At 41.8% G+C, this 142,356-nt stretch overlaps 5 protein-coding genes, 5 non-coding genes and 1 pseudogene across 15 annotated transcripts; 1 reads left to right on the forward strand and 10 right to left on the reverse strand.

Annotated features, from left to right (window-relative positions):
- Positions 1–4,943: 4,943 nt before the first annotated feature.
- On the forward strand, positions 4,944–21,300 carry RFC4 (replication factor C subunit 4). Of its 3 annotated transcripts, XM_053565182.1 has the most exons (12): positions 4,985–5,035; positions 5,125–5,192; positions 6,556–6,700; positions 8,381–8,459; positions 13,219–13,298; positions 16,622–16,741; positions 18,583–18,726; positions 18,908–19,028; positions 19,498–19,623; positions 20,619–20,699; positions 20,774–20,890; positions 20,969–21,300. In XM_053565182.1, exons 3-12 carry the CDS (start codon positions 6,567–6,569, stop codon positions 21,062–21,064), a joined length of 1,098 nt encoding a protein of 365 aa, XP_053421157.1. In that variant the 5' UTR covers positions 4,985–5,035; positions 5,125–5,192; positions 6,556–6,566; the 3' UTR covers positions 21,065–21,300. The 3 variants fall into 3 exon arrangements, with proteins under 3 accessions (XP_053421156.1, XP_053421157.1, XP_053421158.1); XM_053565181.1 differs by lacking the exon at positions 5,125–5,192 and having other exon boundaries at positions 4,944–5,035; XM_053565183.1 differs by lacking the exons at positions 4,985–5,035; positions 20,774–20,890; positions 20,969–21,300 and having other exon boundaries at positions 5,036–5,192; positions 20,619–20,756.
- On the reverse strand, positions 21,127–27,662 carry EIF4A2 (eukaryotic translation initiation factor 4A2). 3 transcript variants are annotated; one of them, XR_008374919.1, is made up of 12 exons: positions 27,340–27,662; positions 26,498–26,543; positions 26,278–26,410; positions 25,867–26,006; positions 24,916–25,084; positions 24,698–24,807; positions 24,245–24,388; positions 23,805–23,942; positions 23,485–23,574; positions 23,182–23,261; positions 22,635–22,741; positions 21,766–21,906 (listed from the first exon to the last, which is right to left on the reverse strand). XR_008374919.1 is itself a non-coding variant. In XM_053565179.1 (11 exons), the coding sequence occupies exons 1-11, from the start codon at positions 27,366–27,368 to the stop codon at positions 21,762–21,764; spliced, it is 1,224 nt and encodes a 407-aa protein (XP_053421154.1). In that variant the 5' UTR covers positions 27,369–27,662; the 3' UTR covers positions 21,127–21,761. The 3 variants fall into 3 exon arrangements, 2 of the variants coding, with proteins under 2 accessions (XP_053421154.1, XP_053421155.1); XM_053565179.1 differs by lacking the exon at positions 22,635–22,741 and having other exon boundaries at positions 21,127–21,906; XM_053565180.1 differs by having other exon boundaries at positions 21,127–22,741.
- Positions 23,317–23,457, reverse strand: LOC128568273 (small nucleolar RNA SNORA4). Its single transcript, XR_008375089.1, has one exon. It is a non-coding gene; the product is annotated as a small nucleolar RNA SNORA4 (small nucleolar RNA).
- LOC128568261 (small nucleolar RNA SNORA63) lies at positions 23,638–23,768 on the reverse strand. Its single transcript, XR_008375079.1, has one exon. It is a non-coding gene; the product is annotated as a small nucleolar RNA SNORA63 (small nucleolar RNA).
- Positions 24,025–24,202, reverse strand: LOC128568322 (small nucleolar RNA SNORA81). The gene has a single exon (XR_008375126.1). It is a non-coding gene; the product is annotated as a small nucleolar RNA SNORA81 (small nucleolar RNA).
- Positions 24,534–24,661, reverse strand: LOC128568262 (small nucleolar RNA SNORA63). Its single transcript, XR_008375080.1, has one exon. It is a non-coding gene; the product is annotated as a small nucleolar RNA SNORA63 (small nucleolar RNA).
- Positions 26,109–26,177, reverse strand: LOC128568323 (small nucleolar RNA SNORD2). The gene has a single exon (XR_008375127.1). It is a non-coding gene; the product is annotated as a small nucleolar RNA SNORD2 (small nucleolar RNA).
- Positions 27,663–58,047: 30,385 nt separating the features above from the next.
- Positions 58,048–80,920, reverse strand: KNG1 (kininogen 1). The gene is made up of 10 exons (XM_053565178.1): positions 80,568–80,920; positions 77,693–77,803; positions 75,926–76,010; positions 71,266–71,438; positions 70,023–70,130; positions 66,696–66,780; positions 65,268–65,440; positions 62,134–62,241; positions 61,924–62,010; positions 58,048–60,194 (listed from the first exon to the last, which is right to left on the reverse strand). The coding sequence occupies exons 1-10, from the start codon at positions 80,760–80,762 to the stop codon at positions 59,268–59,270; spliced, it is 2,052 nt and encodes a 683-aa protein (XP_053421153.1). The 5' UTR covers positions 80,763–80,920; the 3' UTR covers positions 58,048–59,267.
- Positions 80,921–83,558: 2,638 nt separating this feature from the next.
- On the reverse strand, positions 83,559–85,928 carry LOC128567481 (tudor domain-containing protein 3-like; annotated as a pseudogene).
- Positions 85,929–96,387: 10,459 nt separating this feature from the next.
- On the reverse strand, positions 96,388–109,687 carry HRG (histidine rich glycoprotein). Its single transcript, XM_053565539.1, has 7 exons — positions 109,418–109,687; positions 106,336–106,452; positions 105,463–105,553; positions 103,170–103,336; positions 101,530–101,610; positions 99,782–99,883; positions 96,388–97,169 (listed from the first exon to the last, which is right to left on the reverse strand). Exons 1-7 carry the CDS (start codon positions 109,604–109,606, stop codon positions 96,462–96,464), a joined length of 1,455 nt encoding a protein of 484 aa, XP_053421514.1. The 5' UTR covers positions 109,607–109,687; the 3' UTR covers positions 96,388–96,461.
- A 7,987-nt stretch (positions 109,688–117,674) lies between these two features.
- On the reverse strand, positions 117,675–130,226 carry FETUB (fetuin B). Of its 2 annotated transcripts, none has more exons than XM_053565222.1 (7): positions 129,942–130,226; positions 129,218–129,328; positions 127,211–127,298; positions 124,558–124,727; positions 123,731–123,832; positions 119,042–119,125; positions 117,675–118,188 (listed from the first exon to the last, which is right to left on the reverse strand). In XM_053565222.1, the coding sequence occupies exons 1-7, from the start codon at positions 130,149–130,151 to the stop codon at positions 117,829–117,831; spliced, it is 1,125 nt and encodes a 374-aa protein (XP_053421197.1). In that variant the 5' UTR covers positions 130,152–130,226; the 3' UTR covers positions 117,675–117,828. The 2 variants fall into 2 exon arrangements, with proteins under 2 accessions (XP_053421197.1, XP_053421196.1); XM_053565221.1 differs by having other exon boundaries at positions 129,218–129,324; positions 129,938–130,224.
- Between the last annotated feature and the right edge of the window lie 12,130 nt (positions 130,227–142,356).

Genomic DNA, 142,356 nt, shown 5'->3' on the forward strand with positions numbered 1-142,356 from the left:
TACCAGCAAAATACTGAATGTGGCATTCATGAAGGATATCTCATCTGGTTTAATACTAAAGATGACTCTGAATTTGAAGGTGCAATTAGTTGACTGTTTTTTGGAAGATTGGCTAGACTGAACCCCATTCTTCAAGGATGTTTTCTCTTATCTTTGTTTTTTTCCAAATATTTTATATGCTGCATTTAGTTCCTTCTGTCACAGCTCAAGGGAGTGTGCCTACCCAACAGAGCAAGGTGAAGAATGTTAGTATGTAGACCGTAAATGCAAAGAACTTTATGAATCAGGAGGAAATGTGGCTACAGATGAGAGCACGGCAGGTTTCAAAGGAAGGACTCAACTCAAGTGCCACAATCTGAAAAACCTTACAAAGTGAGGTCAACGAATTTTTTACCTGGGTGATTCAGAAAATGGTTTTCACACCTCCTCTAATGGCAAGACAACAATATTAAGTCTTATTTGTCCTGATTTGCCATTTATGTCTCCAATATTGATTCATTTGGCACAAGTTTTGCAAGCACATATGAGTGGTTCAGGCTATCACATCTGACAGGTTCCACACAAGGACAGGCGTTGCTGCATAATATGAATAGAGATATAACACAAATCCTTATGGCTTCTAGGAAGGATTTTCCAAGTGATCTGAAAAAGAAACTTCAGAAATATGAATTATGTGCCTATCAATGCAATATGAAAATGATGTGCCTCTCATTCCATGACAAGAGGTTAGTGACAATGCTGAGTACATTCTTTGCCCCTCAAACACACTTGATCACTGGTTATAGGAAGAAACAGCCTGTTCAATTTGCAAAACCAAAAGCTATTTTAGAATACACAAAGTTTATAGGAGAGTGGACAGAGTTCATCAGTACTGTGAATCTTACAGATTGACAAAGAGACCCAACAAATGGTGGGAAAAAATTTCATTCAGGCTGATGGAAGTTGCTGTTGTGACAGCTACATCCTTTACTCATTAAACAAGAAGTGAAGAAAAGTGCAGAAAGATCTTTCTTATAGGCGACATCTCATCACTAAGCCTCTGAGCAATGTAAGGAACAGGAATTCAAGAAAGAGGGGAAGACCATCATCTTCTGACACTGAGGAAAGGCTAAATGGGAGGATGCATTTTATAATGCAAAATGAAAAAAATAATCAGCAAAAGATTACATAGTTTGCAGCAGAAGAAATGAGAAAGGTGGAAGGCGAGAAACCATTTTGCACTGTGAGACATGTAAGAGGAAGCCTGGACTTCATCCTGGAGATTGTTTCAAGAAGTATCACATTCGTAGAATTCACTGAACAGCAAATCACCTTTTTCTATTGCATGAGCACTATGGAATATCTTCTTGAATACAATCTAAACAATCCCTGACAACAAAGAGCTGACCAGAGAGGGGGCTTTCTAGTTTTCATTAGTATTTATTTTATTGTAAAATTTTACATTATTATACATAGCATATACTTATGACATTATTTTTGATTGTATTAAGAGCAGACGACATACTTGAGATGATTTTTTTTCTTCATATATGTGTTAAGCCTTCCTTGATATTCAGTCCTAAGGTCAATTTTTTTAAATGTTCAATGAATGCTTGAAAAGAATGCTTATTCTGCAGTTTTTGTATAAAATGTTTTAGATAGATGCATTAAGTCAAACCAATGTATTGTCTAGTCCAAATTTTCAGTGTCCATTATTTCAAAATATGTGTTAAAATTTTCCATTATGATTGTAGATTTGGCTAATAATATTTCTAAAGTCAATTTTGGCTTTAGAGCAAGATTATGGTATTAAGATCATGTAGATTTTAACTTGTTACTTTTCTGTGGAATTAACACTTTGTCACTTTTAAATGACTTTCTTTACCTGTATTAATGTTTTTGCCTTAAAGTGTTTATGATAAAATATTGATACTATTAATACTTTAATATAGGTTTTTTTGGGTTAGCATTTGAATGCTTTCTTTTCCTATATTTTTACATTCTTAGAAATTCAAAACTTTTCAGTACTCTATTTTGTAAACATAAGGTAGCTGGATTTTTTTCCATTTTTCTATTTTTACATTTTAACTGAGAATTCAGTCCCTTATATTTGGTATGATAATATACTTAGGTTTAGACATATTATTTTATTTTGTGCTTTCTGTTTGTCTCCGTACTCTGATTTGTCCTCTCTGTCTTTGCTGCTCTTCTTTGGAAAGAATTTTTTTTAGGATGGTAACGATTATATTACTTAGTAATTCAAATAAAAATTTTCAGACTCAAGAAAAAAAAAGAAGTATCACACTCAAGAATATTATCAATAAAAATAAAAACCTTTAATTATTTTATACAACCTAAAATACATAATAAAAGCATCAGCGAGTTCATATTTGTTTTTCTCTTGTAAAACTATAGAATAATTAGAAGTAATCCATCAACCTCTTTTCTGCCCAAAATAAATAAGAGCTGGGGAGTATGCAGGTGGCAGCAAAATTGGATTGAAAAGGGTTAAAAAAATAATAGCAGGGCATAGTAGCTCATGCTTATAATCCCAACAACTCAGAAGACTTAAGCAAGAGGACTGCTTAAGATTCGGGGTTTCACACCAGCCTGGGCTATATGGCAAGACGTTGCCCCTAAAAAATTAAGAAAAATCAGCCAAGTGTGGTGGTGTGCACCCTGTAGTTCCAGCTACATGGGAAGCTGGGGCAGGAGGATCACATGAGCTCAGAAGTTCAAGGTTGTTGTGAGCTATGACTGTGCCACTGCACTTCAGGCTGAGCAACAGATCAAGATCCTGTCTCAAATATATATATATATTAAAAAGTGGTTAAATAAAAGCCAGTATAAACTTACTGCTTTAATCACATGAGCATTCATATATATAATACAAAAAATGATATGTATTTATATAAAGGTATTTCTTGTTCTGGTAACAGAGACAATGCTTATAAATGTATATAAATTCATGCACTACGTGGATTAGGCTGCTGCCTACAGTAGTGTGGGAAAATGGAATGGTCAGCTGAGAGGGTAAGTAAAGGTTAAAATCCAGCTCAACCTCTTATCACCAAGTCTTTCACCCCATCAAGGGTTGAATATGCCTAGAGAAAAGTGGAACTTTTTCTAAACCGACTGCCAAAACAGGTTACCATTCAAGTATCTTCTTTCTACTTAACATAAAGGTACCTCAATGCCAGTCTTGGATCTGCCCAGTGATTGATTACAAGCCTTGATTCTGGAGTTAGTTGCAGATATAGATTCTGGTTTTGCCACTATTAGCCTTTACCACGGTCTGAATGTTTGTATCCCCCAAGTTAATATGTTGAAATGATAATCCCCAAGGTGATGGCATTGGGGGCTGAAGTCCTCATGGATGGTATTAGTGCCTTTATAAAGGAGGTAGTCAGCCCTTTGCAGCAAGTGAGGTTAAAGTGAGAAGATAGTCATGTGGAAGCAAATCCTCACCAGACACTGGTGTTTGATCTGAGCACCTTGATCTCAGACTTCCCAGCCACTAGAACTGTGAAAAATAAACTACTGTTGTTTATAAACTACCCCAATCTATGGTATTTTGTTACAGCAGCCCAAATGAAAAAAAGACATCTTATCTACCTCAGCTTTCTTACCTGTTATATGGGATGGTAATATTTCCCCTGTGTGGCTGTGGTGTTTGTTCAGGCGGCGAATGGGATGCCATCTATCTTCAGAGATGTTTATTTGGTCAACCTCATTGAGGTCTAACTTACATATAATAAAATGTACAAACATTAAAGTGTACAATTTTCTGAGTTACTATAATGTAAACCGGTGACCAGACAGGCAACCTATGTGCTTATTACCCTGTTCAGAGATTCTATCAGGCTCTGTGGAAGTTACAAAATAGCATCAAGTACTCTTAGTTAATCTGGTTAAAATCTTGATTAGGTTAGGCCTGAGATACTAGTTCCCATAGCTCTCAACATCCTCTGTGTAACACACATCCCGCTGTCTGTCGTTCTACTCGCCTGTAAAGCTTTCTGAGGGCATCTTCCGCAGCCTTTTGTCCTGCTGTATTGTAGGCATCTACCACCGTGCATAGGCCTTCCATAAGCATTTGTTCCAAGACAAACTGACCAACATAAAAGTTAACGAGTATCATAACGAGTTCGCGCCAAAGCTTAGACTCATTTGGAGAAGACCCAGATCAAACTCATAGGTTAGCAAACAGTGAAGAACTGTGGAGAAGGCAGCATGTGAGAAGGGTCAGGTTTCAATAGGATTAAGGAACAATTCAGAGCCAAACCAAGTACTTGGGAAAGATAAAATGGGTGGGCTAAAACACCTGCCTACAACTCACAGTGCAAAAACCTTGGTGGGGTTAAATGTGATTATCCATCTTCTAACTTTCGTTCAGCGACCACACTACCAGACTGCTAAGCAGAGTTGGGAAATTAAAAGACACCCATAGCTGCATAGTCCTCCCACTCCACAATGGGCAGACCCTCGTAGTAGAGGTATAAACCATGTGCTCTCAAGAGGCCAGGAAAGGCGTCTTTTTCAGACGTCTGTGCGGTTCAAGCACACGCGTTCTGATCACATCCGCAGGGTGCCCTCTTCTGGCGAAAAAATCGGCTCTACCCTCTCTAATCCCGGTCCTCTGGAGTGAAGCACGTTGCAAGCCAAACTGTGTCGCCGCAGGGATGCCCGTGAGACAGCCCACGGTAACCAACGGAGCTCACACCGCGGTCGAGTTCCGCAGGCCGGTAACTAAAGAGAGCCGGCCTCTCGTGACCGACGGCGGCTCCCGAGGCCCGCGCGGCGTCCCTGCTCGTGTCCCGCGCGGTAGCAACGCACGGGGACAGGGCGAAACTTTTATCCCCACTTCTTTGGTCAGGATGGTTCCAGTCCACTCTTCCGTGAACGTCTCACACGCCCAACCGAGACCGCGAGCACCGCCCCTCCCAGGGCCACGAGCGCCGGGCCGGAAGTGACGCGATTCGTGCGTCTTCCCGCCCTGCTAAGCGCTCGCTGTTCGGTGGCGGGAACTGAGGTGGCGGTGGGGACGGCGGTGACTGTAAGTCTCCGGGGCCCGTTATTCTCAGTTTAGGGGACGGAGCGACAACTTCACAACCACCTGTTTTTTCTCTATCCCGGAAACCCCAGGAACGAGCCGGCGGGGTGCTCGCTCCGGCGGTTGCGAGCCCCGGGCTGTGGCGGCTGTCTGAAGTGGGGTAAGCAGGGCACCTCTGGGGAAGTGCAAGCTTGCCTTCGCCTTCCCCGCTTCTGCCCTGATGACCCCGGGAGGTCTTCCACCTCCATCGTAGGCCCAGCCTATACACCCTCTGATAACTTGCCTGCACCCCTGGGTGGTTCAATACAACATCTTCCAGAGACCTACTTCAGGCTGTTTAAATGTTTAGCAGCTGGAGACAGGGATGGAGTAATCCAGTAACGTTAAAATCTTAGGCTGTTTACAGATATTACAAATGTATTTTATTGTCTTGAGTATATAACCATATGCCAAGCACAGAACTACGTGTTTGCATCCATTCTTTTGTTTAATTCAGTTGCCTTACGGATTAAGATTTAGCTCCTTTTACAAAACAGGAAACAGTCTCACAGATGGTAATTCATTCATCAAATATTGTGGAGCGTCTACCAAATACCAGGCATTGTCCTAGAGACCAGGGCATGTAGCAGTGAAAAAAAAAAAAAAATAGAATTGTCACAGATGCTAGGGAATTCCAGGCACGCTAAGGATGCTTTTTTTAACCCTAAAAACAGCCTGGAAGAATGTATACCTGAGCGTTAGCAATGGTTAGCTTCAGGATGGTATTTTTTTGTATGAATTTTTAAAATTTGTCACAGTTTTCTGCATTGTTTTGATTTCTCCAAATGAGCATGTTAACAGAAAAACAGATGTTTTTATATTAACAACAGAGTCCCTCACCGTTCCTTCCCCACTAAAAGTCTCTGAAAAAGTCTCTGAAGGCAGGCATTGGCTCTGCCAACAAAAAGATCGTTAAGTGGAGCTCTGGTCCAAAATAAAGAAGTAAAGATTCTCATTTGTGGTGCCAGAACTTTTTTGTTTTGTTTTGTTTTTCTCCCTTGCAGTTTTGGCCAGGGCCGGGCTTGAATCCACCACCCCCAGTATACGGGCCGGCACCCTACTCCTTGAGCCACAGGCGCTTCCCTGGTGCCAGCAGTTTTAATTGCTGAGTCCATTTCAGGGTGTGAGCAAGAGCTAGACCCATGACCGCAATGGAAGAGACCAGAGACCTGTGTACAGTTTGGCCCTTATTGGTGTCATATTTACCAGTGTGTTTAGGACTCTTAAAAGCTTTGCTGACATACAGTTTATCTTTGTTTTAAAATTCCTGCATTACAAATAGATTCTAAGTTTCTTAAAGACTTTGGCCTATTTTATATCCCTGTATCCCTCGTACAATGCAATCAGAGTGTCCTAGGTCATGGGGTGATATCCTTTATTAGGTAATTATTGATGCCTTTGCCCAAAGCTAAGTGTGCTTTCAGGGTGTACTTTCCTCACAGTAGTTTCAAAACTTTTCATTTCCTGTCTTGCACCTGGTCAAGGAGAAGTAACAATGCAGGCATTTCTAAAAGGCACATCTCTCAGTACTAAACCACCAGTGACCAAGGATCATCGAGGAGTAGCTGCCACTGCAGGAAGCAGTGGAGAGAACAAGAAAGCCAAGCCTGTTCCCTGGGTGGAAAAATAGTAAGAACACTGTATTTTTGTCAAAATAATTAATAAATTGCTTCTCTAACTATTTCTGATCAGTTTCCTTTTTAACTTATGAAGGAATGATTTGCTCTGTTTAGATGATGGCCTTGAAAATCACCCAGTCATAGAACCTTGGAACTGAACGTTACCTTAAAATGATCTAGTTTAACTCCTCTATTTTATAGACGAACTAAGTTGTCTACAACTGAAGTCTACTGATTAGGAGCTGGAATACAGAAATGAAGAAAACTTCTGTAAAAAAGTTTCTGTAAGCTAGCTGTGAACTCAGGGGCTCTACTTAAATCTAAATACACAGTCTGTTCCCCCTTTTGTTACGAATGGGTAGAAATTGTGGTTTTTGTTAGCTTATATATTTAGCAAAAACAACATGTAAATTGTCATATCAGCTAAGTGATACTATGGCAAGTAATTACAACCACTGGATGTAGTCTCCGTTAATTATCAAAGGTTCACAGGTTCACATTACTTTCAGGCCAAGTAATACCTTCGTATGTTTTGTTTAGCACCAATGCCCATAAAAATCTAGATGTTTTTAATGAAATTATACACAGGGTGGGGAGTCCAGGTTTTCAGCTTCTGATGAGGTCAAGCAACACTGGGTACATGTTCTCACATAGCAAGAATCAGATGGACTTTTGTACTCCACTCCTCCTTTTGGAGAAGTCGTGTTCCTCAGTTTGCCATTGTCCCTGTTATCTCTTGTTTGATACTCTGCCTTTCTTACTCTTATCTGCCTAACCCCTGTGCTTTATAATATATACTGGTTACCTTACATAATTTCCGCTTAGAGTTACCTGGTTAATCAGAAAAGTATGGATCGAAGTTAACTTTTGATTTAATTAATTAAATACAAGCTTAGTCTTAGAGTTGGGAGTATAACTTTGTTGTGGTAGCTTCTTTTAAAATCACTAATTATAAAAGATGAAAATTGTATATATTATATGTCATATTGGTTAAACTTGTTTTGTTAGCCCTCAATGAAGTGAATAAGTCTCCATTTTTTTGTACAATTAGATGATTGAAAAAATTGACACATTAACATATTAAGTATATATATGTAAATTACATTTAACCTAAATAGTTACCTATCCTTAAGTTATTAAATAATATTCCCTTTTCAGCTTAGATACATGGTCTTATTTTGTCAAAATGCAATATTATACTGTAAACAAGTGTTTACTTTTTTTATCAGCATCTGTAATATATAAAACAAAATCCTTTTGCTTAGTTTTTGTGAGCATAACAGATGTAAGCAATGCACATGGGAGGTGAAAAATTGCAATAGATCTTCTTTAAGTTGACTACCCAAGGGACTATAACAATCTGGTCAACATACGGAGGTGGCTGACATAAGGAACTTTAATTAAATACGTGTGGTGCATGTCTGGTACATGAAAATTAAAGTCAACTTAAGGAGGTGGTCAATGTAGGGAGGTAGTCAACTATAGAGGTTCTGTATTTCAGTATGTATTTGCTTAAGGTAAATACAAATGGGGTTTCTACTTCCAATTATGGAAAAGTTTCTCATTTCATTACTGATATTTGAGAATTGTCACTGGTATTCTAATAGAAGAAACACCTGAGATTTTTCTGTATGGCTACCATAATATTCTAAATAACTTCTCTTTCTCCTCCACTCCCTTTCTCCTCCAGTCGCCCAAAATCTGTGGATGAAGTTGCTTTTCAGGATGAAGTGGTTGCAGTACTCAAAAAGTCTTTAGAAGGAGCTGATGTGAGTAGCAAGTAGTGTTTAGTGTCACTGGGAGATTAAAGGCTTAATTTATTCTCCCTTTATAACCTCTCACTCTTACTAAATACTATGCTGTATAATGAATGGCCAACAAACACATGAAAAAACGCTTATCATCCCTAATCATCAGAGAAATGCAAATCAAAACCACCATTAGATGTCACCTAATCCCAATGAGTCTCAAAGTTTCAAAGCTGCAGGTGCTGGTGAGGGTATGGAGAAAAGAGAACACTTAAACTATTGGTGGGATTGCAAACTAATATAGCCTCTTTGGAAAAAAGTATGAAAATCCTCAAAGAACTAAAAGTAGATCTTACATTTGATCCCACTATCTTGTTACTAGATACCTTCTCAGAAGAAAAAAATCATTTTACCATAGAGACATTTGCACTAGATTTTTTATCGCAGCTAAATTTACAATCACCGAGAAGAGAAATCAACCCAAGTGCTCAACACATGAGCAGATTAATAAACTATGGTATATGTAGACCATAGAATACTATTCAGCCATAAAAAAGATGGAAACTTTACATCTTTTATATTAACCTGATAGAGAACATTCTACTTAGGGAACTGTCACAAGAACGTAAAAGCAAGTATCCAGTGTATTCAATACTAATATGAAACCAGTAGACAAACAAATACACGCCCACGGAAGAGAAAAACACAAACTCAAGTGGGGCAAGGGGAGAGGATTGGTGTGTTCTCACCTAATAGGCACAACGTAAGGGTGTAAGGGATATGGCACACCTCCTGGGTAAACAGCACAATTACAACTTGAACTCTTAACAAACGCAAACAAGGTAGCCTAATCATTTGTACCCTCATATTAATCTAAAATAAAGATACAATGCTGTATATATAGTAGGTCCTTGATAACTATTTGTGCAAATATTGAGCATCTCCTGTTCAATCTTACACATAATTATTATGTACAATTCAACAAAAATCATTGACCAGGACAAACTTAAATCCTTTTTTTCATGAGCTTTTATTTGGTGGGGAGAGACGGCATAAATAAGTAATCAAATAAATAATATAGATAATGTGCTATAAAGAAGAGTCAGAGATTCTTTGAAAGTATAATTGCTCACCTAACTTTAAGATTTGATTTGAACTGTAATATTAAAAAAATATTGAGCATTTAATTCTGCTTATAGCATTATGTCTCCTGTTGTGATGTATCGGATAAAATATCGTTGAGTAACTTGTATTTAGATTATTCAGAAGCAAGATAAACTCAAAGGAAAATTAGCAACTTAACATTGTATATGATGAAATGCCCAAAATGCTTTAAGAGATCAGGGAAAGGAGGAAGAGAGTTGTAGATAAAAGTGGGATGTGGGTGCCAGGCATGGTGGCTCACACTGGTAATCATAGCACTCTGGGAGCCTGAGGCAGGTGGATTACATGAGCTCACAGGTTGGAGACCAGCCTGAACAAGAATGAGTCCCTGTCTCTAAAAATAGCCAGGCGTTGTGGCGGGCACCTGCAGTCCCAGATATTCTTGAACCCACCCAAGAGTTTGAGGTTACTGTAAGCTATGACGTCATGTCACTCTACCAAGAGCAATGAAGTGAGACTCTGTCTCAAAAATAAATAAATACATAAATAAGTGTGGGATATGGGTTTGCTTTATTCCCAAGATTTGCATCCTTCCCCCTCAGTCTGGCTGCTTTTAATTAGAGTTTCTTTGGGATTTTGTTGCCCTTATTCTCTTCCTGGAATTATACTATTACAGGACGCATTTTGAAAGGAGTTAAATTTATAAAACTCTATAGAATCCTTTCACTTGCCAGCAGTTGTTTTACTTTGATCCAAATAACCCTTTACCTTTTAATTTTAGAATAGTATAAAATTTTAACTGCATAGTAATATTTACATAGATTGCAGAAGAATATCCAATTACTATCAATGGTATCTTCAGCTCTTTAGGCAAATGTAGTGGGATTAAGATATAATTCTTGACTTTATGCCATCTAATTTATAAAGCTTTCTGATATAATCTCTTGTTTAATATTTTGTGGTTCTTTTCAGACCAAGTTTTGTAAAAAAATCAAGTAACTTTTTATTTTATTTTTTTGAGACAGAGCCACTCTGTCACCCTGGGTAGAGTGCTGGGCATCACAGCTCACAGCAACCTCAAACTCTTGGGCTCGAGCAGTCCTCTTGCCTCAGCCTTCAGATTAGCTGAGACTATAGGCATGCACCACTTTTCCTGGCTAGCTTTTTCCATTTTTATTAGAGATGAGGGAGTCTTGCCCTTGCTCAGGCTGGTCTTGAACTGCTGACCTTAAGCAGTCCACCCCTCTAAGCCTCCCAGAGTACAAGGATTACAGGAGTAAGCCACTGCACCCAACCTCAAGTAACTTTTTAAATTCTAAAGAATAAAGGAGGCTGGGTGCACTGGCTCATGCCTATAATCTCAGCACTTTGGGAGGCTGAGGATCACTTTAGGCCAGGAGTTTGAATCCAGCCTGGGTGATATAGCAGAGACCTCTCTCCAAAAACTTTTTTTTTTTTTTTTTTTTTTAATTAGGTTGGCATGGTGGCCTGCACCTGCAATCCTAGCTGCTTAGGAGGCTGAGGCAAAAGTATTGCTTGAGTCCAGGAGTTTGAGGTTGCTGTGAATTGTGATCACCCTGCTGTACTCTAGTGTGGGCATCAATGTGAGACCCTGTCTGTAAAAAACAAATAAAAAAGAATAAAGGAAAACAATTCACTCTTTCATTTATTTTAAAAGGCTAAAAAAATGATAATAAGAATTTTTTCAGAAATCAATTTTAAGAACTGGTATTCGCCATACAGTTCTTGAATGTACCAGATATACACATAGTATCAGACTGCTATATAATGTAAGGCTTAATAATTTTACCATTGGGCCAGGCACCGTGGCTCATGCCTATAATCCTAGCACTCTGGGAGGCTGAGGCGGGTGGATTACCTGAGCTCTTGGGTTCAAGACCAACCTGAGAAAGAGCAAGACCCCATCGCTAACTGGGTGTCATGGTGGGCAACTGTAGGCCCAGCTACTCTGGAGACTGAGACAAGAGAATGGCTTAAGCTCAGGAGTTTGAGGTTCCTGTGAGCTATGATGCCACGGCACTCTACTGAGGTTGACAAAGTGAGACTGCAAAAAAAAATAAATAATTTTACCTTTTTTTAAAGAATTTAAAGTACTGTATATAATAGTTACCTGGACAAATCCTTAACAAATGTTGGGGTAGGTACAGATCAAAATAAGAGTTGTGAACCTTAAAAACTAAGACTAGGGGGATTTTCTTTTTTGGCTTATGTTTTTAAGTAATGAGTCTCATAGTTTATATCTTAAGCTACATGTTATCATTAAAACAGTATTAGTTTTTTAATTAACATATTTGTGTATTGGTTTATTCATTTATTTGGCAAATAATGAGAACAATAGTAGATGCTGAGGATACAGATGTGAATAGGAGAAATAAAGTTCTTGATCTTTTAAATCTTACCATTTAGTGAGGTAGACAGGCATTTTATAATTAAATCCAACAGTTACATAAATGATAATAAATGCAAAGTGCAACAAAGACAAATGAGAAAGGTTGAGAGGAAAACGCAAGTACATTGGACGGTTAGGGAAGGTATCTGACTTGTAATGCATCAGGAGGTGGCCATGCAGAAAAAGAAGGGCATGCAGCTCCAGGTCCTAGGAACAATTTATGTCAGAGACCCTGAAAAGCTGGAGCCTGGAAGATGAATGCAGTGGGGAGACTGCGGAAGTTCTTACAGGCCATAGTAACCAGCTTGGGTTTTTTTAAATTTGTTTTTGTTTTCTAAGTAGAGTGTGAAGCCAGTGAATAGTTTTAAGTAACAAGAGAGGTGGCATCTGATTTGAGGGAAGGATAAAGAAAGGCAAGAATGGAAGCAAACAAACTATTGCCCCTACTTCCCTGTGTGCAGTGATTTCTCTACATGAAAAGATAATTAGAGAATGTACAGTCTCATAAAAGAGGTTGGTAGAATGTCGCACATTTATCAGTCTTCACAGATCAGTTGCCTGCTCGACAGGAGCCAGACTAGCTAGATCCAAAGTATAAAAGAAGTTAGCTAGTTGTTTAATCTTATCCTCCTCCGAATGAATTTTCCCTGTTGCATGCAAGCATCTCTTCAGGATACATAAGCATGATGTGGAACAGTACCTAGCACTTAGTAATGTTTAGTTGTTTTTTGTCTGTTTGTTTTTTTGTTAACGTTTCTGTTCTTGGAACCAAAGCCCTAATATATGTAATGTCTTTTTTGGTCCTTTTTCCTCAGTATTGGCCAGATGCCATTAATCCTTTGGTATATTTCCTCTGAAGCAGCTGATATCCTTATATAATACATATAATATAAAATCTCACCCAATTTTGAATAAAGGGGTGGGATGGGGATCTGACAGAAGCCTGAGGATTCCCTTCAGAAATAAGAGGTTTCTGGTTGCAGCTTTGAAAAAATTCACCTAAGTAGATTACTATAGAGCAAGCATAAATATTGATTCAGTTTATAAAATTAGGAAGACATTTTGGGGAAAAGCAATAGTATGTGAAAAGGCAAGATTTAAAAGTATCAAAACTACGGTATCAGTTAAATATTAAGAAATCTTTATAGTTAATCATATGTACCCTCTCTGTTAGGGAAGTCATTGCACTGTTTCACATTTCTTTCAGTCATCACTTTCATTGTTTTGTGTCAAAATACAATTTATTAAAAAATTAAATTTCTGCAGCTCCCTAATCTCTTGTTTTACGGGCCACCTGGAACTGGAAAAACATCTACTATTTTAGCAGCTGCTAGAGAACTTTTTGGGTAAGTTAAAAATCACTCTATCTCTTTTAGAGAATTGACACCAAAATTCTCTGATGCTGTTTTTTTTCCTCTATAAATTTCTATTTGGTTTCTCTGTGGGTTTATTAAGTTTCTGTTAATTTCTAGGTGTTTTGTTTTTTTTTTTTTTTTGCTCAAGTTGTTGCCCTGGGTAGAGTGCCATGGCTTCACAGCTCACAGCAACCTCAAACTCTTCCTCTTAACCTCTCTCATCAAGCAATTCTCTTGCCTCAGCCCCCCAAGTACCTGGGACTACAGGTGCCTGCCATAATGCCTGGCTATTTTTTTTATTTTCTTGGTTTTTGGCCACGGCTAGGTTTGAACCCGCCACCTCCGGCATATGGGACCAGCGCCCTACTTCTTAAGCCACAGTCGCCGCCCAATGCCTGGCTATTTTTTGTTGCAGTTGTCATTGTTGTAAAGCTGACCTGGTTGGGTTCGAACCTGCCAACCTTGGTGTATGTGGCTTGCACTGTAACCACTGTGCTTTGGGTGCCAAGCCCAGTTTTTCTATTTTTAAGAGAGTTGGGTTCTTGCTTTTGCTCAAGCTGGTCTCGAACTCATGATGTCAAGCTATTTTTTATCCACCTGTCTCAGCTTCCCAGAGTGGTAGGATTACAGGTACGAGCCACCTCGCCTGTCCTAATTTCTCTATTTTTAAAATTAATTCCATAGGCTCAGCACCTGTAGCTCAGCAGCTAGGGTGCAAGCCACATACATCAGAGCTGGTGGGTTCAAACCCAGCCTGGGCCTGCCAAACAACAATGATAACTGCAACCAAAAAAATAGCCAGGTGTTGTGGCGGGCACCTGTAGTCCTAGCTGCTTGTGAGGCTGAGGCAAGAGAATAGCTTAAGCTCAAGAGTTTGAGGTTGCTGTGAGCTGTGACGCCATAGCACTCTACTGAGGGCGACATAGTGAGACTCTGTCTCAGAGAAACAACAAATTCCATGGCAGCTGGATAGTTTGAGGTTGCTGTGAGCTGTGACGCCATGGCACTCTACTGAGGGCGACATAGTGAGACTCTGTCTCAGAGAAACAACAAATTCCATGGCAGCTGGATAAAGTGGCTCATGCCTGTAATCCCACCACTCTGGGAGGCAAAGGAGGGAGCATCCCTAGAGCTCAGAAGTTTGAGACCAGCCTGAGTTAAGAACAAGACTCCTATCTCTAATACAAATAGAAAAACTAGCCAAGTGTTGTGATGAATGCTTGTAGTTCTAGTTACTTGGGAGGTTGAGGCAGGAGGATCACTTGAACCCAGGAGTTTGAGGTTGCTGTGAGCTGTGATGCCATGGCACTCTACTGAGGGTGACAGAAAGAGACTGTCTCAAAAAAAGAAAAATATATATAGATATATAGTGCCCTGGGTCTAATTATGTGAAACATGCACCAGCTTAACAAAGGCTATCTTGAATTTACCCAGAATTTTTATATCAGACATATAACGAAAGGGACTATCTGAAATCCTACATATGAAAATAGATTCCTAATAAGCCACCAAATGTGAAAATACAGTTATGTCAAAATGTAAAGGGTGGACAGGCACAGCGGCTCATTCCTGTAATCCTAGCACTTTGGGAGGCCAAGATCAGTGGATTGCTTGAGCTCAGGAGTTCAAGATCAGCCTGAGCAAGAGTGAGACTCCATCTCTACTAAAAATAGAAAAACTAGGTAGGCATTGTGGTGGGCACCTGTAGGCCCAACTATTCAGGAGGCTGAGGCAAGAGGATCACTTGAAGACAAAGGGAGAAGTTGCTGTAAACCTAAATTTAACAAGAGGTTTGGTTTCTCAAGGAAATTATAAAAGGGCTTCTTTGATTATTCCACAGCTCAATCAGATAGAACTAAGCTGAATCAGCCTTAGCAATACAATCATAATGAAACTGTTACATCATTTATTACTGTGTATTCTGGAATGGGTCAGTCCAGATTATATCTTTTATAATGTTTGTCCTTAAAGAACTAAAAGAACTTACTTTAGCAGTAAATTTCATTTTTAATAATAGATGTGTGTTTTTTTTTTGTTTTTTTTTTTTTTTGTAGAGACAGAGTCTCACTGTACCGCCCTCTGGTAGAGTGCCGTGGCGTCACACGGCTCACAGCAACCTCTAACTCTCGGGCTTAGCGATTCTCTTGCCTCAGCCTCCCGAGCAGCTGGAATAGATGTGTTTTTAAAATAGAAAATATAGTATTTGAGCTTTCTAAATGGTTATTCCCATTAAAAAAATGCTTAGGATATAATTCTGATTAGGAAAAATAAAGACCAAACTAAATCACAACTCTTATTTATTTAAAAACATATATATATATACATATATAGGTATATATCATATATATAAATTTAAAACTAGATAAAAGTTTTGTTTGTTTTGTTTTTTTTTTTTTCAAGAGACAGAGTCTCATTCTGTCACCCTTGGTAGAGTGCCATAGCATCGCAGCAACCTCCAGCTCTTGGGCTTAGGCAATTCTCTTGCCTCAGCCTCCTGAGTAGCTGGAACTACAGGTGCCTGCCACAACGCCCAGCTAGTTTTTGTTCTGCAGTTTTGCTGGGGCCAGGTTTGAACCCGCCACCCTCAGTATATATGGGGCCAGCGCCCTACCCACTGAGCCACAGGCACCACCCTAGAGAAAAGTTTTAAAACAGTGGATGTGGATTGACAGGTGTGCCAGTTATTTTTTCATTCCTCAGATTTCTCTACTAAATTAGCATTATAATACTTTTAGTAATTTTTTTTTTTGAGACAGTGTCTCTGTCACCCTGAGTAGAGTGCTGTGGTGTCATAGCTCACAGCAACCTCAAACTCTTGGGCTCAAGCGATCCTCTTGCCTCAGCCTTCTGAGTAGCTGGGACTAAAGGCACCTGCCACGATGTCTGGCTAGTTTTTCTGTTTTTACCCTGTTTCCCTGAAAATAAGACAGTGTCTTATTTTAAGGTGTGCTCCCAAAGATGCACTAGGTCTTATTTTCAGGGGACATCTTATCTTTCCTGTAGGTAGGTCTTATTTTCAGAGGATGTCTTATTTTCGAGGAAACAGGGTAGTAGAAACGGGTCTTGCTCTTGCTCAAGCTGGTTTTGAACTCCTAAGATCAAGCAACCCACCAGCTTCGGCCTCCTGAAGTGCTAAGATTATAGACATGAGCCACTGCAGCTCATGGCTGTGCAAAAAGAGAATACAGAAGTGATTGTGTGCCTTCCATATTGTTTACTATAGCTTTTAAATTACTACGAAGTGTGCAAATGTTAAAATGTGATTTGAACCTAGGTTCTATGTTTCATGTTTTTTTTTTTTCATTTTGACATAGGCCTGAACTTTTTCGATTAAGAGTTCTTGAGTTAAATGCATCTGATGAACGTGGAATACAAGTAATTCGAGAGAAAGTGAAAAATTTTGCTCAATTAACTGTGTCAGGAAGTCGTTCAGAGTAAGTAAACTTGCCTTCTCTTCTTTATAACATGTGATTGTGTTTGTTTTAAATGGAAGTTTCTTTTTTTTTTGTAGAGACAGAGTCTCACTGTACCATCTCGGGTAGAGTGCCATGACTTCACACGGCTCAAAGCAACTTCTAACTCTTGGGCTTAGGTGATTTTCTTGCCTCAGCCTCCCAAGCAGCTGGGACTACAGGCGCCCACCACAACACCCGGCTATTTTTGTTGCAGTTTGGCCGGGGCTGGGTTTGAACCCGCCACCCTCGGCATATGGGGCCAGCGCCCTACTCACTGAGCCACAGGCACCAAGTTTCTGCCAAATTTTCAACTACTTTTTCATATTAAGTGAAATTTTTATCTACGTTATTTAAGCCCAGAAATAATAACAAATTTTAAGTTATCTGTCAAGGGTTTTTACTGAGATTTTGTCTACCGGGTACTTCTAAATCAAATTTTGTAGTTTGGCAGTATGCAGTCATAATAAAAATTCCGATTTTTGAAATTGCGTTAGAAAACAAATTCCCCTTTCTGTCAGATATGTTACGCTTCAGTGTATATTTCATAGTTAGGGGGATCATGGGGACACTTCTAGAGTTAAAGAAGGTAATAATTAAAATAGGACTGTTCTGCCTGAAGTAAATATGGGTTAGTCAAGTTTTTACACTTGTTAGGTGACTGAATTCCAAGATGAAGTTTTTGGCATCTAAACATATTTAAATTTTACTTCAGAGCACACTTCAAAATTTATAGAAAGTGAATGCCTAATTTTATATGCACCTGGAATCGATGGTATAATCACAACCTCTATAGCACCTAGTTTCTTTTTATGTGAAATGAAGATGAGGATATAAACTAAAACACCTCTGAGTTCCCTTCTACTTTAAATATTTGAAATCTGTTTTCTTGGTATAATCTTCAATTGTGTTAATGCCACTTTTGGTGGGGGTAATGGCAGATTACCAAAAATCAGTTGTGTAGAAAGTAAAAACCCACAAAATTAGAGAACATAGTATTTATAAATCACATATTTGAAAAGGTATACTTAAATCCAGAACATGTAAAGAACTTTAAAACTCAATAATAAAAACAAATAACCCAATTAAAAACTGAGCAAAGGACTTGAATAGACATTATTCCAAAGAACACATACATATGGCCAGTAAGTACATGAAAAGATGCTCATCAGCATTAGCCATTAGAGAAATGAACTATGATGAGATACCACTTTCTATTACTAGGATGTCCATAATCAAAAAGACAGAAAAAAACAAGTATCGGTAATGCTGGTTGGAATGTAAAATGATGCAGCCTCTTGGAAAACATGTCTGCTCAAAAACGTGTAAACAAATATACATAGTAGTGTTGTTCCTAATAGCCAAAACATAGAAACAACCCAAATGTCCAACTGATTAATGAAAAAATAAAATATTATTTGACAATAGAAAGGAATGAAGCAAACACATACAACATGGGTGGACCTTGAGAACTTTATGCTAAATAAAAGCAGCCAGCCCCCAAAACACATATAATTCCATTTATATGAAATGTCCAGAGTAGGCAGATCTAAAGAGACACAAAGTAGACTAGAGGTTTTGCCTAGAGCTGGGAGCATTGGGGGAGAGAAGTAGTCACTTCTAAGGGGGCCTTTGAGGGGTGGGAGGGGTGAAAATGTTCTAAAATTAAATTGTGGTGATGATTGCACAACTCTGAATATTACAAAAAACGTTGAATGATACATTTTAAATTGGTCAATTGTATGGAATGCTTATGCGTCAGTAAAACTTTTTAAAATAATGTGCATATCCTAATTTTTAACTCTTATGTTTCTGCAAATCAGTGGGAAGCCGTGTCCTCCTTTTAAGATTGTGATTTTAGATGAAGCAGATTCTATGACCTCAGCTGCTCAAGCAGCTTTAAGACGTACCATGGAGAAAGAGTCTAAAACCACCCGATTCTGTCTCATTTGTAACTATGTCAGTCGGTATGTATATTACCCTGAAGAGAGATGCTAGGCAGCCTTATTTTGGTAAGGCCAATTAGAGAAAAAATTTAAAATTTTCAAGGTTATATTAATTTCTTCTCCATAAAATCTTGATTTGTTCTTCATAGTTCTAGAGAAATTTTATTTAGACACTGACTTGGTTTTTTCCTATCTTTTACAGAATAATTGAGCCCCTGACCTCTAGATGTTCAAAATTCCGCTTTAAGCCTCTGTCAGATAAAATTCAACAGCAGCGATTACTAAACATTGCTGAGAAAGAGAATGTCAAAATTAGCAGTGAGGTAATTACTAATTCCTTTTATGAACGCATGGGAAGAGGTTCTGGTAACATTTCTCCAGTTGGAATGTCTAGGAATTACAAGGTTTAGCTTTTCAGATTTTTTATTATAGCTTGTCAGTATTTGAGTCACATCTGTGGCGTATTTCATACATACAACCACAAATCCCTACAAGATTTTATTTAGTCTCCCAGCTAATACTCCACTTCAACTGATAAAATATATGGGAACCTTAATCATAATTGGTTTTCTTTGCTTACTTTGTGATCAAAAAAACATGGTGAAGTACAGAACATCTTTTTATCTCTGTGAGTTTCTTTCAGAGGCAAGAGATCTCTATTATAGACTACTGCTATCTCCATTAATTCTGCCCACTATACTGATAATATTCCCCCCCAAACGAATGTTTTTTTTAACTCTAGGCCAGAACATTTTTTTCTTTTTATTAAAGTCATAACTCTTCTCTCTTCAGGGAATAGCTTATCTTGTTAAAGTATCAGAAGGAGACTTAAGAAAAGCCATTACATTTCTTCAGAGTGCTACTCGATTAACAGGGGGAAAAGAGATCACAGACAAAGTGATTACAGACATTGCTGGGGTAAGAGCACTAGATATTCTGCAATTCTTTAAAGTTGGCTTTTAGAATTTTTTTTTTTTTTTTTGGTGGCTTTTAGAATATCCTACAAATAAATCCTGAATGCTTATCATGTGCCAAGTACTGTGCCAGAAAGTACACTAGGGGAATATAATCTGGGAGTTTTCCAAACGCTTCAGGAAGGAGGTAATATTGACTTTTCAGGTTGTCAAGCACTGTTAGTCACATCAAAGAAAACCACTTCCGTTCTTAGATTTGTAAAAGGTAAATTGGTGCTTTATAACAGTTAAAATCAATTTTCACCAGATATGCTGTCCTTATACATGAAAACTATTTTGCTGAAGTCATATATAAAAAGGCATACCAAACTTACAGGAACCATTAAAGAAAATATATCGTATCATTGAATACTCCCCTGCCCAGTGTCCAAATTCCCCTTAATCACCATTACCTTCAAAATATTGTTCCCACGGTGTTTTTGTTACATGTTAGGTTTAAGACTGACAGCCTTAGCCCTTTCTAGGTATTGTGGACTTTTTAAGACTAGTCTCATTGGCACCTTTAGATTGAGAAACATTTAGAGAAAAGGTACGTTCCCCTTTTAGAACTCACTATTCCACCTATTTTGCCAATTTTGGCCACTGCTTTATAGAATTGTTAGTCATTGGGGGAGTAAAGGTAGATTTCCCAAGTGGGGAGAATTTTCATATCCACTGACCAAGCAGCTGTTATTATTCTATGTGGGCAAACTTTGGGATTGTTTCTAAAATAGCAAATTTTGTGTACATCACAAACTTTTAAAAGGACTTCAAAAGCAAAATTATCACCCTGGTTGCAGTGGTGATTGGACTAAAAACACCGTAATTGCACTGGCTGTTCGCAGTTTTTCTCCCTTTGCCTTTCCAACTGTGCAGGGTTATGAGGCTACTACCCAGGTGTGGAATGGAAGTGAGGGAGTGTTCATTCTATTTTCACCCAGAAACAAAATACCTTTTCAGGTAATACCATCTGAGACAATCGATGGAGTATTCGCTGCATGTCAGAGTGGCTCCTTTGACAAACTAGAAGCTGTGGTAAAGGTAAAGTCAGTTAACTAATTTCTTGGGGGTGAGGAGGAGTTAAACGAGCCTACCAAGCTTTTTATCTATTGTAGGACCTAATAGATGAGGGTCATGCAGCAACTCAGCTTGTAAATCAACTTCATGATATGGTTGTAGAAAATGATACCCTTTCTGATAAACAGAAGTCCGTCGTTACAGAAAAACTTGCTGTAGGTACATCACACTTTAAGAAACTTCCCTTTTACCTTTACCAAGACATACTAACCCTCTTTTTAATTTCCTCATAGGAAATTGATAAGTGCTTAGCGGATGGTGCTGATGAACATCTACAATTAATCAGTCTTTGTGCTACTGTGATGCAGCAGTTAACTCAGAATTGTTAGAATACGTTCCATTTTTTTGTCTAAGTATGGGGTTATGAGAAAAATAAAATGACCGAAGTACCTTTAAAGTGAATATACAATTTATTTAACATTCAAACTTAATTAAGACATGTGCAATATGGCAATTTTACTGGGGATTTAACCCTACCTAGGATATGATTGCTTGCTGGGGCTTAGCAACAGGGTCCAGTTCACACTTAGCACTAATTACTTTATTGAATAAATACAATACCAAACAAAATGCATTCAAATGCTTTCTAAAAAAAAAAATCAATTTTAAAGGCCTTTCTATTCAGGCTAATGACAAACACAATAAAGGCAGATATGCTAGTTTAACATAATTGGCTGATTTTATACAGCACTTATATCTTTTAGTCCACAAGTATATTATTAAATGATAGAGAACATCTAATACAACCATTTCTACATAACTAGGAAATAAATTTCTAAGAAAGAAAGATTTTACAGACCCCATCTTTTATACCCACCCCAACAGTCTAACTCTAAAGAGGATAAAGCCAATGACTTTCCTCACAAGAGCTCACGACTAATGTCGCTTTGCTATCAAAATCTGTATTTCTGATCCGTTATGAGCATTGAGACAAGATTCAAATATTCCCAAAGAAGCACAATGCACGTTGTGATCGCCTATTCAGCAACAGCGAGCACTGCATTCAAAACTATCTCATCCCAGGAATTAAATAAGGTCAGCCACATTCATGGGCATTTCCTCCACTGTAGTATTGTAGAAAGTCTCAATGTCACGAAGAATCCTCTTGTCTTCTTCAGTAACAAAGTTTATAGCCACACCTTTCCTCCCAAATCGACCCCCTCTGCCAATTCTGTGTAAGAAAAAGAAATCAGCAATCAGAATGTTATTTCTCACACAGTACATGAGCTACTGAACATGACGATCCACTTGTTAACCATCAGCTGCTGTTTACTTATCAAGGTTACATAGTTCAGGCTTCTAATTGGAGCTCTAGCTGCTAATCAATATCTAGAGAAAAAAATCTTCCTTTGCAGTTAGTGCCAGAAGGATTCAAGGCTTGTCTGGCTGCAAAATGAGATTTTTATCAGGTGTCTTGAGCATTACTATAAAGCAGATGACAGTATTGTGTTTGGGGTAGTGAAACTAAAGCCCATACCAAAGTGGGCCAGCCAAGAGCAGGTTGTCAGCCTGGGACAGATGTAAACACCAGGGATAAAACAAGAACAGTTATGTAATCCATTTCGACGCAATTCTGGAACTGTACACTGTAAATACAAATGCTGCAAGGTTAACTATGTTCTAAAATTTACAACCTTTTTCCAGTGGGAAAACTGATTTGGTATGGTAACCCAAACTTATCACTGCTTTTTTGCTCAGTTTCACACGTTAAAACTCAAATTACTCAAAAATGTGTTTACCTCCAAAACAGCTTTCTACCTTCCTGATAGAAACCAGACAATACAAACCACCTAGCAGAAATGCTCCCTAAGAGAAATGCTAACATACAAAATGCCTTAGCAGGAGCAACTTAAGATATTAAATAATCATGACAAAAGAAAAACAAATATAAATACCGACTCGCTCTTTATTCAAACAGTGTGCTGTTTCGCTTATGATTCCACGTCCTAAATTACGTCAACGCCGTTTCTGAGTGCCATCTCGCCATCAACTGCTGCTATCGACTCCTGTATTTTTTAAAAAGTCTTTCTTTATATCATATAACAAAGTACAATTCAATTTATTTAGGGATAAAGCCACTAAAAACTAAACCAAGGATCACTCAAATTGCTACCAGGCGACACCAAGAAAATCCCAACTACAGAAAAATCACCAAGAAAAAGCACAGGGACGCAAAAGCATCACTAAAAATAAATCTCAAAAGCTAAAGCCAACAAATATCAATATAAAGCAACCTGATCTGTCATTATGTCCACAATCAGAGCAACATTTAAGTTTTCCCACTTTGTTCTGACCAGTCTTCCCAAGTACAACTTTACGTCATCTAAATTACTGTCCTTTTACTGAATCTATTCCCCTATGTGACATTACACCTTTCATACAAATTCGGTGGAAAAGCAACACATGAATTTTTTTCCAGTACACAGTCAAGATGCCATCCTCTCACCTGTGAATATAGTTTTCACGATTGGTAGGTAGATCATAGTTTATAACCAAAGACACTTGTTGCACATCAATCCCACGAGCCTGAAAATACAATGGTGCATATTAAAAACTAGCTTAAACTGTACACCTACGTAATAATGTAGGCCACAAAATAGTAGTGAACTATACTAAGTGGTATAGCCCACTGTGGAGTGTGGTCTTGTTTACTCTCCCAAACAGCCCAACTTGGTAAAGGTTATTTAATACAACCTTCCCCCACCAAATTAACTTTTGGTCAATTTAAAAAAACAGTAAACTTACTTACCAACAAGTCAGTAGTGATAAGAACACGGCTTGACCCTGACCGGAACTCCCTCATGATGACATCTCTTTCCTTCTGGTCCATGTCACCATGCTGCAAAGTTAACAAACCTTAATTCAAGAATCACCAGTCAGATCACTATTTCATTTTATTAGCATGTATGAAACCAAGCGTCCCTGGCTGCTACAGGAATATAGCAGACAGGTATAGTTAAGAAACATTTTATTTTGAGCAGGGGGAACAACAACACAGCACTTTACAGCTATATTGTAGTCTGAATCCTGCTTTACTAGAAACACATCTTCAAAGTTAGAACCTCTTACCAGAGCAGACACTGTGAAGTCCCTGGCATGCATTTTCTCAGTGAGCCAGTCCACCTTGCGCCTTGTATTGAGAAAAATAACAGCCTGTGTAATGGTCAGTGTCTCATACAAGTCACAAAGTGTATCCAACTTCCATTCCTGCAGTATTTCAGAGAGAAAGTTAACATTTAGTTTCCAACTTTCATTGGTTAGAAATCCACATTAAGTCTGTCTTAAGATGACATATTGCACCAAATCTTAAGACAAAGGACACTGGACATTAAGAAAGAGGTCCACCCCCGTCTTTGTAATCTAGTGCAGTTACTCTTCTTCCTGTGTGTACTCTGCTAGCATCATTACAAAAACCAAGACATGGTCCCAGTTTCTGCAATTTTAGCACAGTGCTTATACAAGAAGGTAAAAAAATCTGGCCAACACTTATGTTTAAAGAGTCAGATTACCTCTCTTTCAACATTAATATAAAACTGTTTGATTCCTTCAAGGGTCAATTCTTCCTTTTTCACCAGAATTCGAATTGGATCTCTCATGAATTTTTTGGTCACTTCCAACACATCAGTTGGCATTGTGGCAGAAAGCAACACAACCTTAAAAAAGACAATGATTAAGTTTTATGTAACACAATCTGTCACAGAGCTGCTAAAGGAAAAAAAATGTTTTTGAGACTAAGCAACACAACCTTTGACAATGTTTATGTTGTGGCACAATTTTCACAGTATTCCCAAAGGATAAATGTTTGAGACCAAGCGTCTCTGTCTTACTATGGAATGGAGTTAGACAGAGATAGTTATGTATCAATCGCTTTAAGCAGGGGGAACGACAATATTAACACCTCAGTTATATTGTAACAGGACCTGCATTAAACCAAACTTCCACTTAAGGGGACAAAGACTTACCTGAATACTTGTATTTAATTTTTGGAAAATCTCATAGATTTGATCCTTAAACCCTCGGCTCAGCATTTCATCTGCTTCATCCAAAACAAACATTTTGATCCATTTTGGAGCTGTTAAGAACAAAGTCATACTAATGTCTTAAAACACTATTTACCTTCTTGACTATGTAACAGTAAAAACATTCCACTTAAAAAAAAAAGGGGGGGAACAGTACTTACAGAGGTATCTTCTGTTTAACATATCAAACACTCTCCCTGGTGTACCAACTACAATATGTGGTGCTTCAGCCTGAAGTTTTTGCATTTCATTTCGAACATTCGTTCCACCAATGCAAGCATGACAAGTTGCTCCCATATAGTCTCCAAGTGCCAAAATTACCTTTTGGATCTAAAAAACAGAAGCCTTAATTATCATCACACAGAACTACAAGCTCTATGACTAACTTCCAGAGCACAAACGGCAAGTATCTGGTCTGCCAACAGCTTTTATGCATGCATAGCACAAAACTACTTCCAAGCTTAAAAATGCAGAACTTAACTACTTCAAAATAAAATTCCCTTACTATCTTTCTTGTGCCTTGTTAAACTTGGGATGCTGTTACCCCACATTATCAGCTAGGCAATTAGAGGACTAATAACACTTCCTACGTTATCCCTCACCGTGTAAGGAGTGTAAATTATCAAACTTGAGTTCTACAATCACTGCTGGGGCAGATGCTGATTTTTTCCCCACAGGGTTCTGTGCCTTGTATAATTTTGACCTTAATAAAACCAGCTTTATTGGGAAGAATTTATTCAAAGCCAATAGAGCAGTGAGCTTTGAAAACATAGCATGCAACAAATGCATCACAAACTACTGAGACAGTCAAATGGTAACATGTCACTGCAGTTTTCATGTTGCACAACTGCATTCAAACTTAAAAAATGGGAATAAATCTAGTACACCTTGAACAGAAAGCTTCACATTTCTCTTTTTGGTATACTACCCTGCAAACCATTCCTAAGCACCCAGTTCCTGTTTAACTTTCAACAAAAACTCCCTGCATGCATGGACAATTAAAAGGAGGGCTCTGACAGGACCATTTACACTATTTTTTAAATTCTTTACAGTTGTGAAACCTGAAACCTATGCAACACGCAAGCAGTTTTTTTGAACTACACTATCAATACCTGTTGAGCCAGTTCTCTGGTGGGGGCCAATACTAGTGCTTGGGTCTCCTTGAACTCAATCTCCAACTGTTGCAGGATGGAAATAGCAAATGTGGCTGTCTTGCCAGTACCTGACTGAGCTTGAGCAATCACATCATACCCTAAAAAAAGTAGGATACATATTTACCGATCCCACATCAAATCGTCACTTCTACTTTACACCATGTATTCCATTTGGAACATGAATTATGCCCAAAATAATCAAGTGATCAGCAATGAGTATTCTCTTCATTTCAGGTCAGTCCCGAAAGATGATTGCCATCATCTCACTTTAAGGAATACAAACAGGTGCTAGTCGCCCAAAGGTCACTTTCCCTTTTATGGTCCATGTCTACGTAAAACGAATTCATTTTTTAAAACGTCAGAGTTTACCTTTAATACAAGGAATAATAGCTCTCTGCTGAATAGCGGAAGGCTTCTCAAAACCGTAAGCATAGATGCCCCGAAGAAGAGACTCCTTTAAATTCATATCATCAAAGTTATCAACAATCTCATTCCAGTTGCTCTGTGATTTAAAAACGAAAAACAAAGGAATAAATAAGACGAACAAACTCACCTTTCCAGAACTTCCAAATCCACACCCGTCTCTTACCTCGATGACACCATCGGGGTCCATTCCCTCTGGGCCGCCATGTTCTCTGCCGACAAGAATACCGCAGTTAGACCACGACCCCTTCCCGAACCGCCTCAACCGCACTTTAAAGGGACGGACAGACCCTTAACTGTTTCGTCGCGATACCCTGCTCCCTGCGAGTACACTTTCCAAGAGCAAAAAACAATTGCGCGGAATAAAGAACATGCTATTCCGCTTCCCCAAAGGCGGAGGCCCAGGAGACCCCCAGGCCGCAGTGCCCAGCGCTCCCGTCTTGCCATCGGAGTCTCGCGAGAGCCGCACGCGCCGACTCCGCCCCCAACACTGCGCAAGCTGAGTGATTGACGCGGCCCAGAGGCCCGGCGCCGGCGGAGCCAACGGTTCGCCGGGAGCCCGGTCTCGGTCCAGTCCCCACTGCCTTCGCCCCACGGCGGGCGGGCGCCGCTGCCACCCATCCCCCCTCCGCTAAAACTTAAGACCCCAACTCGTGCTGATGGCCCAAAATAAAGCTTCGGCACCCTACTACCCCTCCCGAATGCAGACTGCGCCACGGCTTCTTCCTAAACGTTTGCCGTGTTCCACACCAGGAAGAGGCCGATAACTCACTATGCCTTTGGGAGAAATGATACCCTTCAGCCATTGTGTTTTCGCACCCAAGTTCTGTCTCCACACAATCTGGGGCCCCACCACCATGGAAGCTTCTCGAAGGACACGGGGGTACTGTATCCCAAGGAAACGTCCATGAACCTGGACTTTCTCGCCTCCGAAGTATCCATTACAATTTCCCCTCCGGTTCTACACAACCTTCGCTACAGAACACCAGCACCGAAAGAGCGCCATACCTGTTATAATCCGCAGAACCACCAGACATGATCCGAAAAACCACTCAGCGCCCGACTGGAAAGACAGCCGGTCCGCGCCACCGGTTTTTTATAGGCTCGTGGCCGGAACCCGTTTCTTGCGGAGGAATTTTCTCATCCCTCTTCGGTTAGCCACAAAATTATGATACTGAGATCGTCACCTCAGGTAAAATCCTCAGCAAGGCGATAGAAGAATCCAAGTTTGGTAATTTCCAGTTATTACAGGTTGGCTGGAAATCCTAGGATCCCGGAGGAAGTCTGGGACTCTTTGCCGTGCGGCGGAAGAATATTGCTGCGGCGGTAGCTAAACACCACGTCCGCACCCGCGCCTGCGCCCGTGCCTGCCCTGCTCCTACGGGGTTTCCGCGCCCCGGCGCAGAGGCGGGCCGGGGGGATCCTGGGTTAGACCGGGAGGCGGAAGCTCAGAGCGCGCCGCTTGCTGGGCGGCTTCCAGCGGGCGAGCGGGCCTCGCAGGCGTCTGGCTGCCGACGCTCAGGCGCTGGAGGGGATCAGCCTAATCTGCTTGTTTCCACCGCTGTTTAATTTGACAATGAAAAGCCACCGCCGGGCTTTAGCCGGATCGTTTAACATCCATTCACATCTTGGAAAGTGTGAAGCTCCTTGCTGGGGAAAATGTCGGCCAGCGATCGCAGAAAAGCCGGTTTGCCGATACATTTAGTAGAGCGAGAAAAATGTGTCATTTGCAAATGGCTCTGGAGAAGACAGTTCTGGTCTCATGTTGATTCTAGTCTTCTTTCTGGCTCTTTTTAAAAAGAAACCTAATAATTTTAACCGAATCGGTGTGGGGAATGCCTGATAAAATCAGCATAAACTTTTGCAAATGGATTCTTGCTAAGAAGCAATTTTCCTGATAACGCGGGGATTTAAATGGATGGTTCTAGCCGGTAACAGCTCAGTACCGCTTTGGAATTAAGAGGTTTTCATTCCAGTCTGTATGGGTCATGTATTTTTTAAAGACTTCCGATCTTGATTGCCTGTATATAGTGAAATGTTGATACTACTGAATGAAATTTAGAGACAATGCAATAAACTGCATCGTTCTTTAAATTCAACTAGCCCCAACCCAGCTTCCTTGATAAAAATAAAAAACATTATATTTAATTTTGAAATACAATCCTACCCACAGTGCAAGATATCTCAAATTATCAGGGAAACATTTTCTCATTTTCAGAAGGCCAACCTAAAGTCTCGTTACTGGAAAATTCTTAATTTTTTAAGTTATAGAAAATATTTGGCTCTAAATACTACTTGTTTTTTTATTTAAAAAAGTATTTAGTCGGGCGCGGTGGCTCACGCCTGTAATCCTAGCACTCTGGAAGACCGAAAGGGGTGGACTGCCTGAGTTCACAGGTTCGAGACCAGCCAGAGTCAGATCGAGACCCCAGACTCTAAAAAAGAGGCGGGCGTTGTGGCGGGCGCTTGTAGTCCCAGCTACTTGGGAGACTGAGGCAAAGAGAATCGCTTGAGCCCAAGCGTCTCAGGTTGCTGTGAGCTATTTCGCCGCAGCACTCTACCCAGGGCATAAGAGTGAGACTGTCTCCAAAAAAAAGTTATTTGAAAATTATTACTGTGCCTGACTCTGCGCCTGGAGCTCCAGCATCTGGGATGCCAGTTACATACACGGAGCTGGCGGTTCAAACCCAGCCCAGGCCTGCCAAACACTGACAACTGCAACCAAAACAGCAGGGCGTTGTGCCGGGCGCCTGTAGTCCCAGCTACGAGGGAGGCTGAGGCAGGATAATTGCTTAAGCCCAAGAGTTTGAGGTCACTGTGAGCTGTGATGCCACGGCACTCTACCCAGGGCGTCATAGTGAGACTGTGTCTCAAAAAAATTATTATTGTGCCAAAGACTGTGACAAAAACTAAGAATAAGAATGTCAAGATGACAAAGTGGACCCAGCCGTCAGTTTAGGGCTAATGCCCTTCAGTCATCTTTATGTAGTGTTGAAATCCAGATTTGAGGTGATAACATATTTTTTGAGAACCTTGCTTGTAAGAGATATTTATTGTCTCATCCAAAATCTAATCAAATATCCTGGCTCTAAGAAATTAAAGAAAATGCTAAATCAGAAAAGTGATCATTTGGTCTCACTTCAGTCTTAGGGTGAAATCAATTGATCACAGGGTGAAATCAATCACGAATTAACACATACTTCTTGTTGGGTGTTGTCTTAGGTGAGCACTACCACTAGTTACTGTGGAGAAGTTTTTAGAGTCTCTTAATAGAAAATAATCAAGGGCTGAATTCTATGGTTTAGGTTACAGTGCTGAGGAAGTTTTCAGAGTCAAAATCCAGATCACACCACACATAAAGGTACAATATATTTCTAATAAATGCTGTGCTTGCCTCAATTGCATGTGCTTCCTAAATACTAAATAGCATTAATACTGAATAAATTAAATATCAAAACATTAACTAGGGCGTGCTCTTTTAAATTTAAGAAAAGTGTTTACAGTTATCTGGACGCTGACTCAAACTCTGCTATAAATGCTGCTTTGAAGTATAAACGGTGTGTTTAAACTGCAAATGATATTAAAAATCACTTTCCCGGGCGGAGCCTGTGGCTCAGTGAGCAGGGCGCGGCCCCATATGCCGAGGGTGGCGGGTTCAAACCCAGCCCCAGCCAAACTGCAACAAAAAAATAGCCGGGCGTTGTGGCGGGCGCCTGTAGTCCCAGCTGCTCAGGAGGCTGAGGCAGGAGAATCGCCTAAGCCCAGGAGTTGGAGGTTGCTGTGAGCTGTGTGATGCCACGGCACTCTACCGAGGGCAATAAAGTGAAACTCTGTCTCTACAAAAAAAAAAAAAATCACTTCCTCCGTGAACGAGCTACTGTAGTTTAGTTTTGCTTTTATTGCCCCAAGATGATGGTTCTAAACCCATCTGAGAGCCAGCGAAAACAAGGATTTTGTTCAAGTTTGCCAGTAATATATAGAAAAACAATAATAAAACCTTAAAAGAATATGCTTTGTGTTGGTAGTAACATTTTCCTACAGAAAGTACCTTGCCTTCTCATCATGGGGAAGGGGGAATTTGTGTCTTGAGGTTCTTATATATCTTGATAATCTACTGATACATAAACATTTATTAGAGTATATGTTGTAGATCTAATTATTACTTAACATTATCTCATTATTTAAGATACAGTATAATATTTACTGTCCCTACCTCTGTACTTCAGTGTTTGAAAAACCTGCCTGGAGCTACATAGGGAGGATACTGCCACTCACCTCTTTTTTGTTATTCAATTAGTGGGGGAAATTAGAGGCTTGGTTCTGCTTGCGTGCAGCGTCCCCTGAAGCAATTTGAAGGGTGACGCTCACTGCCCTGTTCTTCACAATAACTTATAAAGCCACTTGCCTGATAAAGAGAAATAGATAAAGAATTAATTGAGTTAATGATAAATAAAGACATAAATAGAGTTGAAGAAAATGGAGAAAACTAAGACACGCCACGGAAGGATTGTTGAAATATGTAAGGACGAGGTTTGAACCTATTACTCTGTCGTGTAACCAGGATAGGGAAGTTTTTCTACCCTTCTAGAGAAAAACTAACATAAAAGTGCATTGCTATACTCCAAATCAGGAGATCTGAAACTGTGGTCTGTGTAAAAATCCCTTTATCTTAAAGGCGGAGAAGCAATGGTATGCATAAAAATCAAAGGGAAAATCTTACATGTACAGAAAAGTTGCAAGAATAAAGCCATGAATACCTAATGTTTGTCCTATTTACTGATTATTAACAGTTTACCCCCTTTGTTCTATTTATCTGTGACTTTGTCTGAACCTTTTGAAAGTCACATATGTAATAACGCTTCATTCCTAACCCTGCAAGAGGCTTCCTAAAGATTTTTTAAACAAGGATATGTTTCCATAAAACTAGAAATACAAATTTACTATTGATACAAGAATATCATCTACAACAGGATCTATATACAGAATTTCACAAATGTCTTAATAACATCCTTTATGGTCTTTTATTTTTAAAATCTAAGCTCCAGTCAAGGATCACATATAATTTAGTAGTCCTGTCCCTTTAGTCTCTTTTAACCTAGAAGAGTAGCCCCTACTCATTTCCTGTCTTTTATAACATTGACACGTGAAGATTTCAAACCACTTTTTGTTTCTTTGTTTTAGAATGTCCCACAATTTGAATTTCTATCATTGGTCCCTCATTTTTAGATTAAGTATCAACGTTTTTGGCAAGAGTACTACATATAGGTGGTGAGGTATCCTCAACCCGTCACATCAGGAGGCATATTATGCTAGATTTCTCATTACCCACATGTGATTTTGATTCAGGTTAGTCCACAGATGACACACTGGGGAAGGGGGCTGCTTTAGGCTAGGTGCGGTGGCTGATATCTGAGCACTTTGGGAAGCTGAGATGAGAAGAATCTACCACATGAAGCCAGGAGTTGGAGGTTACTGTGAGCTCTGACTGCGCCACTGCACTCCAGTTCCAGCCACAGAGTAAGACTCTGTCTCTGGGGGAGAGGGGAGGGAGAAGAAAGAAAACTGCTTTAAGCCTTTTGAAATGTTGTGCCATATTTCAAATCATGAAACTTTGTAATGCTTTATTTGAACTGATAAAAACCATCAACAACAAACAAATAACGATTAAAGTGTATAGCATGTGCAGCGGGGCAGGCGTCCTCATAGGCATCAAGAAAAAAAGAACATAATTTGCAACTTGGATCCAACTGAGAGAATAAAATAAGCACATAAAAAACAAGCTAAGATGAACTCATGAGTTCGAGACCAGGCTGAGCAAGACCTCGTCTCTACTAAAAAATGAAAAACTAAGGCCAAGAGGATGGCTTGAGCCCAAAAGATGAAGGTTGCTGTGAGCTATGATGACGCCGTGGCACTCTATCCAGGGCAACAGCTTAAGACTCTTGTCTCAATGGGCGGCGCCTGTGGCTCAGTGAGTAGGGCGCCGGCCTCATATGCCGATGGTGGCGGGTTCAAACCCAGCCCCGGCCAAACTGCAACAAAAAAATAGCCGGGCGTTGTGGCGGGCGCCTGTAGTCCCAGCTGCTCGGGAGGCTGAGGCAAGAGAATCGCGTAAGCCCAAGAGTTAGAGGTTGCTGTGAGCCGTGTGACACCATGGCACTCTACCCGAGGGCGGTACAGTGAGACTCTATCTCTACAAAAAAAAAAAAAAAAAAAAAGACTCTTGTCTCAAAAAAAAAAAAAAAAAAATTTAAGAGGCTTACACCCCCCAAGTACTCTGGGAGGCTGAGGAGAGAAGATTGCTTGAGTTCAGGAATTCAAGATCAGCCTGAGAAAGACCCAGTCTCTCTAAAAATAGAAAAATTAGCTGGGTGTTGTGTTGGGCACCTGTAGTCTCAGCTACTTGGGAGGCTGAGACAGGAGGATCACTTGAACCCAGAAGTTTGAGGTTGCTGTGAACTATGCTGATTCCATGGCACTGGACAGAGTGAGGCTCTGTCTCAAACACACACACACCTTAAAACAACTGTCAGTCAGGTAATCAAAGATCAGAAAATTTGTCAATACTCAGTGGAAAACCAGATACATTTCTATTCTTTTGGTGGAAGTTTAAATAAAAGTAACGTTTTTTTAGAATTTTTAAGAATATTTTGACACTATGAAGAATTAAATGTACATGTCTTTTGACCCAACAATTCCAGTTAGGAATTTTTTTCTGTGCAAAAACCTAGAACCCAGTCCCCCCAGCTCCCTCCGCCCTCACAATAAACCAGGACGTTACTTTATGAATTAAAATAAAATCTTAAGGCTCCCCCCCTCAGCAACTCACTGACTGGACCTCCTCTTGGCCAAGAGGCTCCCTAAAACTGAGTGGATGGCCATGAGAAAGGCAATCAGACCGCCTCATCATGCCCCTCCCCTTCCTAGAGACATCCTTTGTGACTCACTAATAGGCCTAAGGCTATGCCCCAGGCCTGCCTACAAGCCCCTCAGTATACATAACAAACCACTTGAGCCTATCCAGTACTTGGTCTCTAATTAACAGACCCAGATGTCTTAAGTATTTCTTTTCACTGGCTATGGTCTTTTACAGAACCTAACTCAGCCAATTGTCAGCTAAAGAATCTTTAAACTCACCTATAACTGGTAAGCTCCAGCTTCTAGATGTCCCACCTTTTGGGGCCAAACAAAAGTATGTTTTCCACGTGCTGATTTATGACCTCACCTGTCTCCTGAAAATGTATAAAACCAAACTGTAAAACACAACCTTGAGTCTGTGTGCTCAAGGCTTCTTGAGTGTGCCTCTGGGTGGTGGTCCTCAAATTTGGCTAAGAATAAAGCTCCTTAAATTATAGAAAATGGCTTCTTTGCCACTGACAATTTCTTCATTATTTTAATAGCAAAAAACTGGAAACAACTAAATGTTCACGAAAAGGAGGCTGGTTAGTAATGTGTACCCCATGCATATTAGTCATAACAAATAATGAGGTCCACTTCCACTTCAGGAAAGATGTAGTAGACATACTTTCCCCAATTTCTCCTACTAAAAGTACAACTAAAACTCTGGACATTATACATAGAGCAAACACAAGAAGTCCCTGAGAGATGGAGAAAAGAAGTCTGACTAGCTAGGAGCCTCCTTATTTTGCTTCACACATCCCAGATTAAAAATGAAGAAGCAAGCAACCTGGAAAAGGCAACAGGCACAGGCTAGAAAAAGCCCTGAGAAAAGTCTGCTTTCCCCACCCAAAAAAACTAGGAAAGAGGCATCCTACCAAGATAGAACAATTTTTTTTTTTTTTTTTTTTTTTTGTGGTTTTTGGCCGGGGCTGGGTTTGAACCCGCCACCTCCGGCATATGGGACCGGCGCCCTACTCCTTGAGCCACAGGCGCCACCCCAAGATAGAACAATTTTAGACAATAATTGCATTGTTTCAGCTAAACACCACAGAATAAACTGAGGTTCTACCCACACCCATACCAGCAAAAGCCAAGTGGGGAGCCTATATAATTCAGTCCTTGGTGGGCAGTGATGAAGCACCCTGACATCCTCTCCCCCAGCACCACCTCCATGTTATCAGAGGAGACCACAGGGAACCTAGACCTACCTGCCGGGAACAAAGATGTTCCTTCCCCACTGGGGTGCGATCAGAGACAGCCTGGTAGAAAATCTAGAATTTAACCATCACACAGTGCCCAAGAGGCCTCCCAATCACCATGACAGTGGAGACCATATAGGGAACAGGGACTCCCAGGCCCTGCCCAGCAGTTAACAAGGAGCCCCCACCCCTTCTAGTGCAAGTGGGAAACCTGGCGGTGGAGAGGCAGTGCCTCCTTCCCCTGCCAGAGTGGCATCAGAGAAAGCTGAAATGGAAGATTTAAGTAAAATCTAATAAGCGCATAAAAAAAAAGTTGACATTACTAATCAATAGAGGAATGCAGCCCAGGCGGGGTGGCTCATGACTGTAATCCCAGCAATCTGGGAGGCTGAGGAGGGTGGATCGCCTGAGCTTACAGGTTTGAGACCAGCCTGAGCCAGAGCAGCAAGACCTCATCTCAAAAAATAGCCGGGCATTTGTGGTGGGTGCCTGTAGCCCCAGCTATTTGGGAGGCTGAGGCAAGAGAATCACTGGAGATCCCATGAGTTTGAAGTTGCTGTGAGCTATGAGACCACGGCGTTCTACCAAGGGCAACAAAGTGAGACTTTATCTCAAAAAAAAACAAAAAACAAAAAAACCATAAAGATGACTATTACAAAAACAAAACAAACACAACCAGAAAATCACAATTGTTGGTGTGGGTGTGGAAAACTGAAATCTTTTTACATTGCTAACAGAAATGTACAATGGTATAGCCACTGCAGAAAACAGTACGATAGTTCCTCAAAAATGTAAAGAATGCCGTATGATCCACCAACTCCACTCCTGAGTATATACCCAAAAGTAGTAAAAGCAGGGATGCAAAAGGATATTTGTAAATAGCAACATTCTTCACAACAGTCAGCAGGTGATAACCCAAACATCCATTGACATATCAATAGATAAACAAAATGTGTTTGATACATACAAGGGAATATTATTCAGCCTCAAAGAGGAATGAAATTCTGCTACATGACTACCGTGGAGATGAACTTTGAAGGCATTATGCTAAATGAAATAAACCAGACACAAAAGGACAAATAGCATATGATTCCACTCAGATGAGCACAGAAACAGGAAGTAGAAGCGTTACTAGGGACTGGAAGAAGGGGAGGATAGGGCATCATTGTGTAACGAATGCAGAGTTTCAGTTTGGTAAAAAAGGTTTAGAGATGAATAGTAGTCATAGCACACAACACTAGGAATGTATTACCATCACTTGACTCTACACTTAAAAGTGATTGAATGGGACTCCATGCCCATAGCACAGTGGTTATGGCATCAGCTACGTACACTGAGGTTGGCGGGTTCGAACTGGGCCCAGGCTAGCTAAACAACAATGGCAACTGAAACAAAATAATAGCTGGGCGCTGTGGTGGGCGCCTATAGTCCCAGCTACTTGGGAGGCTGAGGCAAGAGAATTGCTTAAGCCAAGAGTTTGAGGTTGCGGCGAGCTGTGATTCCACAGCACTCTACTGAGGGCAGTATAGTGAGACTATGTCTCAAAAAAAAAAAAAAACTGATTAAATGGTAAGTTTTATGTCATGCAAATTTTACCAAAGTAGAAAAAAACAAAACCAAAAACTTTCTATTCCAGACTCTGTTCTCTGCACTCTACCTTTATGTGAAGAAACTAATTATATACCATTGCCAGGTGAAGCTTGGGATAATTGTTCAGGCTCTTTTATCAGATATAGACATTTTTGGTTTTTGTTCACAGGGATGAAATAAAATATATCATTTGTAAAAAAAAACAGGGCGGCGCCTGTGGCTCAGTCCGTAGGGCGCAGGCCCCATATACCGAGGGTGGCTGGTTCAAACCCGGCCCTGGCCAAACTGCAACCAAAAAATAGCCGGGCGTTGTGGCGGGCGCCTGTAGTCCCAGCTACTTGGGAGACTGAGGCAAGAGAATCGCTGAAGCCCAGGAGTTGGAGGTTGCTGTGAGCTGTGTGAGGCCATGGCACTCTACCGAGGGCCATAAAGTGAGACTCTGTCTCTACAAAAAAAAAAAAAAAATTTCTAGTCAAATAATCTAATTAGGATGAAGGTAATCTATTAGAATGAAGTTCTCCCACCTAACGTGGCAGTTAGTCTACTGATTAGAAAATATATGTGTGTATGTATACTGACAGAAAATAGAAGCCTCAGAGTCACATAACAATACCAGAGTCTCCTCTGGGTTTCATTAGAAAATTACTTATCCAAAGAATCATGAAGATCTCAAAGCTTATAAAAAATACAACAGATAATAGAAATGGTATTATTGATCAAAATTGAAAGTAGCCGTGACAAAAAATACTTCAATGACCAATTATAAACTTGCTTGAAAGAAATAGAAAAACAAAAAGGAAAAATCAATAAATTTGGCTCATCCTCAAAATTAAAAACTTTGTAGCTGGGCATGGTGGTGCATACCTGTCATCCCAGCTACTCAGGAGGCTGAGGCAAGAGGATCGCTTGACCCAGGATTTTGAGGTTTCTGTGAGCTATGCTGACTCCACTGCACTCTACCCAGGGTGACATAGTGGAACTTGGTTTCAAAAAAGCAAAAATTAAAAAGCTTTGTTCACTTTTTTTTTTGGAATGCAGGTAGACTATTTTGAGCCTGGGCCACACAGAGGAGGAACGCACACCCGTGGTGTGTGGTGTGTGTATGTGTGTGTAGGGGGTGAGGTTGAAGATACTTGATGGTCACTTGTAGAATTGAAGTTTCTGTCTGTGCAGATGAAGGGGAGCTGAGGGCCAGGTTAGTTGGTCACTGCAGAGCCAGGACTTTTCCTGCTGATCACATCTGTGTGGGGAGCCACAGACTAGGATGCTAGGGAGACTGTGTGTGCCCATAGTGAGGTGGGCACTGACCAGTCCCAGCAGCACCGCCTGCTGCCTGGGACTTACCGATGCTCTTGGGATCCCTGCAGAGGCAGGCGCTGAGTCCACAGAGTTCTAGGTAGTAAGTACTTGGGGTCTGAACGTCTGTTTGGCTCTGTCAGCTGCCGTGAGTGCCTGGGAAGCTGCAGCGCTCCCTGTGTGCAGAGGAGGTGGGTTCCCCCATGAACAGTCGGGCTCTGCTGGCACCCAGCAATGTCAGAGTGGTCAGGTCACTCTGGGCTCTGCTGGTAGCCAGCGACGTCAGAGTAGTCAAGTCACTCTACTCTTTTGCCTCCGTTTTTGTACCTCATGGAAACTTTCTGGAGCTGCAGGAAAAGCTGGACAGCTTTCTGTGTTGTCCAAGGCTCTCCTGCAACTTGAGGATTTGTTCCTCTGTCTTGTCCAGTGACATCTGCTCTTCCATCTCTCCTTTCTTTCTTTGTCCTGCTCCTCCTCCATCTTCTGTTCCATTGTCTTGTCCACCTCTTCTTCCCAGGGGTGGTACTCTGAGGATGCCCTCCCTGCCCGACCACCACAGGGGACACTGCTCACCAGGCAGACGCCCAGCCTCGAGACAGCTGGCTTGCTGGTCACAGGGGCGTCAGGGTACCCTGCTGCCAGCACAGCTGACTGCCACTGGCTCCTCCAAGTGCATGGTTGACAGACCCTGTTAAAATAAGGATGACAAAATAAGCTACCGTGTGAGAAAACATTTGCGAACCACGTATCTGAGGACAACAAATCAACAGTAAAAAAAAAAAAAATCCTAATACTAGACAATCCAGCAATTTCATTGTTGGCCATTTAGCTGAGAGAAATGAAAATTTATGTTCTCACAAAGATTTGTTTCTGAATATTCATAACAGCTTTATTGACAACAGCCAGAAACTAAAAGCAATCCAGACGTCTTTCAACAAGTGAATGGTTACACTGAGTTACACTCATACTGTGGAAAACTACTCAGTAATGAAAAGGAAAGACCTATTTATTGTTGCACGCACCAACCTGGGTGAATCTCCAGACTCTTATGCTGAGTGAAAAAAGTCCATCCCAAAAGGTTACGTACTGCATGATTCCACTTATACTGATTCCACTTTGAGATGACAAAATTATAGAAAAGGAAAACAGATGAGGGGTTGTCAGGGGCTCAGGAGTGGGTAGAGGCAAGAGAGAAGTGAATGTGACTATCGAAGATTTGCATGTGTACCCGGATTGTTATACTGTCCTGTGATTTTGCTAGATGTTACCATTGGTAGCAAGGGTCAAATCTTTTCTCTGCTGCACAATGGAAGAATTATTGCCTTGGGCCACACTTTTTACAGGAAAGCTGATGAGAAAAAGAAAAGGTCAGTGCATAATTTTCATGATATCTGATGCCACACATGAGCAGAACAGTTCTCACATATCCACGTGTGGCTTGTGGGCCACAGGTTGAACACTCCTGATGGAATCTCTCTGCGTTCTTTCTCGTGACTGTATTCAAATCTACGATTATCTTAAAATAGATGGTTTAATTGTAAAGAGAGAGAATGATTGCTAAATGAAACATAGCTTCTTGGATTGAATCCTGGTGCAATAAAACTCCATTACTGAAAAATAACAATAATAAAAAACAATAACAATGAGCTCTCTAGATCTTATTCATTTTCTACACCTGTGTGTATCAATATGGAAAGATGTATAAGATACATAGTAAATGTTTTTGTTTTCTTTCTTTTTTATTACAATTTAAAACTTATGAATTGTTTATTTCTGGACTATTCCATTCAATATTTTCAAACCACAGATGACCACAGGTAACTGGAAATGGGAAGTGAAACAACAGATAAGGGGGGGTACTGTCTTCCTATATCAGAAGGAATTTGAATAGGAAAGAAAGAGTAATGGGTTTCAAGCAAGTTGAAAACCTAGCAAGGCAAATACTATTAGACATTAAGTTTTGAGCATAATCTTTGGTTTGATGCTGCCTTTTAGACTCACTGGGACAGTGGTCCCACCTCTGTGGCTCTTCTGGCTGGGGGCTGGACTCCCAAGCTCCCGGGCAGCTGTTGTCTTGGCCTGGTGACTCCTCTCCGGCCTTCACCTTGAGTCTTGAGGAGGCAGTCCTGATGATGTCTCTGGAATCATTCTTCCTTTGTCTTAAAGAATAGCGTACATTTGCAGCTGAGTAACTCTCTGATGTGGTCCTGTAAAATCTGAGAAGTCCAGTGATCTTCCTCCATTCTGTCCTATCTCTGTCCCCTTCGTTTTTAATTGACAGGGTTTTTGCTGGAGCGGCTGATTAGGTGCGTGGTTCCCACCCATACTAACCGTTTTAGCAAATGGTTGTTTGGCCATGCCCTTAGTGCTCTCTTCAGAAAAACTTTGGAATTTTTTGCAATATGAACATGGAATTTTCCAAATCTTTTAGTTCTAGCTCCCTTTGGCTTAACAATTTCTTTTTCAATTTAATTCTTTCACAGCAACCTCATCAAATTCCTGAGGCCTCCTGCCTCAGCCTCCCAAATAGCTGGGACTAGAGGCACCCTGCACAACATCTGGCTAATTTTTCTATTTTTAGTAGAGATGTGGTCTTACTCTTGCTCAGGCTGGTCTTGAATGCCCGAGCTCAAAGGATCTTCTTGCTTCAGCCTCCCAAAGTGCTAGGGTTACAGGTGTGAACCACCATGTGTAGCCTATGTCTAATACTTTAGTTACGGGCCAAAAATACTCAATCTGTACCACTGATGTTTGTTATCTTGTATTTCGTGTCTTGTATGTCTTGTAATTCCAGGAGTTAAAAACTTGACTTGTAATTTCAATACAGTCTTTCCTTTCTTAAAGGTATATACATTTTGGGGCACTCTCTGTATGTAGAGTATCGGTGATGTCAGGAATAAAGAGATCAGACTTGTGAAGAAAATTCTTAGTTATAATTTCTAAGGCTCATGATACTATGAGATAGACACATTGGCTTTCATCCATCCGCAGTTCCTGGCTCAGCCCCCTCATCGCCCTTGTTACAGTAAACAGAATTTCTCTTTTGGATCTTCTCCTGCCTTGCTTAGATCCGCCCGAGGCAGGATTCTAATCTGATTGTGGGTCATGAAACCCTCATTCCAGAGGAGTTCTGTCCCAAACCTTGGAGGAAGGAATGCTGCCCGGGGAGGCCAAGGAGAATCTGAACAAACAGGCCTGGCTGGGTTTAGGTCACTCACCCTTTATGTCCAATTACATTTTGACATAGTCGTACGCGCTTCAATCATGCCTAACCAATGATGTCTCCATAAAAGGTCTGAGAGGACTGAGTTTGGGGCTTTCTGGAGACATAAACACACAGAGGCTGATGGGAAGGTGAACAAAAGCTCATCTGCATGCCAGGAAGGCACTGCACCCCAACTCCATGGGGACAGAGGCCCTGTGCTTGAGTTCCTTCCTGACTCGCTCTTGGTACCTCTTCATCTGGCTGTTAATTTGTAACCTTTAAAATATCCTTTATTATATAGTAGGAAGTGTGTGTGTTTCCCTGAGTTCTGTGAGCCACTTTAGCAAATTAATGGAACCCAAAGAGGAAGTCATGGGAGCCCCAGTTTGAAGCCGACTGGTCAGGCGTTCAGGAGGCTGAAACTTGTGACTGGTGGGAAGGCAGGGAGCTGACTTGTGCAACTGAGCCCTTGTGGTTTCTGAGGTTATCTATCTTTAGGTAGATAGCATCAGAACTGAGTTAAATCGGAGCACCCAGCTGGTGTTCTACTGCAAAATTGCTTGCTTATGTGGTGTGTGTGGGTAAACTTGCACACGTTTGGTCACAGAACTCTTTGGTGTCTACTGTCGTAGTGTGAGAGCAGAGGGAAATACAGTTGGAGCTTTTGCTCCATCACAGGGCACTCTCTCTCTCTATATATATAAAAACAGTAGATTTCAATACCTTTACCCTTTTGTTTTGTAAAAAGTTTTTAAAGATTGGGATAAATATGTACTATTGCTTTTTTCAAACTAGATTTATGTGCAAAGGTTAAACATGTAACTGTTAATATACTTATCACTGTAAAGTTATGTCATTTATAATTACTACTTCAATTTGAAATGAAATATGCAATAAAATGTATCAAACAATAAAAAAAAAAAAACAGTAGAACTTCTCCTGAGATGTCCACAGCTATTTATTTATTTATTTATTTATTTATTTTTTGTGGTTTTTGGCCGAGGCTGGGTTTGAACCCACCACCTCCAGCGTATGGAACTGGTACCCTATCCCTTTGAGCCACAGGCGCCACCCATCCACAGCTATTTAAATTGTTTTTCCTGGGCTATTTATTCATGTTTAGTTTTCCTTCTATTGCAAAATAAATACAACTTTGTATTGTTTCTTTCTTTTTTTTTTTTCTTTTTGACACAGAGTCTCACTATGTCACCCTTGGTAGAGTGCTGTGGCATCACAGCTCACAGCAACCTCAAACTCCTGGGCTTAAGTGATTCTCTTGCCTCAGCCTCCCAAGTAGCTGGGACTATGGGTGTCCACCACAATGCTCAGTTATTTTTGTTTTTGTTGCAGTTGTCACTGTTGTCTAGCAGGCCCGGGCCAGTTTTGAACCTGCCAGCCTTGGTGTATGTGGCTGGTGCTGCAACCACTGTGGTATGGGCACTGAGCTTGTATTGTTTGTTTGTTTGTTTTTGAGACACAGTCTCACTTTGTCACCCTTGGTAGAGTGCTTAGCTCACAGCAACCTCCAACTCTTGGGCTCAAGTGATTCTCTTGCCTCAGACTCAGACTACTCTCAGCTGTGAGCCAGTGTGCCTGGCCCTTTGTATTGTTTCTTTAAGAACATGTCTAGCAGAAAATGAAATTTACCTACTTAAATTGTCAATGAGCTTCAGGCGGTATGGTGGCTCACACCTATAATCCTAGCACTCTGGGAGGCTGAGGCAGGTGGATTGCCTGAGCTCACAGGTTCAAGACCGGCCTGAGCTAGAGCAAGACCTCATCTCTAAAAAAAGTAGCCGAGGGTTGTGGCAGGCACCTGTAGTCCCAGCTTCTTGGGAGGCTGAGGCAAGATAATCACTTAAGCCCGGGAGTTTGAGGTTGCCGTAAGCTATAACTCCACAGCACTCTACCAAGGGTAACAAAGTGGGACTCTGTCTCAAAAAAAAGGAAAGTCAATGAGTTTCAATAGCCTTGATTTAATATGTCCTAACTCTCTACCTAACGTCATCTCTCTTTTGTTAGTTAAAAAATCTTAGACCCTTGTGTCTAGTTGTCTTTTTACTGGGTGTCCAAGTAAAATAAAAGGGTAATTCTAATAAATTTAAATCTGAACACACCTCATCACCTGTTTTTGGAGAAGGTGGTTGGCACTATGATAAACTTAGTTGGCAAACTCCCCACAGGAGGCAGAAGAGATGCTCCAGGCTGAACTTCCTGAAATACCAAAAGAAGTAAAAGGCAGAAAATTCTTTGGAGATCTTCAATGGGAAGCTTCCTGGTTTTTCTGCCTTAGAATGTGGGATTAGTTATTGAATTTGTTAGATTCACTGAAGTAGATATTAAAAGGAAAATCTGTCAAGAGAACTAAGTGAAGGCCAGGCACTCTAGGAGGCCAAAGTGGGGGGATTGCCTGAGCAAGAGCAAGAGACCGTGTCTCTAAAAAAAATAGCTGGGCATTGTGGTGGGCACCTGTACTTCCAGCTACTTGGAGGCTGAGGCAACAGAATGACTTGAGCCTGCCAGTATGAGGCTGCTGAGGGCATGGCACTCTACCAAAGGTGTCAAAGTGAGACTTTGTCTCAAAAAAAAAAAGAGAGAGAGAGAACTAAATGAAGTTTGAAGGTGAAAACGCAGAGTCAGGAAGTGTATTTCTGTATGGAAATTCAGATAAACCAGATCAAAAGCAGTCCAATAAGATACAGTCAGCCAAACTCTTCATTGATAGCCAATCTCCATCTAATCTCTCCCCAGCTATATTTGTAGTGAGGTGTCTTTGAAGGATAGATGGTGAACAGGTCACTGAGAAATGAAGAGAGAAAAGCAGAGGCACAGAAAACTAATGAAACAAAAGTAGTTGCTCAACGGAGTACAGATTAAGGCATAGTTACTACATTTTCCTGCAGGGCACCTATTTTCCAACTTTGGCTGCTGTCTTCTTCGTGGTGATTCTGGTTTCTAAAGGTAAAAAGCATGAATGGGGCTGGTTGTGCAGAGACAAGTAATTTATCTCAAGATAATTGCTGAAATGCTCTGCTTGAGTGAGCAGATATGGGAGTCCCCTTGGGCAATCCCTTAGGCTAATGAGAGTGAATGGAGGTTTCAAAGCTTTCCAGGGAATTCTGCATAGTGCATGGATCTAGGCGGATTTCTTTAGGCTTTTAGCGGCCTCTATGTTCCTACCTTTCCTTCATCCTGCCCTTCCCCTTCAAATGGGGTTTTTTGTCTCTGCAGAATAAAGGCTTCATTTTTAGTTAAAATGGAATATTGGTATTTGTCTTCTATTCTCTCCTGAAAGCTCACTAAAATCCAATTGATTTTGTTTTTGAAAGACTTAAACACTAAAGAAAATTAGAAAAGAGACAAAGTCCACAAAACTTCTTAAATCGGAAAGCATATGGAAAAATGATGACAAAATTAGCAGATGGGAGGAAGTTCAGTCCCAAACCGGAGTGCGGAAAGCTACTAAGAGACCTTCGTACTGTACAACAACCAGAAGACTCAGGAGCTGGTGGCACCATGTGCCTCTCTGTAAGTGAGGAAGTGAGAACAGAGCGTTAGCGCTGGTTAGAAATCCTCCACCTATCCCATGTACTTAGGAAACTTTCCCTTCTCCACTCTGGCAAATCTAGAGTTTATTCTCCAAAAATGGTGAATAGAAGGATCTCTGAATTGAGGGCCCTTGTTCACATAGAGAACTGGTTTTTCTGTCTCATACAGTTGACTTGGGGAAGGGCCATAGGAATATTCCCCCAAAGAGGCTTTGCTATGCCACAGTGATGTACTTTTCTGTACTTTTGCTACTACTGTTGGCACAACATTGAGTTCTGTTTAATTTTAAATTATGTTTGACATAAAAACAGGGATGTTTGAGGTCAGGCATGGTAGTTCATGCCTGTCCTGACACTCTGGGAGGTGGCTCATGCTTATAATCCTAGCACTCTTGGAGGCTGAAGTGGGTGGATTGCCTGAGCTCACAGGTTCGAGACCAGCCTGAGCAAGAGCGAGACCTTGTCTCTAAAAATAGCCGGTGTTGTGGCAGGCACCTGTAGTCCCAGCTACTTGGGAGGCTGAGACAAGAGAATTGCTTGAGCCCAGGAGTTGGAGGTTGCTGTGAGCTATGATACCACAGTACTCAACTAAGGGCGACAAAGTGAGACTCCATCTCAAAAAAAAAAAAAAAAAAGAAAGAAAGAAAAGAAAAAGAATATCAATTAAGAAAAAAATTATAATATAAATTATTTTAAATTCATAGCTGAGCTTTCAAGGAGAAAGGAGTACTCACAGAGGGTGGCACCTGTGGCTCAGTGAGTAGGCGCCGGCCCTGTATACTGAGGGTGGCAAGTTTGAACCCAGCCCAGCCAAACTGCAACAAAAAATAGCCAGGTGTTGTGGCGGGGGCCTGTAGTCCCAGCTACTCGGAAGGCAAGAGAATCACCTAAGCCCAAGAGCTGGAGGTTGCTGTGAGCTGTGATGCCACAGCACTCTACCGAGGGTGACAAAGTGAGACTCTGTCTCTAAAAAAAATATATATATATATATATGTATAAAAAAAGGAATACCCACCGATGCTAAAAATGAAGAGGAAGGAGAAAACAGGACCAGTAATTAAGCTGACTTTGGCTTCCTAAGGGTTGAATTGGCTTTAGTAATCTAGAGGCTTTTTTTAAATTTTAGATTTTTTTTTAATTTTAGAAGAATTTTAGGTTAGCAGCAAAGTTGCAAGATAATACACATACTTTCTGTAAAGCCTTCACCCTGTTTCCCCACTGTTAACACCTCAGAATTCAGTTTCTCCTATGGGTTCAGTTTCAGGTTTTGTAAAAACCAATGTAATCCCCCAGCCCCAAATACAAGAACTGAACGTAGAAACGGTACAAGCCCAGTAACGTCCAAGACTCTTGGCGGAAGTCAGGAGAGAATGGGACTTGCCAGGACTCTCTCACCCGGGGCACAATGGATTCTCTCAGGAAAAAGTGGGCCCTGCTACAGATGAGCTTATACTCAAAACCCGCGTGGAAACAATTCACTGCGAAAAGTAAACAGGAGGATTCAATTGAATTGAATTCATTTCAGATAACAGAAAGACTATTTGAAAGAGAACGTAAAATAAGCACATTTAAAATGACTAAGACATAGAAGAATTGAATCCCAATCCCTAAGAAAAGAACAAGACAATACGCAAAAAAGAAAACATTAGAAGCCAGGGTGGGTGGAGAACAGATCCCTTCCTCCCCCTCTTCTCTTTTTCTGCCCTTCCTCTTTCTTTTCCTCCCTCCCCATTCTCCTTCTTCTCCTTCTCGTCCTCTTCTTTTAGTTAAGATATTGGCTTTTAGTTAAGACGGGTCTCTCTCTCTCTTGCTCAGGCTTGTCTCGAACTCCTGAAGGCTCGAGCAAATCCACCCACTTCCCAGAGTGCTAGGATTACAGGCTTGAGCCGCCACACCCTACGGCTATTATCCCTTAATGTGTTTTGGAGACATCAGTTCCACATCAGTACCTAACAGGCTCCCTGATCCTTTCCTAGCTCTGAGTGTTCTGCTGTAGAGATGTACATAGTTCATTTCACTAATCTCTTTCTGTGGACATTGAGATACTTTCCATCTTCTGCTATTACGATGCTGCTGGGAACGACTTTGTACCATCACCATTTGCACATATACAGACATATCTGTAAGAAGTGTAGTTCATACGTCAAGTATATGAAATTAGCTGGGGTGAGGTGGCTCACACCTATAAATCCTAGCACTCTGGGAGGCCAAGGTAGGTGGATCTCCTGAGCTCAGGAGTTCAAGACCAGCCTGAGCGAGACAGAGAGCCCATCTAAAAATAGAAAAAGTAGCCAGGCATTGTGGCACATGTCTGTAGTCCCAGCTACTCAGGAGGCTGAGGCAAGAGGATCACTGGAACTCAGGAGTTTGAGGTTGCTGTGAGCTATGACGCCACTGCACTCTACCCAGAGTGACAGAGTGAGACTCTGTCTCAAAAAAAAGAAAGTTAAAAGTATGTGAAATTATAATTTGGGAGGGGATTATTTTATTTTATTCCCTTATTCACCTTTTGAATAAGCACCGTTGTACATTGTACAAAATGCAAAGTAACAAAAGGAGAAATGGTGAAAAAGAAGTCTTCCTCAGACCCCCGTCCCTGCAGCTCCTCTCCCGAGAGGTGTTCAGGGTTATTCACTTCTTTTACTATGAGCCCTATTTCTGGCTACATTAGTCTAATTTTTTCAGAATCCTTGGCCGGTGCATTGGTCTGTCCTTCCTTTCTTTCTCCTATCTTTGCGTCCTTCCTGCTCCACCCTCTCATCCACCTCCTCCCTTACATTTTTACTGCGGCTGATTATCAGCCTGATGTCAATGTACCCAGCTTTATCCTTTATTTTGTAACTGACAGAGACACCAGCTCAACCCATGAAAGTTAAGTCGTCCTTTTTCTCATCTAAGAACATTCTTGCCACTGTTTATATTAAAAATCATAGACATACTATTTATATTTTAATTATTCATTTCATTATCTTTATATCTTAATTTCTACATTTTAAATTTTATTTTGTCCAGTCTAAACTCTCATCTAAACTTAAACCTTCCCACTTGGATGTCATCTTTTCCTAGCCGAGAAACTTTTTAGTTTCAATTTCCTGAATGTGAACTTTTTACCCATGAGATGCATTTCCATAGAGGATAATTGTACTGCTGGGAAGCTATAGACGGTATGGCTGCATCACATTTACCTCTTTCTCTTAGGCCGGAGGGTTTTTTTTCAGGCTTTATATCTAAGTTTGCTTGATAATCTTTAAGACCATTTCTCTTATATTCACGAAGTCTTAGTGGTCTTTTGAATCCAATTGTAGGAGCCCCCTTGAACTGGAGATAGTTTACTTGGCTTTCATTTCTTTTCTTTCTTTCTTTCTTTCTTTCTTTCTTTCTTTCTTTCTTTCTTTCTTTCTTTCTTTCTTTCTCTCTCTCTCTCTCTCTCTCTCTCTCTCTCTCTCTCTCTCTCTCTCTCTCTCTTTCTTTCTTTCTTTCTTTCTTGAGACGGAGTCTTACTTTGTCACCCTCGGTAGAGTGCCGTGGTGTGTTCACAGCTCACAGCAACCTCCAGCTCTTGGGCTTGGGCAATTCTCTTGTCTCAGCCTCCCAAGTAGCTGGGACTACAGGCGCCTGCCATGATGCCCGGCTATTTTTTTTGTTGTTGCAGTTTGGCAGGGGCTGGGTTTGAACCCACCACCCTCGGTATATGGGGCTGGCACTCTACTCACTGAGCCACAAGTGCCGCCTCCTTCCTCACTTCCCTTCCCTTCCTTCCTTCTTTCTTCTTCTTCTTCTTTTTTTTGTTGGAGAAAGTCTCACTCTGTCACCCTGGGTAGAGTGCCATGTTGGTCTCACAGGTCTCAGTAACCTCACACTCTTGGGCTCAAGCGATCCTCTTGTCTCAGCCTCCGTAGTTGTTGGGACTACAGGCACCTGCCACAACAACCAGCTATTTTTTTGTAGAGATGGAGCCTCCAATTCCTGAGCTCAAGCAATCCACCCACCTTGGCCTCCCAGAGTACTAGGATTGCAGGTGTAAGCCACTGTGCCCGGCCTTCAACTTTATTTTCTAATTTCCTCCATGGGTGAGTTATCCTGTACTTGTATAATTCAAAAGCCTCTCTCAAAGTAGACTCCTGCCCTCTGTCATTCATAGCATATCCACACTAGTCCTCCAGGAATAGAAAGCTTTTACTATTTAAGGTTCCAGAAAACCTGATGTCCCTTTTGGAGTCCTAGATCCTCGTGGGTACATAAGGCTTTCAAGTGAAAAAAAAATCACGGCCATTGTAAAAAAAGAAATTCAAACAGTCTTTAGGTAAACCAAAATTATTACACAGAAGCCCTATAAGAACAAAGGAAAAGAAAGGAGGGAAATGCATTCATTAAGAAGAGAAAGGGGCTTGGCACCCGTAGCACAGTGGTTACTGTGCCAGCCACATGCACAGAGGCTGGCAGGTTCGAACCCAGCCTGGGCCAGCTAAGCAACAGTGACAACTGCAACAGAAAAATAGTCAGGTGTTGTAGCAGGTGCCTGGTGGTCCCAGCTACTTGGGAAGCTGAGGCAAGAGAATCGCTTAAGCCCAAGAGTTTGAGGTTGCTGTGAGCTGTGAGGCTATGGCACTCTACTGAGGGTAACACAGTGAGACTCTGTCTCAAAAAAAAAAAAAGAAAGAGAAGAAAAGAAAAGAAAGAACTTGCATACACCTTCTCAGGGGCCCTGAAGGTCCAATAAAGACCTTCAGTCTTGCATGTATCCTCTGGGGGGCAGCAGTTCCCTATAAAGGAGGAAGGGTAAACTCTCGGAGTCACTCAAGTTCCCTTTTTATTAGTAGTGAGTAATCTTCTAGGGCTCCAGGTGCACAAAGAAGCCCTACACATGCGATTAACATTAAAATTTTAAACTGTGGCTCAGTGGGTAGGGCGCCGGCCCCATATACCGAGGGTGGCTGGTTCAAACCTAGCCCCAGCCAAACTGCAACAAAAAAAAAATAGCCGGGTGTTTGTGGTGGGCACCTGTAGTCCCAGCTACTCGGGAGGCTGAAGCAAGAGAATCGCCTAAGCCCAAGAGCTGGAGGTTGCTGTGAGCTGTGACGCTAGAGCACTCTACCGAGGGCGACAAAGTGAGACTCTGTCTCTAAAAAAAAATTTTTAAACTGAATCACCTCTCAAAAGTAGATACAAGTAAATTCCATTGGTTCCTCTTGTGAATTAGATCCTAATGACTCACAGATGGATTATGTAGCTATTTTATGGGTCCACGCTTCATAACAGCAGCCACAGGGCAGTACAGTAACAGCAACTACAAACAACACACTTACTGAATTTTCTTTCTTTTTTTTTAAATGTCAAAAGCATCAAATGTTTCTTGTAGAAATATTAAAAAATACAGATAAGCAAAATAGGAGTACTGTCCATAGTCCCACCACCAAAACTCAAACACTGCACAGTTGCTTGACGATCACAGTGTGAGGCTGTGCCTTCTGCTCCGTGACCATTTCACTTAACAGTGTGACCCTTTCAGTGAGTCATCACTAGTTGAGTCACTTAAGGGCTCTTTTAATTATGGCACCAACATTTGCAGACTTTGTGCGGGACAGGTAGGAGGTCACTGTGAGCATCTACATGCCCATCAGATTGACAAAAATTTAACAATCGGACAACACCAACACACCTACTGAATTTTCTTACCACTTCAGTCTTCCAGCACTGTATCATTATTAAAAGGCATTCACATATCTATTATAATTATAAAAGAATTTATGAGAATCAATGACTGTAATAAATATGAGATAAAAAATAGAGATTACATATTGTATTGTAAAAATAGAGGTTATATATTTCTTTGGAATATATATGTATATAGACATTTGGAGAAAAACATTTCTGAAAAGTCATAATCAAAATTTAACAGTAGTTTTCTTCGTCTGGTGAGATTGCAATAGCTTCTATTTTCTTCCTTACATTCTTCCATGTTTTCTAAATTTTCTATGCTAAACGTTCAAGTATATAATATTAAACAATATATAAAAAGAAAGAATACTGTGAGACACTTTAGAGAAAAATTAATCATTAATTTTAGTATTTAAATGAGTGTTTCAATATGAATAGCCTCAGTTCTACATTTTTGTGGTATTTATTTATTTATTTATTTTTGAGGCAGTCTACCCACTTGGTCGCCCTCAATAGAGTGCCATGGTGTCTTAGATCACAGCAACCTCAAACTCTTGGGTTCAAGGGATCTTCTTGCCTCAGCCTCCCAAGTAGCTGGGACTACATACAGGCTCCTGTTACAATGTCTGACTATTTTTAGAGATGGAATCTCTTTCTCGCTCAGGCTGATCTCAAACTCCTGAGCTCAGGCAATCCACCCCACTCAGCCTCCCAGAGTGCTAGGTTTATAGGTGTGAGCCATCACCCCTGGCCTATTTATTAATGTTTATAGGGAATATATAACTAGCATAAAAGGTGTTTGGAGATAGATGGGATTTTAGGACGAAGCAGTACTAAATGTTTTAAAAAAAGGGGCTAACTGCTATAAAAGAGCAAGTGCTCATTATTCTTTCAGAGTAACTGTGAGCAAATGGGAGTGCTTGTAGCTTCCTCCCTTTCGTCTTGGCCTGGTCCTGTGTGTTCAGTCTCTAGAAATAAAATAGCTATCAGGTTCTAGGTTGCCTCCCTCTAGAATTCTAGGCTCAGGGAGGAGGGTGGGCCACGGTGGGCATTTCATCTTGTCCTCCTACCTTGTTCAGAGATCCTCCCTAGAATGCTTCTAACTTCCTGCCTCTACTTCAGCACCTTCAGAAACATGGAGCTCAATACTTTTGCCTGAAATGCTTTTCCTCCACTGTCTGTCTGGAGAACATCTACTCATGATTCAAGGTTCAAATCAGGGGCACTGTTTCTGGGAGGCTCACATGGCACTATCATCTGGCGGTTATGAGCTCGGGATCTGTTGCAGAGAGACCTGGGTTCAACCTTGCCTACCCTACTTATATTTGCTTACACTTGGTCAATTTATCTCACTTCTCTGAACCTCAGTTTTCTCACCTGTGAAACAGGTTCATAGATCTTCCGATAATACATATAAGATCTGCAGGGGGTGTCTGTCACACAGCAAGAAAGTATTTAATGATAACTACTACTGTTTGTTACATCAGTGGTTTCAACACTGACCGGCACAATAAAATCACGTACAGAGCTTTTTTTTTTTTTAAGACAGAGTCTCACTTGGTCACCCTCTGTAGAATGCCATGGAGCCATAGCTCACAGCAACCTCAAACTCTTGGGCTCAAGTGATTCTCTTGCCTCAGCCTCTCAAGTAGCTGGCATTAGAGGCGCCCATTACAACACCTGGCTATTTTTGGAGATGAGGTCTGGCTTTGGCTCAGGCAATCCATCTGCCTTGGCCTCCCAAGTGCTGGGATTATAGGCGTGAGCCACTGCACCCGGCCAGGCAAGGTATTTTTTTAAAATAATCAAAGTGATTCTAATGTACAGCCAGAGTCGAGAACTATTACACTTGACCAGTGGTTCTAAAAGTACGGTCCCCAAAACCAGCAGCACCAGCATCTCCTGGGAAGCTGTCAGAAATGCAAATTCTAGGGCCTTACCACAGATCTGCTGAATAGGAAACCCTGGGACTGGGCCTCAGCAATTTCTTTTTTAAATTTCAGAATATTATGAGGGTACAAATATTTGCAATTTGGGTTTTAATAAACTTTCTGGGATATTCTGATGCTGCTAAAATTTTTGAACAACTGCATTAGATTGTGCAACTGTTCACAAAGGAACTAAGCAAAGGCATGAAGTGTGCCTTGTTCAATACTGTGTTCCGAGGGATTATCGCTGACATGTAAAAATTTATTTTAACTGAATTTAATTCAAGAAATACTCATTGCACCAGGCATGGGACTCATGCCTGCAATCCTAGCACTCTGGGAGGCTGAGAAGGGCAGATTGCTTGAATTCAGGAGTTTGAGACCAGCCGGAGCAAGAGTGAGACCCCCATTTCTAAAAACTAGTCAGGTGTTGGGGGGACACCTGTAGTCTCAGGTACTCAGGAGGTTGAGACAAGAGGATCACTTGAGCCTAGGAGTTTGAGGTTGCTGTGAGCCATGATGCCACGGTACTCTACCAAAGGTGATAAGTGAGACTCTGTCTCAAAATAAAAAAAAAAAAAGGAAATACTTATTGAGATACTCCAATAACCTTGATATTTTTACTACATGCTGTATGTATCCTGTATCAAAACATCACACGTACCCTATGTATATACACAACTATTATATACCCATCATAATTAAAAATAAAGTATTTTTTAAAAACAAATATTTATTGCAAACTACTTTTCTGTTAGGCTTTGTGCCTAAGCCCTGGAAATAGAGATGATGCTGTGCAAGCTAGGTCTTTGCCCTCTTAGATTCTCACAGCCTCTCCAACATGACTCTTCTCTATGCCGAGACTGCAGGTTAAACACGCCCCTACCATTGACATTTTTATGCTGATTTATGTGTATCTTTATGTGTCTGTGTCTCCCAGCAGAGTGTGACTTTTTTTTTTTTTTTTTGGAGGCAGGTTTTGCCCTGTTGCTCAGGCTAGTCCAAAGCATCATCTCTTTGAGGGCAGGGATAGCTTTTCATCATTTTCTTAGAAGATGCTCAGAAGCAGGCACATTGCTAGGTCTGGTTCTGCATTTGAAAGCAAGAAAACAGGTTCTCCTAATGCAAAATGATAGGGTCAAAAAAAGGCTGGTGTCTCAAGTCAGGGTTTGCCTGAGCAGAACAACTGCAGATACTGTGGCAGAGGAGATTTATGATCTAGGCCATTGTGGGAGGAGCTAGGAAAGTAAGGTCCAGAGAAGGGAAGTTGGAGGAACAGAAGAACGTACTAACTAATTAGTCTTTCAGACACATTGGTGCTGCCGGGCAAGTCAGGGCTTTTAGAGAAAGCTGGGCGAGCACATCTCGCTGCCAGAGGGACTTTGCGGAGAGTTAGTGAGGAAATCTGCGAATGCTCTGGCCCCTGGCTGTGTCTCCGTTATCAGTGTGGCTGGCAGTGAGAGGGCTGCATGCTAAGCTGGGGAGAAGGAGGGCAGGCTGGAACCCTTGGCCTTGGGCATCTGCATTCATCTCTTATGGCCTCTGACCCTGACAACTTTCAGGGAGTAGTAGCTGCTGCTTTCTGGAATCTTCCGAGTCTTATGCAAATTTCTCTTTTGGATAACTCTAACCCAGAACCATGCAGGAAAGAGGTTGCTTGAAAATGGAAACTGCTTAGCCTAATTGCCACAGTATTAAATCACCCAGCTAATAAATCTTACCTAAAAAGTACCTGGTACTTATATTTTTTATAAGAACTACTATTTCATCCATTTAAAAAAAGTTTCTAATTAAAAAAATTTTGGACACAATGTCTTGGTGTGTCATCCAGGCTGGAGGGCAGTGGCACGATCATAACTCACTGTAACCTCGAGCTCTTGGGCTCATGTGATCCTCTTGCCTCATCCTCCCAAGTAGCTGGGAATACAGGCACCAGTCACAATGTCTGGCTAGTTTTAGAGACGGGGTCTCACTCTTGCTCAGGCTAGTCTTGAACCCATGAGCTCGGGCAATCCACCCGTCTTAGCCTCCCAGAGTGGTAGGATTACAAGGACAAGCCACTGTGCCGGACCTAATATTATTTTCAAATAGCCTACAAAAGACACTCCTAAAAGAAAAAAGGAAAAAGAAAGGAAAATAAAGATTACTTTCAAAGAATAATTACTTTCTTTTAATTTCAGTATGATAAAGCATAATTGCAATTTCCTATGTGTTTTCTGCCACAGTTAGCAGAGTCAATGAAATGACTCTGATGGGTTCGAGCTGAAATGTGTGTTTTGTTTTTTTTTTGTAGAGACAGAGTCTCACTGTACCGCCCTCGGGTAGAGTGCCGTGGCGTCACATGGCTCACAGCAACCTCTAACTCTTGGGCTTACGCGATTCTCTTGCCTCAGCCTCCCAAGCAGCTGGGACTACAGGCGCCCGCCACAATGCCCGGCTATTTTTTTGTTGCAGTTTGGCTGGGGCTGGGTTTGAACCCGCCACTCTCAGCATATGGGGCCAGCACCCTACTCACTGAGCCACAGGCGCCGTCCGAAATGTGTGTTTTATACTCCATTTGTATATTGATTTCATACATTTATTCAGCCATCGAAGTGTTTTAAATTATGTGCATTTTAGGTCACTTTCTTTCTTTTTTTTTTTTTTAGAGACAGAGTCCCACTTTGTCACCCTCAATAGAGTGCTGTAGTGTCACAGCTCATAGCAATCTCCACCTCCTGCGCTTAGGCGATTCTCTTGCCTCAGCCTCCTGAGTAGCTGGGACTACAGGCGCCCACCACAACGCCCAGTTATTTTTTTGTTCCGGTTTGGCCTGGGCCGGGTTTGAACCTGCCACCCTTGGTATATGCAGTCAGCGCCCCACCCACTTGGCCACAGGCGCCGCCCATCACTCTCTTTCTTTTGAGCTACTAGAAAGCACAGACTGGCACCTAGTTTCTGTGTTTGTGTCAATGTCATCATCATTCCCTCAGGCACCTAGATGGAAAACTTCTTGTCATCTTTGATGTATTCCTGTCATTCATTCTTCAATCTTCATTCTCGGTAATTTATGTCTTTGAAATGCCATGTATACCCATCTTGCAATCTCTATTCTTTCTTTTTTTTGTTATGTAGACTGGAGTACAGTGGTGCAATCATAGCTCACTACAGCTTCCTCCAAACTCTTGGACTTAAGCAGTCCTCCTGCCTCAGCCTCCCAAAGTCTTGGGGTTGTAGGCATGAGCCACTACTCCTCACCTTAATTTCTTTTTTTTCCCCTTTCTTTCTTTTTTGAGACAAAGTCTCACTCAGTGACTCTGAGGTTGAGTGCTGTGGTGTCACAGCTCATAGCAACCTCAAACTTTTGGGCTCAAGCAATTCTCTTGCCTCAGCCTCCCAAGTAGCTGGGACTACAGGTGCCTGCCAGAACACCAGCTAGTTTTTTTGCTTTTGTTTTTGTTTTTTTTCTATTTTTAGTAGAGATGGGTCTCGCTCTTGTTCAGGATGGTCTTCAACTCCTGAGCCCAGGCAATCCACCTACCTCCAACTCCTAGAGTGTTAGAATTACAGGCGTGAGCCACTGCACTCGGCCTAGAACCAAATTTAGAAGCAGGAACCAGAAGGTGGGGCAAAAGCCCAACAGGGGCGGGTACAGTGTTTCATCTCTGTAATACCAGCACTTTGGGAGGTCAAAGTGGGAGGAATGTTTGAGCTCAGGAGTTCAAGGCTGCAGTGAGTTATGATTGCACCACTGCACTCCAATCTGGGTGACAGAGCAAGACCCTGTCTGGAAAAACAAAACAACAACAAAAGGCCAATAAGGGCTTCCAAGTTTGGGGAGCTAGGCTTGGACAATGTGAGGAATGTGGATTGGACTAGACAAGAGGAAATCCCTAAACTGGAGAGAAGCATGAAGAGGAAGCTGTGGTGGTTCTAGAGTCAAGGTCAAACCCCTGGGGTGTGCTTCTGCCTTAGGAATGGCTGGGTGCAGGCATTTAAAAAGTGAGAAAGATAGGACCTAGGTTACAGAAAACTCATGCTTATATCATCTAACAAGCCCCTGGAGGGCAAACACTCCGTGTTGTTGAGTAGTGAGACTATAGGCTTTATGTAACAACCCTGAGTGATCATTCTATTAAAACATGAGAGGCTTGGGCGGCGCCTATGGCTCAAAGGAGTAGGGCACCAGCCCCATATGTTGGAGGTGGCGGGTTCAAACCCAGCCCTGACCAAAAACTGAAAAAACAAAAAAACAAAAAAACCCACAAGAGTCTGGAGAAGCCTGGAATGGTGCCCTGATGCCAAGCTCTTCTCACTCTGGTCTACACTGCACAGGACCTTCCGAATAACCTGTCTTAAACACACACTTCGAGCCTGTCAAGAACTGTTGGAGGAACTCTACTGCCTACCTTCAACCTAACCTCCCCACTGGGCTGCATTCCACTTTCCAAGTTGGTCCCTCCACCTCTTCAGCATCTTATCCTGTGGGTCATGTCTGCTCACTGTTCCATAAATGATCATGCTTGGTCTACCTCTCTGTTCCATAAGCTTTCGACTTCCCAGTAGGATTGGAATTTCTTAGAAAGGATTTGTGTCTTTTAAAAATGTATTTCTCTCTTCTCAGGCCCTACTGTAAGCGCATGGTAAGGAGGCCGTGCCTCTGCGTGACTCAGTTACAGTTTACCTTGGACAGAACTCAGAACAGCACCAGCCGCGAGGAGACAGTTCATCAGGATTTTTTGGATTGAGATAATCATCCTCTGAAAGTCTGAGAGGAGTATGTGTTTTTCGTAATGACAACATTAATAAGGAAGCCTCAAGACGACATGGTGTAGCGTGACACCTGTAGCTCAGCGGGCAGGGCACCTGCCACATACACCAGGGCTGGTGGGTTCAAACGTGGCCTGGACCTGCTAAAACAACAGTAACAAAAAAAATAAAATAAAATAACTGGGCTAAGGCAAGAGAATTGCTTAAGCCCAGGAGTCTAAGGTTGCTGTGAGCTGTGACACCACAGCACTCTACCAAAGGGGACAGATTGAGACTCTGTGTCAAAAAAAAAAAAAAGATTACATGGTGTAAAAAAGTTCCAAAGGTCTGAGTCTGAATGCCCATTTGTTAACTGCCTGACCCTGGGCAGAGCACTGGGGGCTTCAGTGTCGTCCTTGTAAAACAAAGGTGATCATGGGAGCCTTGGGGTGGTTGTGAGGACTATGTTATGAGCCGAAAGTAAATTTTCTAGCACAGTAAATAGCTATGCAGGCACTCAATAAATGTTTTATTAAAGAAAATGTAAAAATTTCTAGCACTTTTTATTTTATTGGCTTTCTTTTTTCTCTTTTACCTTGACTAGAAAGATAATTTCAGATTTTCTTTAAATGTTTTGGAGGTTAGATATTTTCAGATAATGAGAAGTTGGTAGACATCATATTAACAAAGTTTTTGTTTTCTTTTTTGGTAATTTTCTGGATCATAAAAACCAATAGCAAACAAGCCAAATTACTCTTAGCTTAGGGATTAGGAGAAGGGCGAAGAAGGAAAGGTAGAAGAGAGTCCTTAGCTTACTGGAAGAATAAGGACCCAGTAAGAGCCTTCATTTAGCGCTCTTGTGAGGTCTTTTATTTACCTGTTTATTTTTTTAACAGATGCTCATTCTGTTTCCCTGGGTAGAGTGCCATGTCATCATAGCTTACAGCAACCTCAAACTCTTAGGCTCAAGTGATCCTCCTGCCTCAGCCTCCTGAGTAGGTGGTGCCCGCTTACAGGTGCCTGCCACAACACCTGGCTCATTTCTTCTATTTTTAATAGAGACAAGGTCTTGCTCTTGCTCAGCCTGCTCTCGAACTCCTGAGCTCAGGCACTCTTTCTGCCTCAGTCTCCCAGAGTGCTGGGATTACAGGCGTGAGCCACCACACCCTGCTTCCTGTGGGATCTTGCTGGTAAAGAAGTCTCCCAAAGGAGAGAGGGAGGGTCTCAGAGATGGGTTGCAAATCTCATGGCAGAGCTGAGATGTCTGGCCCGCTGTCTGACCAGCTGGAATTTGCTGCAAGATGGGTTGAAAGGAGACCATTGTGAATTAAGCAGGAGTGAGCACATCACGACTAAACTTTATTACACCTGGAAACAGAGTGATAAAATGGCATTCTTCTCTATTTAAATTCTATCCCATCTTTCTTCTTGTCCTTCCACTCAAGGTTGCTGGCAAGGTTGTTGGGCCTACTGTGCCAGGAGTGAAGATTCTGTCCACTGGTCAAGAGAGCGCCCTCTCGGGTGCTGGCTCTGCCTCTGCCTTTGGGGGTCGGCCCTGGTACTCGCAGGACCTTAGCTGCTTCTGTAAGTACAGCAAAACGCCATTAACCTGTTGTTATCATTTAACTTTTTTAAAAAAGGGAAGCAACCAGTTGACAAGGTGAGACTTTTTCCTGACATCACTGGTTCTTTATTTAAAAGTACAGACAACATTTAAAGTGAAATAAAAACTCAGAGGCCCAAATGCATCTGACAAAGTGAAGTGGCAGTGACACGCGTATCCACAGATAAGTGTAGCTGTTTAAAGCCATATCTTGTTTCTCTAGGCAAAAAATACAGTATAGGTTATGAAATATATACCTTCCTTGCACTGTAGGACAGTGAAAGACAATCCATTATTCTCTTTTGCAAAATTCAGAGGTCTTCAGTATTATGGGAAAATAATGATATGATCTTAAAATGAGGCTAGACAGGAATTTCCTCATACAATTTCTGAACAAAGGTTGCATCGCATCTCGTCATATTCCCTTTCCAATTTTAAAAAAAGTTTCTTTAGAAAGTCTGCTTCTATATTATTTTCTCAAAAAGCAGTAACCCTTATTATAACCATACAAAAGCAATTTATGTAACCAAAATGTTTGTACCGCAGTAATATTCTGAAATTAAAAAAAAAAACAAAACTAAAGATTACACAGTCTAGCTTTGGCAAAAAATAAACAGATAATTCCTATATGAAAGCCTTGTTGCCAAGAGTGGTTAATGAGTAAAACAGAAATTATTGACTTAGAATAAACACTTTCACCCAGAAAGGGAACTTTCAGAATAGCTTTGTCAAGTGGGAGGACATAATTGATAGAAACAGCCCATTCTGGAAACAGAAAGTCAATTAATTTGCTTTCCCCTTTCTTCCCTTTAGCCAAATTGTCTTATCTCTTATTGCCTCTCTTTGATCTCTGGAACTCTTTATTTATTTTTTTCACCTAATTAATAAGTTCAGGAGTGAGTCTCCTGACTTCCCCATTTTCATATGCATTTAGGGGCCAGGCACCACAGTTTATTTAGGACATCAAAGAATCTTTGTACAAAGGATGGCATACATCCTAAGGTACATATTTTTATCAGAGAAGAAAATTGCATTACGCCATAAGGCACTTTGTCCACTTTCTGTGCTAGTTTAGAAAACTCAGAAAGGATTTAGAATTCTGGCGCACAGTTTTATGCATTACATAGAAATCAATGGTGTCTTCCTTGGGAGCCCCGCCACTTCTCTCTAGGCTATTCTGAAGCTTCATGGGTTTGGGTGTATTATATCAGGATTGTTTGTTTCTGGACAAAGGGGAGAGGGAATGATGAAGTGTTAAAGAACTATCCATGGCTGCATAAATTAAAAAAGAGCATCATAAAGATTGAAATCAGGAAATTCTTTCATTTCCATGTTTGGATTCATTTCATTTACTGGCTTCCAGGGGCGTCCAGGACATTTGGGGGAGGTTGTTTCTGGAAAATCTGATATTGGAGTAAATGAAAGTCTATTTGGTTTTATCTGGATGTCAGGGATCCAGTCATCATCACTTTCTGTGGGAGCTGGTAAAATATTAGGCATCATAGTTGCAATGAGATCTGAGTCCTGAAACTCAGAAAAGGTAACTGCTACATCTGGCTGGGCTAGGGAAGGGATGGGTGTTGGCCCTTCTGTCTTCTCTTGTGTCTGTGCTGAAAGTGTAGTACTATCTTCAGAAGAGCTTGGCAGGTGCCCTGTTTTCCAATCATACTTTCCATTGTTTTTGCCTTTATTTTTATGTTTTCCATGGCCATGACCATGCTTATATTTATGTCTATGGTCAAGGCTATGGCCTCTTTGGTGTTCAAGATCATATTCAAGTTCGAGTTGATGTCCATGCCCAAGGCCATGTTGCTGTTGGTATGCATGGCCAAGGCCATGTTGTTTTTCATGTCTGTGGCCAAGACCATGTTGCTGTTGGTGTGCATGGTGAACATCATGTTGTTTTTGATGTCCATGGCCAACGCCATGTTGTTTTTTATGTCCATGGCCAAGGCCATGTCCCCTTTGATGCCCATGGCCTTGGTTATGCTCATGTTTATGGTCATGGTCATGCTCATGTTTTATTTGCTTTTCGTGGTCCCAGCCATGCCCTTTAGTGGATCCTCGTTCTTTTCCTGGATCCTGCTCTTCATCTCGTACAGGAACCATGGAAGTGTGGGGTGGACTTACACTTGTTCCTTCTCTTGCTTCATCTACTTGTACTGATCGGAAAGGTGAGAAACCTGGAGGCCTTCTCATCAATGATATCTAAACAGGAAATATGAAGACAAATGTATTACTGCAAAAGCCACACTATCAATTAAAAAAGAAGAGACTGAGATCTGGCAATGCTATCTTGGTTTACAGGTCTTTGCCAGATTTTAAAATACTACATTAATGTTCCAAAAAGGATGAATAATACTTTTTTCTCTTTTAATTGATCTTAAAATTTGTGAACATTAATTGTTGTTCTTTTTTTTCTTAGACGCTCACTCTGTTGACCAGGCTAGAGTACCATGGCATTGGCCTAGCTCACAGCAACCTCAAACTCTTGGCTTTAAGCCATCCTCCTTCCTCAGCCTCCTGAGTAGCTGGGACTACAGGTGCCTCCTATCATGCCTGGATAATTTTTCTATTTCTAGTAGAGATGGGGTCTCACTCTTGCTCAGGCTGGTCTTGAACTGCCAACTACCTTGGCCTCCCTAAGTGATAGGATTACAGCATGAACCATTGCACCTGGCTAGGTTGTTCTTAATAATACTGTAAAATAAGCCTTTGGAAAAAAATAAAACACCAAAAATCTGTAACACCATAGCACATTATTTAATTATTGATACTATTTCTATTACCACCATTACTGCTTTTATCCTAAAAGGCCCTGGTGGCTTTATGAACTACATATATTGGAAGTGAATATCCATGATTACTTTGTTGGGTTGAAGCACATTAGGACATGTTCACAAGCTTGAAATGCAACTTTTGTATACATATAATGTCTGTGTAAGATTATATACACATCCACACCTGACAAAAACCTAAATCAGCAAAGAGGGAGAAAAGGCAACTTGCACTGAAGATTGTATTCAGTGGTGTAAAGAGCAAGGGCTTTGAAGTCAGCATCATGATGAAAAGGGTGGGCTCTGATTTGACCTAGATTTGACCCAAGTGCCACTAGCTTCAGTCTTCTCTTCTGTAAAATAGGAATCATAATAGCACCTGCCTCAAAACGTTACAAGAAGGACTAATGGAAAATGAGTGTGAAGTCCTCAGTACAGTGCTTGGGACAGAGGAAGCACCTGATAACGTCATTATTCACTCCGAGACTTTCTAATTTTTAGTGTCACATTCTTGGCAATGGGAACAGTGTTACTACCTCCCAGGGTTCTTTTAAGATTTAATAAAAGTGGTGTTGGCTCAGTGCCTGTAGTTCAGCGGCTAGGGTACCAGAGCTGGTGGGTTCGAACTCAGCCCAGGCCTGCCAAACAGCAATGGCAACTATGACCAAAAAATAGCTGGGTGTTGTGGCAGGCACCTATAGTCCCAGCCACTCGCAGGAAGCTGAGGCAAGAGAATTGCTTGAGCTCAGGAGTTTGAGGTTGCTGTGAGCTATGACGCCATGGCACTCTACCCAGGGTGACAGCTTAAGACTCTGTCTCAAAAAAAAAAAAAAAAAGTGATGTCAACTAATGCTTCTCAAACTTGCATCCTGCTTACTAATACCCTGAGAATCTTGTTTCAGTGCAGATTCTGATTCAGTAGATGTAGAGTGGAGTCTGAGAATCTCCATCTCTCACAAGGTCTTTGGATATCAGCAAAGTGCAGTAGAGAACTCTATCTTACCTCAGCCACAGAAATGTGAGATCCTCCCCACCCCATTTTTAAAAGATAATTCCACAATTCATTTCAGTAATGGTTCATTTTCAATCCCCCAGATATGGCTTTTCAGAATGAGCAGAACTGACCCCAAGTTGAACTATACCATTAATTAGAACCATACCATTCCTAGTGGTTGACAGTTGACAGTAGGGTAAATTTTTTCCTCCCAAGGAATCACATAAACTTCAGCACTGCAGTGTAGCATTTCCTATTCATGAAAATAGAAGCCAAAAGAGAGACGAGAGTTATTCATGAGATACTTAAACAAGTGATTCTTAAAACATCAAATAGGTTTCCAGTGAAAAAGTAACAGGTGCATATTACTACTCACGCCATGAGTTTTGGTCTCACAACTTCTAGCCAACTCTTTATGACTTTCCTTGGAACATGTGGTTTCCCTGGCTATGAACTGAATAGAAAACTTCTTCCCAGCCACCACCTGAAAAATCAATTACCACAAAGTAAGTGTTTAATAAATATTTGTATAATAAATCATCTCTCTTTAAGGAATTTTAAGGGAGAATCTTGACATTTTAATTATATACAGGCCAATTTGAAGAGTTACGCACAAAAAGTTATAAATATCGACAATAAATTTTTGTATGTATATTTAAAATATCTGTCTATTAGTTGGTCCTATTTCCTTTCCTAAGTGAGGAAAAGAAATGATTATTTTTATTTTTTTCTGAGTTTTATTGTTCAAAAGCTGCAAAATTCACCAGTAATTCAAGGGCTCAAGTTGTAATAGAATCTAAGAGGAATAAGAAAAAACCTTAAAATGTTTCTTTTTGTTCTGCCAAATCTTGAGTCGGTGAAATACTGAATTAGCACTTCTATAGAAATTATGTGAATTTAATTATGTAGTTTAAGGGAGAATTAGAAAAATTATTTGGATTTTCTATTGTTTCTTTTATATTTTTAATATTAAGAAATTATTTTATTCTCTAGAAACAGTTTTAGTCACCACATAATACTGTCTTTCATTAAGCATTTTGTGTAAGAATGTGTGTGTGTGTAATATTATGTACCTACTAAAAAGAATTCATGAAATTCATATCTACTGACACAGAGGGACCGCCATTATTGAAAAAAGGAAGTTGTGGGGTGATAATGTAATCCTGTTTTGAGGACAGCAAATTAAAATAGCCTTCTCTATTTCTTTATCTTTTGAGACAGTCCCACTATGGGTAGAGTGCTGTGGCATCACAGCTTAAGCTTAACTCTTGGGCTTAAGCAATTCGAGATGCCTCAACCTCCCAAGAAGCTGGGACTGCAGACGCCTGCCACAATGCCCGGCTATTTTTTGTTGCATTTGTCATTGTTGTTTAGCTGGCCCAGGCCAGGTTTGAACCTGCCAGCCTCGGTGTATGTGGCTGGTGCTGTAACCACTGTGCTATGGGTGCTGAGCCATTTTTTCTCTATGTTTTTTAAAAGCAAGAATGGGATATGGATGGGGAAAGGCAAGTTATAAGAGCAAAACTCTTCCTTTACCTTTTCTCTCATTGTTTTGCTGGCTAAGTATAGTTAAATTTTTTATTTTATTTATTTATTTTGAGACAGAGTCTCACTTACTATGTCATCCAGGGTAGAGCGCCATGGAATTATCATAGTTCACAGCAACTTCAAACTCTTGGGCTCAAGGAATCCTCATGCTTCAACCTTCTAAGTAGCTGGGACTAAAGGCATCCACCACCATGCCTGACTAGTCTTTCCATTTTTAGTAGAAAGGAGGGCTCACTCTTGCTCAGGCTGGTCTCAAACTTCTAATCTCAAGCAATCCACCCACCCCAGCCTCCCAGAGTGCTGGATTACAGGCACGAGCCACCACACCTGGTCCTGTTTCTTTTCAGTTTTGCTGAAAAGTACAAACTTTTCTTTATAATTGAAAACATAACGTATATTCAATTTTATGGCCCCCCCTTTTCATTGAATATTTAACACATCTATTTTATTTTTATTTATTTGTTTATTTTGAGACAGCGTCTCACTATGTCACCATTTGGTAGAGTGCTGTGGCATCACTGCTCACAGCAACCTCAAACTCTTGGGCTTAAGAGATTCTCTTGCCACAGCCTCCCAAGTAGCTGGAACTACAGGCACCCACCACAATACCCAGCTATTTTTTGTTGTTGCAGTTGTCATTGTTTAGCTGGCCCAGGCTGGGTTTGAACCTGCTACCCTTGGTGTATGTGGCTGGTGCTGTGACCACTATGCTATGGGCACCGAGCCCAGGATACTTTTAAATTGCTGTTTAACATGTGATTGTAAAGATATGCCAGGCATTATCTAATCATTTGCATATTATCAATCATTTTGACAGTTTACTATCTTTTGCTCTTAAAATTAAAACATCAGTGGTATCATTTTACATAGACTCCTAGAAATTCAATTACTGAGCCTAAAGTATGAACATTTTAGTGAGAATTTTCTCACCAGATTTTGACGATTACGTTGGCTTACTGTAACAATTTGATTCTATTTTGATTATTTTTCTTTAGCTTGTATTTAGAGAAGCCAGTTTTGAGTCTCTATTGAGTTCATGAATACATTGATGATAGACTATTGTGAGTTGACAGGAACTTCTGATCCAGCTACTCATTTTCCAGAGGGGGCCACAGAAGGTTAGAAAGTTTGAAAGACCCAGTCACCCAGGGTGCATGTGAATGGTGAATGTCCAGACCAGGGCACTCTGTCTTCTACTGAGAGAGAAGGGAATCCCAGGCAAAGGGAACAGGGAGGGAAAGGACATGGAGGTAAGAGAGTGTATAGTCTGAGCAATGGTAGATCGACTGATGTGGCTGGGCCCAAGGCATTAAGTGATAGTACAATGAGAAATGACTCTAGAAAGGCATAGAATAAGTCTTGCTGTTCTTAGCCCTGGATTTCATGAATTATATAATAGTTATTAGTATTTATATAGCATTTTAGAGTTTGGAAAGTGATTTGACACACATTACTTTTTTCTTTTTTTTTTTTTTTTTGAGACAGAGCCTTATGCTATTGCCCTGGGTAGAGTGCTGTGGCATCACAGCTCACAGCAACCTTCAACTCCTGGGCTTAAGTGGTTCTCTTGCCTCAGCCTCCCAAGTAGCTGGGACTACAGGCACCCACCACAATGCCTGTCTATTTTTTGGTTGTAGTTGCCATTGTTGTTTGGCAGGCCCAGGCTGGATTCAAACCCGCCAGCTCTGGTGTATATGGCTAGCGCCTTACCGCCTTGAGCTACAGGCGCCGAGCCACATTACCTTATTTGATCCTCACCTTGGTCCTTTACAGATGGAAAACACAGAGATGTGTCCTAAGAGACTTGTTCAGGATCACACATCAAGCATGCAACAAACCTGTCACCAAAACCTGTTACCAAGTATACTGTTTCTCAATCCAGATCCAAGATCAGTGGCAAAATCAGTAAGCAATTTGCACACAGGCTATAGTCACACTATTTTTGTAGAATAATTTACAGACCTGCACTGTTGCTCTTGTCACTGTCTCAATCTTAAAATAGAAAGTTTTGTTATTCTCTGCATTAAGCTTGGCAATGGAATGAGTCAGCGGCTCCTCCAGGTCTGGGCTGTTGACAGGTATATCCCTGGGGCAGCCGGCACAAATCTTGACAGGTGGCTGTACAAAATCTTCCGCTGAAAGAACCAGTTTTTAAGTTAGCATGCACACTGAAGGAGTAGCCTTACTTAGTGCCTCTCCGGCGCAAGACCAGCATCCACATTTCGAGAGGGAGGACCATGTGGAAGGTGGCCCACATCTAGTACAAGTGAGTGAAAGTTGTCTGTCTGACCTTCACTTCCTGCCTCTCTTCTTTTATTTCTCCTCCAAGCCCAGTGGGAAGGGAAACATGTTCAGCTGGAACATGTTAGTCACTCAATCAATACGCTACACTTTTCCTGAAATTTTGCTTTTTTTTTTGAGACAGAGTCTCACTCTATCGCTTCTTGGTAGAGTGCCGTGGCGTCACAGCTCACAGCAACCTCCAAGCTCCTGGGCTTAGGCAATTCTCCTGCCTCAGCCTCCCAAGTAACTGGGACTATAGGTACCTGCCACAACGCTCAGCTATTTTTTTGTTGCAGTTCGGCCGGGGCCAGGTTTGAATCCGCCACCCTCAGTGTATGTGGCCAGCACCCTATTCAATGAGCCACAGGCGCTGCCCGAAATTTTGCATTTTTGATGGAAACCTTAAAAAGCAATGCCTAATTTAAAGAAATGACTCTCCGCTGGTCTGATGGTAGTGGTTTATCAGAGCTTGTTAACATTAGTGTCACTAAAGTTGGTATTTAAGCACCCCTCCTGCTAAATATGACTGACTTTAACAAAAAGAAAACAAATAAAGGAATGACCATCTAACAGGAAAATTTTAAGTCATGTGGCTCTGGGGAACAGGTAGCTTCAGTAAGGCTTCTCATCATGGAATGTATACGATTGTTTTCCAAGTAGAAGAAAAGCCAATTTTTGTTAAAAGAAATACTCACTTCATCACACCATCTTCACCCAAAGAAACTCACACTATCTTCACCCTCCCCGCCCCCATTAAACCATGCAGACCAAAAAACCTTTAACTGAAAGACTTTTATTCTGGGACTTAACAACACTTGACTTAAGGACAGCTTGTACACAAGGAAGGCCAGCTGGCATTGCACCCAAAGGCCAGCTTTGCCCAGGGAACATAAATTTTCCCTCTGTCGTTGTAACTTTGTAACTCCTGGCTACTTGCAGGGCAGCATCAGCCAGCAGGGAAGAGGTACAATGTTTTCATCAAGGTCCTTAAGCTACACAAACTTCATGGGTATCATGGGAACCCAAGTATAATTTGTCTGAAAATACCCAGTCCATTGTCTGGAACCACTATTCCACTTCTGGGTGTCAATATGCGTTATCCCTCACCTGGATAAATGTCACAGTTTTGTGAGAAGGAAGCAATTCGTAGCTGAGTATCCATGTAGGCGTTATCTGTACATTCACCAATATCCTGGTTTTCAAAAGGCATAAGAGTTCATACATTAACAACATTGTTTAGAATCTTTAAACAGTGAGCAAAATTGAAAAATAGAATGTCTACTTTCTAAAATATAGCATACAATAAAAATGAAACAAAAGGGAGAACAAGATAGTTATAAATAAATTTGTAACAAACTTTGTCCCATAATAGTTTCTTACAAAAGATCTGTTCTTTATTTTTGCACTAACACTATCATGTTTTATCAGCCTTAACTACATATTAAGGTATTTCTCTACATGTAGATATATAAATATAAAAATATTAGGCTTGGCACCCATAGTACAGTGGTTACGGCGCCAGCCACATACACCGACACTGGAGAGTTTGAACCCAGCCCAGGCCAGCTAAATAACAATGACAACTGCAACAAAAAATAGCCAGGCATCATGGTGGGCGCCTGTAGTCCCAACTACTTGGAAGGCAAAAGAATAGTTTAAGCCCAAGAGTTGGAGGTTGCTGTGAGCTGTGACACCACAGCAATCTACAGAGGGCGACATGGTGAGACTCTGTCTCAAAAAAAATAAATAAATAAAAATAAAAATATTAAACATATGGAATGTATACATTCCACATTTTTTGAGACTGTCTCAAAAAATAAATAAATAAAAATAAAAATATTAAACATATACAATATAACATGAACCTGTTAATGTTGTCTGTGTGTGGTGTATAGCTGCACCTATTTACATCCCCACCAGGAATGTATAAAAGTTTCTTTCCTCATTATACTCTCCAATATTTGTTATTTTGCAGACAGAAGAGGTTCTTTATATCTTCTTCATATTAAACCCTTATCAGATACATAATTTGCATAATTTTCTCTCATTCTGTGGATTGTCTTTTCATTCTCTCAGTAGTGTCCTTTTAACTGTTTCTTCAGTTATGACATAAAAACATACTCAATTAGCAAACTTGAGACGTATTGAGAAGTTTTTCAAAGTATAGAGACAAGAAAAGCTTCCATAACTGAAAGTTAACCATATTCTATATTTTAACATATTTTTCATTACTTTTTGTATTCACTTTACGTACTCAAATGAATATGTATAGTTTTGTGTCCTAGATTTTGTATTGTACTTAACATATTATAACTATTTTGCTATGTCACTAAAAACTCTATAAAAATTTTCTGATGCCCGTATCATATTCCTCTATATGGCTACACTGAAATTTACTTAACTGTTTCCTAATGTTGCACAAATAATTTATTTACAGGCTTAGCGCCCATAGCACAGTGGTTATGGCACTAACCACAGGCACCAAACATGGAGGGTTTGAGGCCGGCCTGGGCCAGCTAAACAACAACGACAACTGCAATAAGAAAATAGCCAGTCTATGAAACCAGGGTATGGTGCCCCATGATCACATTAATGTACACAGCTATGATTTAATAAAAAAAAAAAAAAAGAAAGAAAGAAAATAGCCAGGCATTGTGGTGGGCGGCTGAAGTCCCAGCTACTTAGGAGGCTGAGGCAAGAGAATCGCTTAAGCCCAAGAGTTTGACGTTGCTATAAGCTGTGACTCCACGGCACTCTACTGAGGGTGACATAGTGAGACTCAGTCTTAAAAAAAATTTTTTTTATTTACAATATTTTCCTATTAAAAAAAATAACACTGAAATTAACATCTTGTAGCCTGGATTTCTCATATGGTAGAGTTAGATGCAGAATTACTAGATTAAAGGACTTGCAGCAATTCCTTTGTTAAAACATCATCTTCTCCACAAATGCAAACATCCCCAGGAAGGCATCATGTCTTAGCCATCTTAACATTCGCTAGCCACTGCCACCTTGATACATAACATTTTAACATAATTTTCACTCAGCTAACAAGACAGCATACTAGGAAGTGCCAGTAAAGGATAGAGAGTCAGGATGTATTTATGTGGATCACTATGAGAATTTTTTTTTTTTGAGACTGAGTCTCACTATTTCACCCTTGGTAGAGTGCCTTTGTGTCACAGCTCACAGCAACCTCAAACTCTTGGGCTTAAGCGATCTCTTGCCTCAGCCTTCCAAGTAGCTGGGACACAGGTGCCCACCACAACACCCAACTATTTTCTTATTGTAGTTGTCATTATTGTTTGGTAGGCCCAGGCTGGGTTCCAACCCGGCAGCCACGGTGTGTGTGGCCTGTGCCCTAGCCGCTGAGCTACAGGCACTGAGCCTATTTTTTTTTTTTTTTTCAGAGACGAGGTTCTGGCTCAGGCTGGTCTCAAACTCCTGAGTTCAGGTGATTCACCCACCTCGGCCTCCCAGAGTGTTAGGATTACAAGTGTGAGCAACCATGAGGGCCCCTACTATGAAAATTTTGAGACAGACTGTCATGGTTAATATTTCACTTCCAAGAAACATGGTTGACAGCTTTCTTTCCAATTCACCCATGCAAGTTTCAACTTGCTCAGCTTATTGGTGTTGCTGGGAGGGCTTCATTTATTTCCATCCGTGAGATTTTACATTTTTTGATTTTTGTGTATCTCAAAGCTTTCGTAATGACCCACATATTAAAAATAAAGGTAGGGGAGGGAAGGGGAGAAAGCAAGCAGAATGAAGTTTGAAGTGGAATTATCCAGGGTGGAACAAGGAACCATCATGGCAATTGAGCACATGGGAGAAAAAAGGCAATAGGAAAGGGTGAAGATTTAACAAAGATAAACTTGACAATTTTCTCATTTTTTCCTCAGGCTGCTCCTTGCCCTGTTATACTCTATAAATACTTATTCTACACATGCAGATTCTTTGACTAGGTAGGTGAGGCAGTTTGACCAGGGGCATGAGCATTAGGATTCCCAAGTGCTTGTAAACATGGATCGCTAAAAGTCATCTAAACTTTTTTTTTTTTTTTTTTTTTGTAGAGACAGAGTCTCACTTTATGGCCCTCGGTAGAGTGCCGTGGCCTCACACAACTCACAGCAACCTCCAACTCCTGGGCTTAAGCGATTCTCTTGCCTCAGCCTCCCGAGTAGCTGGGACTACAGGCGCCCGCCACAACGCCCGGCTATTTTTTGGCTGCAGTTTGGCCGGGGCTGGGTTTGAACCCGCCACCCTCGGTATATGGGGCCGGCGCCTTACCGACTGAGCCACAGGCGCCGCCCGTCATCTAAACTTTTTAAGTGACAATTTCCCCCCACAGCTTGATAATTCCTATGCTTGCAAAAACTGTAAACAAAATGTTAAGAACTTTATATTCTTTTTTTTTTTTTGCTTACTTACACCATTCAAAAGGGACTTGCATTCTGGTGTTAAGAATAGAAACTTCTCTTTAGAGCAATTAGTTTGCACAATTGAGTAGGTAACTTCAAAGTTCCATCCAGCTACGACCTGAAACGAATTTGGATTGATTATTTAAAGGGCAGTTAAAACATTATTCACAGTAATATATAAATGTTATGAGGCATTTAGAACACTGCAGGGCATATGAATGCCCAAGAAATATAAACTCTTATTATTACTAAGCAAAAATATTATTGAATACTGTGTACCTTGCAACTCTCACATCTCCTATACAACACATACATACACACATACACACCCCTCCATCCATCTAAAAATAAAAAGCAGTCTATAGATGAATTTACTGTATCTCTTTAAGTAAGATCTAACAATAATTTCCTCTGCCCATCTATAGAAAGAAAATGCTTTGGTGAATTTCATGAAATAATAATGCTCTTCTAGATGAGTAAAGAAAACTTTGGAGGGAAGTGGCCTTTGCTCGTGGGTCCTGAGACTCCCACATAATCAAGCAGTAAAATCTTTCCTGCTTTATTCCAGGTCAGTTTCACCCTGATAGCTATATATGTACGTAATTGAGTAAAACATGCATCTTACGGGAAGGCAAATTGTAAAGTCTATTCAATGAAAGGAATGTTACTGACCAAAGTGAATCCCTCATAGTATAAGGCTGAATTACAAGGGACCTGGTCAACTATCAGAAAAGGCTGGGTGAAATGAATCCATAAAAAGAGCAGATTTATAGGTATTCACCTTTTTCTTTTCCCTGATGATATGGAAACTATAACTTAGGGGCTGCCCAGAAAGCCATGCCAGCTATCTTAGACTCCATTTAGTATTTTGGAGCTATGTTTAACTCATGATAGCTAGCTGATGGTATAGTTTTCTTAAAGCCTTAAGTCCACGATGACTTTTCCATTTCACTGTCTCTGGGAAGAACATGTAATGATGACTACTCACTTGTGAAAAACTGACTTCAAGGGAAGGGATCTGATTAGCCACTTTTTCCCTCTTTACATACTGCCCTGTTTAGCTCACTGGGACTAAAGAGAAAGCGCTTTGCATCCTGTGCTAATCATGTGGAAACCCAGAACACCTCACCTCCAGCCATGTGATCAGACATTCCTTTGGCCAATGCTTACTTTAGGTAATGAAGCCCTCCCTAAACATAAAGACCTGATACATTTTAACAGTGCTGTGTGACATGAAAACTTAAAGAACGAACCTGTCTTTGGGCCCGTTTTACTTCACTAAGAACAAAGAGGTGGGAATTATTAGAGTTGTTATTGAAATGTTGAATGCTGTGTCTCAGGATGGGCTCCAAGTCGGGGCTGTCTGTTGATATGGGATGTACACAGCCAAGGCAGTCATACTGGGTTGTCACCTCAGGGCCCTCGGCTTAACAAAGAGCAGACAAAAAGGCAACATTGATGATCAAAATCAGCATTCAGATACACTACCCTAAGCAAAGAAGATAATTTATTTATTTTTTGAGACAGAGTCTCATCTGTGTCCCCCTGGGTAGAGTGCTGTGGTGTCATAGCTCATAGCAACCTCAAACTCTTGGGCTCAAGTGATCCTCTTGCCTCAGCCTCCCAAGTAGCTGGAACTACAGATGCCTACCACAATGCCTGGATAGTTTTTTCTATTTTTAGTAGAGATGGGGTTTTGGTCTTGCTCAGGCTGGTCTTGAACTCTTAAGCTTGGGCAATCCACCCTCCTCTGCCTCCCAGAGTGATAGGATTACTGGCGTGAGCCACTATGCCCAGCCAACAAAGAAGATAATCTAGAAGGTCCTGATAAATTTTCCAGTAAATCCTAGTAGGCAGAGGAAAAAAGAAGACAGAAAACTACTTTTTAGTTAGAGGAAAAAAGTCCTATCTTTCACTCAGGAACATCTTATACTCACCATGTCCTGCATAATTATTTTAAATTTATTTTAAAATAATTTAAATTTTAAATTATAGAAGTATTATATGAATTCATCCTTTTATTAGAGTAAGACCCTGTCCTATCTCTAAAAAACAAAACAAAACACTCCTGGAAGCCCAACTCGGGGTTTAATATATTTTGTGTCAATCTAACAAATACATATTTTGCATTTGCTGTAATGTGCTAGGTGCTGAGTGAGACCATATGGTTGCATTGATGTGTTAAGGATGGTCACTGTAGGGAAGAAGGTGACTGTCCCGTGGGGGAGATAGAACTGTAGATGGATCATGTCCATATGATTCAGAAAGAGCTTAAAAAGGCAGAAGCCCAGAGTGAGGTCTGGAAAGACTTTTCTAAGGAAAAGATGAAGATGTCTGAGTGAAGAGGGATGAAGAGCCCTCAGCCCAGCAACAGGAGGGTGTGAGGAGAAGGGTGACAGGCTCCTAAGAAAGCAGGATGGGCCGCAGCCAGTGGTGTGGGGCATGGTGGGTACACAGAGAGGGGTACATTGAGGCGTGAACAGTCAGCAGACAGAATCCTGTGCTGCTGAGCCTACGCCTCACTCTCCAGGCCAGGGGTTACTAGCTATATTCAAATGGTCATGGTTGTTTGGGGAATGATGAAAGCTATGGCCCCCCTCTTCATAACAGTCTTCACATAGTTTCAGGGTGTTATGGATCCTCTGAAGTAAATTAAGATGGTCTGCTAGAAGAATGGGGAAGCACTGAAGAATTTCTTTTCTTTTTTTTTCTTTTTGAGATAGAGTCTCATTATGTCACTCTCAGTAGAGTGCCATGGCATCACAGCTCACAGCAACCTCAAACTCTTGGGCTTAAGCCATTCTCTTGCCTCAGCCTCCCAAGTAGCTGGGGCAAGAGAGGCCCACCACAATGCCTGGTTATTTTTTTTTGTTGCAGTTGTCATTGTTGTTTAGCTGGCCTCGGTCGGGCTCGAACCCACCATCCTTGATGTATGTGGCTGGTGCTGTAACCACTGTACTACAGGTGCCAAGCCAACTGAAGAATTTCTAATAAAGCAATGTAAAATATTTAAAAGGGAGTTTGTATTAAATTGATGGACACAGGAGATAAAAGGGAGATGGAGAAAGGACCAGAGGCTGGTGTGCATAATCACAAGGGCCAGCTTTTATTCAGAAGACTGAATAGGGGTAAGAAAGGGAAAGATGGCTTTTTGAAGGTGAGAGGAGTAAGAAAAGATACACACTCAGTTTTCTAAGCAACAGAATTAGTTGTGATTTCTATTCTGTTTTGAACTTTTTTTCTTTGAACACAACTTTTTGTGAGAACCAGAACCCCAAGGATATAATTTTTGTGGGTTCCATGTGGATGACTAAGGCTGGTATATAGAACAATCGCCACCTATAGTGAGCTGTAGTGAAGCTGAAGATGTTGTTCCAGGGCCCTCACATGTAAAGCTCTACCTTGCAGAAGGTGATTCCAGGAAGGCTTTCACCATTTACATCACTTGGATGTGTCCTTTCTTTTGTACTTAGAACCTCTGCTACATTAGAGAAAAAGGTAATAGTGGCTTTATCTATTGATAAGTTTCTCCATAATTATATTCTTAAGGAATTTCATTTTTTTAGGATCTACTCTACCAACTCTACTAGCTGGGGATTTTGGGGCAGTTTCTTCATCTGTAAAATGAGATAGATACTAATGCCTATCTCTCTGAGTTGTGAAGCCTACAAATACTAATGAGAGAAATTGAAAAAGACACAAATGGACAGACCTTCCATATTCATGAATTGGAAAAACTAATATAATTAAAATGACCATATTGCCCAAAGCAATATACAGATTTGATGCAATCCTTCTCAAAATGTTATGTCATTTTTTACAGAAATAGGAAAAAAATCTTAAAGTTTACAGAGCCAAAAAAAAAAAAAAACAGAATAAAACAATCCTGAACATAAAGAACAAAGCAGAGGCATCGCACTACCTGACTTTAAAATATATTACAGAGCTACAATAACCCAAACAGCATGGTATTGTCATAAGAGTAGACACATAGACAAATGGAACAGAATTGAGCAACCAGAAATAAGTCCACATATTTACAGCCAACTGATTTTCCACAATGGTGCCAAGAACGTACAATGAGGAAAAGACATCATCTTCAATAAATGGTGCTGTGAAAATTGGATATCCACATGCAAAAGCATGAAATTGAACCCCTATCTCTTACCATTTATAAAAATCAACTCAAGATGGACTAAAGACTTAAAACATAAGATCCAGCACTATAAAATTATTAGAAGAAAACATAGGGAAGACATTTCAGGACATTGTTCCTAAGCAAATGTTTTATGGCTAGGACCTCAATTACAGATAACTAAGGAAAAATAGACAAATAGGATTATACAAAACTAAAAAGCTTCTGCAGAGCAAAGGAAATAATCAACACAGTGAAGAGACAACCTATTGAATGGTAGTAAATATTTGCAAACTATTCATCTGATGAGGGACTAATATCTAGAATATACAAGGAACTCAAACAACTCAACAATAAAAAATCAAATACTTAAAGTGGACAAAGGATCTGAGCAGACATTTCTGAAAAGAAAACTTACAAATGGGCAACAAGTGAGAAAAAGCTCAACATCACTAAACATCAGGGAAATGCAAACTAAAACCACATTGAGGAATATCATCTTACCCCCTTGAGGACAGGTATCATGAAAAAGAAAAAAAATGACAGATGCTGGAGAGGATGTGGAGAAAAGGGAATGTTGGTCCAAATGTAAACTGGTACAACCACTATGGAAAACACTATGGAGAGTTCTCAAAAAACTGAAACTAGAACTACCATATGAATGAGTAATCCCACTACTGGATATTTATCCAAAGGAAAAGGAATCTGTATATCAAAGGGATACATGCCCAGGACTATTCACAATAGCAAAGATATGGAGTCGACCTAAGTGCCCATCAATGGAAGTGTGGACCAAGAAAATGCGTCACATAAACACAATGGAAATCTACTCATTCATAAAAAAACGAAACCATGTAATTTGTAGGAACATAGATGGAACCAGAAGTCACATTATGTTAAGTGAAATAACCCAGGCACAGAAAGAAAAAGTTTGAATGTTCTCACTCATATGCAGGGAGCTAAGAACACTTAATCACTGGAGACAGAGTTAGACATAGTTAGATATGAATGATAGATCCCAGAGGCTAGACAGGATGGGAGGGTCGGAGAATGAAATGAAGACAGGTTGGTGAACAGGAGCAAACTTACAGTTAAATAGAAGAAATTCTAATGTTCAATAGCAGGTGAGGATGACTATAGTTAGTAACAATAGATTTTATATTTCAAAGTATCTATAAGAGAGAACTTGAAATGTTAACGACACACAGAAATGATGATGGATACCTCAAATACCCTGACTTGATCATTACACATTCTATGCATGCACCTCATAACTATTTAAAATATGTGTATCAATAAAAGAAAAATAAAAAAGGAAAAATAAGTTAATACATGTCAGGTACTTAGAACCATGGCTGACACCTATAATCAATAAATGTTAGCGGTTATTTTTATCCTGATTGTCATTATTCCGATTGCCAGACATCATACCTTCAGCTGTACCATCTCATGTCAGCTCAGAACAATCCTGTGGAGTGCGAAGTACTGTTATCTCCCTTTTCTAGAGAAGTTGTCAAAGACTCCAGGCCCAGTCTGACCTCAAATCCTAAACTTTTCTCACTCTGGGTGGTGCCTTTTATTGAAGGCAGGCCTGTGTCTTCTCATCCTTTTGCAGACACTTGAAGAAGAGTTGGATAGTCCTAAGGAGATGGTTGTCACGAGCCTAGCCCAGCATCAGGCCCTGCCCCTCCACCCCACACATGATCCTATGCTGTCTAATGCTGCAAATAGTGTTGCTACGCTGTCCTCTGGGCAGTGCCCCCAGATACATCAGCTACCTGGAATAATCTGGCAGGTCTGGGTAGCCACGGAGAACTTTTTATTCCCCCTCATCCCCACAGTCGCTGTACATTCTCCTGTAGCCTGAAAGGAAAAGAAAGAGACCAGTTATCTTAATCTTTCAGATGGAAAAGTCCACCTAGTACTGTTGCTAAATGTGAGTGTCCTTCAAAAAGAAACAAAACTTGTGAAGATTTTATCCAGGAGAGCTTTGAGACATGAGAATGAAAGTTTTCATAGCCTAATGATTATTTTTTAATTTAATTTAATTAATTTATTTATTTGCAGTTTTTGGCTGGGGCTGGGTTTGAACCTGCCACCTCCGGCATATGGGGCTGGCACCCTATTCCGTTGAGCCACAGGCGCTGCACGCCTAATGATTATTTTTTAGAAGCCACTGATACATGTGAGATAATCAGAGGAATGGTGATTATAAATGGTGGTTTATAAGCTGGAGTCCTTATTCCAAGCTCTGGGGATGTTTCTTTCTCACGCAGATGTGTGCAGTGCCTTGGAACCTGCCTACTGTATTCTCCTCTTGATTTACTCCCAATTTCAGTGGATTAATACTATTCACATAAACTTCAGTTTAACTTACTAGAAAGTGCAAGGAACTTGGTGTCAAAGCATCAACCAGTTCCAGCTCTGCCACTTGCTAGCTGCTGCCTCCGTCAAGTCCCTTTGCATCTCAGAGTCTTAGTTTACCTGTCTTCAGGAGGCAGCCTGATCTATCTCTTAGGGTTGCTGTGAAGAGTAAGTGTGCAAACATACATAAAGGGCTTACTGCAGGCCCAGTGTGCAGTAGGCACTTACTAGGTCGCTGTTTAACTGTTATTGCTGAACAGTGTTTTCTGTTCTGTTTAGTCTTGTTATTGTTCAGCTGTATCTGCTGGACTTCTCTGAAGTGACAGACACTATTCTTTCAGGATAAAGCACATTTCCCTTCTTCCTTACAGCCCTGAGGCAGGCAGCACAGGACTCAGCAGCTAATCAGCCCCACCTTATGGATGGGATTGCTGAGAAGCAGAACCAGCCCTCCAGTCCTGGCCCCAATTCAGAGTCCACTGCTCTCCAGTAAGTGCAGGTGCCCAGGGCTCATCTTTTATGCTCTCACATAAAGAAGTGAATCTGTGGGCTGTGAAAAGAGAGGTGGGCTCCTGAGGCAGATACCTTTCACAATCTTCCTAAATTAAGGCAAAACCACCAGCTGGGGTGTGCCAGGCATATATGCTATGGCTTTGGTTAAGGCAGCCATTGTTATTAACAATATCATTTGCATAATTTTCTCATTTCATTCTCCAACAAACTGATGAGGTCAATATAGTCTCCCTTTTACAAGGGAGAGCACCAGTTCAGAGGGATCAAGCAGCGTGCCCACTATCACACAGCTAATTCAAGGCAGAGTCAAGATGTGCACTCTGACCTGTGCTGGTGACAAACTGGTGCTCACTCCTCACCAGCCCTTCAGCTTGGGCCAAATGTTGATCTGTTATCTCTAAGGGACTTGACCCACATGACCTGGTTGATCACTAGAGTCCTCTTTTCCTGAGAGGGCTTTCTCCACACTTAACTGCAAGCCTCTCTGTAATTTTTCTGTCTATGCAAGAGCACGGGTCTCAAGCATCTGACTTTTCTATACATTTGAGGGTTTATGTGCACCCCTTGTAGACAGGTTCACTAATATTAGTCATCCCTGCACAAATGGAAACAAATCTGGCACGCCTGATGGAGACAACTGGAGGCTTGGAAACTGTCAACACACTTACAGCTTCTGTAGGGTTCTTGTAGTCACAGTCCTGCCAGGTTTTGCCGCTTAGAACAGGACAGTCGCCCTCCTTGATTTGGTACTTAATGGTATAAAATGTGTCGGGATTAACCTGAAAAAAGCAACCAAAGACATTATGCTTTATCTGACTGATCCAAATAATTAGCGTGGGTTCTCGTCTGGTTATGGGTCTTGATTTGCTTTAATAAGAACACAGCATTCATTACAAATATAAATGTTTATGTTTTTAGAACTATCATAAAATTTACTGTGAGGAGTGGTCATAATATACTTGCAATATATTTTTTAAAGGTTACAAAACAGTACCCATTAGCTTATTTTTAAAAAACTTATTAGCGTATTTTTGTAAAAACTGACTTATATTTACATACACGTCTTCAAAAAGTCTGAAAGGATATGCAGCAAGCTATGAAAATGTCACTCAGTAGGGAGACTATAATTAACTTTTTTTTTTTGAGATACAGTCTCACTATGTCACCCTCGGTAGACTACTGTGGCGTCACAGCTCACAGCAGCATCAAAGTCTTGGGTTTAAGCTATTCTCTTGCCTCAGCCTCCTAAGTAGCTGGGACTATAGGTGCCCACCCAGTGGCTGGTTATTTTTTGGTTGTAGTTGTCATTATTGTTTGGCAGGCTTGGGCTGGGTTCGAACCCACCAGCTCCAGTGTATGGGGCTGGCGCCTTAACCGCTTGAGCCACAGGTGCCAAGCCAGGGACTGTAATTATCTTTACCTTTCTTCTTTACGTGAACATTTTTAAATGGTCTCCCCCGCCCCCCAATGAATATATATTACTTTTACAATTAAAAAAAAAAACAAATGAGAATTTTATTTAAAAAAATACATTGGGAGGGGAGGGGAGGATATGGGAGGAGGGAGGGTATTTGGGGGAACCTCACCTAGCGTGCATGATGCAATGGTACATTTCAAAACTATTAAGAAATGAGTATAATTGTGATGGATGTGTTAGTTCAATGTAGGCATTGCACATTGTATATCAAAGCAGTACCCTGAACCCCATAAATGCATCAATGTACAAAGTTATGATTTAATAAAAAGTAAAAAAAAATTGAAAAAGAGAGAAAAATATGTTAACAGTTAAATCTTTATGGTGGAATTAACTATGGGTAATTTTAGTACTTTTATTTGCTTTGTTTCCTAATTTGTATTTCTTTTCTCTTTTTAAGCAGTATTATGGATATATAATTTACATGCCGTACAATTCACCCACTTAAAGTGTACAAGTCAATGTTTCTTAGTATGTTTACAACCCTACTCACACTATATTTTACACTATTTTGTTAGCCACCAAAAGAAACCCTGAGTCCACTCGCAGTTTTTGCCCATTCCTCTTTGCATCCAACCCCTGGCAAATGGTAATGTACTTTCCTTTTAATTTTTTTTTCAGTAATCTACTTCCAATCTCTTTATATTTGCCTATTCTAAACATTTCATATCACTGGGGTTGTACATGTGGTCTCTGTGTCCAACTTCTTTCATTTTGCATGAAATTTCCAAGGTTTAGCCATGTTGTATGATGTATCAGTACTTTATTCCTTTTTAAGGATGATTTAATTTTTCTAAGATGTCATAAGCTTATGACTTTTTATTTAAAGTGCAAACATGCTGAATTAGATGAGCTGAACGCTCACGTGAAAGATGCACAGTCCTGGCATGTCAGAGCAGTAAATGACCTGGCAGGTGATATTGTCCAGGCCCTTCCTTTGCAGCTGAGAGCAGGGAGGCCAGGGGGGACGTCAGAGCCTGGCTTAGGCAGCCTCACCATCCCTGGGAGGCAGAGCCAGCTGTAGACCCCTGGTCTCCTGCTGCCCAGGGCAGTGCCCTCTCAGATTCTGCTTAGGTGGTGACATTTGTACCAGGGAGATGACAGAGTCTAACAAGATAGTCTCCAGGCTGCCTTCTGTTTTGATAATGTGGGCCTGTGAAGCAGGAGGCAGTAGAAGCTTTGCCCATGTGGCAAATAATATCCAAAGATAACTTTTGATATTATAGAACAAAGCCACGTTTTCCATGGGTCCACCAGTGAAGGTACCACCAATAAACCCTAACTTCAGAGCAACCAGGGGGCGGAATTTCTCGGAAGACTATATTAGACTATGAAATAAAATGGCTCAATTTTACTTTCAGGAGAAAAAAAATCATGCCCACTGTGGTTGCGTTTCTTTATCTTCATGATGTGATGGGGTTGTTTTCTTTTTTTCTTCAGTGAAGTAAACCAATTGCTCAACTATTCCAGAGATACAGTTTTTTATAGTGGAATTAATTTAAACATACTCTGGAAAGATTAGTATTTCTTTGAATTGTGCATCCTAGCAGGATTGTCTCCTACCCGAGTGCATCAACACAGTGATGCTGTTAACTGAAACACTGGTGCGCTCAGCTACACAGACTTCACCCCAGGGTTTCACCCAGTGTGGTAGAATCATGCTCATCTCATTCCCAACGCCTCTTAGACATTCCCCACGAAGTACCCCTCCCACTGAAGTGTGGGAGGTCTTTATATTTTAGTCTAAGGCTGGAGACCCAGTGAATCCTCCTGCCACAGTCACACTGAGCTCTTAATTTCTTCCACTGGGTGGTCCCTTTTAATTTCTCCATCTACCTCTAGGAGAATGCTCCTCCGATCACCCAGAAGGCCAACCACAGTGACCCGAGATATAGTCATACCCTGCCCTCCACCCCCAGGCCAGAGAGTAGTGTTGGCCCTTTCAAAGATCCATGAGCTTCTACAAAAGATCTACAGTTCTTTGGTGCTGTGTGTGCACATGTGTGAGAGGCCTGGGCTCCGAGTGATAGCACAGTGATAGACTTCAAGGTTAAGCACAGCTCACTCACCACCTTCGTGCCCCCGGTTATGCGGTACAATACAAACTGGTTGCCACTTCTGTTTTGACTGTTGTATTTCTTCAGAGCAGTATCCACAGCCTTAAATACCTCTTCATCATTGCAGTCAATTTCCTTAGAGAGTGATTCTTGGGTTAAACTTGCTAGCAGCCTGGAGCAGAGGAAAAGGATGGCAATTAGTTTCATGATTTAACAGACTCCCCCTGGGAGTTGAGGGATGATTTCACCACGAATCAGGAGCCCACTTAGAAGCTGGTTTTAACAATCTCCTCCAGCCTCTTGTATTCTCTGTCTTCTTCTTTCCACAGCATTCCAGCCCTGGCTGGATTCCACTATTTGCCCTATTCCAAAAGGACAAAGTCTCCCCTGGGTTATCCAAGGAGATTTAAGGTTAGAACATTGCAACACTCAGGTTGTTAACCTGCTCATTTGCATTTGAAAAGCACATGGGAGGACAGAGCACATTTCCAGGTGATTGCACAACTTGGTATAGCAAATCAGGGCAGACTCTAATGAAGGAGCAGAAAAATTCACTAACTAATTTCATTATTCCCTGTGACTTTCCCGAAACTATTTACCAAGGTCACTGCATGTGTAAACAATGCAACAGTGAGCATAATGTACAGATAGCTTCACTTAAAATTCTTTTTATAGCATATCTACCTGCAGAGAAGAAGGCTGCTGTCAATTAAGACGCCGGCCTGAGAATCTCATGCCCAGGGGCATGGACTACTTCTGAAATCCCACCTAGAACTTTGCACAAAATATGGGCATCCTATCAGGTCTATATTCAAACCAGCATCTTTCTGCTCAACTGCAGTAGTTCTAAAAAGGAAAATGCTCCCCAGGGTAGAGGAGGCAGAGGAGAAGAAATGAGGAGATGGGTTGGCTGGGTGCGATGGCTCATGCCTATAATCCTAGCATCTGGGAGGCTGAGGCAGGTGGAGATTGCCTGAGCTCATGCATTAGAGACCAGCCTGAGCAAGAGTGAGGCCCCATCACTAAAAAATAGCTGGGTGTTGTGGAGGTACCTGTCGACCCAGCTACTTGGGAGGCTGAGGCAAGAGGATCACTTGACCCAAGAGTTTGGGTTGCTGTGAGCTATGATGCTAGAGCACTCTACCAAGGGTGACAAAGTGAAACTGTCTCAAAAAAAAAAAAAAAAACAAGAAAAAGAAAAGAGGAGATGGGTTGAACAAAGCTCTACATTCTCTATCCTGGCTACTCATTTCTGCTTTGGTGACCTTGGGGTTCAGAAAATGATAGTCAAAATATGGCAGGAACATCTAGAAACAGTGGGCTCAGAGTCATTCTAGTACTTCCTGGAGAGGATTGAACAGGCAAATGCTTTCACAAGTAAACTAAATAGACAATTGCAGACCCCCGAGGAAAGCCAAGAAAGCAGCAGGTCAAAATTCGCGTGTATAAGCCCAGAGCTTTCTGTCTTAACAAAAGCCATATCTTTATTTCTTTTGTGCTTTTTTTTTTTTTTTTTTGAGACAGAGTCTCTAGTTGTTGCCCTGGGTAGAGTGCCCTGGCATCACAGCTCACAGCACCTCCCACTCTTGGGCTTAAGTGATTCTCTTGCCTCAGCCTCCCAAGTAGCTGGGACAGGTGCCCGTCACAATACCCAACTATTTTTTTTAAGTTTATAATGATAAATTTATTAACAACTATCCACAAATTAGAGAAATGAAAGATTTAACAAAAACTTTACAGGTTTGGTGCCTGTAGCGCAGTGGTTACGGGCACCAGCCACATACACCAAAGGTGGTGGGTTCAAACCCGGCCTAGGCCAGCTAAATAACTGCAACAAAAAATAGCCGGGCGTTGTGGCAGGTGCCTGTAGTCCCAGCTACTTAGGAGGCTGAGGCAAGAGAATTGCTTAAGCCCAAGAGTTGGAGGTTTCTGTGAGCTGTGATGTGATGGCACTCTACCAAGGGTGACAAAGTGACACTTTGTCTCAAAAAAAAAAAACTTTACAAACTAATTATAATGTCTTGTATTCCTGTTTTTTTTTTTTTTTGTAGAGACAGAGTCTCACTTTATGGCGCTCGGTGGAGTGCCGTGGCATCACACAGCTCACAGCAACCTCCAACTCCAACTCCTGGGGTTAAGCGATTCTCTTGCCTCAGCCTCCCGAGTAGCTGGGACTACAGGCGCCCACCACTATATATATATAGTATATATATATACTATATATATATAGTTTTTTTTTTTTTTTTTTTTTTTGGTTGCAGTTTGGCCAGGGCCGGGTTTGAACCCGCCACCCTCGGTATATGGGGCCGGCGCCCTACCGACTGAGCCACAGGTGCCTTACCTTGTATTCCTATTTTTGCCTAAATATACTTAAGAATCTATCTATTCAAAGTCACGTAAGTCCCCTATAAATTCAACTCCATGAAGCCCGTAAGTTCTAAATTACACCATCAAAGTTACCATACAGCTTTGACATACCATTTGGCAACAAAATTCATAAAATAATTACTAAACAGATATGTATAGTTAATCTGTACATATATAAATATATATGCAATAAATGCACTATGAATTCATGTGTAATTTAAAGTGTTTTTCTTAATTTTACACATAATTAAAATAATAAACAATATACACGTATCCAACAGAATTTTAAATTTGGCAACCACTGGACATAATTTAATAAGAGTTAAAGTAACAAGCTGGGAAAGAAACTATATGTATAAAAACCCATCTTACACACACAAAATTTTGGCAAATATATAAATAAGAACACCTATTTCTAAAGTATAATACAACAAAACATTCTACCAGAAAAGTAATTCCAATGTATTCGTGTTTATTGTAGTTCAGTGGAAGAATTAAATTAAAATCTTACTTTAGGGGTAGCCTCATAAGCAAATTCAAAATCATTTCTCACTTATAAATTCTGTATGAGTATGCCTGATCTTTTAGAAATATATATTTTTTCAAAATAGCTCATGCCTTTGTACAGTGTTTGGATCACGTACCCATGCTCTGCACCTCTTCATAGTTTCCATAATCAATGAATTTAACAACAGCTGTCATACCTAAAGAATGGAGAGCTTTAACTTCTGCTCGGTAAAACTTGTCTTCCTAATAAAGTGCAAAACATTCATCTCCAGGTTTCCACATTATTGTACACTCCATAAGAACAGATGATTCTAGTACTTTTTCTGGCTTAATTGGCCCAGGTCTCCTTTTGGGACCACTATTATAAAATATTTTATTGTCATAGGGTATAGCTGTGACAGGTCCTGCTGGCTGAATAGGTCCTACTCGTTTTCCTCTCGGTGGCATTTCCGTCTCTCCATTTGGAATACCAATGAAACTATTATTTAGAATAGGATTCTGGTAATCAGTATTTACATTAAAATGTTTTTCAATTTTTATTGAAAAAAAAAAAAGCTGAAAGCTTTTTTACTGAAAGCCTCATTACTGATTGTTCCTGATTTCCTACCATACAAATGGTCAGGATTAGCTGTTTGGTTTTCTCTTTTTCCACGTTTTTGATTATTATAATCTATGGATTCTTGAGGAAGTGGATTTTCTTTTGCATCTGCATAGCAAGGACCTTTTCCTGATCTGCTTTGCATAGAGTTGTCTCTTTTTTTAAAAGCACCATCACTGTGCTGAGAACCTAAAGGATACGAAGTATCTTCAGTTCTGTCATATCTAGAGTATGGTCTATCACACCTGACTCTCTCTTCAGCCATCTCAGAACCTCTATTTCTAGGTAACCCACTGCCTTCCAAAATGGACTTTGAACTTTGGGGGTCTCTTTTATTTTATTTTTTTTTTTAGAGACAGAGTCTCACTGTACCGCCCTCCGGTAGAGTGCCGTGGTGTCACACGGCTCACAGAAACCTCTAACTCTTGTGCTTATGCGATTCTCTTGCCTCGGCCTCCCGAGCAGCTGGGACTACAGGCGCCTGCCACAGCGCCCGGCTATTTTTTTGTTACAGTTTGGCCAGGGCCGGGTTTGAACCCGCCACCCTCGGCATATGGGGCCGGCGCCCAACTCACTGAGACACAGGCGCCGCCCAACTTTGGGGGTCTCTTTGAAAACGAGGTGGTTTTTCATTCCTTGATTGCCTGGTGTCATTTCGAGGAAGATATCTTGGTTGATTATTTTCTTTTACTCTGTTTTGATCTGTATTTGACACTCTATGTTGTCCCTAATGAAGCTGCTGAGGCTGTAACTTAGGTTCTTCCACACTCAAATTTCCCATTTTAGATTCCAAGAAATCAAATAATGTACTTGGTGCCGACGGCCTTCCATTTCCTAGGTCTTCTTCATCTTTGGGTCTTATTCACCCTGTCTTTTCCTCTACCTCTCAGAGGTGGACCCATAACAGATTTCTGTTTATTGCTGTTAAGAAGTACATCCAATGCTACTTCTAAGTTGTTGCCATTATCCATTAGAGCTTGCCTCAAAGCTTCCTTAATGAAACCAATTTCTGTTACATGCTTCAGAGCCTTCTCGTCAACCAGTTCTCTACAAACACCTTCATGTTTTGCCTCTGATTTGTTTGACTTTTCTTTTCGTAAAACTTCCCTATTTCAGTTACCAGAAGCACTCATATTGAGATTACTTCTAGCACTGCCACCACCTCCTCCAAATGTCTTGGCTTCTTTGCTCTTTGCAACTTCTGCAATAGCAGCAGTCCTTTGCTTTTCGAATTCATCATTATCATTTGTAGCTTTGACAGGCATTGTAACTTGCAATGTCTTTCTTCCATCAAGTTCTCTACTATCCAATTGGACATGACATCCACACTTCTGTCCAAAAGGCACAAAAGGAGGTGGTCCACCTTAGGTTCCAATATTGCTTCTATTATGTTTTGATAAGCTTCTCTGTAATTCTCATTTCTCAATAAGGTGTTCTACTCCACCACCAAGAATTGTGGTATTAGAGTCATTCAGGAGTAGGAATCCATTTTTTACGTCAATAATGCCTGAGAGCATAACCTTAGTTCCAGGTGGTGTGTTCAGGCTTATTTTTGACATATAGCTAACTTCCACTGCTGTGCAACTCATATGACCAACAGTCATCTGCAATCGCAGCATCCTTGGGGGGGCCTGAGATTCTACATTACCCTTTGGTGCAGCAGCATTGCAAATTTTTTGAATTTGTAAAATACACGGACCTTCAAGCTTTTCTATCTTTCCACCATTGATGTCACTGGGGAGGAATTTTTTGCCAATTGTTGTTAGATCTGTATTGAGAGCAATCAGGATGATGATGCCATTTACACTGACTTTGTCAGGAGAACTTGTGCAAACTTCAATGCCTTCATCTGAAAGATACCAACCCTCCTGGGACAATGCCGCGCCAGGGACCTCGGCCATGGTAGCTGCTTAGGCCGGAGGTGGTGGGGGGCCGGGGTGGGGGTGAGACCTCTTACTTGATACCCTGCCACCAAAAAATTAATTAATTAATTAATTAAATAAAAGAAAAGAAAAAAGAAAGAAAAGAAAAACCTCCTCTGACCGGCTCTGCAACTGGGCATGCTCAGTGCGGCCGGCGCTCCCGTGCGCGCTGGTGCCTCGCTGCGTTTTCCGCGCGGCGGGAGGGGCGGCCTGGAGCGCGTCTGGGAGGCTGCGGGGAGCCCTAGGCTCCGGCTGGGGGCTGAAGTCGCAGGACAGTTTATTAGCAGGGACCATGAGACTTTTCCGCTCCACCCAAGGCTTTTGTTTTTTGAGTCACTTTCCTGAGTTGCATACCTTATACACTAGTGGAGAGGTTCTTTGTAGAGGAGAAATTATCCTACTGGGTTCCAGCGCTAGAGTTGAGAAGACTCAGCTCCTAGGAAGCGCTTCCAGTAGGAAACTGCCAAGGCCACATGTCTGCAGTAAAAACGCAAAGGTCTTCAACGGCCAATTCTTTATAGGATAAAAGTTTACTTTCTTATAAAGGCTCACTCCATTCACCTCGCCTCAGCCCTGCCCCTTGGTAGAGTGTTGTGGCGTCACAGCTCACAGCAACCTCAAACTCCTGGACTCTAGCGGTTCTCTTGCCTCAGCCTCCCAAGTAGCTGGGACTATAGGCGCCCACCACAAAGCCTGGCTCTTTTTTTGTTGCAGTTTTTTAGCTGGCCCGGGCGGGTTCGAACCTGCCACCCTCAGTGTATGTGGCCGGTACGTTAACCACTGTGCTACGGGTGCCGAGCTGGTGCATCTTTATTTCTTTCTTCCTGTGTGTCTTCGCATCTTTCCCATACCTTAATGACATTTGATCTATTCATTTGACTAAATGCTTGTTATTCCCAGATTTTCCTTTTTTCCTTTCTCAGAAAATGTCTCACTTTGTCGCTCTTGGTAGAGTGCTGTGGCACAATAGCTCACGGCAACCTCAAACTCTTGGGCTCAAACAATTCTCTTACCTCAGCTAAGTAGCTGGGATGACAGGTGCCTGCAACAATGCCCAGCTACTCCACCCCTGCCCCCTTGCAATGTCTTTCTTCCATCAAGTTCTCTTTGATCAAGTCCTCCCCCACCCCCCAGATGAGCTCTCGCTCTGGCTCAGGCTGGTCTCAAACCCGTGAGCTCAGGCAATCACCTGCCTTGGCCTCCCAAGTGCAAATTTTCCTTTTAAGTGGTCATGTTATTTCTTCCAGCCACAATCTTTTCTTTTTTCTTTCTTTCTTTTTTTTTTTTTTTTGTAGAGACAGAGTCTCACTTTATGGCCCTCAGTATAGTGCAGTGGCCTCACACAGCTTACAGCAACCTCCAGCTCCTGGGCTTAAGCGATTCTCTTGCCTCAGCCTCCAGAGTAGCTGGGACTACAGGCGCCTGCCACAACGCCCGGCTATTTTTTGGTTGCAGTTTGGCCGGGGCCGGGTTTGAACTCGCCGCCCTCAGTATATGGGGCAGCACATTACCGACTGAGCCACAGGCGCCGCCCCGCACACAATCTTTAACAGTTGTAAAACAATGGGCGAGGGAGGTCAGGGACAAGAGAAAAGAAACTACCCCTGACCAGCGGTCCCTGCACTGGATGGCGGTGATGATTTGGGTGGAGGTGTTGAAGGCACATGGCTAGAATTACAAGCGATGACCGCCACATCACAGCCTCCAGTCGCTACTTGCCATTTCCTCCCAGCACCCAGTTTGATTCCTAAACTTGGATTTCTACCTCCTATTTGCTGAAACTGATAATGCACCTTCTTCTCTTACAACCCAGCTGCCTCTCCCAACTTCGCTCGTCCTTGTCCGTGGCACCATTAATTACTTATTGCCTTAGACTCTTCTTAAAACTGCAGGCCAACTTTGTTTCTTCGTCCCCTTGCCTTTGCTACCCGCCGAGCAGGCCCCAGGGGGTGTGGCTTTGCCATCTCCCTCATGCCTCCTCCTCATTCTCATTGGTCTAATCTCAGGGCCTGGTCTGGCCCTCGTTTCTTCATCTGAATACACAAAGGGGCCCCCTAGTCCATGTTCCTGTCACCTGCCTGCTTGCCCCAGGCACAGAGTGGAGTGTGCCCACCCACTGTCTATGCCACCACCCAGAGGAGGCCCCGCACCAACGCACCTGTGTCCTGCTCATGTGGTAACAGCCGGGGATGGGACTGACGGTCACTGAACTGCTGGTTGCATCCCAAATGGCTGGCTGTGCTCCTATCCTCTGCCACCTGCACTGCCTGCCTCTCTCCTACTGAACCAGGGTCAGTGGCCCTGCTTGTCCTCCGTGGTGCTCCACACTTTGCCTCCCTGACCCAGGGTGTCCCATGCATGGGGGTGGACAGGTTGTTATGGAGGAGGAGAGGGAAGCTTTAACTCTGACCCTCAAATCCAGTCCAGTTAAGTATATGATGCGAGTGAAGGCAGGAGGCCTGCTTGGCTTCAGGATAAGCCCACAGACCCTTCCAACCTGATGGTTGCACCAGAGCCCACAGGGAGCTTCTAGAATCCCGCCTGCTTATGTTCCAGTACTTCCTAACACCCTTCTTCCTGACTCCCTCCCCACCTGGAGGTGCTGTGCCTGCGATGAATTCACCTGGAATACCTTCCCCCAGACCGTCTTGCTACTCAAATCCTACCCATTCATTTTTTTCTTATAATGCATTTTATTTAGTTTTTAATTTCAGAATATTATAGGGCTACACATATTTTGGCTACAAAATTTGCTTTTGTACATTTTAAGTCAAAGTTATAAGCATGTCCTTCACCTAGAATGTGTGCACTGTACCAGTTAGGTGTGAATTAACCTCACCCTCCCCACCCCCTCCTACCTGCTTGATTTCTGTTGAGTTTTACTTCCATTCATGCCCATAAGTGTTGATTGACTAGTTCTTTTTCTTTTTTTTTTAGAGACAGAGTGTCACTTTGTCACCCTCGGTAGAGTGCATGACATCACAGCTCACAGCAACCTCCAGCTCTTGGGTTTAGGCAATTCTCTTGCCTCAGCCTCCCAAGTAGCTGAGACTACAGGCACCTGCCACAACACCTGGCTATTTTTTTATGGCAGTTTGGCCGGGGCTGGGTTCAAACCCCCCATCCCCAGTATATGGGGCCAGCACCCTACTCACTGAGCAACAGGCACCACCCAATCGACTAGTTCTAATTTAGTACTGAGTACACATGGTGTTTGTTTTTCCATTCTTGGAGCATTTCGCTTAAAAATAAGGTCTCTAGTTCCATCTGGAGGTGAACCCTTTGGAGATGTTTGTCTTCCCTTGTTACAAAAGATACCAGAGCAGCATTTTTATGTGGCTCAGTAGTACTCCAGGGTACACACATACCACATTTTATAAATCCACTCATGTATTGATGGCACTTGGGTGGTTTCCACATTTTTGTGATTGCAAATTTTGCTACTATAAGCATTTGAGTGCAAGTGTCTTTTTGCACTTTGGGTGCCTAGTAGCGGGATTGCTCGATCAAATGGTAGGTCTTCTTTCAGTTCTTCGAGGTATCTGTATACTCCTTTCCATAGAGTCTGTACTGGTTCGGGTCCCATCAACAGTGTAAGTGTGTTCCTTTCTCTTCACTTCCATGCCAGCACTTGTTGTTTTGGGACTTTTTGATAACAGCCATTCTCTTTGGAGTTAGTTAATTTCTCATTGTGGACTTTTGTTTGTTTGTTTGTATAGGGTTTTATTTTATTTTATTTTATTCTGTAGAGACAGAGTCTCACTTTATGGCCCTCGGTAGAGTGCCGTGGCCTCACACAGCTCACAGCAACCTCCAACTCCTGGGCTTCAGCGATTCTCTTGCCTCAGCCTCCCAAGTAGCTGGGACTACAGGCACCCGCCACAACGCCCAGGGTTGCAGTTTGGCTGGGGCCGGGTTTGAACCCATAACCCTTGGTATATGAAGCCGGCGCCCTACTGACTGAGCCACAGGCGCCACCCAGGGTTTTATTTTTTTAATTGTCTGGGATTCATTGAGGGCACAAAGAATTAGGCTACACTGATTGCATTTGTTAGATAAAGTCCCTCTTATAATTGTGTCCCGCCCCCAAGAGGTAATCCTACCCATTCTTAAGAACTGAAACAAAGCTTTCTCCCATCTGATCTTAATAAATCTTCTTTGATTACATTGCTCCACTGATTTTACTAACTCACTTATCTCTGGAATATTGTTGGGGCTCAGAAGATGATCCCCTAATGTACAGGGCCTCTGGGTGCTGAGTGTTGTAAAGTGAAAGAAACGGAAGGGGCTTCAGGAAAAAGCTGTCTGCCTTTCACTCACCCCCAATTTCTCCTACTCCTTTTCCTCCCCAAGGCAAACCATAGAAACCACAACTTTACTTCCCCAGAGGAGTCATAGGCACTAGAATCCCTCTCCTGCAAAGCAGCCATAAAATCTAAAAAAAGGACAGTACCCTTCCACTCAGGTTCCTGTGAAGGAGCTGCCAAAGAGAAATTCTCTGAGGCACTCTGTGTGATGGTGGTTTTAAGACCTGCATTCTAGGAGCGTCCTGTTCCATACTTGGGAGAAAGGGATTCCATAGCGAGGCCAGGAATAACTTAAAGACAGGCCTTGCTGAGTTTCCCCACCTAGTCTTTTGCTGTTAGACAGCTCACTGCATCTAACCCCATTTCTACATTGCTGTGCACCCTTCACTGAATGTAGCATAAAAACAGATAGTCTTCCCTTGGGTCTTCTGATCTTTTTCTGAAGGCTCCCAGGTCATCGAAACTTTGGTTAAATAAATATGCTATTTATTTTTGTGTGTTTGCTTGCTTTTGTTAAAGGAGTGTTGTTAAAGGAGTTAAAGGAGTGTTTGTTAAAGGAGTGTCATGACCTTATGATAGGTGGAGAAGGGCATCACACCTTCTTATCTCCTCTTCTCCATGGTGTCTTTTGTCCACCAATCCTACACAACCTGTTGGGTAGAATTAGATGATTCAGAGAGGGAAGGTCTAAGGGTAGGTTAAAGACAAGGGTGAACCCTTCGGAGATGTTTGTCTTCAAGTTTTATTTCCACTCCCACAAAAGAAAAACAGGTTGAATTTTTTGTCCTTGGTAGTGTGATCTCTAACTCGACCATTACATTTCTTTGAGAGCCCCTGGAAAAGAGGGGCTGATGGGGCCGGGGTGGTGGCCTTGCAGTGGGGAGGCGAGAACAGGAATGAGGCAGGCTAGTTCTGCTGCTTAACCGCTGTATGACCCCCAAGAGAGTCAAGGTCATGTAACTTTTCTGAGCCTCAATTTCTTTACCTGGAAAATCACAATATTTTAACATGACTTTTTTGAGAAGTGGATGAGGTAATACATGTGCAGGGCCTGGCAATTAATTCTTATAAATCGTATCTCATATTAGAGAAGGAGGGTTAGGAATCTGTGATGTACTGAAGTCGTTCCAGGTGGGCAGGAAAGAGATTCTAATCAGGGGATGTCAGAACAAAATGAAGGGGGAAAGAGACCTGGGCATGATCTTAGGCTGAGAGGAAGGAGGGCAGCAGGGATGGAGAGGCTGAGGGCTGGGAGGATGAGGAAATGACTTGGAAAGGAGTAGTCAAGGCTGGTTACCATAGGTGTTTCCAGTGAACACTCAGAAGTGGGACTTGGCAGTATAAACCATCAGGGTACTAAAGTGGAAAGAATGTACTTTCCGAGGAGGCCAACCATAGTTCTAATCTCAGTCCTGTAATTTACAGACAGTAAGATCCCAGGCAGACTTGAATTCCTGAGCTCAGGCAATCTGCCCACCTCAGCCTCCCAAGGTGCCAGAATTACAGGCGTGAGCCACTGCGCCCGGCCTTTATTTCCCAATCTTCTTTGCATTTGGTGTGGCTGGATGCCTGCATTCTAGCCAATGAAATGTGAGCATAAATTATGCGTGCCAATTCCAGCCTGGCCCACAAAAACCACCTTCATGCACCTCCATCCTCTCAAGATGTGATCTGGATGCTTAGAATCCAGGAGAAAATACTAAAGCCCCAGGGGAGGACAGAGCCGCCAGGTGAAAGCAACCTGGAGTCCTGAATCTCCATGTGCTCCACCACCTGCTGATAACTGGTCTTGAACCATTACATGAGACAGAAATCAAAATCTCTATAATTAAGCCCTTGAGTCTGTGTATTAAGCAGCTGGCCTATTCGAACACAATGATATTACCTGTATAAGAGAGTTGTTGGTAAAATTAAATTATAAAATATAAAGAAATCTTTCACCTCATAATAAATATTTAATATATTAACTCATTACATACACATTTCTTAAACACCTAGTGTGTGCTAGGTACATGAATGTAAACAAAGTCTACTGTCATTGAGAAAAAAGAATAAATAAACATTTCTGGCATATAGAACTTAAAGAACGGTAGTACCACAGGCAGAAAGGGTGATGTTAGGAAGTGGAAGAATTTTTTTGAAGAAGGGTGAAGAGTTTGGGCTTCAGACATTTGAGAAAGCAATAATATCACCTCTGTTAATATAACCTTTGAAAATTTATGGAATATTTACAAGCAAACATTTATATATCTTTTAACCATCATGACAAAAAATCTAGAGGAGCATTTACCAAAGGTATATTATCTAGCAGACTGTTAGCACCTCAGGGTAGGAATGGTTCTTACCCCATTATTCACCCGCAGCAACTGTGTTTGCATATGATGAATGCATGTCATTGAAATCAATGGAGAGCTCTCAACTCCTTTGTTTTACAGGCAGTACTGTCATTAATTCAAGCACTGTTTGCAAAAGTACTTTATGATGTGATAAAACATTGCACAGATGTCTCTGTGGGAGGATAACATTTTGAGTTGGGGTTCCACTTTTCTCTACTCCCCTACAGCAGTTGAACCTGTGTTCGTGCCTCTGTGGAACAGTGTGATTCTGCAGGCTGGCATTCGGGGAGCCTGCCAGTATGGCCACACCTCTTGTTTATGGATAGCAACTGTTCTCATTGGTTGTTGCATCTGGTTTGATTGTTCAGCGCTTGTGTTATACTGATTAAATTCTTTGCGTATCAGTACTGTACACTGTACTTGCAAGGCAGAGAGAATCTCTAGTCGTTTTTTTTTTTGAAACAGGATCTGTCACCTGGGCTATAGTGCCCTGGCGTTACCACAGCTCATTGCAACCTCAAACTTTCAGGCTCAAGCAATCTTCCTGCCTCAGCCTCCCAAGGAGCTAGGATTACCAATGTGCACCACCATGACTGGCTAATTTTTTCTACTTTTAATAGAAATGGGGTCTCACTCTTGCTCAGGCTGGTCTCGAACTCCTGAGCTCAAATGATCCTTCCACCATGGCCTCCCAGAGTGCTATGATTGTAGGCGTGAGCCACCTCAGGCTTGCAGAAACTGAAAACTTAGTAGCCTGTTTCTAAAGCCCTGATTTGAAAAGAGAAAAAGGAAAGAGGATTTCAGTATGAAAAAAGCCTTTCGGCACTAAAAGTAGGGGAATTTATCTGAGATTAGAAAGAAAGTCTGTGGTCTGGGGAGAAAAGATGAGACAGGGAGCCCTCTGCCCTGTTTCCTGAGCATGCAGCTGGGAAGGCAGCAGGACCCCAGGGAGAGGAGACCTGTGTGGTGTGTCTTAGCCGTGTGTTCTTACAGAGACGCCTATATTCTTAGTCTGATAGGGAAGTAGCAGATAAACTAGATTCAAAGAGTGATGTGAATGGGGTAGCGAGTAGCCCTCAGCAGGGGAATAGGTGGACCAGTAAGCATCAGAACCTCCTTTCCCTGCCCACCATCCAGAGATTTTAGCACTACGCGAGATTCTAGAACTGTGGCACAACTTCATGAAGAATAGCAGGGCATGAGGAGGGGTAGGAATCCAAAAAGGAGGGAGACTTAGTTTGCTATTACCCCAGTAGGACAGCAACCTGAAAGAGAAATTAATTTGATCTGGGGCCAGGCGTGGTGGCTCAACCCTGTAATCCTAGCACTCTGAGAAGACGAGGCATGTGGATTGCCTGAGCTCACAGGTTCCAGACCGGCCTGAGCCAGAATAAGAACTCGTCTCTAAAAATAGCTGGGCATTGTGGTGGGTGCCTATATTCCCAGCTACTTGGGAGGCTGAGGCAAGAGAATTGCTTGAGCCCAAGAGTTTGAGGTTGCTGTGAGCTATGAGGCCAGGGCACTCTACCAAGGGCAACAAAGTGAAACTCTGTCTAAAAAAACAAAAATTAATTCGATCTAAAAATAAAGTGGTATTTCTTTTGCACCTGAATTTGTGGTTGTGATTCATGCTTGTAACTTTCTTTGCAATTTATAGCCAGAGTTTTGTTTGCTTCAAAATTGAATTTATAATTTATTTCCCCCCCTTCAAATCTCAATTTTATTCTCTCAAGAGACAAGGACACCAAGGATTGGACTGTCCTCTGCAGGTGACCACATGCTCACCCCAACCCCCATCCACTGTAAAGACAGATCTTGTTGAGTTTCATTAATCTATTCACTCATTCATTCATAAATGTTTACTGAGCACTTGTTCAGTGTTGGGACAGAAAAAGGATAGAGGTTCCTGCTTCTCATGTTCTGGAGGAAAATACAGGCAAACACATCAGCAGTGGCACACAGGGTGGTCGGGGCCGTAGTTTAGACAAATACAGACCAGTGTGGCAGGTGACACCTTCAGGGCTTTCCTTTGCAAAGTTGAGGGCAAACCTCAGTCTAAAGTGCTCCCCACACCCTAGTGTTCAATTTTTCTCACTCCAGGAACCCCAGGTGAAAGACTTGGGGCAGAAGCCCCCACTCTGCCCGGAGCTCTGACCACCCCAATCAACCGCAAGAGACGTCGCTTGATGCAAAAACGCAAGAGGATTTTTATTCCTGCATGCCGGGGCTTGACCCACAACTCTTTTAGAAGCCGAGGAGTCAAGCCCCGCACAGCAGTTTTTACAAGCTTATAAAGGCAAAAACTATAAAGTAGGCGGGAATAGCAGACATGGCAGGGGCTCTAATCATAAAGTAAGAGGGAATAGACATAGCTGGGGCTCTAACCAGATAAGAAGAACTCTGGTTCATTATTCAACTGTCTTAAGATAAGATCAACAGTCAAATATTTGTCTTTAACAATAAACATTCGCTTTAGCTCGGGGAGCTATCTTCTGGAATAGTTACAAAAGGTCACATTCCTATGGTAGGGAGTGAGAGGTGGTCACATTCCTATGGTAGGGAGTGAGAGGTGGTCACATTCTCATGGTAATATTTTCTTTCACAGGTGCCCGCGTATGAGGTCCTTATGGGTTTTTTTAAGCCCATGAGACCCACAATAGTCTGTTTTCTTACCTGAAATAGATGGATAACATTACTTTCAGAACTCACTTTTAAATTGACGACAAAAATCGTACTAGAACTTATCACAAAACCATATTAAATTTTTTCCCACTTAAATTTATTGGTTAAATATATTCACTGTCCCCATGACTTCTGGTTCTTATTTTCTTGATGCACACAATGTATTTACCCTCCTTTGGATTTTCTGTTCATCTCATGACACCAAGTTACTCTCTGCTCAGCTACAATCTCCAAAGTGTTTAATCTAGGCTGGATTTTCTCTCTCCCTCCCCTCCTTCCTTCCTTCCTTCCTCTATTTCTCCCTCTCTTCCTTTCGACAGAGTCTCACTCTGTCACCCTGGGTAGAGTGCTGTAGCATCATTGCTCACAGCAATCTCAACCTCCTGGGCTCAAGCAATCCTCTTGCCTCACCCTCCTCAGTAGTTGAGACTACAGGCCTGCTACAATGCCCGGCTAGTTTTTTCTATTTTTCACAGACATGAGGTCTTGCTCTTGCTCATCTGATCTTGAAACTCTTAATTCAGGCGTTCTCCCTTCTCAGCCTCCCACAGTGTGAGGATTACAAGTGTGAGCCACTGAGCCTGGCTTGATTTTAACCTTCCTTGATCTCACACACACATGGTTTGCATTTCCTCACTCGTTTGTCTTTTGGATTCTTCATGTGGGTTCCCACACCTTCCCCTGCTCCCCCCTCTGCTGTGTTAGGCAGGGGCCTCTTACTCTGCCTGACAGATCTCAAGCACACCCTGCTTTCACCAACTTTGCTACAAAAGAAAATTTAGATGACTAGAACTAATCGCTAAGAGAGAATTTGGGTCACTTTCATCATAATAATCCTTTAAGGAATAAAACATCCCTTCTGGGTATGTCAGGCTATATCATAAGCAATAATAGAGACTCTAGAATTAGGGGATATTAAGTCTAAAAAAGAAAGACATTCAGAGGATCATAGATTTCCCCTAAGTGATGTAGTGGCCAGTGACAAAATTAACCACGAATTTGTAGCACTGAGATCGTTCATCTCCTTTCCGTTTGTCTGTTTCTTCTCATGCCCTCTCCTCCCCATCCACATTTCGCTCTGTCCTGATTATGAAAGCAAGGTGAAAAGAACCACAATTTTCATTTATTAATGAGCACACTTTATTCATGTCTCTAATTCTATTATTCATTTTTCCTGATCGAGGGAATCACTTTTTATTTTGCAAAAAAAACTTGGAAACATGTAGAAACTCACTTTGGAACTTCTCTGGACATAATTCAGAGGGTGACTGAGGGAAGGGCTTTAGTGGATCGCTGTGGTTTGGCAATGAGAGGCTGGGAAAATTGGCTTCAGGAAGAGGAAGAACTTCACCTGTTTTTAGGGGAGGCAGTTGGTAAATATATCCAATTGGTCTGTCGTGAAAGGGAAAGTGTCTTTTACCTGGACCTTTTCCTTCTGAGTGCCTATGTGGTGGGCCATGGCCATGGTGATGGTGATCTTGGGGATCTTGGCTCTGGAGTGTTGGGTCACAGGATCCTTCACAATGGAAATCTTGGCCATGAGGGTGGTGTCCATGGGGTCCATGTCCATGGGGATGGTGTCTGTGGGGGTGTCGTCCATGGGGATGGTGTTCACTGGAACTATGATCATGGAACCCATTGGTGCCAACAGGGTTGTGATGACATCTTGACCCTGGAGGGGGAAATCGTGGAGGCTCTTCTCCTTGAAATGGAGGTCTTTGTGAGTGATCTTTTCCTTCCAGGGGAGGTGGGCATCCCAGTTCATGTGGCCTGTGGTGATGATCTCTGGCTCCATGAGGCTTAAATGGAGGTCTGCCACCAGGAGAATGCCTATGCCCACCAAAGTGGGGGTGGTGGCATGGGTGGAGATGTGGACCACTCATGTTTCTATGATCCTGATAACAGACACGGAAAGGGAATATTATCACATAACACAAAAGGATAAGTTAGATCTTTAACTTGACGTAGACCAATGTGGTTTTGGATTCCACAAATCAATTGAAAAAGCAGGATAATAACAACAAAAAAAAAAACTTCTCAAATTTTGATCTAAATTCAGTTGACATCTAAAATACAACTGTCGTCTACACCATCATTTCACAAAATAATAACATGTAGATAACAAAAAAGTCAGAAAGATAATTTCAGAGTATTGATTAGTCCTTTGGATGAATTAAATGTTTTATATGAAAAGCTTTATTATCCTTATGTCAATAGAAAGTGGTGAAAAAAATATATATATGTTTATATATATAATTTTTTTTTTTTTGAGACAGGCTCAAGCTGTCACCCTGGGTAGAGTGCTGTGGCATCACAGCTCACAGCAACCTCCAAATCCTGGGCTCGAGCAATTCTCCTGCCTCTGCCTCCCAAGTAGCTGGGACTACAGGCACCCGCCACAATGCCCTGCTATTTTTTGGTTGCAGCTGTCATTGCTGTTTGGTGGGCCCAAGCTGGATTCAAACCCACCAGCTCAGGTGTATGTGGCTGGCGCCTTAGTCGCTTGAGCCACAGGAACCAAGCCTGAAAATATATTTTGAAATGGTGTCCATCTTCAGACCAATATTTGGAAAGTGAGTGACTTATAATTGATATTCTATAAAGAGTTCTGAGTGTTGATGATACTCATATGTCTTCCTCTTAAAAGGTGAGAACACTTGGCCTCTTCCCTCTCCTCCTGGTTCAGAGTTTAACTTTTTCTTTTTTTTTTTTTTTTGAGACAGAGTCTCAGTATGTCACCCTTGGTAGAGTGCTGTAGCATCACAGCTCACAGCAACCTCAAACTCTTGGGCTCAAGTAATCCTCTTGCCTCAGCCTCCCAAGTAGCTGGGACTGCAGGCACCTACCACAACACTTGGCTATTTTTTTTTTGTTTTTTAGCCATAGAATCTTTTTATTTTTTATTTTTACATATACATGTATTTATTAGGTTTCCATTTTTTGCATTCACAAAATTAAAAAGGCTTAAATTTTAATAACAATAACAATGTTTAAAATAAGGACTAGAAACAAAAACCTCGTAAAGAACAAACGAACATAAATACATTCGAAAAGGAATCAGACAATTGCTACATTGAAATTTTAAGCAATAATAATAATTATGATGCAAAGAAAGTAATATTCACATTGTCAAATAAGAGTATGACTATTATAGAGTGCTTTGACTCTGAGGTTCAGTATGGAGTCATCAGTTAACTTCTTATTATTTTTTTTAAGTCTTAAAAAATAGACAACTAATATTTATAAATAAAAGTAACAGATAATTTCGAAAAACAGATCATGCCAAATCTTATAGACAATAGAAAAAGAAGAAATGCTTCAAAATCATTCTAGTTGATCTGGGTACACCTGATATTAAAATTGAATAGTGACTAATTCTCACATAAATTGGATTTAATTTTGACCAAAGTACATTATTTAAACATTAATTTTTAATTCAACTTGTTAATATGTTGTTTAGGATATTGCATCCTCATTTATAAGTGACATATGTTTGTAATGCTTGGCTATTTTTTGTTGCAGTTGCCATTGTTGTTTAGCTGGCCCAGGCTGGGTTCGAAGCTGCCAGCCTTGGTGTATGTGGCTGATGCTATAATCACTATGCTATGGGCACCAAGCCAGAGTTTAACTTTTAAAAATCTGTAGATCTATGCTGGGCACGGGGGCTCACGCCTGTAATCCTGGCACTATGGGAGGCTGAGGTGGGTGGATTGCCTGAGACCAACATGAGCCAGAGTGAGACCTCGTCTCTAAAAATAGCCAGGCATCGTGGTGGGCACCTGTAGTCCCAGCTACTTGGGAGGCTACAGCAAGAGAATCAATTAAGCCCAAGAGTTTGAGGTTGCTGTGAGCTATGATGTCACAGCACTCTATCCAGGGTGACAAAGTGAGACTCTGTTTCAAAAAAAAAATCTATAGCTCCATGTTCATGGTGACTAACCTGCTTTTTTTTCTTCCCTTTTTTTTTTTTTTTTTTTTTGGCTTGGAACACAGTTATTTGGATCATTTTGTTTTTTTTTTTCTGATTTGAAAATTTTTGTGAGAAAAATCTTTGTGCTCATCCATAAAACTGAACAAAGATTTCTGGAACAGATGCAAAATATTGCTTTGCATCTTATTTTATATACCTTTGTATATTACATTTGAGTCTAATTTGTTTCCATTAGGATCTATGCATAATAGTAAAAGGTAGGAGCTACTAAATATCAGTATTGGAGTCCTAACTAGAAGGACCATATTCAAATTCATTCAAGGCCAATTGAATTAGTTATGACTTGACTTTTCGGCCAAATCTTAGCCCTCCCTAACTCTCGGAAAAGCTTTTACACTTTTTGTGCCATGCCAGCAATTTCACTTCTTTCCCAGGGGTGTCACATCTCTGTGTCTCTGTCTCCATCTGTCTCTCTTACACACACACACACACACAGCCATAGGGACCATAGTAAGGACTATGTGTGTAAAAATATCACATAATCTGACATTTTCACAAGAAACTCAAGCAACCCACCTCAGTGTCAAATACTTCACAATTCACATCAAGATCTTTTGGGGTTTCAAAGTCAGAGTCTTCTACATCATAGGATAAAACTGCTCTGCAGAATCCAAAGATCTACGAAAGAGAGATAAGCCTGTTAGTGTGTCTGTGCGTGCACACACGTGTGCACCTGCAGGTGGTAAGAAGGTTCCCCAGCCAGATTCGTAAGCTTCCAGATATTCAGGAAAGAAAGAACAGCCTCAGGAAAGAAAGAACAGCCTCAGAAAAAAAAATCAAGGTAATATTATCAGATGCTCCCACCAGTTATTAAAAAATCTTTCATGGTCAACGCTTTGGGGGACATGAAGTGCAGATTCCAAGGCTCTCATTTCAAGAGGCTGTGGTTCTTTTCTATGAGCGGTTCTTACCGCCAGCACTGGCCTTGGTAAGGAGAACCACATCATTGCCGCCTTGCCATTACACCAACCCTTTTGCGGAAGACCTGGCTTGCCTGTGCTTAGAGAGAACGAGGGACGGTATAAGAGAGGGATTTTACAACTTTAACTGATTCCTAGGAAGGAAGTGTTGGGAAGGAGGGGCCCATAGACAGATGGATTTGCAAGGACCCTGTCAAGGAAGTGTCTGCAGGCTTCACCCTAAATACTGGGGCTGCAATGGCTGGCCTGCCTTCCTCCAGAGGCCCCTTGACCTAGCTGTCAAAGTTAGACTAGGACAAGAGGATGACTCCTCCTTAGAAGAAACTGTTAAGCATTGAGATTCTCAGTGCAGTTTGGGTATCAGATATGTCGATCCTGGCTTCACCATGTGCTAGTTGTGTGAAATCAAGTTACACAAAATTTCTGAAACTCAGTCTTTATAAAATAGGGATAATACTGTCTACTATTTCTCAAGTTCCCTTAAGTAAGTGGTTAAAATTTTAGGCCCCTGTCACAGAAAAACAGAGGCAGACACCTGCTTTTCTTCTTGGCAGGATGGTCGTGAGGCTCCAACCACACAATGATGTACGTGGTGGTGTTTTGTAAACTGTATGTTGCCGTGCAAATGTCAAGCGTCAGTAACAACATCTTCTTGCAGTATGCAGGAATCAATTTGTAAATAATTAGGGGACAAATCCCACTGGACTGGGCATGAGAATAACTGGATTTTAATCCAGCTCAGACGTGAACCTGCAGGAAACCCTTCCTTTTCTGAACTTCAGTGGCTTGCTTTTTTGTCAAATGGGATCTGTGGGTGTCAGTGGGATGGAATGAATGGACCACTTGGTGTGCGGGTCTTAATACAAGCTGGTTGTTAGTTTCAGTTAAACCTTTAGTTCTAATTGTTAAAAAAAAAAAAAAACCTCATGTGCATTATAAAATCATATTCTCATAATTCAGTTAATTTCTCGGTGGCCTGGATTTTTCATGAGGAAATTTGGGATATGAGTCTCTAGCTCATAAGGTGGTGTGAGGGTTAATAAGTTCACTTATGCGTAAAGCATTTAGAAGAGGGCCTGGCCATTATTCAGACTCAGGACTGTGGAACCTGTGGCCTGCGGGCTGCATGCAGATTATTCGAGGACTGTTTTGCTTATCCCTGGCATCTGACATCAAGAAAAGTATGCACAGACCTTATTTTTGGCTCATCAGCTTTCTTTGGTGTTTGTTTATTTAATGTGTGGCCCAAGACATCTCTTATTCTTCTAATGTGTGGCAGAAAAGAAAAATGACTGGCCACCCGTGCTAGATGCCTGCCGTCTTACAGACATGTGTTGTACTCACCTTAGGGTGTCTGTGGAAATGGTGCCTGGAGCAGTTCCTCACAGAGAATTCCACATAGTAATTGGTTCTTTCCCCTCCTCTCTAGAACAGAGGGGATCAAAACAGTTTCAGGAACAAAGAAAGAGGGGAGAAAAGAAACATAGACCTACTAGCCAGGAAATTGTAAAGCCCTGGGAGGATTCAAAATCACCAATACGTGCCATTTGTCTTACGGTTTCTGCCTTTTCAAAATTGATCACCTGGCTCGGTGCCCATAGCACAGTGGTTATGGTGCCAGTCACAAACACCTAGGGTGGCGTGTTGGAACCCGGCCTAGGCCAGCTAAACAATAATGACAACTGCAACAAAAAATAGCCGGGCGTTGCGGCGAGTGCCTGTAGTCCCAGCTACTTGGGAGGCTGAGGCAAGAGAATTGCGTAAGCCTAGGAGTTTGAGGTTGCTGTGAGGTTGATGCCATGGCACTCTACCGAGGGTAACATAGTGAGACTCTGTCTCAAACTAAATGAATAAATAAATAAAAATTGATCGCCTAAGGGAAAAGGTGACTATTGCCATTTCACTGACAAGACTCAAATCATCCAGACATAATCAAGTACAGTGTGAAAACTCACCCTTCCTGCACCCCATCTTCTCCTTTGCAGGAGTACCACTATCATTCATTTTGTGTTTCTCTTCTTAGCCTTTTCCCAGATACATTACACATATACACATACATCTAAGTATTTAATATAAATGGGCCATGTTCTGAATGTGTTCAGTAACCTGCTTTTTCCCTTAACTTGGAAAGAGTTTTGAAACTCATCCCAATACACACGGATCCAAAGTATTCCTTTTAGTAACTGCATTGTATTCACTTGGGTGCTTGTATGTACCATAATCTATTTAACTTTGCATCTTCAAAATGCAAACATCAACCAGCTGCTCTGCAAGACAGCTGTGGGTGGGAGGCTCTTGAGTCTTTGGACAGTGAGACAACAAGGCTGTCTAGCTCCAGCCCCACCACTGGGTGTGAGGAGATAATTTCTCTGAGTCTCAGGTTTCCATCCTAATACAAGGAGGTTAATACTGGATAATTTTTTTAGAACAGGGCCTTGCTCTGTTGCTCAGGTTAGAGTGCAGTGGTGTCATCTGAGCTCAGTGCAACCACAAACTCCTGGGCTGAAGCGACCCTCTTACCTTAGCTCTCGAGTTGGGACTCGAGTTGGGACTACAGGTGTGCACCACCATGTCCTGCTGATGTTTCTAATTTTTGTAAAGACAGAGTCTCCTTCTTGCTCAGGCTGGTCTCCAACTCCTCTTGCCTTAGCCTCTCAGAGGTGCCAGGATTACAGGCATGAGCCACCACACCCAGCCAGTGTTGGATAAATTTTTATGACTCACATGACCTTACTATGCTGTTTTGTTTTCCCTCTTTCCTTTTGGGATGTTCTCTCCTCTCTGCCACATACGCCCTCCCATAAAAACTTATAGAGAGCAGTTCTTTGGTACCTGCTGGCTGTCTATTACAGCCCTAAAGCTGCAACAGGTTCTCACTTTAGAACCAGCTGGTTATTCAATGTAGGTAGAGGAGGCGTGTCATTCAGTTCATGCCTTCCAGGTGGGAGCCTGGGCCCTCTGACTTGGACATAGTGGAGACTCACCACTCTTGTAACTTTCTCTACTTGATCCACTCTGAAAGAGGCAAAACCATCATTCCTCGCTTTGTACTTCTCAAGGGCTTGGTCGGCTTTATTTCTGTAGAGCTCTGCATCCTCAAAAAAATCTGCGATTATAGGACTGTCTTTATTATTGGACAGTGCTGAAGAGACTAGACAGAGAAAATGGGAGTGTCATGGTTACTGAGTAGGAAAAGGCAATCATGTCAAAAATAACAATAATGTCCATTTTACAGATGGGAAAATTAAGTGTTGGGGAAACTAAGTAACTTGTTTGCAATCAGTCCAGCAGTGGCAGAGCTGAACTGTGGATTCTTCCTCCTGTCCTTCCAATGCTCTGGTCTCTGCTGCGACCCCTCTTTCATGATGTCCTCACCACTAACCCTAACAAAATGCCAATATTTTCATAAAGTTTTCATAAAGAAACAGGAAAAGATACAAGGCAACCTCTGACACAAGTTGCTTGGCTGTTGAATTCTTGTATATTAAATCATAATCAGATTTGCTTTTTTTTTTGAGACAGAGTCTTACTCTGTCATCCTCAGTAGAGTGCTATGGCATCACAGCTCACAGCAGCCTCAAACTCTTGGGCTCAAGCAATTCTCTTGCCTCAGCCTCCCCAGTAGCTGGGACTACAGGTACCCACCACAACACGTAGCTATTTTTTTGTTGTTGTTGTGTAGCAGGCCCGGGCCAGGTTCGAACCCAGCAGCCTTGGTGCATGTGACCAGCACCCTAACCACTGAGTCATGGTCACCGTGCCCAGATTTGCTTTTTTTTGAAGAAATTCTGTGATCATTCATTTTGAAAATGTAAATAAAAGAGCATGTGTTTAGAGTCAACTCAGAATCATGTCTTTACCACACACTGGCTGTGTTCCCAAGGCCAAGTCATTAAACATCTTTGAGCCTCAATTATTTTATGTCTGATATAGAAAGTAGCCTAATCTTTACTTCATAGCCTTGCTGTGAGGTTAAATGAGATGATATAAACAAGTTCTTTGAAAACTGGTGATAACACACAGCTTTTAAATGTTAAGGTCAATATTTATTGAGTGTGACGCATGCTCCACCAAGTGTTCACAGTAGACCAGCCTCTTTAATTCTAATAAGAACCCTAAAAGCTAATGGTCTTGTTATTCTCATTTGACAAATGAGAAAAGCTTACAGAGGTTAAGTAACCTACTCTGAAGATTACACAACTAGTAAATGATGAGGTTGGGATTCAAACTAAAACAAGTCTGACTCCCGAGCCTGTGTCTCTACAAGAAAGCTGTACTACCTCTCTTAAATCCCTATTTTTATAAATCCCTATTTTTATAAATTTCTTTAAAGATGTACCTGAAAAACAAGCATCACGTGTACTCAATACTGATATGAAACTAGAAGATTAATAATCATAGACCCGCAAAAGAGAAAAATCTAAATTAATATCAAGAAGTGAGGCCTGGTGTGGTGGCTCACACCTGTAATCCTAGCACTCTGGGAGGCCGAGGTGGGTGGATTGCCTGAGCTCACGAATTCGAGACCAGCCAGAGCCAGAGGGATACCTTGTCTCTAAAAAAATAATGGGGTGAGGGCAGTGCCTGTGGCTCAGTGAGTAAGGCGCCGGCCCCATATACCAAGGGTGGCAGGTTCAAACCTGACTCCGGCCAAACTGCAACAATAACAACAAAAATAGCCGGGTGTTGTGGCCGGCACCTATAATCCCAGCTACTCGGGAGGCTGAGGCAAGAGAATCGCCTAATGCCACAGCACTCTACCGAGGGCAACAAATTAAAACTCTGTCTCAAAAAAAAAAAAAAATAAAATAAAAAGCAGGGTATTATGGCAGGCACCTATAGTCCCAGCTACTTGGGAGGCTGAAGCAAGAGAATTGCTTGAGCCCAAGAGTCTGAGGTTGCTGTGAGCTGTGACACCAAGGCCTCTACCAAGGGCAACAAAGTGAAACTCTGTCTTCAAAAAAAAAAGAAGCAGAGGAGAGGGGATTCAGTGGCTTCCCATGCAGTGGATAGAAGGCGTGGATATAGGGCACACTCCCTGGTGATAGGACACAGCTACAACTCTGATTTTACTTGTCAAGTGTAAATTATAGAACCAACACCTCCTCCCTTAAAAAGTAAGATGTGCCAGTAACCAGGGAAAGCTGTGTCCTTTGTGTTCTCAGGAGAGGGAGTAATACAACAGGGTCCAAGAGGGCAGAGACCTTTGTGTCATGAACATCATGGTATTTCGTGTGCTAACCTAGAGATAACGAGTGATTTAACACATTACCATACCGGAGCTCTTGGTGCAGTTAAAGTCCTCCAGCCTAAGGTCCTGAGAGTCACTTGAATTTCTCGTAACTATGATCTTACATTGTCCAATCACCTGTAAGAGAGAGGGTTTGAGTCCGTGCGGGGTCAGCGCCTACTTCTTTTATATCTGGGGCTGCAAAGGAGAGGATAGTCCCACTGTCCAGGGTGGGACTTTCGCAAAGCTTTTCTCCAAACTTGCACTTTCATAGTCTGTTTCCAAGTGCTGCCTAATATTGGCACCCCAAATCCTCAAGATAACCAGGGAGAAACTGCTTGAGGGGTCATGACCATATCCCACATATTTTCAAGGGAAAAGGAAGCAAAACTCGTAGGCGTATAAAGCTCCTGTTTTCTGACAGTGGAGTTTTGCATCAGTGCTTGTCTTCGTGTTTTCTTCCTACCAGAGAGGACAGCACTGGAGTCCAACATGCAGAACAAGGCCCATTCCTCCCCACATCTAATCCCTTCTGCCATTCCTACTTATGGGACTAGTTTTGCTTGGACACATAGAGTGTCAGGGCTGGAAATGTCCTTAGGGTCCACGGGCTCCAAGACCCTCCTTTCATTTTACAGTTGAAAACACTGAAGTCTGGCAACATTATTAGGTGAACTGGCCTAAGATCTCACATCTGGTCCTGCCATCCCACGGTGCCACCATCCCTGTTGACATAGTTTGAGCTGGATTCCCTAAAATGGCTCTCAAGAGTATTACTCAAGGTCAACATAGCCTTCATGAATCTCAAGAAGCTGCTCACTCTTCCGCTGCGTTACCCCAGGCATGTGGCTAGCCTGAGTCAGCGGAGCAGGTGGAAAGGAGGAACGGTAAGAGGAGAGAATTGTACCCTGGGTACTTACTATATCAGATAGAAATCTAGAAACAGTCGGCTCACAGTCCTTCCAGTGTTTCCTGGAGAGGGTCGAGCATTCAGATTCTTTTATATCCAAGAGCAGGTAATAGACTGTCGCAGATCCCTGAGGAAGACCAAGGAAGCAGCAGGTAAGTAACATGTGGGAGCCTAGAGGATTTTTCTTTGATAGTTGTATCTTTATTTCCTAAACAGAGTTACTGTTTCCCCATCTTTGCTGATGTCCTATATTTGTGACGTTAGAGCTATTCATTTGAATAAATGCCTTCAGTTATTTCCAAATATTCTTCTTAAGTGGCCATGCTGTTTCTTCTAGCCACAAACTTTAAACAGCTAGTAGTAATTAGCAGTGATGATTTGGGTGGAGGTGTTGAAGGTGCACAGCTAGAATTACAAGCGATGACCTCCACATCACAGCCTCCAGTCCCTACTTGCCATTTCCTCCCAGCACCCAGTTTGATTCCTGAACTTGGACTTCTGCCTCCATTTCAATTTGCTGAAACTGATAATGCACCTTCTTCTCTTACAACCCAGCTGCCTCTCCCAACTTCGCTCGTCCTTGTCCGTGGCACCATTAATTACTTATTGCCTTAGACTCTTCTTAAAACTGCAGGCCAACTTTGTTTCTTCGTCCCCTTGTCTTTGCTACCCGCCGAGCAGGCCCCAAGGGGTGTGGCTTTGCCATCTCCCTCATGCCTCCTCCTCATTCTCGTTGGTCTAATCTCAGGGCCTGGTCTGGCCCTCATTTCTTCATCTGAATACACAAAGGGGCCCCCTAGTCCATGTTCCTGTCACCTGCCTGCTTGCCCCAGGCACAGCGTGGAGTGTGCCCACCCACTGTCTATGCCACCACCCAGAGGAGGCCCCGCACCAACGCACCTGTGTCCTGCTCATGTGGTAACAGCCGGGGATGGGACTGACGGTCACTGAACTGCTGGTTGCATCCCAAATGGCTGGCTGTGCTCCTATCCTCTGCCACCTGCACTGCCTGCCTCTCTCCTACTGAACCAGGGTCAGTGGCCCTGCTTGTCCTCCGTGGTGCTCCACACTCTGCCTCCCTGACTCAGGGTGTCCCATGCATGGGGGTGGACAGGTTGTTATGGAGGAGGAGAGGGAAGCTTTAACTCTGACCCTCAAATCCAGTCCAGTTAAGTATATGATGTGAGTGAAGGCAGGAGGCTTGCTTGGCTTCGGGATAAGCCCACAGACCCTTCCAACCTGATGGTTGCACCAGAGCCCACAGGGAGCTTCTAGAATCCCGCCTGCTTATGTTCCAGTACTTCCTAACACCCTTCTTCCTGACTCCCTCCCCACCGGGAGGTGCTGTGCCTGCCATGAATTCACCTGCAATACCTTCCCCCAGGCCCTCTCCATACCTATTCTTTTTTTTTTTTTTTTTGAGACAGAGTCTCACTCAGTCACCGTGGGTAGAGTGCCGTAGCATTATAGCTCACAGCAACCTCAAAGTGTTAGTCGTAAGTGATCCCCTTGCCTCAGCCTCTCAAGTAGCTGGGACTACAGGTGCCCACCACAATGCCTGGCTATTTTTTTGGAGGCAAGGTCCCCATTTGCTCAGACTGGTCTTGACCTTCTGAGCTCAAACAATCCACCCACCTCAGCCTCCCAGGATGCTGGGATTGCAGGCCTGAGTCACTGTGCCTGGCTATCCTACACTTTCTTGAGAACTGAACCAAAGCTTTCTCCCACCTGATCTTAATAAATCTTCTTTGATTACATTGCTCCAGTGATTTTACTACTCACTTATCTCTGGAATATTGTTGGGGCTCAGAAGATGATCCCCTAATGTACAGGGCCTCTGCGTGCTGAGTGTTGTGAAGTGAAGGAAACAGAAGGGGCTTCAGGAAAAAGCTGTCTGCCTTTCACTCACCCCACTTTCTCCTACTCCTTTTCCTCCCCAAAGCAAACCATAGAAACCACAACTTCACTTCCCCAGGCTGGTCACAGGCACTAGAATCCCTCTCCCGCAAAAACCTAAGAAAAGGACAGTACCCTCCCCCCCAGGTTCCGTGAAGGAGCTGCCAAAGAGAAATTCTCTGAGGCACTCTGTGTGATGGTGGTTTCTAAGACCTGCATTCCAGGAGTGTCCTGTTCCATACTTGGGAGAAAGGGATCCCACACACAGAGGCCAGGAATAACTTGAAGACAACTCTGCTGGGTTTCCCCCTCTATGCCCTTTATATCCTATTGTCCAATCACATTTCTACACTACCCAGTCCTCACCCTGTTTCAGCATAAAAATAGGCAGTTTTCCCTGGATCTCTGGGTCTTCATTTCTGAAAGCACTCACGTCAAGTAAAATTTCATTTATGTGGCTCGGCATCTGTTGCTCAGTGGTTATAGCACCAGCCACATACACTGGGGCTGGCGGGTTTGAGCCCAGCCTGGTCCTCCTAAATAACAATGACAACTACAATTAAAAAAAAATAGCCGGGCATTGTGGCGGGCACCTGTAATCCCAGCTACTTGGGAGGCTGAGGCAAGAGAATCACTTGAGCCCAAGAGTTTGAGGTTGCTGTGAGCTGTGACACCACGACACTCTACCGAGGGCTACATAGTGAGACTCTGTCTCAAAAATAAATAAATAAAATAAAATAAAATAAAATTCCATTTATATAAATTTGTATGTTTTCCTCTGTTAACATGCCTTTGTTTTATTTTCAGACTCAGGTCTCCTAGGAAGGTTGAGAAAACTTTCCCTTCTCCCTCCGTCTGCCCCATCCCATGCAGTTTGCTCGTATGTATCCGAAGGTTATTCTTTCCTCTGAGGCAAGGCCCATGGTTTGTTCTAATCTTTCTCTAGCAGTATTTGGTATTTAACTGGGCTCAGCTAACTCCTTATAAGTACTTAAAGACTGATTTATAGTTAAGGACATTTTAGTAACAAAAATGAGTTTGAAGTAAAAAAGAATAGTCTAGAGCAGCCACAAAAACTAAACAGGAAACCCTGACCGAAGCCATTCCCTGAGCAGAACAGTAGACCTAGAGGGTAGAGTCACATTGGCCCCTTGTGTGTGTCACCCAGCTCAGCTCTGTCATGGGTGATTCCTCACCACTCTGTCCAAGTGGGCATCAGCGACGCGCAGCAACTGGAAAAGGTAGCCATCCCATCGCCGTTTATTGATCAGGTCTAGAGCTTTCCCAGCCTCTGGCTCAAGAGCTTTGCAGTCCGCCGGACTGGGACTCGCAGCACAAGAAGCCTGCAGGGTGATCAGAAGCAGCAGCCCAGGCAGCGCCTTCATTTTGTTAAGCCACCCCTCGCTATGGTCTACTGCGCAGAATTGTATATGGACTTTCTGAAACACATGCACATAATTGATTAAACAAAGCCTTTGTACATTTTTGTTGTGTAACTGGGGATATTCACCTTGACTCCTGGTTCAAAAACCCATTAACAGGCTGTAAATGATTAGTGGATCCTGGGGACAGGACATTGAGAAATGCTCCTGGTGAGTGAGCAAGACAGTGATCTGCACCTATCAGGATGTGTTTGTCCGGTAACAGGTCCAGAGTGTGCTTGTGACCGTAGGAACTATCTCCTATGTTGGTGTCGGGGATGGAGTTGAGTGACATCTTTCTTCTGCCTCTCTCTGGAAATCTCTACCATTGGTCCCTTCTTGGGATGATGGCACTGAAACCCCTCAGCAACATACAACTGCATTATCTAAAGGAGTTAACATGTTAAGTCACCAATACCATAGAAGGAACTGACTTCAGGTAAGACAGAATGATGGAGACTCTACAACCTGGACAGAGTTGGAGAACATTCTCTTTAGTAAAGTATCACAAGAATGGAAAAGCAAGTATCCAATGTACTCAATACTAACATGAAGCCAGTAGATGAACAAATACGTGCCCATACAAGAGAAAAACTCAATTTAATTCAAGTTGTGGGGGGGTAGGGGGAGGAGGGGGGTAGGGCAGGGGAAGAGGGAGAGGGATTAGTGTGCCCCCACCTAATGGGCATAATGTAAGGGTATATGGCACAGCTCCTGGGTGAGGGGCACAACTACAATAGGGACCTTACCTAACAAATGCAAACATTGCAACCTAATCATTCGTACCCTCGTATTAACCCAAAATTAAAAAAAAAAAAGAGGCTGATGCCGTGGAGTCAGATCCCAATTTCTAACCCTGGCTCTGGGACTTCTTGCTGTGTGATTCTGGCTAAGCAACAAAACTTCTCTGATTCTTAGTTTCCTCATTTATAAGACAGAGATTAAAATCTCTTGGTAGACTCGTGTGATAATTAAATAAGAAAACAACCAATAAGTGGAGTCACTACCAAAGTTCTGAGACAGAGTGTATAAGATCCATTATTTTAATTCCAAGAAGCACATCCAACATGGTCCTTCCTGAATCACCCGTGCCAGTTTCCACTCGCTCGGCTTATCGGTGGTGCTTCATTTGTTTCCATCCATGTGGATTTTACATTTCTTGATTTTTGTGTATCTCAAATCTTTTGTAATGATCCCTGTAAAAAGCAACCAATACAATTCTTGGCACATGATAGGTGCAGAATAAATGGTGTTATTTATTATTATTATTGATTAGTGTGCCTGGGAAGAACCTGGGGGCCATGCCATCCCAGTTTTCTGTGGCCCTGAAATTATGCCAAAAAAGATTGGCTCATGTGGAAGAAAATGGTGGTGAGAGCTACAGCCAAGCAATTGGATGCCCATCCCACCGTGCGAGGGCCAGCACTGGGGTCAGGGCTGGGGTACAGCTGACCCCCGTCCCTAAACCCTCCAGCAGCGGTTCTCAACCTGTGGATCGCGACCCCTTTGTAGCAATGAAAATGCATTCTGCATATCAGATATTTACATTACGGTTCATAATAGTAGCAAAATTACAGTTATGAAGTAGCAACGAAAATAATTTTATGGTTGGGGGTCACCACAACATGAGGAACTGCTTTAAAGGGTCGCGGCATTAGGAAGGTTGAGAACCATGGCTCTGAAAAAACCAAAATACCCACCTGGAGTCCAGCAGCCTTAGAGAGGACCTGGGGAATCAGCCTAGGTTCCCTCCCCACTGCCAACAAACAGCTGGTCTCTTAGGCAGCGTCTCCCTTCCTCCTGGCTCTTTCTCAAGTGAGTGAGTGTGAGTGTCTGCAGCAATGACTCTCAGCCTTGGCTTCATATTAGAATCACTCCAGAAGCTTTACAGAAGTCTGATGTCTAGAACATCCTCCAGCACAATTAGATCAGAATCTCTGGGGGTGGACCCAGGTATTGGTAGTTTTAAAACTCTCAGGTAATTCCACTGTGTATAGTCCAGGGTGAGAACTACCGGCTCTCTACACAGAACTGAAAGAAGGGAAAGCATTTGAAGATAGAAAAGGGGAGACGGATAATAAAAAGTAGACCTCACTTCCAAGAGTCACAGATTGGGTTCACAAGTGATAAAAGTGGAACAACCAAGTTTTAAATAATGTTTGAATTGAACTTTCAATGTCAACAGTGCCTGCTTTTAAACACCCAGTTGGGACCACTCCTCTGTGACTCAGAATGACAGGAACAGTAAAGACTCTGGTCAAGATGTTGTTAAGAGGCTGCAGCACAGTGGGGCAGGGGAAAGCTATGATTAAAACAAAAACTATTTTATGTTTCCCTGAGCTGAGCTGCTTTTTTTTTTTGGAGAGAGAGTCTCATGTCGCCCTCAGTAGAGTGCTATGGTGTCGCAGCTCACAACAACCTCCAATTCTTCGCCATAAGTGATTCTCTTGCCTCAGCCTCCAAGTAGCTGGGACTACAGGCACCTGCCACAATGCCTGGCTATGTTTTTGTTGTGGTTGTTGTTGTTGTTGCAGTTGTTATTGATGTTTAGCTGGCCTGGGCTGGGTTTGAACCTGCCAGCCTCGGTGTATGTGGCCGGCACCATAACCACTGCGTTATGGGTGCCAAGCCTGAGCTGAGCTCCTTAATTAAGCCTTCCTATTATTGCTATATTGGCTGCACCAATACAGGTTGCCCTGGCTGAACCAAATGTTGGTGTAGAGAAAGGGATGGGAATGTTGAAGGAAGAGGCACCCGGAACAGGAGTACAATTTTCCTACAGGGCTGTCTGGCCAAGACAACAGGGTGCCTGGGGGAGCCATGTATCCTCTTTGTGCTTTTCTGAGTCTGAAAGACAGGTACAGTGCTAATGATGACATTCTAGTGGGTAGCTTCAGGTGAGCCGTCTGAGGGAACGCAGGAAGGGTGCAGGGATGGTGATGACCAGGAGGCGGCCAACGATGGTCAGTAGGAGACATGCTGTGTCCTGAGGAATTGTCTGATGATCTAGGAAGAGACGTTCTGCTTTGAGGAAGGTCCCTGGCCTAATTCCGCCATTAAAAGATAAATCAAGGGCGGCGCCTGTGGCTCAACGGGTAGGGCGCCGGTCCCATATGCCGGAGGTGGCGGGTTCAAGCCCAGCCCCGGACAAAAAAAAAAAAAAAAAAAAAAAAAAAAAAAAGATAAATCAAATATTATAATATCTTCATAGACTTTTCTCTATTTGTTTTTTGTTTTGTTTTGTTTTTTAGACAAAGTCTCACTCTGTTGCCCAGGCTAGACTGCTATGGTATCAGCCTAGCTCACAGCAACCTCAAACTCCTGGGTTCAAAAGATCCTCTTGCCTCAGCCTCCCAAGTAGCTAGGACTACAGGCACCTGCCATAATGCCCAGTTAATTTTTCCATTTTTACTATTGCTCAGGGTGGTCTCAAATTCCTGAGCTCAAGGGATCCTCCTGCCTCAGCCTCCCAGTGTGCTAGAATTACAGGCATGAGCCACTGCACCTGACCAGACTTTTCCTATTTGAATATATGTAATATATATGTTTTGCATTATTGGAATTATTCCGTACAGACAGGTGTCTTTTATCCTCCACTTTGGTTGAGTATGTATGTACTTATAACCTTCATTGTTTCAGGTATTAATATAAACCATGTAAGCTTTATAAATCCTGTTTTGGGTTTTTTATAAAATTTTTAAAATTTTAGTTATTTTAATTGTATGGTTTTTAGTCATAAACATAAGTCCTGCACAAAATAAAAACCAAACATCATATTCTAAAATGAAATTAAGTCATTTTTCCCAATCCCACACATCTCAAACCCTTTCCTTTATTATATTAATATTTGATTTAAATATTGTATTTTTCCTTAAGGCTATACTGTGAGGACTTTCTCAGATCATTAAATATTCTTCAGAAAGATTATTTGTGAAATTACGTGATATTGTTATATATGTGTTAATGTGTTTAACATTCCCCTATTTTGGTCATGTGTATTGATTCCCATTGTCTGTTCTTACACATGTATACGCAATATATGTAATATATACGTAAAGCTTCTCTGGACAGCCTTGTAAATCTCAGATTATTTCTTTGAGAATCACTAGATAAGTTAAAAGAATTTTACAACATTCAGGTTTTTTTAAAGAAGAAGATTCCAGGTTCATCAGGCTTAATATTCCCATTTTGTTAATTTACATTTTAAAAATAGGATTTTTTTTGAGAGCAGTTTTCTGCTCACAGTAAAATGTAGTGTTAGATACAGAGAGTTCCTGTATATCCCCCTACTCATGCTCCCCACACCACAGCCTCCCCTGCTACAACAGAGTGGTACATTAGTTACAACTGGTGTACTATTTATACTGACACAACATGACTACCCAAAGTCCATAGCCTATAGCAGGGTTTGTTTCAATGTGCATTCTATGGGCTTTGACAAACGTGGAATGACTTGTAGCCACCATTACAATGTCATATAGAAGCTTTCACTGCCCCCCAAATCCTCTGTGCTCCATCTATTCATCTCTCTTTCTTTGCTAACTGATCTTTTTACTGTCTTCTTAGTTTTACCTTTTCCAAAATGTCATTTACTTGGAATCATATAGGACATAGTCTTTTAAGACCAGTTTCTTTCACTTAGAAATACTCATTTAAGATTACTTAAGGCAACAGACAGCCTTTGCAATGGGAGAAGATTTTTGCATGTTACAAATCTGACAAAGGGCTGATTACTAAAATCTACAGAGAATTCAAACTAATCAACAAGAAAAGAGCAAACAACCCATTTGTAAGTGGGCAAGAGATTTGAACAGAAACTTCTCAAAGATAACAGATGAACAGCCAACAAACACATGAAAAAATGTTCATCATTTCTAATCATCAGAGAAATGCAGATCAAAATCACTCTGAGATATTACCCAACTCTAGGGAGATTAGCCCACATTACAAAGTCCCAAAGTTGCAGATGCTGGAGTGAATGTGGAGAGAACTTAGTACTTATACACTGCTGGTGGGATTGCCAGCTAGTACAACTTTTACAGAAAGAAGTATGAAGAATTTTTAAAGAGCTAAAAGTCAACCTTCCATTTGATCCCATGATCCCATTACTAGGTATCTACCCAGAAGAACAAAAGTCATCTTACCACAAAGACATTTGCATCAGAACTGAGCTTTGCAGCTCAGTTCACAATTGCCAAGTCACAGAAGCAACCCAAGTGCACATCACCCCATGAATGGATTAATAAACGGTGGTATATGTATACCATGGAATACTATTCAGCCATAAGAAAAGATGGAGGCCATATCTCTTGTGTTTGCCTGGATGGAGGTGAAACACATTCTTCTTAGTAGAGTATCTCAAGAATGGAAAAAAAAATCCAATGTACCCAATACTAATATGAAACCAATATACAGGGTGGTCACAAAGTTCATGTGTAATTTAAAATAGTGTGCCTGCTAAATAACGACAACTGCAACAAAAAAATAGTCAGGCGTTGTGGAGGGCAACTGTAGTCCCTGTTATTGGGAGGCTGAGGCAAGAGAATTGCTTAAGCCTAAGAGTTTGAGGTTGCTGTGAGCTGTAATGCCACAGCACTCTACCCAGGGCGACATAATGAGACTCTCTAAAAAAAAAAATAGAAAGTAACATAACCTAAATATTTGTACCCTCATATTAATTTGAAATAAAAAGAAAAAAGATTCTTCAATGACTCTTCATAGCCCAATAATATTCTATTGTCTGGGTGTGCCACAGTTTATTCATTCAGCTACTAAATGGATATTTTTTGCTTCCGAGTTCTGGCAATTACGAGTAGATCTGCTATAAAGAGCCATGTGTGGGTTTTGTATTGACAGTTTCAACTCATTTGCATAAATACCAAAGAATGTGGTTGCTGGATCATATGGTAAAAGTATGTTTATCGTATGGTAAGAATTTTGTAAGAAACTGACAAACTGCCTTTCAAAGTGGCTCTACCATTTTGCAGTCCCATCAACAATGAATGAGATTTTTTTTTTTTTTGCTCCACATCCTTGCCAGCATTTGGTGTTACTGGTGTTCCAAATTTGGCCATTGTAAGAGGTAGTATCTCACTGTTGTTATAATTTATAGTACCTTGATGACATGTGAAAGTCAGTGTCTTTTTATGTGCTTAATTGCCATCTCTATGTCTTTTTTTGTGAGGCTCAGACCTCTGTTGTTGAAAATGTCACTTTTAAACAGTTACCCCAGATAACGCTTAAAACTATAGAAACGCCCCACTCGTGAAGTTTCAGCAAAGAGTAGTGTAAGTAATTTGCTAACACTGATTACTTGAACACAGGGAACTTAAATCAGTAAGGACGGCAGCATTTTGAGATGTCTGGCAAGGATGTGGGTTAGCTCACCTTCATGGAGTTTGCAGTGCAAGAGAAGATCAAGGATTGAAAGCTGGAGAAACAGCATTGAAGGGGTGAGGCAGTGAACAGGAACCAAGGTGGGGTCTCAAGGAGAGTGTCAGAAAGGTAGGAGAAAATCCCAGTGGAGAGACAAAGTCTACTTGAGAAAGTTTGCACAGCGAGCAAAGAGCAGCATTACCAGACACTTAAAAGAGTATCAGTGAATGTGACCACAAAAGCTTCCTTTGACTTTAGAATAAGGAAGCTGTCGAAGAATACCAAATCAGTGGGTTATGGAAAAAGGGGTGAAGTCACATAGCACTGATGGTGGTGAGGAAGTGGCAAGCATGGAGACAATCCACATTTCAGCCATAAGAGAAAGGAGGTGGTAGTGAGCAGGGACACAAAGTCCCTGCTATTTTTCAGTGCAGAGGTTGGTGTAGCACTTTCTTGGGGAAACACCACTGGGGCATGGTCATGGTTTTTCCCTTTGCCCAGGTTCATCCTTTGGCTTTCTTGGCCAGGGCTGACTCCAGGCATTGAACAATCCAGGATCTCCCACTGGCTAGTTTATTGTTGGGTTCCAAGAGCCAATTAGAGGCAGAGACTGGAAGGAGGCAGGGAGGGAGAGGAGGGTCGGTGCCCCTTCCCTGCTCCTCCCTTCTTTAGCTCCAGGCCTTGTAGTGGCAGCCTCCCTCCCCCAGGGTGGCTGCTGGGGGGGCGGTCTCCTCCTCCATGGGGGCAGCTCACTCTGGGCAAGGCCAGCCTTCTCCCACTCAGCCTGGTGGTGGAGGCTGCCTGCTGTTGATATTGTAGGGCTATTGACACACAGGTGTCTCAGTGTCCCTAATCATTCCCTTGGCCTGGCCCACAAGGCTTTAGGAACTTCCTTTCTCCAAAGTCTTCTCAGTTGAGCCAGGCTACTACAATTCTGACTCTTCTCAGACCACGACTGAAACAGGATGGAAGACTCCACACAACACGCCCATTTTTCCCTCCTGAGGGAAGCAAATAAGAGTGATGAAGTCTATGCAAAGTACACCAAGACCTCTTCTAAGAACAAGTGCCAAGATGGAGGACAACAGCTGTATTTGCAAATTCTCTGTCCAAATGTCCAAAGTACTATCTGGTCTGTGTTAATTGTGGGGAAATTTGTCCTACAGAGAAGACTATGATTGACTCTCATGACAGGCCCTCTACTGTCCATCCTGAGAGAAATCATGACAATGATCAATGCATTGCTGAGAACTGCTGTGGTGTACTGCCCTCACAGTGCCCTGCGCAGGCCACTGGCACACATTTCTTCCCTGTGCCCTGTGTGCTGCCCCACTGCTGAGACCCAGAGATGTTCAGGCTGATGAAAGGGGGAAGTGGGTTGGCAGTGGTATAGGCAATCTTGGCTAATACCTGATTGTGTAATGAAAGGAAATGCAGAGTGAAACTCTGTTGGGTCTCAGATTCTCATATCTCTTGGTTTTAGGGAAATCATCTTTCTCATGGAAAGCCTTAGTGCTGATATCTGAGCTGCTAAAAAGATGTAAGTGTGTGGTTGAAAACTCAAGAGATGCATCTCTCCATGGCGTGGGACAGTAGCCAGTTTAGGAGGGGACACAGCCCCAGGTACAGTGCAGCGCAGTGTAGAAAGAAGCCCATGTGGTGGATTAAGGCTCTTTATTTCCATTCCCAGCCAACGTGCTGAGATCCAGAAAAGGGAGAAAGACATCCTTCATTAGCCACTCCCCATCTCTCCCCTACCACCTCTCCGCTGTGCAGGGCACTACACTCCCATGGAATCCTCTGTGTGACTCTCATGGTGGAAGGAGGAAGGGGCTGTCCTCCTGTGCAGGTCCTGGGCACTGGGCAAAATGATTTCTTTGTTTGGGGAAAGACAGGACAACGACATGGTCCTTCCTAGGCCCCAGTACGAGGTAGGAGATATCTGTGCTTTTATCACGGAGGTCCGGGGTTATATCCAGCTGCACAGGGAAGGCAGGGGAATTATTGGGCTTTTCATCATCCAGTTCGGGAAGGTATTGAACAGATCCTCTTGTCCCAGCTTTGGAGAGAGAGTCAGTGAGAGATGTGTTTTTCTGCTGGGGTCCTTGGACCTTGGGGAGGTTTGCAGGTTCCTCGTTAACAGCAGAGTTTTCACCTTCAGGGGCTGGAGCCTGTAATAAGAACATTTGTTCAATGCAGAGTTGCATGGGGAAGGCCCTGTCATCCCTCGTGCCAGGCTAAGCTAATCTGTGATTTTCTGTTGGAATGTTTCAAAGGGAGACTAGGTAGATGGATGGGATTTCTGGTGAAAGGGTTAAGAAGCAATAGGCTGTGCAAACTTGACTGCAAGTCTCCCAATTTCAGAGTTGAACAGTGGCCCAAAGAGATTTGATGACTTGCTCCAAGTCCCCAGGGAGCTGTCTTTCTGTTCCCAGTAGTGGCAGCAGCAGGCACTTGCCATTTCTGCACCAGGCTCTGTACAATGCCTTTCATTCAGATCCTTTAATTTGCTTCTCACAGGGATCTGAATGAGGCAGATGTTGCAATCCCAACCAAACTTAGGGATCTGAGCTGTCATACAGCTCACAGGTGGCAGAGCCTGACTGGATCCCAGATGGCCTATCCCAACTGCCTTCTCAACTATACCAGGATACCTTCTAATAAGTGCTCAATAAATACTTTTAGAAAGGGATTGAATGTTTTTTAGGAAAATGACTTCTCCCAGTGGTTTGGGGTAAGGTTTCTGAGGGACACTGAATTTAATGCCTCAGAGGCTTGAGCCACCCAAGCCAGAAGTCTCCTATTTCTGAATGTGTCCTTCCCTAGGACCACACTGTGGCTGCAACAAAGCTGGACAGGTCTTTGGCCAGTTACCCTGTGATATGGCCCTAGGGCAGCCCAAGTAAGTGGCAATTGAGATCTTAGAGACTCAAAGAAACTCAAAGCGGGGTGGGGAGTGGGGTCATGGCAGGTAAATATAGACAATCTGCCCTTCACAGGAAGACAAACAAGATTGAAAATTACCTGTGTTTCAAAGAGGTCACAGGTCACAGTGACCAACTTTTCTGTGTCTACTCGTGTCAGAGAACCTTTACAAAGGCCAACAGGCTAAAAGAAAGAGAAAATGCAATGTCATGTGAGTATTATCAGCGATCTCAAAGGGAAATGAACTTGCCTTCTGCTTTTGTAGACACATAGCCTGTCAACACTTTATGCTGCTGCCACATAATAGACAGGATCCAAGCCAGTTCTCTCTAGATCACCCTTACCCAATAATCACCCACACAAGGCTAAACTGCCTCCAATCATGAGAAAGTCAATATTTCTTGAAGACCAAAACCCTGATTATTAGAGAATTCTTTGTATTGAACAGGAAGCTGTGTCTATATAACTTTTGCCTCTTGGCCTTAATTCTACCCTGAGGGCAATTAGATACATCTTTCGTGTAGTAGTTATTTAGAATATAAACAAAAAGAAAATAAAAAGACATGTGATTGCCTAAAAGGCACTTGCTGCCTGTAATGATTTGATTTCTTCTCTTCAAATCTTTTTTCCTATGTATGAATGTTTTTCTTTTACAAAAATAGAATTATATTACTTATGTTATTTTATAACTGTTTCATCACTTAATAATATTGTGCAAATCCTTTTATGACATTAATAATCTTCCATGATTTTCTTCATAATGGCTACCCAGTATTCCTTTGCATTATTTAACAAGCTCTCTTTTCTTGGATAATTACACTGAATCTACACCTTTTACTTTGAATATTGAAGCTATATCTTTTCATGTCTTCCTAGTTATTTCCTTAGGACAAATTCCTAGAAGAGGAACTTTAATGTCATAGAGTTTATACATTTTCAAGTGTAAATAGAATATCATAGTAAGATGTTGCCTCAATTTCTAAAGAAGAGCTATTAAGTATAACCACAAAAAATTTACTGAAATGTGTCTAAACAGATTTCCTGAATGCTGCTCTATCGCCCATCTCCAGACCATGTGAAGAAAAGACTAGAAGTTCCTTCAAATGGGAAAATCCACTCAAGTGTGAAATACTTGGGGAATAGTACACCAACTTTTTCCTTCTCCTCTTTATCTACAAATCACAAGAGAAAATAGTTCTAAGAAAACCTTCTGAAGAGACTGCAGAGACCAGCACCAAGTAGAGCCTGGCCACTCCTACCCCAGCTAGGATTTACTGAGATACCACAATGTATAGGCCTATTGGTGCTGACATCCAAGTGAAGCACAAAGAGGGAGCTTACTGTTGTTGCTTAACAGGTGAACCCCAAAGTCTGGGAACATATGTGGCATCCAGATTGGAAAGGAAGTAAAATTATCTCTATTTTCAGGTGACATGATATTGTACATAGATAATCCTAAGACATCCATGAGCAAACTATTAGAACTAATAGATCAGCTTATCAAGGATATGAGATACCTGGTTAATATTTTTAAAAAATAGATTTCTGGTTGGAGGTGGTGGCTCATGCCTATAATCCTGGCACTCTGCTAGGCAAAGGCAGTTGGATCACCTGAAATCAGGAGTTTGAAACCAGCCTGAAATCAGGAGTTTGAGCAAAGTGAAACCTCGTCTCTACTAAAAATAGAAAAACTAGCCAGGCATTATGGCAGGCACCTGTCATCTCAGCTACTTGGGAGGCTGAGGCAAGAGGATTACTTAACCCAAGACTTTGAGGTTGCTGGGAGCTGTAGTGCCACAGCACTCTACCCAGGGTGACACAGTAAGACCCTGTCTCAGAAAAAAAAAAAAAATGACTTCTATATACTTGCAATGAACAATCCAAAGATGAACCTAAAAAGACCATTTTATTATAACAGCATCAAAGGGAATATAATATTCAAGAAACAAATTCACCAAAATAATTAAAAGGCTTGTATTCTGGGAACTGGTGTTTGAAGAAATCAAATGAGTTTTAAGCACATAGAAAGGCATCATATATTCATGGATTTGAAGACTTAAAGCTTTTAAAATGACAGAACTCTTTCCTTGATCTGCAGATTCAATGCAATCAAATACAGGGTGTTCATAAAATTCATGTGGTATTTAAAATAGACAACTACTGTATATCAAATTTCCAACTGTCTTTTTTAAAAATAGAAATTGGCAAGCTAGTCCTAAAATCATTATGAAAATTCAAGGGATCCACAATACCCAAAACAAGATTGAACAAGAAGAACAAAATAGGAGCACTGACACTTCCCAATCTCAAAACTTACTATAGAGCTATGGTATTCATGAGAGTGTGGTACTGTGTAAGGTTAGAAATACAGATGAATGGAATAAAATTGAGAATAAAGAGATAAACACATTTATGGTATATCAATTTTCAAGGTATTTGCCAAGACAATTAAATGGGGGAAAAAATAGTCTTAAACAAATAGTGTTGGGATGACTGGATATTCAAATGCAAAAGAATGAAGTCAAATCCCTCACACCATTTATAAAAATTAAATCAAAATTAGCCATAATTTTATATGTAATTTTATTTACATATACTCCTATGTGTAAGGATTTATTCTTTATTCTCAATTTTATTTCATTGATCTATATATTTATTCTTATACTAGTACCACACTTTTTTGAATATTGTAGTTTTGTAGTAAATTTTGAGATTGGAAAGTGTGTCTTCCTATTCTGTTCTTCCTGTTCAATATTGTTTGGGTATTCTAGATTCTTTGTACTTTCATACATGTGAATGTGGATTAGGAAGTGACCTTGGATTAGGAAATGGTTTTTTTAGATATGACACCAAAAGCACATTCAAAATAAGAAAAAATATAAATAAGATTCCTTTAAAACTTGCACTTCAAAGAAAATCACATAGAAAGTGAACAGAGAATCCAGAGAATGGGGGGAAATGTTTTTAAATGGCATATCTGATAAGGATGTTGTATCAAGAATACATAAAGAAATTTTAAAATTCAACAATAAAAAGATAAGTAACCCAATTTTGAAATGAGCAAAGGAATTTCTACAAAGAAAATATTCCAATGGTGAATGAACATTAAAAAATTGTCAACATCATTAACCATAAGAAAAGAGCATATAAAAATGAGGACGAGATACCAATTCATAATCAGTAGGATGGCTATAACTAAAAAGAGAGGTAATAATAGGAGTTCGCAAAGATGTGGAGAAACTAAAACTCTCATACATTGCTTATGGGATTGTGGAACTCATACAGTCACTTTGGAAAACAATATGGCAGTGAGCCAATTATTAAACCTGGAGTTTTCATATGATCCAGCAATTGTACTCCAACATATATACTAAAGGGAAATGAAAACATTTATACACAAAAACTTGTATGCATGTTCAAAGCAGGAAACAACCCAAATGTCTATCAACTGATGGGTGGATAAACAGTAAAGAATATGCATGCAATAAAATATTATTTGCTAAGGAAGAGGTGAAACTACCTATATTTGCAGATGCAGAAGGCCAGACACAAAAGGCCATGCGGTATATAATTCCATTTATACGAAATGTCCAGAAAAGGCAAAGCCATAGAGACAGAAAGTAAATTGTCAATTTCCAGACACTTGGGTGAGGTAGCAATGGGGAAATAATGTTAATTGGTTTGTGGTTTCTTTTGGAGTTGATGAAGATATTCTAAAATAAGAAAAGTGGTGATGGTTGCACAACTCTGTGAATATACTAAAAACCACTGAATTTTTTATACCATAAAAGGATGGTTTTTATGGTGTGTAAATTATAGCTTAATAAAGCTATTAATACAAATACATAAATAAGGTGAAAAAATATTTTTGGTGATTTTGCCCAATTGTGCTCCAACGTATTGTGTGAAGTCAAGGCACCCTCTCTGCCTTGATGCATTCTTTTTTTTTTTTTTTTTTTCTTTTTTTTTTTATTGTTGGGGATTCATTGAGGGTACAATAAGCCAGTTACACTGATTGCAATTGTTAGGTAAAGTCCCTCTTGCAATCATGTCTTGCCCCCATAAAGTGTGACACACACTAAGGCCCCACCCCCCTCCCTCCATCCCTCTTTCTGCACCCCCCCATAACCTTAATTGTCATTAATTGTCCTCATATCAAGATTGAGTACATAGGATTCATGCTTCTCCATTCTTGTGATGCTTTACTAAGAATAATGTCTTCCACGTCCATCCAGGTTAATACGAAGGATGTAAAGTCTCCATTTTTTTTAATGGCTGAATAGTATTCCATGGTATACATATACCACAGCTTGTTAATCCATTCCTGGGTTGGTGGGCATTTAGGCTGTTTCCACATTTTGGCGATTGTAAATTGAGCTGCAATAAACAGTCTAGTACAAGTGTCCTTATGCATTCTTTTGATGGTCTATTTGACTTTGTTCATCTTAGAGAGTGATCCAAGGAATAGAACACCTTGCTGTATTCCAAATATAACCAAGTTTGTATACATCAGAGTAGACCATCACCAACCCCTAAGGAGATTTATCTATATTTTACAGGTCCCTATAACCCCCTTTTGTAACTGCTGATGAAAATTGTACTTGCAATCAAATGAAATCCCTTATTACTTCATGTGGGCTCATCTAATCTCTAATTAGTCAATTACTCTTTAGTGGGAGAAAAGCATCTCATGCTTACAACACCTCGTATATAATTTATCCTTTACAAATGCTTAGAGACGGTCTGTGAACACACATCTTAATTTATGAAGACATTCAGGAAACTTACCTCAGAGTTGGAGGATGGAAGTGAGCAGTTGTCAGCCTGGGATTTGATACACGGTGACTCCTTGACTAAGTATTCCACAAAGTAAGAAGGGCCAAACACCCACTGTTAGGAGACAAAAGTCAAGACATAAAAATCAAACCTTCTTTCACGGGGAAAATATTCAGCTTTGCCAGTGTTATATTTACAGAAACGATACCTCATTAGATGTTGTATCTATAAGTCTCTACCCTGATCAAACCATGTGTCACAATTTAGTTATTGAGAAAGCATAATCACCATACCGTTCTTCTCTTCTCAAAGATTTGAAGGAGCCCTAATCGCTTTTCCTTGGTAAGCTTATTTTTTCTCTTCTAGAATTATCTTTTAGATATTTCTCCACATGAATGAGATAGCTACATAATCCAATTACAAATGAGCCTCTGTTTTCCCTAATGCATAAAACTCAACATCCACTCTACGCCTTAACATGGAGTAAAAGTTGTCCTCCTAAATGGTCCATGGGTGGTCTGCTATGATAATGTATTTTCAAACACTGAATCTGCAGGGAATTCTCCATGGAGACTAGAAGTCCATTTCTCTTCTTGCTCTAAGGTTGAGGAAGTAATATGTGGAAACACCTCACTCTCGTAGAAACACCACTGAATAACTCAGACAGGGAAACACGATTGAACTGGTGCATCAGGTCCACCAAAGTAGGGAATGTGGAGAAAGATTCCTGGGTTCCAATCAAAAGGAAAGCCTTGACATTCTCCTCTCAGCTTAGGAACCCATAGCCATGTTTACGAGATGCACTGCTTGTGTAACTGGCTCATGTGTTTTCATCTTACCTGGCTATAAGCCCTGGTGACTTTGACCAGAGAATACTGCTTAGAGGTGCTTTTGTTGTTGTATTTTGCAAGAGTCTCAGTAACAGCTTCCAAAACACGGGGATCTGAAGAGTCAGTGGGACTGGGGATTGGGCAGTCAGGGCACATACGAAGAATCTTTCTGAGAGAAACTGTTGATACCAATAAGATCAGTTGAAAAATATTACTGATTTTCAATGTTATAAATTATATGACCACAAGAGAGGCAAAGATGGGGGGGAAAAGATAATATTCAGCATTGGCAAAGATGGGGTAAAGAAGACATTTTCTGGAAAGAAAGTTAACTATTGGCAGTGAGATTTCTGTAATGAGCATAATTAAAAAAGAAAGCAAACCAAGGCAGTTTTTCCCTCACAAACATTTATTTACTTGGAGAATTTTGTTCAGAGACACATAATATAATACATTTAATACATTTATAATCCCTTCTCCCAGGTATTTCAATATTTCATTACTGCCTCAGTAAAGTAGACTGCGTGTCTTGAAAGGTTGGAACTTCATTACTGCCATGTCTTAGTCACCTTTAAGTAACGTCATACCTAACATCTAACACATAGTAGGTGCTAAGTAAATGCTTGTAGAAAGGATGAATAAATGAATGATATCGTGGGAGGAACCTCTTGGGTTAGAAAATGCAAGTGAGATTTGTTAAAGGATGCAAAGTGCCACTGGATAGGAGGAATAAGTTCTAGTGTCCCATACCACGATAGGATGACTATACAGTTCACTTTAATGTATTATTGTTTTATTTTTTGTTATTTTTTTTTTTTTTGTCGCCCTCAGTGGAGTGTCATGGCATCACAGCTCACAGCAACTGCTAACTCTTGGGTGTAAGCAATTCTCTTGCCTCAGCCTCCCGACTAGTTGGGACTATAGGCACCCGCCACAACACTCGGCTATTTTTTTTTTTGTGGTTACAGTTTGGCCGGGGCCAGGTTTGAACCCGCCATCCTCAGTATACGGGACCAGCACCCTACTCACTGAGCCACAGGCACTGCCCTCTGTATTATTGTTTTAAATAGGTAGAAGGAGAATAATGAACTTTTCCCACACAAAGAAATCATCAGTGTTTGAGATGATGGATATATTAATTGTCCTGATCTCATGTTCACACATTCTATATATGGAAACATCGCTATGTACCCCATGAATATGTTTCATTATTATTTTTAAATTAAAATTTAAATGTTAAAAAAAGAAAGAAAATACAAGTGAGCCAGCACAGAAAATTGGTCAAATCCCTGTGTGACCGAATGAAATGATAATATACACAGCACAGCCAGAATTTCTGTTCTGTGGGCTGGTGAATCTAGAGTGAAGGTCAGACTAGAGAACTTATCTCGAGGATGTTTTTGTAGAGTAAACACTTTTGAGTAATTGTGTGCATACCTGGGTGTGTTTGGGGACTGGGGTAGAGTATGGGAAGTTGTATCCCTTGCTTGTCACACTGCATCCTTACCTCCTGTTGCTTCCCGACCTCCCATAGCTCTGATACTGTGACTTGCATGTGAGTCTGAGACAATTTATTAGTTGCCGTACTCTAATTTACCTTAGGTGAGTCTTGTCTTTCCAACCAGGAACCTTAGGCTGTGCGTGATGAAATGTTTGCTCTCTTCTCTTGTTACTCAAAGGAACCTGGGACTTGTTATTACCTGGGGCTTAGAAATGCAGGCCCTAAGACCCACCCAGACCTATAAAATCAAAATCTGCACTTTAACAAGACCCATCCGGGGAGCCTCACACACGTGGCAGGTCGTCAAGTAGCCACACTCCACTTCCTATGCCATGGATCCTCTCTTCCCAAACACATTCCCTGGAAAATGGGAGGATGTTGAATGCATGCCTGAGCATTTTTTGAATGTCATTAGTTTCAGCCTCATTTTGAATCCATTTATTTATTGATTGAATTACCTTATTGACACTTTCCACTTGACAGGAACTGGGGAGGGTGAAGGATAAAGAAAGGATAAAATAGTCTACCTGATAAAAGATATGAGACCCCAAACCAAGCAGTTCAGCATCTGTGTTCCCTGAGTGCTGTGGTCAGAGTTACACAGGAATGTAGGACCGAAGAGCACTACGCCTTCTTAGAACAGAGGACACTGCAGAAGCAGCAGCACCAGGAGTGGGCCTTAAAGGATGGCTGTGAGTTCAAAGGTCAGAGGGCATCAAGAGAGGGCATGCTGGGGACAGGGAGAGGCACAGCGAGATGTAGCCCGGAAAAGGCAATGTGAGTCAGGAAGTGGAGAGGCAACCGGTGGCGTGGAACACAGGGCTTCTGTGATGGGGGAAATAACAGCAGAGGAAGCTAGAAAGGGAGCTGGGGACCAGCCACAGAGGGTGTGCCATTTATGTAAGGTGAAAATTTAGCATTTGATACAAAACACAATAGATAGCTATTGAAGGTGATTTAGGAAGAATAATTGTGGAAAGAGGAGCAGTAAGGGATGAATTTCAATGAGGAAGCAAGTTCTGGAAATATAAAGCAACTAGTGTTAGAATAAAGCCAAAATAAGGATGGGGGAAAAGCATGTGCACACTCTTGGCAGAACCCTGGTTGAACAATCTTTTGCATCTTTTATTAAAATTAACAAAGATCATAGTGATTTCTTACCTGGGCGAAGAATACAGCTATAAGCAGGTAAATAGAGGAATCTGTGTGGCTTGTCTTGATAAAACATCACCTTGCATTGACCATAAACCTGAAACCAAAAAATACATTTTCTGACATGGTGGAAAAAACTGTGAATTTTAAAAATACCTCACTAAAGAAATTCAGACATTTTATTTATTATTTATTTATTTTTGAGACAGAGTCTCAAGCTGTCACCCTGGGTAGAGTGCTATGGCGTCATAGCTCACAGCAAGCCCAAACTCTTGGACTTAAATGATTCTCCTGCCTCAGCCTCCCAAGTAACTGTGACTACAAGCGCCCACCACAATGCCCAGCTATTTTTTTCTTGTTGTTGAAGTTGTCATTGTTGTTTTAGCTGGACTCGGGGGGGGGGGTCAAAACCCACCAGCCTCAGTGCACGTGGCTGGCACACTACCCACTGAGCTAAGGGTGCCACCCCAGACATTTTATTTTTAAGTCATGAGAAACTTAAGTTCAAATTCTGTGGTCTTGGTTGGGAGGAACTGCAGTTGATCATCAAAGTGTCGAACATTTTCCTGGGATGTGGCTAGATTACATTTCTCAGCCCCCCTCACTATTGCTGTGACTGGGTCGAACCCTGTTCTGAGCACAGGAAGGTGAGCAGAAGAAACACATGACCACTTGAGGTCTGGCCCATAAAGATCTCCCAAGTTCTAACTATTCTCCATGCTCTTTTTTTTCCCCATAGCATGACACAGATGAGCATGGTGACCTTGAAGTCATGACTTGAAGCTAACAGAGACAGAGCCACGATGTAGAAAGAATCAGGGTCTCCACATCATTCCTGGAGAAAAACCTTCTCCTAATCTTGAACTTCTATTTTGAAGTTCAGGTAAGTGAGAAATAAACTTATATCATGTTGGCATCAGTATACATATATTAGTTTATGTGTTTTAGTAGCTTGTGTCTCCTCAACAAATAAAATTCATAACAAAACAGATTATTTGCTTTTCAAAATCAGGTGCAGTTTGACAAGCTGGTTACATGATCAGTATCAAACTGTTTACTTCTAAACACCTGTCATTTCTTGCTCTCATGTTATAAAGTTTCATGTCAATTAATGATCATAATCTTAGGATAATTAAGAATAAAATGAAACTGACTATATATTTCAGGTTAATTTTCTGGTCATCTTTTAAAGGATTAATTCTGGCAGCAGGGTGGCTCGTGTCTGTAATCCTAGAGGCCAAGGCAGAGGATCACTAGAGGCCAGGGGTTGAGACTAGCCTGGGCAACATAGAAAGACCTCATCTCTAAAAAAAAAAAAAAAAAAAAAAAAAAAAAATAATAGAAAAATTAACCTAACATGGGGCTGCATGCCTATAGTCCCAACTACGCTGGAGGGATGAGGCAGGAAGATCACATAAGCCCAGGAGTTTGAGACTACTGTGATCTCATCATTGCATTCCAACCAGTGTGACAAAGCATGAGAGACTGGTCTCAAACAATCAATCCATCAATTCTGAGGCCCTCTGGGTTCTATGATTTCAGAAAATCTTTCCATGGCACCCATGAGAGATTTCATATTGTGAGCCATCCATCTTCCTACCTTCGAACCTATTAGTGTCCCTTAAAACAAAACAAAGCAAAATGAATTTCAAAAGGTCTGCCTTTACATCTTTGCAATCAATATTACCCCACAGCCAGAATACTCACCTCAGGTGTTCTCACAATTTAAGCACTGGTTCAGAGCCTAAAGGAAAGTTTTAGAGGTGGAATCCAATCTGGGGGCTACTTTTTCATTCTGACCCACATGACCACAGTGGACTTCTCAGAAACCCCTCTGATTAGTTAAACTGTGCTTTCACTAGGGCATTCGAGTAAACACAGGGGCACCTGCCAGGACATTTTATAAAGAGAGCCATGTGAAAGATGGCAGACATGGCGCACTCTTCGCCCTGCAGAAAGAGGACTCCTGGTTGCTTTCCTCAGAGCCCTTACTGGTTTATGAAAACAAGCACTCACCGATTCGTGCAATTTCCTCACTTGACAGTCCTTCCACGCCTTCTTGCTGAGCACATGGCAGTCAGTCTCCAACACATCCAGTGTGAGATAGAACATAGAACCCGGGCCTTCCTGTGGAAGGGGATGGACAAATGCACCACATCCCATAGAAAGCAGAAACTCATAAAGACTGCAGGGAGGGGCAGCGCCTCTGGCTCAGTGAGTAGGGTGCCGGCCCCATATACCAAGGGTGGTAGGTTCAAACCTGGCCCCAGCCAAACTGCAAAAAATAGCCAGGCGTTGTGGCTGACACCTGTAGTCCCAGCTGCTGGGGAGGCTGAGGCAAGAGAATCACTTAAGCTCAGGAGTTGGAGGTTGCTGTGAGGTGTGATGCCACGGCACTCTACCGAGAGCGACAAAGTAAGACTCTGTCTCAAAAAAAAAAAAAAAAAAAAAAAGACTGCATGGAGAAGTCTCTGCTTTATGGGAGAGTCAAAGGATGATTGTGGAGATGCCCTACAAGCCATTGAAGTCTAGACAAGTGTCAGAGTAGGATCACAGTTAGCACTGGCTCCTTATCAATAAGAGCGTTTCAGCACAGCCTGGCAGAGGACTGCAGAGTGTTCTCAACAAGGTTTCCAATCTGGAAAGCACACGCCAACATGTGTCTCTGGGTTTCCTGCTTACCCCCTCCAGTCTCTACAGCTTGTCCTAATGCTAGCCCCCAGAGGGGACTGTCACTTGCCTGTTCGTGCTCCTCGGCATTGTTCACTCGGTTGAGGCTCAGCACATAGCCATCCTTTCGGTCTCTGTTGATGTCCTGCAAGGCAAAGCCTGCCACTGCCAGCACATTTGAGTCATTGCAGTTCATAGGGGGTAGGGCCACCTGGTATGGAGACACGGTCCCATAGCACAGGGCCAGAGTGAAGAGTGCCAGGGGTAGGAGCAGGCCCATTCTGTGGGGGACAAGGCCTACGATGGGTCAGTGTGCAGAGCCACAGGAACTAGCCAGCTTGTTCAGCAGTTTTATAATCATGATCTGAACCAGGATGTCTGGATCGAAACTCTGTCTCGTCTTATCACAGTGCTTTCGAAACATGGATTTCCCTGAGTCAGTACTTTGGGTCGGATTTGCCAGGGTTTCTAACCTTAGACCTTTGAGCAGTGTCATATTCATGGGTACATGTAAACAAACTGTTTTCCTAATATTTCCAAGAAATCATAAAAAACATTTGGCCGAGGGCAAGGCTCTTATGACTGGATTCTGCTCTGTGTCTAGGTCCCCTCCTGAATCAGAAAATGGAGGACTGTCACCTCCCCATCTCCAGTGGCACATTCCCTAAGGAGATCTCCCTGGCCACACTCATACAGCAGTAATCTCAGGCAGGAGTATGGGGCTCCGGTCCTGGCAGGGCTTGGTGAGTTCAGACTTCCAGGTCAACGTCCTGTGTTTCATGCTCTTGTTAGATCAGGAAGGGGGTTTAACCCCACAGTCACCTCGTAGCTGCACAGGTGAGACTTCTTAAGCACTTTGGACATCTTGATGACAAGTGTTTTATTTAGAATATTTAGGTTATTTAAAACAAAGACTTCTAAGGAAAAAACATGAGTATGGTATAAAAAGTTCTCACGTCACGTTCCTAGTCTATTCTTCCTTCTACCCATGTGTGCAGAAGCAAACTCATTAAAAGGCTAAAACCCAATTCTGTTGTTAAGAGAAAGGTGCTGATGCGTGGCGTCTGTGGCTTAGTGAGTAGGGCCCCGTATACCGAGGGTGGCGGGTTTGAACCCAGCCCTGGCCAAACTGCAACAAAAAAATAGCTAGGTGTCGTGGCGAGCACCTGTAGTCCCAGCTACTCAGGAGGCTGAGGCAAGAGAATCGCCTAAGCCCAAGAGCTGGAGGTTGCTGTGAGCTGTGATGACGTAGCACTCTACTGAGGGAAACAAAGAAAAAAAAGAAAGAAAGAAAAAAGGTGCTGATGGGAAGATGGGCTGGACCACCAGCAACAAACTGGTTGAGACCTTTGCTTTCCTTTTCTTTAGTTTTTTGTAAGTAATGCCTGTTAGTAACCCACAAATATACTTTTGAAATGACTAGACTAGTACATAAGAATCATTATCTGAAGTTTTGTAATAAGGAACTGTTCAGAGCAACCAAAGATTTTGACTGGAAGCAGAAATGTTTCATGGAAGAAATATCCATTTGGCCCCAACAGAAATCTAGCAAGCCATGGCTTGTATGAACAGCATATAAACAAGATGTGTACTATTTCTAAAGTTTCTGTTTTTGTTTTTTTTTTAAACTTTATGATTCCACATTAAACTTAAATATAATGATTTGTGCTGCTGGATAATATCACTGTGATTAGCTATTTTGGTAAAATTTAAATTTTTATTAAGAAATTGGGTAGAAATGGTTGCTTTTTCTCATTTGTTAACCATGCTCACAGAGCTAAGCCGTGGCCTTGTGGGTAATAGTGGTGGCACATAGACTCACCAAAAAGTACTCTTAAAGACAAGATAGTAAATCTAACCAGCATGCTTCCCAGGTAAGAATAGAGGTTTAGGAAGGTGGAATGCCTAAAAAAAGTAATAAATTATTTAGATTAGGCAGATCTACTTTAGGTACCTTCTAGTTCAGATTTTTGTTTTGTTTTGTTTTGTTTTGAGACAGAGTCTCACTCTGTCACTGGGGGTAGAGTGCCATAGCATCTTAGTTCACAGCAACCTCATACTCTTGGGCTCAAGCAATCATCTTGGCTCAACCTCACAAGTAGCTAGGACAATAGGTACCCACCACAACGCCCAGTTAATTTTTCTATTTTTAGTAAATATGGGGTCTTGCTTTGCTCAGGCTGGTCTTCAACTCCTAAGCTCAAGCAATCCACCTGACTTGGCCTCCCAGAGTGCTAGGATTACAGGCAGGAGCCACCAGAGTTCTTCTCATTAGACCAAACATTATAGCCAGACATTATAGTTATTTTAATTACCAACTAGTGAACTTGGGGAGTCAGTGAACACATTGTTGATGGTTCATGAATTACCAGGTAACATGGATTAGTTTTGATCTAAAATTGCCAGTTCATAACATGTTAACATAGCAGCTACTTACTCCCTGATTGATTTCGCCCAGTCTCAATTCCCAGCTGTCCCTAATTCAGCCTGTTTTATTCTTTCTCCCCTCCTGATCTCTCAGCTGCTTATAACATAGACTCACTTAGCATCTCTAGCATCTTAACACATTGTTGACTGGCAATTTTTCACAGAAACTATCCACGTTACTGGGTAACTTGTGACTGGTCAACAATGTGTTATGTACTGTAAACCTCAGTCACCATTGCTCAGCTAATTATTGCACTGCCACATGCAATTATCAACATACTTGGTAAGCAGTGGTAGCCATTCTGTAATCATAACTACTTGTATTTCAACAAGCACTTACTGAGAAATGCCACCATGCCGGGGTTGATTCTGGGGAGTCAAAGGTTAGTAAGGATTATAAGCTCAAGATACAGCCTGCTACAGCCTGCCAAAGTTCATGTTTTAGGAATTTATTCCCAATGCAACAGTGTTGAGAGGTGGAACATTTAAGAGGTTGGAGAGAATGTGAGGCCTGAGCACACAGGAACAGAGAGGGGCCAGAACAGGAGGAAAAAAGATTTGAGGCCTGGAGATGTGTAGCAGATTTACCCCATTTCCCTGAAAATAAGACATCCTCTGAAAATAAGACCTACTTACAGGAAAGATAAGACATCCCCTGAAAATAAGACCTAGCACATCTTTGGGAGCACACCTTAAAATAAGACACTGTCTTATTTTTGGGGAAACAGGGTAGATAGGTGAAGGCCATTAGTGCCACTAAAATGAAAGGTTGTACTCAAATGGACAGATTAAAAGGTCTGATAAGATGGACCTCACCCAACCTGGGCCCAGCCTCCTTCTGGGATGTGGAGTCCAGGAGGCCTGAGAGAGGCAGCAGGGTACGAGGCCAGTCTGTGGAGTTTTAATGCCACCTTGGCCACTGCCTGGTAGAGGGCCTGAGACACTATGGGTGTGCCAGAGAGTTTAGCTTCCTTCTCTGTAATGCAGCGGTCCTCCCGGCCTGTGCACAAACACATACAATTGCATCCATGTGTACAGGAGAACATAATTCCTCTTTCCTTGGAAGCCCCACCCAGGTACACTTGTGTTTGGTTCCATCCTGTGTGGGGACAACTTTAGCATCAGTATGGAAGTTCAGTTTCAGCATAGGAGTAAACAGCAAGGCTTTGGAGACAGATCAATCTGAGATTGAAGCTCTGGTGTAGGGCAATTACCTACTCCAGTGCTGTCCAGTAGAAATACAGTGCAAGTCACATATTTAATTCCAAGTTTTCTAGTAACTGCATTAAATACATGAAAAAGAAACAGAGGAATGTAGATTAAAACTACCATGAGATATCATCTTACTCCTGTTGAAATGGCTTTTATTAAAAAATTCAAAAACAAGAGATGCTGGCGCAGGTACAGAGAGAAAGGAATGTTTATACGTTGTTGGTGAGACTGCAAATCAGTATAGCCTCTATGGAAAACAGTATGGAGATTTCTCAAAGAACTTAAAGTAGATCTGCCATTTGATCCAGCAATCCCACAACTGGGTATGCACGCAAAGGAAAATGAGTCTTTTTTTTTTTTTTTTTTAGATGATTGAGTTAAATTTTTTTTTTATTGTTGGGGATTCATTGAGGGTACAATAAGCCAGGTTACACTGATTGCAATTGTTAGGTAAAGTCCCTCTTGCAATCATGTCTTGCCCCCATAAAGTGTGACACACACCAAGGCCCCACCCCCCTCCCTTCTTCCCTCTTTCTGCTTCCCCCCCGGAAAACGAGTCTTTTTTTAAAAAGACACCCGTACTCGAATGTTTATTGCAGCATAATTCACAATGGCAAAGATGTGGAATCAACCCAAGTACCTGTCAATTCATGAATGGATGGATTAACAAAATGTAGTATATGTATACCATGGAATATTACTCAGCCACAAAAGAGGATGAATTCATGCCTTTTGCAGCAATTTGGGAGGAGGAACTAAAGACCATTATTCTAAGTTAAGCATGCCAAGAATGGAAAAACAAACACCACTCTCTAATAAATTGGAACTAACCAATGGGCACACGTGTGCACAGAGGGAAGTAAAAGTTATTGGAAATCGAGCAGGGGGCAGGGGGGAAGGGAAGGGCTAAAGCTCCCTAAAAGGTACAATGAACTGTATTTGGGTGATGGGCCCTGACTTAAAGCATGTATCAAAAGCATCTGTACTCTCTTAATATTTTGAAATAAAAAAAAATTTTTAACGAGAAATAGAGGAAATTAATTTTAACAATAGTTTGTGATTATTATAAAAGATTATGAACGTTCTTTGTTTCACGTTACCACATGCCTCAGTACAGATTAGCCAATTTCAGGTGCTCAGAAGTCAGCCGAGGTCACCTGACTAGGTCTAGACCATGGAAGCCTCAGACTCCTACCGTGTAAAAAGGAAGGCAGTTGGAGTCTCCATGTCCTGAGACTGCAGTGAGGGTTGATCACAGGGGAAGTGTGTGTAAGGTGCTGAACATGGGCCTGACCTCCTGGACATCTGGAGACAGCGTCTGCTGTCCGTGCTGTGACTGGACTGTGGCCCTCCCCTTGTCTCACAGTTCAGATTCCTATGTGACTCTGCCAGGGACCTTTGCCTGGTCTAGCAATAGGGAAGTGGTCACACGTGAGCAGATTCACCTCAGGTGAACCAGCTCAGGAGAAACAGGGCAGATTTTCCTTGAGCCCAGGAAGGGGATGTAGGGGACCTCCCTGTTGCCTCCTGCCTGCTCCTTTTCTGTCACAGGTGTGACTCAGCGCAGCAGCTGGGAGAGGTCAGACAGGTGCAGCATTGTTTGGTGCAGAGCTGGGTGCCGCACAGTGCCCGGGATTAGGTCTCGAGGGGGTTAGAATTATAGGCACCAAGTCTTGGTCTGAGAGGGCAGGGTGTGTACTTAGAAAAATTATACACTAGCCCCAGCTCCGAAACATCAGGTGGGTGCTGCCCTGGTTAACGATGGTCTTGGCAGCTGCTTGGTGTGTTTCTCTTTCTTCCCTTTCCTCCCTTCCCTTCCACAGACACTGAGGAAACATTTCTCTCCTCTGTGCACTGCGGAGGCCCAGCATTATCCGTAACCCTGGTGGGTTCTCAGTATACACCCTTCCCATTCTGAGCACTCTGGGTTTCTCCCTCATTTAAGCCATGACCAACCCAGGCCTGCAGATCTCTGGACTATTCCCAGTATGCAGATAGGGAAACTAAGTAACAAAGAGGTTGAAGAGTTTGCCCAAGTTCTCACAGCCAGGTTTTGCATCCCACCTACGTGGCTTCAGAGAAGAAGGCAGGTACAATTCTTGACCTCAGGGAGAAGATACCAGAAAAGCACCATGGGAGAAACAAGTTCTGCTGTCAAGAAAGGCTTCCTGGGGAGAAGGGAACATTCACTCTGGGGCTTGAAGGATGAATAGGAGTATGCTTGGTAGGCAAGGTAGGGAAACCGTCCATGGAAGGGGAGTGGGGGAAACAAAAGAGAAAAATGTGACTGACACAGATCACTTTTCCTGTCCTTCTAACACTTCAGCTGTGCCCTCGGTAACTGGATGGTATTGCTGTTGCCAACCCACCCAGCAGCCTCAGGGCTCCCTTTTGGCAGTTTGTCCTCTACTCCTTACTGATGTACCCTTGGTGTGAATCTCTCTCTCACTTTTATTTATTTGTTTGTTTGTTTATTTAAATTTTTGAGATAGAGTCTTACTCAGTTGCCTTGGGTTTGAGTGCCCTGGTGTCATAGCTCATAGCAACCTCAAACTCCTGGGCTCAAGTGACCCTCTTGCCTCAGCCTCCCGAATAGCTGGGACTACAGGCACCCACCAGAGCACCCGGCTATTTTTAGAGATGGGGTCTCACACTTGCTCAGGCTGGTCCTGAACTCCTAAGTTCAAGCGATCCACTGCCTCGGCCTCCCAGAGTGCTATAGGCGTGAGCCACTGTGCCTAGCCTCTCTTTATCAATTCTATTCAAGATTTCTATATCAATCTATATCACTATATCAATTTCTATTGAGAAAGAAGAAAAAAATTACCTATTTCTAAGACTTCCTATTGGCAGGGCATATATCACATATATACATGTGTCACAACCCCATTTAGTCCCATAAATGCCAGGAGTACAGGCGTGAGCCACTGTAATTATATTTATTATATTTAGGTAATGTATGAAAAAAATTAGAATGTTTACAGCACGTTTTTCAGTATCAAAAATGTCCCTGGGGTAAATCTGTCTTATGGCATCAAAAGGGGGATTCCGCCAAGAATCTGTATGGTGGTGTGGCTGAAAGCACAGATGGGGTTCAAATTCCAGCTCTACCATTCTTCAGCTGTGAGCACAGATGAGTTTCTCACTCACTCTGAGGGCCACAGTTAATTCGTAGGACGGATGTGAAGCCCAGGTGGAATCCTACCCTTGAAGCTCTTGGCACACAGTTTGCCCTCAGTCCCTCAGCAAAGGGATTTAAAAGAACAGCAGTGGCAGGTAGGATCTCCAAGCCACACCTCATACTCACAGTTGTGCTGGTTTAGGACAAGAGATGTCAAGGATGTCCTAGACACAGTCCTCTCAGGAAGCAGCACCCAAGGCCAGGCCTCAGGTTTGCAATCCCACGTTCAGGCTTTCCCAAGCAGGCCTGGACCTGACTCACATTGCCCCTATGCACAAGTGACCGATGTATAAAACTGAAGCTGGTCTGTTAATTCACACTAGAAAGGCATCTGGCATCTCCCCAGCAAGGCAAATGTTGACAAGTCCTTCTTTTTTGATTGTCCTTTTATATCCTACAAACGGATACATTGTCACTTCAGAACATCAGGTAACAATAGAGGTGATTAACTGGGTTCCCATGCCAGAAATACACCCTGAATCCTGAGTCAGAGGCAGGTTCTCTAGGCAGAAGGCTAAACTTTAATTAGGTAGAATCTTTTTCTCAGGAGCCACCCTGCACCTTGCTCAGACCTGGGCACTTCTTAAGTTAACTAACCAACCCCTTTACCAGCCAATTCAGGGTGTGGCCACATTCCAGATGGCTTCAATGACTGAGTGGCGCTGGTTCTCATGGTTTTCATGCCCAATGGGTAGCTTTAATGCCAAATGCCATTAGCATCAGTACTGCCCATACATTGACCAAAGGAGGGAAGGGGAATGAACACTACTGCATGCCAGGCACTAAGTGTGAGGGGGTTACGCTTAATCCTCATGAGGCTTTTTGGGAGGTTTCTTCATTCCATTTGACAATTGTGTCACCCCAAAGTGTGTGTGTCCTTACCTCGTGCAATCTGTCAAATTAACAGAACCAGATTAACAGAACAGAACTGATTGTAACATTTGTTCTCGTGGATTTACCAACAACATTATCAGCAACTTATCACAGAACCATAAAGTGTTACTATGGAAGGGTCCTTAAAGAGTCAGTAGGTCAAATGGCTCTGTCTTTTTTTTTTTTTTTTTTGAGACAGAGTCTCACTTTGTCGCCCTTAGTAGAGAGCCATGGTATTGTACTCCACAGCAACCTCAGACTTTTAGCCTCAAGCAATTCTCTTGCCTCAGCCTCTTGGGTAGCTGGGACGACAGGTGCCCATCACAGCGCCTGGCTATGTTTTTTTTTTTTTTTTAAAGATGGGTTCTTGCTCTTGCTTAGGCTGGTCTCGAACCAGTGAGCTCAGGCTATCGTCTTAGCCTCCCAGAGTGCTAGGATTACAGGCATGTGCCACCCCACCCAGCCTCAAACCCTACTTTCTTGAAACAATGTAAACAAACTCCTGAGAAATCAGATGTCCTGCCAGAGATCACATATCCAGCTAGGAATTAAACCTAAAACTCCAACCTTGAGTTCCTCTAAGTGAATGCATGGTGTTTGCTGTTCTTGTTTGTTGTGAGTCAATACTCACACAAATACGTTATTATCCATTAACTATAAGTCAATACACACCCCCGCAGCTTTAATCTGGTTTCTGCTAATGCAAGGGTCCCTGGCCTCCAGTAAACTTACGTCAGAGTACAGTGGCCTCAGGAACTGATGTTTTCTCCTTTCTCAGTGCTGACCCTGGCCTCAGAGGAGGGCACTCTCAGGTGAGGCCTCTGCTGTGTGCTGCAGTGGGAAGGGCTGGAGCTCAGAGTTGACTAGGTCTATTGGCAGGAACCTGTCACTAGCTGTGTGACTTCAGGCCCAGGTGCCATTTACTTTCTGGCATTCAGTTTTATCATCAATAAACATGGAGACAACATTCAATTTACAGGACTAAATGGGGTTATGACACATGTATGCACGTGTTACATGCCCAGCGAGTAGTAAGTCTTAAAAATAGGTAATTTTTCTCATCTTCCTTTTGGTCCCAAAGTATTGATGCCTATAACTAGAGCTGGGTGGAGACCATGGCGAACTCACTGCAAATTACTTAAACTTTTTTCTCATTAAAAGAATATTACCGAAGTGATCTATGTGCATTACAGAAAAAAATCAAAAAGACAGAAAACAAGTAAAAAGACAAGAAGTTTCTACTACACCGTTCACAGTTGATGGCCATCCTTCTAGACGTTGTTCTGTGCATATATCACACACATCTGTATACAAAAGCAAGGTATACAGTGTACCTATTATCCTGCAACTTGCTTTTAAAATCCAACAATGGGGTGGCGCCTGTAGCTTAGTGGGTGGGGCACTGGCCACATACACAGAGGCTGGTGGGTTTGAACCTAGCCCGGCCCAGCTAAAACAATAATGACAACTGCAATAACAACAACAAAAATAGCCAGGCATTGTGGCCGGCGCCTGTAGTCCCAGCTACTCGGGAGCCTGAGTCAAGAAAATCGCTTAAGCCCAAGAGTTTGATGTTGCTGTGAGCTGTGGCACCATAGCACTCTATCCAGGGCGACAGCCTGAGACTCTGTCTCAAAATAAATAAATAAAATAAAATAAAATCCAACAATGGATCATGGAGCACTTTAACATAAAAAGCCCACAACTTAATTTTTAATTACTACACGGAAGTCCATTGACAACTGACTCAATTATTCAAACAAATTTTCTTTTTTCTTTCTTTTTTTTTTTTGTAGAGACAGAGTTTAACTTTATGGCCCTCGGTAGAGTGCCATGGCATCACATAGCTCACAGCAACCTCCAACTCCCGGGCTTAAGCGATTCTCTTGCCTCAGCCTCCCAAGCAGCTGGGACTACAGGTGCCTGCCACAACACCCGGCTGTTTTTTTGTTGCAGTTCAGCCGGGGCTGGGTTTGAACCTGCCACCCTCAGTATATGGGGCTGGCACCTTACCGACTGAGCCACAGGTGCTGCCCTAAACAAATTTTCTTGATAGATGTGTAGATTGTATTGCATTTTCTGCTGTTATAAATAACACTGTAATGAACATTCTTGCAGGTAACTCTTTGTTCACACTCTCAATTATTTTCTTAGTAAAATGGCCAGCAATAGAATTATTGGGTCAAAGGCAATTCTTAATGTTACAGCTTTTGATAGAATTTGCCACATTGCTCTCCAGAAATATTATAAAGGCATTCACATGAGTAGTGAATAAAGCACCAGGAAATGATCTTAATTTGAAAGTTACAAGCATAGTAAATAGAAACCTTTTTGTTAAAAGGGCAGAGAGAGGCTGTGAAGCTTGAGTTTCTGGGCTCCTCAGTAGACAGATCAAAACTTTGAGGAGTAAGAAGGAAATTATTCCGTTCAAATGATGTCTTAAATTCTTCTCCAGTGAGTGTAGTAACTACTCTGTGACAGGTGCTAGGTGTAAAAACATATCCCCCTCTTGGAGGAGTAGAAGGTTACATACAGTGTGATGAGTCTGACAACAGTTAAGTCTAAGCTTTAACCATTAACCTCAAACCTTCACAGACAGAGGCGGCAAAGGAATTGGCAAAGACTTACTGGAGGATACAACATCTAAGACTGGCTTTGAAGAGTGAATAAGAACTTAGTCCCATGAAGAAGCAGGAAAGGGCAGAAAGATCACATGTTCAAGACCCCAGAATGGAAGCAAGAGGAATTACAACTAGAAATCTAAACACCAAGGAATCCAAACCAAGGGTTGTTCTAAAAGACTTTTTAAATGAGTGCCTATTTTTCGATCCTCTCCATTGTAACAACTGAAGAATCCCTTTCTCCAGTGGCATGTGGAAGACAACCGACCCCAGGGGGCTGCAAAGGACCAGTGACGGGAAAGACAGCTTCCCTTGTTGAAGCAAGGCAACGCTCTTTGTCATGAAATATCCCTGCCATACTGGGAATATCTGGCATGCAATACAGAATTTGTACAATTCTTAGCCTTTCCTATATTTTAGCAGGTAACAAGGTAACTTGTCAAGTGTTTTCTTTTGGGGAATTGAGATATTTAAACTTTGGAAATACAGTCAATTTTGAACAAACCAGAATCCAAATATTAAGGGTAAAGTTTTTTCTGCTGTAATTCTATACGTATGAGAGAGAGAGAAAGAGAAGACAGAGGGAAAGAGGTGAGAAGGAGGGCGAGAGAATAGTAAGACACAAAGCCGGAGTGGTAGGCTGGCAGGAGTCTGAGGCCCTTGGGCACTGTAATTATTTTCATAGCATTCTAAGTGTGTTGAGTAACTCCCTGAAGGGTTCTAAGAGTTCAGTTTTCAGAAAGATCACTCCAGGTAGCAGAGCAATGAAAGATCCTGGCTTCTGCAGGATACCCTTATCACCAAAGGCAGAGGCAACAAGAACAGACATGGGTGTCAGCTCATCCTTGTGGGTTCCAACCCGCTCTCACTTCTCCCTACTTCCTGTCACTCTTCTCTTCCTGAACATCTCCCTAGCGACTTCAGGATCCAGCATCAGATACAGAGACAGCCTTGCAGGGACTGTTTATCCAGCCCCCATAATTGAAAAGCCAATTTTTTTATAATACTTAGCACTGACTCTGCAAAATCCAACTGAACCCTGACTGATAGAGTTCTGAATGAGGAAGACCTGTCGGAGGATGCTGCTGCAGTGATGAGAATGACAGTGGAAACAGAGAGGAAATGATGGACTGGACGTATATTAAGGATACAGAAAATCAAGACTCAGCGACTCATCAAATATGGCAGCAAGGAAGTTGTCATTACACAAATGTAGAGCAGATTTGGTGGGGCAAGGGAACTGAGTTTGAAGCTGTTAAATTTGAAGGGCCCAAGAAATCTGTTATATTTATAATAGGTGCTAGAGGACGCACAGACCTGAGGCCTAACAGGGATGAAGAGGATTATCATCAGCCAAGGATGGAGGCTGAATCTTAGGGAGTGGGTAAGCTCACTCCGGGAGAGGAGGCAGAGTGAGGAGATGAGAATGAGGCAGAACTCTGAGAAAACTAATATTTAAGGGGCAAGCAGAGAAAGATGAACTAAAAGAAAAGGACTTTTAGTATGGAAAGGTTGCAGAGGAGAAAACCAGGCTCTATGGTAAGGAAAAACTGCATTCAAAAAGGAAAGGGGTGATTGGAGAGTCAGGTGCCATGGATAGCTTGATTAGAAAAGCGCTGCATGTGTAGCCACTAGATTCAGCACCAGGAGGTCCTGGTGACCTTAGAGATGGGGCAAAAGCCAGACTGAAGTGGAAAAGTGAATGGGAGTCCAGGAAGTGGAGACAAGCAAGGACAAAACACTACTTTAAAAGTATAGTTAGAGAAAGGCAGAAAACAATGTGTGAAAGAGAAGAATACAGGGTTGAATGAGGCTTGGAAAAACAAATAGAAGAAATTTAAGCATATTTTTATGCTGAAGGTGTAGGACCATTAGAGAGGAGATTAGAAACACAGCAGGAAGAGGAAAATGAAATTGAAGTTGAAGACATGGATAAGATTAGCAATGGGAGCATACAAAGTAAGAAGAATAAAGGTGAAAATCTCAGGGACTCAGGCTGCTGGAGGAGATGGAGATACCAAAAGAGTTCCAGGTAGAAGGTAGACAATTACTATTAGGGTGGGGACTCGAAGTGTGGGATGAGAAGAATTCTCAACACAAATATTAGGATAGAAAGAAGTAAAAAGTTTATTTTACTTCCCAAAGGTGGGAAGGATACAACACAAGAGAAA

The sequence above is a fragment of the Nycticebus coucang genome, chromosome 16 (assembly GCF_027406575.1).
Source record: "Nycticebus coucang isolate mNycCou1 chromosome 16, mNycCou1.pri, whole genome shotgun sequence".
NCBI classification, from domain to species: Eukaryota; Metazoa; Chordata; class Mammalia; order Primates; family Lorisidae; genus Nycticebus; species Nycticebus coucang.

Excerpts from the sequence above, each read along its gene's own strand:
- EIF4A2 (XM_053565179.1), bottom strand. The coding sequence starts at position 27,368 with ATGTCTGGTGGTTCTGCGGATTATAACAG. Across the intron at positions 24,808-24,915 it reads GTTAAACAGAAGATACCTCT|CTCCAAAATGGATCAAAATG; the intron begins GTAAGTACTGTT and ends TGTTCTTAACAG. Across the intron at positions 21,907-23,181 it reads CGTGAAAACTATATTCACAG|AATTGGCAGAGGGGGTCGAT; the intron begins GTGAGAGGATGG and ends TTTCTTACACAG.
- KNG1 (XM_053565178.1), bottom strand. The coding sequence starts at position 80,762 with ATGAAACTAATTGCCATCCTTTTCCTCTGCTCCAGGCTGCTAGCAAGT. Across the intron at positions 71,439-75,925 it reads GACCTGCCAGATTATTCCAG|CCGAGGGCCCTGAGGTGACA; the intron begins GTAGCTGATGTA and ends CTCTTTGTTAAG. Across the intron at positions 62,011-62,133 it reads GTGAGACCAAAACTCATGGC|GAAATGCTACACTGCAGTGC; the intron begins GTGAGTAGTAAT and ends TTTCATGAATAG.
- HRG (XM_053565539.1), bottom strand. The coding sequence starts at position 109,606 with ATGAAGGCGCTGCCTGGGCTGCTGCTTCTGATCACCCTGCAGGCTTCT. Across the intron at positions 105,554-106,335 it reads CTAGATTTCTATCTGATATA|GTGATTGGACAATGTAAGAT; the intron begins GTAAGTACCCAG and ends TCTCTCTTACAG. Across the intron at positions 101,611-103,169 it reads TAGAGAAAGTTACAAGAGTG|AGAGGAGGGGAAAGAACCAA; the intron begins GTGAGTCTCCAC and ends CCTCTGTTCTAG.
- RFC4 (XM_053565181.1), top strand. The coding sequence starts at position 6,567 with ATGCAGGCATTTCTAAAAGGCACATCTCTCAGTACTAAACCACCAGTG. Across the intron at positions 13,299-16,621 it reads GCTGCTAGAGAACTTTTTGG|GCCTGAACTTTTTCGATTAA; the intron begins GTAAGTTAAAAA and ends ATTTTGACATAG. Across the intron at positions 18,727-18,907 it reads ATTTGTAACTATGTCAGTCG|AATAATTGAGCCCCTGACCT; the intron begins GTATGTATATTA and ends TATCTTTTACAG.
- FETUB (XM_053565222.1), bottom strand. The coding sequence starts at position 130,151 with ATGGGCCTGCTCCTACCCCTGGCACTCTTCACTCTGGCCCTGTGCTAT. Across the intron at positions 127,299-129,217 it reads TGAGGAAATTGCACGAATCG|GTTTATGGTCAATGCAAGGT; the intron begins GTGAGTGCTTGT and ends TTTTGGTTTCAG. Across the intron at positions 119,126-123,730 it reads TTCCATCCTCCAACTCTGAG|CCTGTTGGCCTTTGTAAAGG; the intron begins GTAAGTTTCCTG and ends TCTTTCTTTTAG.